This window comes from Geotrypetes seraphini, chromosome 7 (genome assembly GCF_902459505.1).
Source record: "Geotrypetes seraphini chromosome 7, aGeoSer1.1, whole genome shotgun sequence".
NCBI lineage: Eukaryota > Metazoa > Chordata > Amphibia > Gymnophiona > Dermophiidae > Geotrypetes > Geotrypetes seraphini.
In genome coordinates this window covers 31,998,354-32,142,532 of record NC_047090.1, presented here as the reverse complement: position 1 = coordinate 32,142,532, position 144,179 = coordinate 31,998,354, and the positions used below count along the sequence as shown (strand labels likewise).

The window sequence follows — 144,179 nt, the reverse complement described above, 5'->3', positions numbered from 1 at the left end:
AGGGGCCCAGATTTTCCGATTGGAAAAAAATCTGGCAACCCTACATGCAGAGGGCTCAGAGAACTCGCATTCTGGCACCTGTGTGGCAGCTCATTGCAGGCTTGAGAAACTGAGCAGGTGTTTTAGTGCTGGCAAGAGGCATCAGCAGTGGGGGTTGGGTGCTCCTTTTGGCATAAATACGCATGAGACAAATCTCTTTCATTTGAAAGGAAGCTCTGGAATGAGAAGGCATGGGATGAAATTAAGGGGCGACAAGCTCAGGAGTTATCTAAGGAAATACATTTTTTTTTACAGAAAAGGTGGTTGATGCATGGAGTGGTCTTCCGGTGGAGGTGGTGAAACAAAGACTGTCTCTGAATTCATGAAAGCGTGGGACAGGCATGTGGGATCTCTTGGATGCTGCGGATGGGCAGATTGGATGGGCCATTTGTCCTTTATCTGCCATCATGCTTCTATCATCAATGCTTGTGCTGTCTAGTGTTAGGGGTAGACATCAAATTCTGAAACATAGAAACATAGAACATGACGGCAGAAAAGGACCATCTAGTCTGCCCACACTAATGGCCCACCCCCCTAATTACCTCCATGAAGAGATCCCACATGCCAATCCCATCTTTTCTTAAAATCTGGCACGCTGCTGGCCTCAATTACCTGTTGTGGAAGATTATTCCAGCGAAGCATCTCAGTGTTGCCAGAATCCTGCTCTCAGCCTTGAAATGAGTCATTTTGAAGGAGAAATATATACTGCTATGTTAGACAGGAAAGTTTTGATGTGTTTTCAGACCATAACAATCTATTTGCTGAAAGTAAGAATATTTAGTGCTCAAAGATACAGAGTGTAAGGGGGCTATGTGCTGAATAAACCCATAAAGGATGACTTTACTGAGCTGCTAGCAGGAAGGGGTTTGTGCAAGGCCTTTTTTTTCTGTTTGCTGAAGTATGAATCACCCGATAGTGCTCATACTGTTTGCACAGAGTTTTACACTGGCTTTTTTATTTTCTGCAGAGGGGCCTGAGTCGCTTAACACCTGATTCCCAGACAACAAATTAGAAAAAATACCTTAGCGATTTAGGCCCTTAGGACCTGATTTTAACGGCACCTAACATATAGTCCAAAATCTCAAAAATAGAAATGTCCCACTGCCCTTGCTCCCTCCCACTCCAAGCTAGATTCACTAACCTGCCCGATCATGAACGATCCGTGTACGATCCGAGCAGGTGCAATGGATTCTTCAAGCAATAATATTCTAATGGGGGTGATCGGAGGAACGCCCCTATGCGCCAACACGGATCGCTAGTGTGCGATCCAGATGCATGTGCAGACCATCTGCTTTCCTTGTAGATGGTCTGCGCATGCATTCATGTTCGTTTGCTGCGTTTTCTTTGTTTGTTTGGGGGGGGGGGGACCCAGACTCGATCACAGGCGGCAGCAGCAGCCTCTTTTTAAAATTTTTTTTGAACCTCTCAACTTCTTTGCGAGCCCGTGGTTTTAACCCGCTTTAAACCTGCGGGTTAAAACCATGGACTTGCAATGCGGGGAAGGGCAGGAGAGTAGGGCAGCTAGAGGAGCAGAGAACAGGGCGAGTCGGGCAGCACTGATGAGCACAGAGAAGGGTGAGTCAGGGGCGACAAGAGGAACAGAGAGCATGGAAGCGGGAGAGCAGGAGAATGGAGTCGAAAAAGCCGTGAGCGACTGGTCCCCAGCACTCGCTTCATGTTGATCGGCCAGCCCAGTCGGTGTTCAAGATTTTAGTTTAGTGAATCGCGACCCTGCCTACTTTGCATGTCCTTTCTCTAATTTGCATGCACAGATTGGAATCGGGTTGGCACACAGGTTAGTGAATCAGGTCGGAGGGAAAATCGGGTCGCATAGGGGTCGCAAACCGATCGGTACACGATCGATTTGCTTAGTGAATCTGGCCCTTAGGCCCTTAGGACCTGATTTTAACGGCACCTAATATATAGTCCAAAATCTCAAAAATAGAAATGTTCCACTGCTCTTGCTTCCTTCCACTCCATATGGCTTATATCATTTCTGAGAAATGGCAACTAGAATTGCATGCAATATTAAAGGAGGGGTGATATCTAAGGTTACCAGATTTTACGTTTGGAAAATCCGGACTCCTAGACCCGCCCCCCAGGCCCGCCCAGTTCCACCCATCCCTGCCCCATCACCTCACTTGTCATTCCAATTTCCAGATCATTTATAAATAAGTTAAATAGCACCGGTCCCAGTTCAGATCCTGTGGCACTCTACTATTGAGAAAAATGGCCATTTAACCCTATCCCCTGCTTTCTATCCAATAACCAATTCATAATCCACAACTAAACATTGCCTCCTATCCAATGACTCTTTAATTTTCTCAGGAACCTCTCATGAGGAACTTTACCAAAAGCTTTCTGAAAATCTAGATACACTACATCAACCGGTTCACCTTTATCCGCATGTTTATCCACACCTTCAAATATGTGGAATACATGTGGTCTGGGCTTCCACAATGGTATTTTTAAATAATAACCATGCCTGATTTATAGTCCTAACCTTTGCCACTAATCTTTTTAGCTTCTTTTTAACCATTTCTCTCATTTTATCATAGTTACCCTTACGAAAATTAAATGCCACTACAGTAGATTTCTTTAGCGATGTCCATGTAGATCTTTTTCTTACATGGTGACTCGTGGAACCTAAGAGCACAAAACAGGGGACAAAACAAAACCACAGATAAAATACCAAAAACAAAAAATGGAATTGTCCAAAGAAGAATGATGTGCACTAATAAAGGGTCCACAAACTCATCTTTCTAATATTCTGTACATTTCTTTGCATTTGTCCTCATTAAATTTCATCTGCCATTTGGATGCCCAGTCTTCCAATTTCCTAAGCTCTTTCTGCATTTTTTTTCACAGTCCTCATGTGTTTTGACAACTTTAAATAGTTTTGTGCCATCTGCAAATTTTATCGCCTCACTTGTCATTCCCATTTCCAGATCATTTATAAATATGTTAAATAGGAGTACCGTATTTTCACGCAGATAACGCGCACCCGTGTAAAACGCGCACACGGGTATAGCGCGCAGAAACCACGATTTTATGTACAAAAACTTTTGTATACCGCGCTCACGGGTATACCGCGCATGCAGCCCGACTGTCCTTTCGCCCGCCCCGACTCTCCTCTGGCCACCCCGACTCTCCTTGAAAGTCCTGTCCCCCCTTGAAGGTCTGCCTGTTCCCCTTGAAGGTCTGTCCCCATCCTGAAAGCCTGATGCTCCCCCCCCGACGTTCGATACATCCCCCCCCCCGGCAGGACCACTCGCACCCCCACCCCGAAGGACCGTCGACTCCCCGACAATATCGGGCCAGGAGGGAGCCCAAACCCTCCTGGCCACGGCGACCCCCTACCCCCACCCCACACTACATTACGGGCAGGAGGGATCCCAGGCCCTCCTGCCCTCGACGCAAACCCCCCTCCCTCCAACGACCGCCCCCCCCCAAGAACCTCCGACCGCCCCCCCAGCCGACCCGCGACCCCCCTGGCCGACCCCCACGACACCCCCACCCCCCTTCCCCGTACCTTTGGTAGTTGGCCGGACAGACGGGAGTCAAACCCGCCTGTCTGGCAGGCAGCCAACGACGGAATGAGGCCGGATTGGCCCATCCGTCCCAAAGCTCCGCCTACTGGTGGGGCCTAAGGCGCGTGGGCCAATCAGAATAGGCCCTGGAGCCTTAGGTCCCACCTGGGGGCGTGGCCTGAGGCACATGGTCGGGTAGGGGGTCGCCGTGGCCAGGAGGGTTTGGGCTCCCTCCTGGCCCGATATTGTCGGGGAGTTGGGGAGTCGGCCGGGCAAGAGGGCTTGGGCTCCCTCTTGCTCCGATCGTGGATGCGGGTGCGGGTGGGAGCGCGTGCGAGCGGTCGTTCGGGGTGGGGGTGCGAGCGGTCCTGCTGGGGGGGGTGAATCGGGCGTCGGGCGGGGTGGGAACTATGTAAAAAATTTTTTTGTATACCACGCTCACGCGTATAACGCGCGAGGGGTATGCGCGGTAGGTAAAAACGCGTATAACACGCGCGTTATATGCGTGAAAATACGGTACTTTGAGTAATTATCCTTGGGACACTCTAGTTTTACCTTCCTCCATTGAGAGAAATGGCCATTTAGGGTAACCCTAAACTGCATTTTCTATCTTTCAACCAATTCCCAATCCCAAAAGGAACATTGCCTCCTATCTCATGGCTTTTTGATTTTCTCAATAATCTCTCACGAGACTTTGTCAAAAGCTGTCTGAAAATCTAGATACACTATATCAGCTGCAGCTGAAAAGAGCGTTCTTATTTCGTTAAGTGTCAATTTGCAGAAACAAAATTCTATGTTTTGACATTGTTTCATATCATTGATTGAACCATATCCATGTCATTCTCTTCTTGGTTGGGCTGAGAACTTTTCAGCACCACTTGGTAGCAACATTCCAGAGCTGAGATTGTGATGTCATAATGCTTCATTCCACCAGTGCCTAAGAGCCAACCTCATCAGTGATGTCACAATGGCTTGATTGTCCTATACTTGGCTCATTTTTATTACACAGAAGGGGCTGCTCAAAAGTTCTCAGCCCAACCAACCAACTTCCTAAATTCTGAGCTTTATTTTGCCACTATAGCTGAAAAGACTTATCTTATTTCATTAAGTGCCAATTTGCAGACACAAAATTCTATGTTTTTACATTGTTTCAGCTCATTGATTGAACCATATCCACCTTTGTTGGGCAGAGAACTTTTCAGCACCCCCTCGTGCTCATATATAATGCAGGTGAGTACACACAGCCCTACGATTTCACTTAAGGAGATGAAGGGTGAAAAATGATCCAGAGCTGCCAAGTTACTGAGTTGCAACAGGGACATTTTATGCCATTCCTCTATGTTTGACAGCCCTAATATGAAAACGTCATCCAGATATATTATAACACCTATAGCGTTGATGTCGGCGGGTAGAACCAGGGGCTATAAATACCACCCTGACCTCTTTGATCACTGGACCTCTCCTGTCTCTTTCCCAGACCCTGTTAATTCTTGGCATCCAGATCATTGTAGTTGACTCCTTCAAGTATTTAGGCATCCATCTTTAATATCAGCTCTCCTTTGACATACAGGCTTCATTCATCATTAAATTCTGCTTTTTGGCTCTTCATTATATCCATGTCCTTCAAATGTACATAGATGACTTTGCCTGAATAGCATTTTAGTCATCTCCAGGATTGATGATTGCAATATAACAATCCTCCGTCCTCCTTAAAAGATTATAGCCTGTCCAAAATATGTCTAGTTGGCTTGTTGTCTGTGAGCAATGCCAATCATGTTGCCCTTGTTATTTTTTTGACCCCTCCCATTTCAAATTCAGCACAAGATTCTGACCTTGACCCACCAAGCCATCACCACTTCTTGTTGCTCTGACCACTCCTATACCCTCCATCAATAGCTCTACATTGTGCATCAAAGTGCCATCATTCCGTTCTGTCGGTCCTTTGCTTCCACCAGAAGAGTGCATTATTTTATTCCCTTCCTTCTACACCTTCTGTGGATCCCTCCTACATGAAATTTAGAGTGGCTCTTAAAGCTTACCTTTTCCCCCCAGGATTTTCCCCGAGGTGTCCTAAAGTGGCTGGGGGTGATCATCAATTGTGCCTCCACACCTACCCCGTCTTTCTGGACTGCCCTGTTCCTTCCTGTCTACTTTTCCTTCCTGTCTTTAAATTGTAATTCCTTCATTTTCTTTATTTTTTTGTACATTGCCTCAATGTACAATATCTTATGATTATGATTATTGAGAGCTTCTAAACCGCTACTAATGACTGGATAATCAATTCAGAGCAGTCTACACGAGCTTCTGTAAAGGTGTTATGATACATTAGCTTCTTTAGAGTTGTTATCATATGGAGTTGCGAGATTATCTTATAGAGATTATTCTTTATTCTTGTTATACTGCTTTTTCTAACTGGCGGTTAGAAAAAAAAAATAGAAAACAAGAAAGAAACTACAATAATTTCAATAGGAAAGAAACACTCATGCTTAAAATAAAAGTCTTACGAATTTTCATGGGGGAAGAGAGGGAAGGCAGGGAAGGATAGAGGAATAAATCCAGTGAGATTCAAAAGTGACCTCAGCCTTACTCATGGTTAAAAGGCCTGTTTAATCAGCCAAGCTTTTAACTGGGCTTTAAATTTCGTGAAATCAAGTTCTGTCCTTAAAGAAGATGACGATGAGTTCCAGAATGATGGAGCCAAGAAGAAAAATGCTGAATGTCTAGTTGACGCTAGATAGGTCATTCTCGGGTTTGGGAGAAAGGGATAATGATCATTTAATGATCTTAGTAGTCGTGTTGGTGAATAGGGTATTGTAAGAGATGAAAGATAGAGGGAAAGACCTGTACGCACATTAAAGTCAAACAAACATAAGCATAAACTTAAACCACTCTGTGTTGGGATGGAAGTGCAAATCCACAAGTGGCCTAAAATGCCCCTATTTGAAATGGGCAAGTTGGTAGTTCATAAGACCATAAGTACATAAGTGTTGTCATGCTGGGACAGACTGAAGGTCCATCATGCCAAGTATCCTATTTCTAACAGTGGCCAATCCGGGTCACAAGTGCCTGGCAAGATATAATTTAAAAGTTGCCCTGCTCAGCATCTAATATAATAAAATGCTAGGCCGCGCATGCGCACTCAAAAGTCGTGTTCCCTGATCCGTCGCGGAAACACGAGTGCGCATGCGCGCCAATCAAGCTTCCCTGCTCTCCACCTCACAATACGGAAGTTTCTTTACACGCTGACGATCGCCTCCACAAGCCGGGACTGGGGTAAAAAGAGCGCCTCCTCCCCCCCCCCGGGACGAACCGAAAAAATGACCCTGCCACCCGGGACCCGAGTCCTTTGCCACCCCACCCTTCCCTTCCCGCGGACCCGACTACGAACCTTGCGATTCCAGCATGTGTAGCAGTCTTCACATGCTGCTTCGGGCCCTTCTACTGCCCTGATTTGCTCTGCCGCGTCTCTGATGATGTCATCAGGGACGTGCCAGAATAAATCAGGGCAGTAGAAGGACCCAAAGCAGCGTGTGAAGACTGCTGCACACGCTGCTAGAATCACCAGCTTTGTAGTCAGGACCGCGGGAAGGGATAGGGGGGTAGAGGAAACGCTAATGCTGCTGCACAGGGCACCCGTTAATGTAATGGGCTTGCTTTCGGGAGGGGGTAGGGAGACAGTCAGGAGCCACGGAGAGACAGTCAGGCATGGAACAACAGATAAATACAGGTAGGCAGGGGGCCAGGGAGAAAGTCAGAGAGACATACAAAAAGAAAGACAGGGGGCCAGGGAGAGAGACAGACATAAAGAAAGACAAACAGACAGGGGGCCAGAGAGACAACAGATAAATACAGGTAGGCAGGGGGGCCAGGGAGAAAGACAGAGAGACATACAGAAAAAAAGACAGGGGGCCAGATAGAATAAACACAGACAGACAGCAGAGAAAGAGAGAAAGAAACGTCCCCCCCCCCCAGACAAACACTAGCCAAGGATAGAGAGAGAGAAAAAGAATGACAGACAGGGGGCCAGAGAGACAGACAGAAAGAAAGACAGACACACATCTATTCTAGCACCCGTTAATTTAACGGGCTTAAAGACTAGTAAATTATAATATGGCATCTGAAAAAAGAGAATACATAACAAGAGAGTATGTTTGGGTTCATTGGATTGAGGAGTTAGATATTGTGCATGCAAATAATGATTCCATCACACGTCCCGATTGTTTTTCTGTTATTGCTTGCCTACATAAAATGGTAACATGTCCGCCCATACAAGGGGGTGCCCCACCAACTTCCTAAACTCTAAACATTATTTCGCCACTGTAGCTGAAAAGAATGTTATTTTATTTTGCAAAGTGCCAATTTGCAGAATCGTAATGCTATGCTTTGACATTGTTTCAGATCAATGATTGAACCATGTCGATGAAAAGTGTGGAATTTTCAAGTGTGGAACTCTGAGCGGTCATGAAGTTCTTATTCCTGCAGAAGAAAACGCCAAAGGAAACCCATGAATGTATGATGCAGACATTGAGTGACAAATGCTCATCATACTCCACAGTGAAGAAATAGTGTGCAAATTTTCAGCTTGCAGATTTTGAGACTTAAGATGCAGCAAGGTCTGGGAAGCCTCACACAGTGTCAACTCCTGAAATTGTTGACCATGTCCATGACCTGATTTTGGCAGATCGGCGAATATCAGCTAAAACAATTGCTGAGATACTACAGATATCCAGGGAATGTGTTGGGTGTATAATCCATGAGTAGCCGGGTATGCAGAGGCTTTTAGCCAAGTGGGTGCCCAAATGTTTGAATGCTGGCGAGAAACAATGTTGGGTAGACACTTCCAAGTTGATATTGCAGCTATACTACTGTGATCCTGAGACAAAACAACAGTCCACACAATGGCGGCACTCAGGTTCTCCAAGGTCAAGGGAATTCAAGACCCAAAAGTCAGCGGGAAAGGTCATGGCCACAGTGTTTTGGGAAAGAGGAAGATATTGTAATGACTGACTGAATCCATGGGGCCAAACAGTTAATACCGAATACTACTGTAGCTTGCAGTACTGATTAAAGGAGGCATTGAAAGAAAAAAAGAGGGGGAAGCTTCGAAAAGGAGTTCAAGTTTCAAGTTTTATTTTGATTTGATCGCTTATTCCAATTTACTAAGCGAGTTACAATAAAATACGTTTAAACATGGTTAAAATTTTAAAACAAAATAATGGGTTAGACTGACAAACTTACAGACTAATTGATACACAAGGAACGGAGGAATTAAATTACAAATCAGTGCTTTAAAACAGAAAGAGCCACAAATGGGAAAAACATTAGGGAGGGAATAGTATAAGCCTGGAGGATAACTATTTTACAATTAAAGATTACAAGCATCTTTAAAAAGAAAACTTTTAAAATTATTTTTAAAACGGCTAAGATCCTTTTCATCTCTTAAATATTGAGGCAGAGTGTACCAAAGTTGCGGGGCCATCACTGAAAACATATCGTGACGTCTGGTACCGATAACTTTCAAAGAAGGGACTACTATGAGCTTTTGGTTTGTGGATCGGAGGGAGAGCGGTGTATTGTAAGGAATAAGCAATCTGTTAATAAATTGTGGTTCATTTAGTGGACAGAGTTTTAAATGCTCATTTGGCTGGCAAAACAATGGATGACCCTACCCACCAGATCTTGCTGCATCTGACTATTTTCTGTTTCCAAACCTTAAAAAGAGTTTGAAAAGGCAACAATTTTCAGGTTATTCGGAGGTGATTGCAGCAGTGGAGCTGTATTTCAGTGATCAGACATCAGAGTATTTTTTGGGATAGGTTACAGAAACTTCAGACACAATGTGCCGAGTGTGTTAAACTCAGGGATGACTATGTGAATAACTTTTAGCTCCATATCATGGCTCCACATCATTCCCTTCTAGGCTGGGCTGAGAACTTTTTAGGACCCCCCTCATAACTGCACAGTCACACGCCTTTGAAGTTTCGCAGGCAAAATAAAAGAACTTCTAGTGATCACTTAAGAAAAAAAAAATTCCATTTATGGAAGCAATATTAGCACAATGGTTTTTCTGATGCTTCAGATATAGCAGCTAAAACAATCTCTAGACAGTGGTCTCCAACTCAAACCCTTTGCAGGGCCACATTTTGGATTTGGAGGTACTTGGAGGGCCTCAGAAAAAATAGTTAATGTCTTATTAAAGAAATGACAATTTTGCATGTGGTAAAACTCTTTATAGTTTATAAATCTTTCCTTTTGGCTGTCTTAATAATAATAATATTGTCATTTATAGCTAAAGAGACATATGATCAAGAAACTGTTTTATTTTACTTTTGTGATTATCATAAACATACCGAGGGCATCAAAATAGTACCTGGCGGGCCACGAGTTTGAGACCACTGAGTTAAGGGGAACGGTTAATCTGCTGGATGGGTCGGAGGGCAGAGGGGAGAACAGGACAATCAAGCCATTGTGACATCCCTGATGAGGTTGGCTCTTATTGGTGGAATGAGGCATTATGACATCACAATCTCAGCTCTGCTTCCCAAAGACAAACAGGATGTCATGGTTACAGTTAAGCCAGTGGTCTCCAACTCAAACCCTTTGCAGGGCCACCTTTTGGATTTGTAGGTACTTGGAGGGCCTCAGAAAAAATAGTTAATATCTTATTAAAGAAATGACAATTTTGCGTGAGGTCAAACTCTTTATAGTTTATAAATCTTTTCAAGTCTTAATAATAATATTATGATTTAGAGCTAAAGAGACATATGATCAAGAAACTGTTACATTTTACTTTTGTGGTTATGATAAACATACCGAGGGCCTCAAAATAGTACCTGGCGGCCACATGTGGCCCATGGGCCGCAAGTTTGAGACCACTGCTCTAGACCATAAATAACCTTCCTTTCCCGAGAGAAACTCAAAGGGTCCTCCTTTGTCATGTCCACCATAATGACTTCAAGTGAATGACGGTCACTGTTTTAATGACCTCCATCAGAAGGTCCTGTCGGTAACACACTGCTGCATATCAAACTAGGTATAAGTATAAGAAGAGAACAGTTCAAACTGGAGAGTGTATTTGGGGAGTGAGAGATTCTTAGAAATGTAGCTTTCCCCTACAACAAGGAATTAAACCCGAGGAAACAGCCAAAAACTTTGCAAGCGAGACCTTCAAAGAAGATTAAAAGATAAGCAATGAAACAACGATCTAGACCAGGGCTGCACGTGCGCAAAGGCCCTTCAAAAGGGCCTTGCACCGAGGGAAGCGCCTGCAAAGAGAAGAAGTGCCGGCGTCAGGAGATTGCTTTCAAGACGTGCCTCTCTTCACGAAAGGCACATCCTGTATACCAGGGCTGCCCAAGTCCGGTCCTCGAGATCTATTGGCAGGCCAGGTTTTCAGGATATCCACAATGAACATGCATGAGAGAGATTTGCATACCAAGAACAGGCAAATCTCTCTCATGCATATTCATTGCGGATGTCCTGAAAACCTGGCCTGCCAGTAGATCTCGAGGACCGGACTTGGGCAGCCCTGATCTAGACACTTTGATATTTTGAGCTTTAAATATAGGGGGTCCTTTTATTAAGGTGCGATAACCGATTTAGCACGCGCTAAAGAGTAGCGCTTGCTAAATGTTAAGGCGCCCATAGAATATAATGGATGCCTTAGCATCTAGCACGCGCTAATCTTTATCGCGCGCTAAATCGTTTAGTGCACCTTAATCTAAGGAAAAAGGGCTCCAAGGGAATCCAAAGACTCATGCACAGCAGAGAGCCACTAAACAGCTCCATTTATTGGTCAGGAAAAGCCGATAAACCCCATTTACCTTCCCCCCATTCAAAGGCACTCAGCGCAAGAAGATGTTTGACAACCCACTAGCGACGCAAGCAGCGAAACTTGACCACACCATCTCCATCTCCAACTTGCTATTCACAAGGAGCGACTTCAAATCATTTCGAAAAGAAATTAAAACCCTGCTATTCAAAATATTTATCCAGATGTCTTAACTCTACGCCCTGTTCTCCTCCTTCCTTACAAATTCCCCCTCAAAGTCTCTACCATGTAAACAGCTCCCCAAACTGTAAATTTCCTGGAACTATCCAGTCATCTTTTTGTAATCCAAAACCCTAAATTGTAATTTTCCTGGAAATGTCCAGCTAGTTTCTTTTGTAATCCGCCCAGAACTGCAAGTTACAGGCGGAATAGAAGTCATTAATGTACTGTAATGTAATATTAAATTTTATTTATTTAAAATATTTATCATCTGCCTAAAACCTAGGCGGCCTACAATAAAACATTCATAATCACTTTAAACAATAGGAAAACTAATAAAACATCATTTACATCACCCATACGCTGTAATATTAGTACAAGAAGCTCTGCAGGTTCATAAATCTGTTCAATAGAAGGCCTGGACAAAAAAAAAAATAGGGGGTCCTTTTACTAAGGCATGCTAACTGATTTAATGCACGAAAGATTAGCGCATAAGAAGTTGCCTCCGCTGAGTCAGACCAGAGGTCCATCACGCTCAGCGGTCCGCTCCCGTGGCGGCCCATCAGGCCCATTGACTGAGCAGTGGTCCTTGACTATTTTTATAACCTATCTCTACTCCTATCCCTATAACCTAACCTCAATCCTTATCTGTACCCCTCAATTCCCGTGGCGGCCCATCAGGCCCATTGACTGAGCAGTGGTCCTTGACTATTTTTATAACCTATCTCTACTCCTATCCCTATAACCTAACCTCAATCCTTATCTGTACCCCTCAATTCCCTTGTTCTCTAGGAACCTATCCAAACCTTCTTTGAAGCCCTGTAACTTGTTTTGGCCTATTACAGCCTCTGGAAGTGCGTTCCACATATCCACCACCCTCTGGGTGAAAAAGTACTTCCTAGCGTTTGTTCTAAACCTGTCCCCTTTCAATTTCTCTGAGTGCCCCCTTGTACTTGTGCTTCCCCATACTAAGGCCCTCTTTTACTAAGGTGCGCTAATCGATTTAGCGCGCTAATCGATTTAGTGCACGCTAAATGCTAATGCATGCATGTTAGTCTATGCTAATCGGTTAATGCACCTTAGTAAACGAGGGGATAAATGCTAAGGGGCTCAAATAAAAAAAACAAAAAAACCAACGTTCAAAAGGTGGCCTAAATTGTTTCTTGGATGATCAAAAAGACAGATCGTCCAAGTACCGATAATCAAAGCTGGTTTTAGACATATCTAAAACCAGCTTAGGTCTTTACCCTACTTCTGAATGCCTAGAGCGAAAAGAGGGGTTTTTAGAGGAGAGGAAAGGGCGGGAGGTGGGCCGACTTAGACTTAGTCATACTGCAAGTATAACCAAAAGTCTAGGAGATCACCCAGTCGGTACTTATACGTTTTGACTTAGACCAAGTCAAAACAGGTATAAGTTCCGAATAGGGGCCGCTGAGCTGATCGTGGCTGCCGCGATCAGCTCAGTGGCCCGGCAACCTGCCCACCCCCCACCGCAATGATCACGGCAGGAGAAATGCCTAATCTCTCCTGCCACGATCGCGATCCCACCCCCATGGCAAAACTTTTGATCTGAGGTCCGTATCACTTTTAGTCTCAGCATAGGGAGGGAGAGGCATTAGGATTCGTCAGAGCTAACGTGTCACGGAGGTCTTTCAGAGCCATGACCTAGGCTGAGACTAAAAGTAGCAAAACTTTGCTATTTCACAGGCTACCAAAGTAGCCTCGAGGTTAGAGCAGCTGTCGTGGGTCCTGCTGATCTGGGTTCAAGACCAGCTTGAACCAAGCCAAGATACATTTTCCTGCCGCAGCTCTGGAGTAAAACGCAGACCTCCCTTAGCTAAAGTGTTTCCTCAAATTAATTATTAATAAAAGATTGTCGGCACAGATCCATGGGGGTCAGAAACGGTGGAATGAGGATCTAAAACGCAGACCTGCAGACATGAAATTTGAAACCTCAGCTATCAATAAATGAAGATTTTTAAAGGTCCTGCGGTTAAGGTCCGCGTTTTACCCCTTCCCCTCAAGCAGTGAAATTGAGCCTTCATTGAAAAGCGGTTAATACAGGGGTAGGGAACTCCGGTCCTCAAGAGCCGTATTCCCATCGGGCTTTCAGGATTTCCCCAATGAATATGCATGAGATCTATGTGCATGCACTGCTTTCAATGCATATTCATTGGGGAAATCCTGAAAACCCGACTGGAATATGGCTCTCAAGGACCGGAGTTCCCTACCCCTGGGTTAATACACCCCAATAAATAAATACAGGAATTTGTACGACTAAGTGCATTCTTCCTGTTGACCCTTTGGGCCATGATGCCAGGTGGAAAACTGGGGTGGCCTCTGGAATAACGAAAGGAATTGGGACTTATACACTGCCTTTTTGTAGTTATACAACTACACTCAAAGTGGTTTACATACACAATTGTATCTAATGTATTTATTTATTTTTTAAAAAACTTTTGTCGCCGCAGTTTCCATATAAACGTACATAGAGCAAAAACAAATACAACTCACTCTTAAAAACAATATCAAAACACATAGGAAATAAGACCTACAGATTCTTCAAAGACATATTTGATGACATGTTACCAAAATAGCCAAACAGTGTCAGGAAAGACAAATCAAAAGTATATGTCTACAAACAGCTTACTTTTCAGCATCTTCTTAAAGCTATTGGCCAGTAAGCTTATTCCAACATGACATTCCGGCAATAGAAAACATTTGAAGTCGAGTTGCCACATATCTTACATTGTCAGAAGTTAATGCTACCGGTTTCATGCTCCCCTCAGAATGCAATGCTCGGAGAAGCTGAAACCAATATGGTACAGTTTGATATACAATCTGATATACCAAAGATAGCACTTTGAACTGAGATCTTTGCTCAATCGGTAGCCAGGGCAAACTTCTCCTTGTGGGGGTTATAAGTGCTGTCCTCGCAACCCCACTGATCATCCTAGCTACAGAGCCTTCAGTTTCATCTTAGGCAAGCCCAAGAACAAGGAATTCCAGGCTGGAGCAGCAGAGATTTAAATGACTTGCCCAGGGTCACAGTGTGAGATTTGAACCCACAACCACAGGGTGCCGAGGCTGTAGCTCTAACCACTGCACCAGACTCTCCTCTGGTATGAGGGGGGGGGGGAAGGGAAGGTGCACATGTGGTGGGGGGAGGGGAGGGGCAAGAGCGGGGAGGCAGGGGCGCCACTGCTTGGGACCCGGATTGGCCACTGTTGGAAACAGAATACTGGGCTCGATGGATCCCGGAACACCAGTGCTTATGAAATAAAACAAAACCAGGATCAGTGAGTCAAAGACAAAATGGAGCAAGCTGGCATCCTGAGAACGATACTGTCATCTCTGGGGAAAAAAAAAAAACACCCCAAACCCTACAAAGAATACCAGTAACTGAAGCTAAAATGTTTAGCATTTTTGGTTGAAACAGCAGGACACGCTCACCCCTTTTTAGCACAGCATACCGTCTCTAACAGCTCAATCTACACCCCTGTCAAAAATCTGCCCCTGTGCCAGGGCACCATCTATAGCCCTGTATTCCCACCTCGGACACAGCCTGACTGATCCAGTTTTCCCCAGAAAGAGCCCAGCTGACAGAACATTGACCTTACATCAGTGAAAGAAAATAGTCTTGGGCCTGGTCAAATTTCAGAGTCCTCCAATCCCCCTCCCCGCCCCCCCCCCCACACACACACACTCCCTGCCAGCCAAAACGATTGTACATGCTCAAATATAAACAGCTTGGCTCTTCACCCACACAATCAAGGTGACATATTGGGGCTGCGGAAAAAAAGTAAACATCTGATACCAAGAAATCTGATAGCGGTGGCAGGGAGTTACGTTAGGATGTAGCAGATTGCTTCTGGTAGACAGGAAGACTTCCTGTTCTTTGTAGATCACTTTTATTATTGGAACACACTTGTCTGCAGTTAATCCTCAGAGTGGGAAAAAAATAAATCACCAGGAAAGACTGCTGATGCAGAGGGAAAGCCCCAGGAGCCTGTGCTGGCTTGTTAGCCAGGGCTTGCCCATTAATTTAAAGAGGAAACACCATGCTGGCATCCACTCGATAGCGGTTACTAATAATATATTCTCAGAATTAAAATAAGATGAGCACATTCAGGTCACCTGAATTTTTATGGGTTACAGCGGGACTGAGCGAGAGAGCAGAGGGGGGGGGGGGAGGGGGCAATAATTGCAACCAGTCTCCTTAATCACCTGATGAAAACCAGCAGCGAAATCCCAAAAGTAGATTAACGGCGTCCTTACGGAGCACGCGACGGATTTTCGTTGCAACGGGAAAGAGTGCAAACACAGCAGCGCGCTACGCCGATCACGAGAGAGAGAAAAAAGAAAAAGAAAAACCAAGAGAGGTTTATGATGTCTTAATTGGAAAAAGACTCCGCGATATTGAGCCCCTTGTTTTACTAAGGTACGATGCGCGGGCTAACCGCTAACGCGTCCATAGACTACCATGCAAGCGCTGGCGTTTAGCGCGTAGTTAGCCTCACGCTATTTAGCGTGCATTAAAACGCTTAGCGTACCGTAGTAAAAGGAGCCCTGAATGTCTTGGCTGTAAATGATTGATGTCAGTCAGCAGTGATTCCCCTCAGTATTAAGGTTTATGATTTTCTTATGCAGTTTTGTGGGGGGAGGGGGTAATGGATCACAGTTTCTGGATGGCAATAATTTTTTTTTAATGCTTATAGTGGTGTCGAAGATGTTGAGGCCAAGTGCAGCGCCCACCCAGCCTCAAAATAGCTCATCGACGACTGCGTGCCGTGCCCTACTCATTCATGGCTGTCAAAGCCCTATTTGAATATGCAATTGCTAACCTTGCATGCTAATTATTAGTGCATACCTGCTAACAGGACGGAGGACCGGTTTCATGTGCACGATAAGAGCTTTAGGTATACCAACCCCCCCCCTTTTACTAAACCGCAAAAGCGATTATTAGCGCAGGGAGCCACGCTGAATGCTCTCAACGCTCATAGGAGCTCTATGAACGTCGGGAGCAGCGCGTAGCATTCAGCATGGCTCCCTGCGTTAATAATCGCTATCACGGTTTAGTAAAAGAGTAGAGGGGGGTAAATTCACTCCATTCTCTACTTTAAGGCCTATATTTGTTAATGTGAAGAAAAATGGTTTTTTGATTTCATGGTAACCTGTCCTGGGCCCTCATATTGTTAATGTCTGCTGCAGGTTTTCAATCTGGATATTCATCAATGCCCAGCCATATGCAGTCATCAGCATTGAATATCTGTTTGTTTTAAAGCTGGCTAGCATATGCCCGGTTATCTTGATATTTAGAGCTAACTGGCCATTCATTGGCCCCATATACATAGGATTGCTATTTATGCAGTCTTATGTACTAAAACTGGCAATATTGGGAGCTCACTGGACTCCACTTCTGAAATACTTCAAGAACGCCTCCAATGTAGCTAGGGGGGCGGGACCGAGGTGGGATTGGGGGCGGGGCTGGGGAGTTGCTGTACAGTGAGAGATTGGAGAAACTGGGCCTTTTCTCCCTTGAAAAGAGGAGCTTGAGAGGAGACATGATTGAAACATTCAAGGTACTGAAGGGAATAGACTTAGTAGATAAAGACAGGTTGTTCACCCTCTCCAAGGTAGAGAGAACAAGAGGACACTCTCTAAAGTTAAAAGGGGATAGATTCCATACAAACGTAAGGAAGTTCTTCACCCAGAGAGTGGAAGAAAACTGGAACACTCTTCCGGAGGCTGTTATAGGGGAAAACACCCTCCAGGGATTCAAGACAAAGTTGGACAAGTTCCTGCTAAACTGGAACGTACACAGGTGAGGCTGGACTCATTTAGAGCACTGGTCTTTGACCTGGGGGCCACCGCGTGAGCGGACTGCTGGGCAGGATGGATCACTGGTCTGACCCAGCAGCGGCAATTCTTATGTTCGTAACGGGGCAGGGCTGGAACTGGGCAGGTCTGGTGGTGGTGGGGGGGGGGGTCCAACTTTTACTAAAGTAAAATCTGGTAACCCTGAGAAAGTGCAACATCTGCAGTAGCATTAACTGTGACCGCACTCCTGCAAACCCATTCCGAGCAATTTCTGCCTAGGGTCCTTTATTCATGCAGTCTTGAACTTTGGATGCAATATTGTAGCTGCTGTAAATTCCTCATTCATTAACTGCTCTTGAGAATGCTTCTGTATGCCACTTAGTAATCCTCTTACCAATGGCTGACAAGTCTGAAGTGTGTTGTTTTTCTCAAATGCTTGTAGTTTCTCAGTCGGAAACACCAGCGTGGGCACACGGTACGCCATGAACGCTTTAGTTTCATACTGAAGAATGTCTAAAGCTTGCGTCAAGGCCTTCATTACATAGACGCATTTCTGTGATAAACACAATGTCTGAATAATGAAACTCGGCAACATCTGTTTGCAGACTGAATGCATATTCTCGATGCCTTTTTCCTACAAATTAGAAGATTAAGTCGTTCCATTGAGTGGTAGATGGCGTTCCACCCGGTCTGGTTAGGAGTGACAAAATGGAGGCCAAACGCGTGTTCCGTAACCTCAGCGGATATCACATTTCATGACTGTTCCGTAATGCTTTCTGAATTAATACTTTGTTAAGAAGAGGAAAAGTATGGCTTTAATGTAACAAGTTACAACTAAAAGGTATGGCACAACAAATGCCGCTCGTTACGTGTGAAAGTACTGTACTAAAAATTGTACTTAAGTATCGTAGCAAAGTAACTATACTTTGTTACTTCCCAATCCTGTTCACAATGTACTCTACACGTTTGCAAAGATTTATTATTTATTTTATTTTTATTATTTACATACTTCAAAGGGGATCCTAAGTGGTTTACATTGAATGGTAATCAGGTACTCTAGGTCAGTGTTTTTCAACCTTTTTTGGGCAAAGGCACACTTGTTTCATGAAAAAAATCACGAGGCACACCACCAATAGAAAATGTTAAAAAATTGAACTCTCTGCCTATATTGACTATATATAAAGTAATTCTCTTGAATAGGAATCAAATAAACACAAAGAAAGTATTTTATAATGACTTTATTATGAAATATTAAGTAAACAGAATAGTGAAAAATTATAAAATACTTTATTCAGTGCGAAACCTGGGCCTGTTTGGCTGAACACAAAGCTGATATTCTGGCTGGAATCGAAGAAAGACACACACGTAGCTCTTCGTCAACAGCTCTCAGTCTCTCTCTGTATTTGGTTTTTATAGCAATCATGCTTGAAAAGCTAATCTCACACAGATATGTAGTGGAAAATGGGAGCAATGTCAAAATAGCTTTGTTTGCCAGAAGGGGGAACTCCTTGGCGGTATCCAACCAAAAACTGTCCAAAGGTAGATCAGCAAATCTTAGCTTGAAACCACGGTTTTGTCTCAGTTCAGTTAGTTCCTCCTGCTCCTGTAAAGTCATGTCCTTTCCACCAACTGATGTAATGTAATGTAATGTAATTTATTTCTTATATACCGCTACATCCGTTAGGTTCTAAGCGGTTTTCAGAAAATATGCTGAGCTATAAGGGTCTCTAACCCAGTCAAGGCATTCAGTGGAGACTGAAGAGTAATAAAATGACAACTTCTCCTCAAGAGTTTTTAAATGTTTAACTATTATCTCACACAGTGCAGCAGTCACCAAGCCATTGCTTGGTGAGTGTGAACATTTCAAGATTGCCACTTTCCATGTGTTGATGCCAGAGTTGCACCATTGAACGGAATCCATTTATTTTATCTGTACTTGTAAGCAGGTTTTCACTTCGGCCTTGCATTCGTGTGTTCAGTTCATTCAGATGATAAAATATATCTGCCAGGTATGCCAGCCTTGCACACCACTCATCACTTGCAAGCTGCTTTGCGTAATCTGACCTCTCATTTGTCAGAAACACTTTAAGTTCCTCCCGCAGCTCATACACACGAACCAAGACCTTGCCACGCGACAACCACCGGACCTCCGTATGAAACAGCAAGGTTTTATGCTTCGCTCCCATCTCCTCACACAAAGCTGCAAATATGCGACTTTTCACGGGTCGTTACTTTACAAAGTTTACCATGCACACAACATCATCCAACACATGAACTAGGACTGCTGGTAAAGTCTTGGCTACGAGGGCCTCGTGGTGTAAAAAACAATGCGTAACAATCACATCTGGATTTCTTTCCTTCACTCTGCTTACAAAGCCTTTGGTGCGCCCGACCATGGCTGCAGCTCCATCGGTGCAGACACTTGTGCAGTTTTCCCACTTAAGTCCTCCTTTTTCAAGGTATTCTGATGTGACCCGAAAAATTTCTTCTCCTGTTGTTTTTTCTGGCAATGCCTTGCAAAAAAAGAAGTTTTCTCTAATTGCATCACCATCAACAAAACGCACATTGGCCAAGAGTTGAGCATGTCCACTGATATCAGTAGACTCGTCAAGTTGCAATGCAAATTTCTCACTGATACGGATCTTTTCCAAAACCACACTTTCGATGTCTGCAGACATGTCATTAATACGTCTGGAAATTGTGTTGTCTGAGAGAGGGACTTTGGCTATTTCCTTAGCTGCTTCAGGTCCGAGCATCTCCTCTACAATAGCTTTGCAGGCAGAAAGTATTAATGTCTCTGCCACAGTGTGCGACTTTTTTGACTTGGCTATAAGTTCAGCAACTTGATAGCTAGCTTTAAGAACTCTTTCATTTACCTTTGTGGTTTTTCTCATGAAAGTTGCCTGTTTCTCCGTGTTGTCACGCAGGCGAACAAAATAGTCCGCATTCTTGTTTTGAAGCGAAGGGTGTTTCGTTTGGAGATGGCGTTTAAGTTTGCTTGGGACCATAGCACTGTTAGCTAGCTTTTCACCACACACCACGGACAGTGGAGTTGGTTTGTTTGCATCTCCAGTGAAAGTAAATCCAACTGAAATATAGCTTTCGCTATATTGCCTTGCGCCAGAGAATTTGCTTGCGCTAACCATCTTTGCTTTCTTTTGACCCCCACTCATACTTGGGCTCTCATCTGGCTCCAAATTTTGTTCAGAGTCTAGTTCTTTCCTTTTCAAAAACTTGTCCATCACTGCAGTATCTCACTGTCACTCAGGACTTACTGCGCTTGTCTCCTCCAGATAGCCGCTGTCCGTCACACTCAGCACTCTTCTGATCGATCCCCGATGAGCCGGCGGATGACAGCTCCAGATGACAGCTCTGTAAAACTAAACAAGCCAGACCAGCACAGATCAATCCTACACCGTCAATCCTAACAGAAAACCATGTCTTTCAAACACACAGAACACAGAAAACACCTTCGCCTAGTATGGAATATGTCATCACAAACTAACCCCTCACCCTTTTACAAAACTGTAGTGTGGATTTTAGCCACAGTGGTAACAGCCCTGACACTCATAGAATTCTGAGCATCAGAGCTGCTACCACCACGGCTGGCGCTAAAAAACGCTCCACAGTTTTGTAAAAGGGGGGATAAAATAGAAATACACAGTTTCAACGCTGTAGCTCAGAGGTGCCCAAACTTTTTGAGCTTGTGAGCTACTTTAAAATGACCAAGTCAAAATGATCTACCAATAATAAAATTTAAAAACACAAAGCACACTATACGCTGAGAAAATGTTAATTATCATTCCTATTCTGGGTTTTTTTCTAAGAGGTCAAGGCAGATGACTCTATGCATTGTCACCTCAGTAACAACCATACAAAAATAGACAAATATACCCTCCATCCTTTTTATTAAACCACAATAGCAGTTTTTAGCGCAGGGAGCTGCGCTGAATGCCCAGCGCTGCTCTTGATGCTCATAGGCTCCCTGCGCTAAAAACCACTATTGTGGTTTAGTAAAAGGTGACCATATTGTAAAATATAGACAGCAGATATAAATTCAGAACTGTGCATAGTAAGTGAAGGGAAGTTTTCATCTCTGGGAATTTGCCCAGTTAACTATTAAGTTATTTGGGCAAATTCCTTTGAAAACTGTGGTAATACTGCCTCCACTTTGCTAAATTTAAAATAAAATCATTTTTCCTACCTTGTCTGGTGATTTCTGGTTGCACTTTCTTCTTCTGACTGTGCATCCAATCTTTCTTCCCTTCTATCAGCCTGTATGCTTTCTCTCCTCCACACCTCATTCCCTCCCCCAACTTTTTCTTCCTCTCTCCCTGACCTTTCTTTCTTTTTTTCTGTTTCTCTTCTTTCCTTCTGTTTCCCTGCCTGCCCCCTTTCTTTCTTTCTCCCTGCCGTTCCCCAAGCCACTGCCACTGCCGCTGCCATCGGGGAACAGGACCCACCAATGGATAACAGACCCCAAAGCCGACGCCGACGCATGCTCTCCCTGACATCAATTCTACAATTGGAGAGGAAGTTCTGCCCAGCCAGGCAGCGATTGGCTGGCCCGAACTTCCTCTCCGACTGCAGAATTGACGTCGGGGAGAAGAAGACTTATCGGCTCGATAGATTAGATCGCCAAGACAAAGTGAGTCCTGGGTGATCGACTCACTTTGCCTTGGCGAGCTACTGGCGCCCCTGCCTTAGAACACTGCCTAGGACCCTGGGGGAGCCCAGGCCCCCTGTCAGCTCCGGGCCCCTGAATGCAGGACTGGTAGTACTGCCCTGAATGGCGGCCCTGCGGCACACCAGGCAACATCTCGCGGCACACTAGTGTGCCGCGGAACAGCGGTTGAAAAACACTGCTCTAGGTGTTTCCTTATCTGTCCTGGTGGGCTCAATCTAACTTTGCTACCTGGGACAATGGAAAGTTAAGTGGCTTTGTGGGGCCACAGGTAACATAGAAACATGATGGCAGAATGGCTCATCTAGTCTTCCCATCCGCAGTAACCATTATCTCCTCCTCTCCCTATTGGCTAAGGCTCTTAACATTTGCATCTCCTCTCCCTATTGGCTAAGGTTCTTTACACCTGCATTGTGATGTCATAGAACTTTATGGCTATAGAAACATTGTAACATGATGACAGATAAAGGCCAAATCCATCTAGTCTGCCTATCTGCAGTAACCATTATTTCTTTCTCTTTCTCTGAGAGATCCCACGTGCCTATCCCAGTACTGGAATTGAGCCAGTAACCTCAGGATGCTGAGGCAACAGCTCTAACCACTAGAATTCTCCTCCATTCCGTTCCCTCATTCTTCAGGTAATGCATGAGCTTCTACATTGTGCTACACCAGACCATCTCTGTTGGACCTCATTCACCAATGTACATTAATGCATTACAGTGCACGTTAATTTGAGTTAACTGTACACTTAGGGCCAAATTCTATAAACAGGCGGTGGTAGGCGTCCTACCACTGTCTAACCAGCCAATAAGGATGCACGTTTAAAAAAAAAAAAACCACACCCTGAGGCAAGCCGCCACTCTAGGCATTTTTGCAAGCCTAGGGGGACATGTAGAGCTGCTTAAGCGCGCCCAAGGTTAGGCATGGGTGTGGTTTTGCCTGGAAGTGGCCTTAGGCAAGCTTAGGCGGCCCTAGGCATCTCCCTAGGGTCGCAATAGGTGCCTGAAATGTAGGACAGCAAAATGCTGGCCTACATTTCAAATAGACGCGGCTGCTGAGCCGATTGCAGCAAGGAAATCTCCCTGCTGCAACCAGTTTAGCAGCCACGGAAGGGAACCTGTCTCTCCCCCCCACACACAAAGATGGCCGGCAGGAGGGATATACACTCCCTCTTGCCAGAATCCCAAAGCCCCCCTGAACGTCCATGGCAGGAAGAGTGCCCAATTCCTCCTGCCGCAACGGCGAACCTTCCCGACTCAGTCTGTGGGACAGGAGACCCCAGTGGGATAATCACCGAGGGTATAATTCTCCATTGATATGTTCCTGGTACAGGCTGGGCCTGAGTTGGCCTTTTGGTTGTACAATATGGGAGCGGAAGGAGACTTTAATATCCTGCTGGGAGGGCCGTCACAATTTCATTTTGACAATTCCCAAAAAAGGAGGCCATAAAACCCCCCAAATGAAAGGAGCGGAATTCCTGATTGATTTTATAGGTGCATTAGGAGGTCTCTGCTTCTCTTGGATAGGCTTTCCTATGTACCTATAAAATCATTCAGGTCTTACATGCCTGTGTTTCTATTCTGACAACCCTGCATTGTTAATGGAGTAATTTAAAATTGTAATCATGTCCTTTAAGGCCTTGAGGCAGGAAGCCGCTGCGTATTTGAAACCACTAGCGAGCGTTTCTCAGCCAAGGGCCTTGTAAAAATCGAACGAAGGCTTTTTTTTTTCACTGGTTCCCTCGCTCTCGGCGTCTCATTGGCCTAGAATTCGAGAGGGCTTTTTCACGAGCAAGACTCATTCTTTCGATTGACCCTTCTGTGCCGGCCATACTGGAGGAGAATTATTATTTAGGAGAAAAGTTAAGGCATTCTTCATTCCCCTGCCTCAAGTTTTTATTCAGCGATGCTTTCAATGTTTTTATTGATTTTGTATTTATTGATTTTTGTTGCTGTATTAAATTATTTTTATGCTTTTCATGAGCCCCTGAGACCTGGTTTAGATGAGTGGAATATAAATGTATGCAAACAAAGCAGAAAGGTAAACCCTTTTGAAATACTGCCCCTGACTGCCCAGCTTTCTTCCACACTTGATCTATTGCTAAGGTCACAGCATCTCGTTCTTGACAGCTCACTGATTTCCATGGCGAAGATCCCATAAAGCCAGGCACAACGTCACGGACAGAAGAATGAATAGAAAGGCAGCTTTGTGCTGAAAGAAGGGTTTTCGTATTCAAACACAAAAATTCCCACCAATGAAAAGATATATCAATAAGCACTGAGCAGGATACTAGCAAATTATTTTTTTTAAATGATGTTTTCAATTATATATTTTATTCTTGTTTTGTTCTGTTTTAAAGTCTTTCCCACAAAGAGCATGCATGTTTGAATATTTTAACTGCACATACGAGTTTGGTATACCAGTTTCCTAATATCCCCTCCCCCCCCCCCCACTTTTACAAAACTGTGAAAATGGTTTTTAGTGCCGGCTGGTGTGCTGAACGCTCTGCGCTGCTCCCGACACTCATAGAGTTCCTATGAGCGTTGGGAGCAGTGCAGAGCATTCAGCATGCCAGGCAGCCATTTTTGTTCCTGGCTCTGCAATGGGCAGGAGCGTAGGAAGATTACACCTGCCCCGGTTCACCGCTAGACCACCAGGCTTTAAAAAGTAAGTACAGTGGACAGCTCCGGGAGACACGAGGGAGGCGGGGACGGGTCAGAGTGTTCTGTACTATTCGCTGTCTTTGAATTTGCAAATCTGGTAAACCCAACAGCACAATATTACAATAATTTAGTTGACTCATAATAGAGGGCAGTAGAATTGTTTATAACTAAGAATAGCCTACAAATGGGTTTCCCCCCCCCCCCTGTGAACTAATTTTAATTTTGCAGGTCATTTAAATATATCTCCAAATTTAGATTTCAATCAAATCTGACTCCCAAAATCTTTATTTCTGACTTATCCAAATTTACCCCCTCTTTTCTAAACGCTATAGTGTGGGTTTTAGCGCTGGCAGCGGCAGCGTCTGCTCCGTGTTCAAAAAAGAGGGGGTTAGTTTTATCTGGGTTGACTTCCAATCCATTAAGAAATATTCAAGTATGGATCTCATCAAATAACCTAGTCATCAAAATGAATGTTTCTTGTATGGTCCCTTTTACAGGAACAGAAATATAATACCATTAATAGTATTATACCATGTCAAAGTAATTATAAGTAACCTATGCAGTCCACTTGGAGAGACTGGAAAGCTTTCAGGAACTCTTTTTCACATTTTCCATAATTCAGATGTACCTATGCTTGTTCCAAATAACCTTTAAAATTATATGTTGTTAAAAAAAAAAAAACAACCACCCATGAATCATCTCGACTTCACCCGTAATACCAAATGCACTTAATCTACCTACAAATACATCATCACTAACCAGATCAAAAGCCACTGACATATGTTCAATTACATAATCCAAGTCTGCATTTTTTTATCCAGAATACATCTTAAATTTGTCATCAAGATTTGTAAAACTGTTTCAAAACTGTAATTTCTCCATAACCAAGAAGACTAACATGGCCACCACCCATCAGCACTACCTATAGATCTACCTGGAGCACAGAAAGCCATCGTGGTCTTGTAGTTAAATTTCATGCATGGCATTTCCAGATAGGAAATCTTGTCAGCCAATCTAATAGTGCTTTGGCTAAGTTGAGACAGCTGTTAGACTGTTAGGATGAAAAGAGAACTGTTAAGAAATCAATCTTTTCCTCAGCTGGTGATGTATGGTACAATCACGTAAGAACATAAGAATAGCCTTACTGGGTCAGACCAATGGTCCATCAAGCCCAGTAGCCCGTTCTCACGGTGGCCAATCCAGGTCACTAGTACCTGGCCCAAACCCAAGGAGTAGCAACATTCCAGCATATCAAAGAATAGCAAGATTCCGGAACCCCAATGAGAGCAACATTCCAGAGCTGAGATTTTGATGTCATAATGTCTCATTCCAGAGAGCCTCAGAGCCAACCTCATCAGTGATGTTATAATGGTTTAATTGTCCTATACTTGGCTCATGTAAGAACATAAGACTAGCCTTACTGGGTCAGACCAAAGGTCCATCAAGCCCAGTAGCCCGTTCTCACGGTGGCCAATCCAGGTCACTAGTACCTGGCCCAAACCCAAGGAGTAGCAACATTCCAGCATATCAAAGAATAGCAAGATTCCGGAACCCCAATGAGAGCAACATTCCAGAGCTGAGATTGTGATGTCATAATGTCTCATTCCAGAGAGCCTCAGAGCCAACCTCATCAGTGATGTTATAATGGCTTAATTGTCCTATACTTGGCTCATGTAAGAACATAAGACTAGCCTTACTGGGTCAGACCAAAGGTCCATCAAGCCCAGTAGCCCGTTCTCACGGTGGCCAATCCAGGTCACTAGTACCTGGCCCAAACCCAAGGAGTAGCAACATTCCAGCATATCAAAGAATAGCAAGATTCCGGAACCCCAATGAGAGCAACATTCCAGAGCTGAGATTGTGATGTCATAATGTCTCATTCCAGAGAGCCTCAGAGCCAACCTCATCAGTGATGTTATAATGGCTTAATTGTCCTATACTTGGCTCATGTAAGAACATAAGACTAGCCTTACTGGGTCAGACCAAAGGTCCATCAAGCCCAGTAGCCCGTTCTCACGGTGGCCAATCCAGGTCACTAGTACCTGGCCCAAACCCAAGGAGTAGCAACATTCCAGCATATCAAAGAATAGCAAGATTCCGGAACCCCAATGAGAGCAACATTCCAGAGCTGAGATTGTGATGTCATAATGTCTCATTCCAGAGAGCCTCAGAGCCAACCTCATCAGTGATGTTATAATGGCTTAATTGTCCTATACTTGGCTCATGTAAGAACATAAGACTAGCCTTACTGGGTCAGACCAAAGGTCCATCAAGTCCAGTAGCCCGTTCTCAAGGTGGCCAATCCAGGTCACTAGTACCTGGCCCAAACCCAAGGAGTAGCAACATTCCAGCATATCAAAGAATAGCAAGATTCCGGAACCCCAATGAGAGCAACATTCCAGAGCTGAGATTGTGATGTCATAATGTCTCATTCCAGAGAGCCTCAGAGCCAACCTCATCAGTGATGTTATAATGGCTTAATTGTCCTATACTTGGCTCATGTAAGAACATAAGACTAGCCTTACTGGGTCAGACCAAAGGTCCATCAAGCCCAGTAGCCCGTTCTCACGGTGGCCAATCCAGGTCACTAGTACCTGGCCCAAACCCAAGGAGTAGCAACATTCCAGCATATCAAAGAATAGCAAGATTCCGGAACCCCAATGAGAGCAACATTCCAGAGCTGAGATTGTGATGTCATAATGTCTCATTCCAGAGAGCCTCAGAGCCAACCTCATCAGTGATGTTATAATGGCTTAATTGTCCTATACTTGGCTCATGTAAGAACATAAGACTAGCCTTACTGGGTCAGACCAAAGGTCCATCAAGCCCAGTAGCCCGTTCTCATGGTGGCCAATCCAGGTCACTAGTACCTGGCCCAAACCCAAGGAGTAGCAACATTCCAGCATATCAAAGAATAGCAAGATTCCGGAACCCCAATGAGAGCAACATTCCAGAGCTGAGATTGTGATGTCATAATGTCTCATTCCAGAGAGCCTCAGAGCCAACCTCATCAGTGATGTTATAATGGCTTAATTGTCCTATACTTGGCTCATGTAAGAACATAAGACTAGCCTTACTGGGTCAGACCAAAGGTCCATCAAGTCCAGTAGCCCGTTCTCAAGGTGGCCAATCCAGGTCACTAGTACCTGGCCCAAACCCAAGGAGTAGCAACATTCCAGCATATCAAAGAATAGCAAGATTCCGGAACCCCAATGAGAGCAACATTCCAGAGCTGAGATTGTGATGTCATAATGTCTCATTCCAGAGAGCCTCAGAGCCAACCTCATCAGTGATGTTATAATGGCTTAATTGTCCTATACTTGGCTCATGTAAGAACATAAGACTAGCCTTACTGGGTCAGACCAAAGGTCCATCAAGCCCAGTAGCCCGTTCTCACGGTGGCCAATCCAGGTCACTAGTACCTGGCCCAAACCCAAGGAGTAGCAACATTCCAGCATATCAAAGAATAGCAAGATTCCGGAACCCCAATGAGAGCAACATTCCAGAGCTGAGATTGTGATGTCATAATGCCTCATTCCACAGTGCCTCAGAGCCAACTTCATCAGTGATGTTACAATGGCTTAATTGTCCTATACTTGGCTCATGTAAGAACATAAGAATAGCCTTACTGGGTCAGACCAATGGGCCATCAAGCCCAGTAGCCCGTTCTCACGGTGGCCAATCCAGGTCACTAATACCTGTCCAAAACCCAAAGAGTAGCAACATTCCATTCAGAATCCTAAAGAATACCAAGATTCTGGAATCCCAAAGAGTCACAAAAGATTCCGGAACCTCAAACAGTAGCTCATTCCATGCTACCGATCCAGGGCAAGCAGTGGCTTCCCCCACGTCTATCTCAATAACAGACTATTGACTTTTCCTCCAGGAAATTATCCAAACCTTTCTTAAAACCAGCTATGCTATCCGCTCTTTCCACAACCTCTGGCAATGCGTTGCAGAGCTTAACTATTCTCAGAGTGGGAAAAAAAAATTCCTACTATTGGTTTTAAAAGTATTTCCCTGTAATTTCATCAAGTGTCTCCTAGTCTTTGTAATTTTTGACGATCCACTTGTACCCATTCTACTCCACTCAGGATTTTGTAGACTTCAATCATATCTCCCCTCAGCCGTCCCTTGGCATTGGACGTCAGTAGGTCTCTAATTTCTTTGCAGGTATCTTCTGAGACAACAAGAAGAGACACAGTTATTAAACTTTCCTTTATTGTATTGTTGATGTCGGGTCTGGCTGGAGACTGCAGGCAACTCAGTTCATCGTGGTGAGGCAGCTGCAGTGCTATAAGATCACTGGACGTTAATTTGCAAAGTACACAATCTGGTTATGATGGTAGCTGTGGAAAAGCAGAATGCTTACAACTCTGTCTGCAGCCTGCAAACTCCAGTAATCCTGTTGCTATTTTTAGATATTTCAATCCACGCTTTCGGCAATGCTCTGACAGCTGCACTAAGGAGATTATGAAAGTGTTGAGGATTACCCTAGAGCAGTTATATGTCAAGTTAATATACTCGCACAAAAGAAAGAAATAATGTATAATTCATTAGATATGAAGAATGATTAAAAAAAAAAAAAATTATTTAAATAAAGAGCTATCTGGAACATTGAGGATATGTAACTATCTTAATGTAGTCATTTTTTCTTTCCCCTCCAAACCACCTTGCGATTCAGGATCTTTTTCTCTTGCTGTTAAAATACAAGTCAGTGGGAATCAGCATTCAGGGCACTGGGCTATGAATAAGCATAAGAACAAAAGAATAGCCTTACTGGGTCAGACCAAAGGTCCATCAAGCCCAGTAGCCCGTTCTCATGGTGGCCAATCCACGCCCCTAGTATCTGGCCAAAACCCAAGGAGTAGCAACATTCCAGCATCTCAAAGAATAGCAAGATTCCGGAACCCCAATGAGAGCAACATTCCAGAGCTGAGATTGTGATGTCATAATGCCTCATTCCACAGAGGCTCAGAGCCAGCCTCATCAGTGATGCTACAAAGGTTTGATTGTCCTACACTTGGCACACATAAGAGCATAAGAATAGCCATATTGGGTCAGACCAATGGGCCATCAAGCCAGTAGCCCGTTCTCACGGTGGCCAATCCAGGTCCCTCGTATCTGGCCAAAACCCAAGGAGTAGCAACATTCCATGCAATTGATACAGGGCAAGTAGTGGCATCCCCCATGTCTTTCTCAATAACAGACTATGGACTTTTCCTCCAGGAGATTGCCCAAACCTTTCTTAAATCCAGCTACGCTATCTGCTCTTACCACAACCTTTTGGTACAGAGTTAATACAGTAATGCAGTAAATGATGGCAGATAAAGACCTGCTCGGTCCATCCAGTCTGCCCAACACTTTGTGCGGGTCCCAGTCCTCCATGCTTAAACAATGATTGTTGCATCTCTACCATGCCGACCATAAAGGCAGCCAAACATGATGGAGTCTTGGTAATAACCATTTATCATCCCCAAGCATTGCTGACAGCATTCAACTTCCCAGTCAAGATGTCTTCCCCTCCCTCTGAGCTGTGCATTCACACTCACAGCATGTGACAAAGGCCTGGATGCAATAAAGATACTGACTGAATCGCTGTTGGTTGATTCTCTGGCCAATTCTAGACGAGCAATCGATGCACTACCAAGTTTGCATGCAAATGATTGGCTCAGGCACTAACAGAAAAGTAAGACTTGATAACTCAGACCTCACCACATAAAATCCCCTCCTGCCCACAAATTAAAGAAAAACAACCCCTCCTGATTCCACCCTCCCTCCCACAAGTACTTAAAAAAAAAATTGGCAAGAAGGATGCCACACCCTCCTGCCCCTCGGGGCCCCCATCCCCCCATCAACCCCCCCCTCCCCACCTCTGTACCTTTAAATTGAAGGATGGCAGGAAGGATGGCCATTCCCTCCTGTTGGCAGGCACACCTCTTCAAAATGGTGGGCCTTCCCCTTCCTGGTGCATCTTGGGATGCCTTGGGAGGGGACCTCAGGCCATGATTGTCTCTGGCACCTAAGCCATTTAGAGCCCTAGGCCCCTGTCCAGTGCATTCTGGGATAGGGGGAGCCTTAAGTGCCTGAGCCAATCAGGGCCTTAGGCCCTTCCTTGTGCATCCCAGGATACACCGAGAAGAGGAAGGCTCGCCATTTTGAAGAGGTGGACCTGTCAGCAGGAGGGAATGGGTATCCCTCCTGCTGTCCTTCAATATTTAAAGATACGATGGTGGGAGGTTGTCGGGGACCCTGGTGGCAGGAGGGAGTGGGCATCCCTCCTACCAAGGCATGGGTATGTGTGTATGGGGTGGGGGGTCCAGGCAGAAGTGACCAAGGCAGGAGGGAGTGGGCATCCCTCCTGTTGATCTTGTATAGGATGTCAGGAGAGTCGGCAGTGGCAGGCAAGGAGGGTGTCGGCAGGAGGGGGGACTTTTCCTTCTGCTGCTCTCCCTGCTGGTCAATCAACTGAGCCAGCAGGACTCAGGGAGACCTGCAGCTCAGTTTGTCGAGGCAGGGAGAGCAGCCTTGACAGGAGGAGCTGAACCTAGCGATTACTCTTCTGAGCAAACACCAGGCACAGTTCCTCCCCTTCCCCCCCCTCCCCTTTTTTTACTGGTTATTCTCCGCACAAGTAGCGTGCATATAATTTGCTTGCTATTAAGCTGAGAATCTCAAGTAAAAGAAAAATAGCTCACACTACGGCATTTTTTAACCATGTGTTGAAGTCTTAGAGAATCTGGCCCTTGGTGGCTGCTACAATAGCAGGCAGGGAGACCCCTTTGCGCATCGGCAGGGGAGTTTCCTTGCAATTAAGACTAGTTAAAACCAGTCTTATTTGCAAAGAAATGTTTTGTGCATGGGGGTGGGTGGGTGGGGGGGGGGGACATTCCCAATCCCATTCTGCTTTTATTTTTATCACAGGCAGAGCTACAGTAACAGCAGGTGCTAATTCCTCCGCTAACTGTATCCCACAATTTTAGGAAAGGGACAGACTTGTAATTTTAATTTTCTTATCTATTTGAATCTTCCTCGGCATGCCTTCGCAACCCAGTGAGCATTATTAGTGAAACCAGCATCCAACTGCCTTTACACTCAGATTAGGCTTTAAGGAAAGGAAGTGAACATTCTTGTAAAGCGAAGGAAAATACAAGGCTTTTTTCCTGCCAACTTTTTTTTTTTTTTTGTTTTGTTTTTTTTTAATGCTGGCAACGTTGTTCTCCTGCCCTGCCAAAATAATAGAGGATCAGTTATACAATTCTTTCTGGGCGCTGCTAAATACCCATTAACTATGGTGCAAGTATTGAAACATGGTTGGTATTCCTCTGATTTAAAATGTAAATCTGTACCTCCCGGGCTGCCATCCAATTACACCTGAGCATCCGACATTATCCCTACCACCGCCACTGCCATTATTACAATGGTTAGTCATACAAAACATTTATTTAACTCACTTTGCTTTTATTTCGGCATGAAAATGAGTTAAACCGCTACTGAAGAGACATACGCTTGTGTTGCACTCAGGGAGACGTTTGAAGAGAGACTGGAAGCCCTCAATATGTACACCTTAGAGAAAAAGAGGGACAGGGGAGATATGATTCAAACGTTCAAGCACTTGAAAGGTATTAAAGTAGAACAAAATCTTTTCCAGAGAAAGGAAAATGGTAAAACCAGAGGACATAATTTGAGGTTGAGGGGTGGGAGACTCAAGAGCAATATAAGGAAATTCTTCTTTACGGAGAGGGTGGTGGATGCCTGGAATGTGCTCCCGAGAGAGGTGGTGGCGAGGAAAACGGTGACGAAGTCCAAAAAAGTGTGGGATGAACATAGAGGATCTAGAATAGAGAATGACACGGTGACAAAATTCATCACCGTTCCCATCCCCGCGGATAACTGTGGGAAATAATCCCATGTCATTTTTTAGTGTCTATTTTAACCTCAGTCCTTCTACACCAGCATTCTTCAAAGCAAAGCTTGTGGGTCAGTGATTGTGGCCATTCATACTCTGATTCTTATGTGAGCCAAGGATAATGAAGCCATTGTGACATCACTGATGTGATTGGCTCTTAGGCACTTTCGGAATGAGGCATTACGAATTAAATCACGCACGCACGCACGTATCACGGCAGTCGTCCTTTTAAGATAAACTCAATATTTTTTATATATCATGGCTTCTAAAAAAAGCAGGAAGGTGATTTCTGTTGAAATAAAACGGGAAATAATTAGAAGGAGTGAATGTGGGGTAAAACAGTGTGACCTCGTCAAAGAGTTTGGCCTCAGCAAGACCACCATTTTCACCATTTTGACAAATTTATCTTTTTTTATGTCATCTTAGCATATTTTATGCTGCAGAACGAATAATTTTTTTTAACATGTATTGTTATGGGAAAACGCGTTTCACATAACAAACTTTTCGCATAACAAACTTGCTCCTGGAACGATTTAAGTTCGTTGTGTGAGGCACCACTTGTATAAGGAAAATGATAACATCAAATAATAAAACACTGTAAGAAATTAATGACAATAGAACGTGCTGCATTTTGTATGACCGGCAATGCTCTACATCTTGCTTTTGTTATTCCAAGGTAAAGGGCATTGCAGTAATCAAGCCTCGACAAAACCATAGCCTGGTCTACACTACGGAAATCATATGGCGTTAATGCTACTGTATACACAGTAGCATAGTAAGGGGGGGAGAGCGGTCCGCCCCGGGTTCCATGTTGGTGGGGGCACCGGTACCCCTCCTCCTCTTTGCCCCATCTCTTTCCACTCCTCCTCCTCGCCATGCGTCATTCCTCCTTCCCTTCCCCCGTTCCTCTAGTTGTTCACCGCCCCGAGCAACAACTTGAATGTGCTCCTCGCAACCGCATCATCTCTCCCGCTGATGTCACTTCCGGGTGCCACGCAAAGGAAGTGACATCACCAGGAGAAATGACGGGGTCTCAAGGAGCACATTAGAGTTCTTGCTGCTTGCGGCGGCGGACAACTAAAGGGACGGGGAAGGGAAGGGGGCACGCTTGCAGCAGGGGGGGATCGGGGAAGGAGTGGGGGGGCGGAGATGAGGGCGGGGGAAGGGCACCACCGCCCTGGGCGCCTCTCACCATCGCTACGCCACTGTGTGCACATGTAACTTCGTAATTTTTCTATGCATTATGTATGTCGACCTTGTTATCCATTCTGAGCTCATCGGGGAAAACAGAATATAAAACTAACCGAATAAATAACCAATGTGCTAAAAAATAAAATTTATTTTATTGCCAATGGGACACGTCTGGGGGTGGAGAGTGGACAGGTTTGTGCTAATCAGTTAGTGCAGCTACCCAGGGCAGGATTAATTTGTCGAGGGCCCCTAGGCACCCAAGTAAACTGGGCCCCCCTGCCCTGCCCCACCCCACCATACGCCCAGGCGAAAACAGGAAGCTGCGTCAGAGGGAAGCTTTGGGCAAGCAGCACAGCTTGCACAATTACAGTTCCCGTTGTCTTTCTTACCCGCGTTGCTTGCTAGTCTTACTTTCCATCGACTGGGGGGGGGGGGCCCACGATGCCAATCAATGCTGGAGGGGCCCATCACTGTTTGGAAAAAACAATGTTGATGCCCTCCTTCATCGGGCCCCCCTGACCATTTCGGGCCCTAGGCACGTGCCTACTTGGCCTATTGGTTAATCCTGCCCTGCAGCTACCTCACTGTACACAAAGGTCAGACTTTAGAAACGGCGCCGTAAGGTAGGCAGCGGTAAGCGCTCTACCACTACCGCCCAACTTAATTGCTTTAATTGGTTTTAATTGGCACAGTAATTGGCCATGCTGTTAAAAATCAATTAAAAGGTCATTAAATAAAAGTAGGTGCCGGAATTATGTCAATAGTGCTTAAGGTCAAAGTAGGTGTGGTTATGGGCGGAGCTGACCTTAAACACCGCTATGTGCGATTCTCTGTCACACTTAGACCTTTAGAACCCTGGCCTACGTTACTAACGCCTAAGCTTTCTCTTGACGGTGGTAGCTGCGATTCTATAAACGGCACCTAAGTGTGATTGACTCATGGACGGTGCTGTTTAGGTTGCCACCATTCAATGTAGACACCGTTTACAGAATCTGGCCCCATGTGATTAGCACAGGATTAGCATGTGAGCTCTTACTGACTACAAAGTAGGTGGTGCTAAGGGCTCACATGCTAATTTTACATAATGGTCGCATGCTAATGGTAACATTATCGCATCCAGACTTTGTTCCTTTCATCTAGCTTCCCATTATGCCTGGAATAAACTACCTGTGTTTGTTCGCCACCCCCCCCCCCCTTCCATTACCTTTTTAAAAAGCAGACTCAAAACCCGCCATTTTGATTTAGCCTTCAATCTATAACCCTATTCCCCATTGCCCACCACACTAGCCAGCAGATTAACCATCCCTCCTAACTGTATCCCCACCCTGGCATCCTGATAATCCGTTTTGTCTGTTTAGATTGTAAGCTCTTTCAAGCAGAGATTGTCTCCTTTGTGACTCTGTACAGTGCTGTGTATGTCTGGTAGCGCTATAGAAATAGCTAATAATAGTAATAGTAGTAGTGTGAAGACTTTCTGTCTTTGGGAAGCAGAACTGAGATTGTGATGTCATAATGCCTCATTCCACCAATAAGAGCCAACCTCATCAGTGATGTCACAATGGCTTGATTGTCCTGTACTCCCCTCTGCCCTCCAACCCAGCCAGGTGATTAACTGTTCCCCTTAACTGTACCCATGACATCTTGTTGTCTGTCTTGTCTGTTTAGATTGTAAGTTCTTTCGAGCAGGGACTGTCTCCTTAGTGACTCTGTACAGCGCTGTGTACGTCTGTTAGCGCTATAGAAATAATTAATAGTACAAGTGTAAATAATTATAATACAAGTGTAAAGAAAGAGAAAAAGAAGAAAAAATAATAATTTAGCTACTGTATGATCCAATGCCCAACTAAGGATTAAAAAAACCATATGATAAAAGAAAACTAAAAAGGAAATGCCAATCCAAATAAGGTGCACTAACCGATTTAGCGCACGCTAAATGCTAAGGAACATATTATATTCTACAGGTGCCTTAGCATTTAGCGCGTGGTAATCTTTAGCACGTGTAAGTCGGTTAGCGCACCTTAATATAAGGACCCTTAAGTTTTTAAAGAAGCTCTAAATTTAATATAGGTAGGCTCACAGCGAAGTTCATTAGGAAGAGAGTTCCATAAATAAGGTACTGATGCAAAAAAAAAAAAAAAAAAGGCAGAGTTTTGAGTAGATTTTAATCTAGCCAAATAAATTGATGGTATTGTTAATCTATTTAAAGTTGACGACTGCAGTGATCGGGAAGGTTTATATGGAATGAGTAATTTTGCGAGATAATCAGGTTGCCCACTGGACAACACTTTGAAAGCCAAAGTTAATGCTTCATGCATCAGCCTACATTTTATTGGACGCCAATGATGTTCCTTAAGCAACGGAGTGACATGATCATACCTATGAGCGTTTGTAATAACTCTAATGGCAGTGTTTTAAACTGTCTGCAATTTTTAAAAGTGAAACCTGAGGAAGTCCCGTAAAGATAGTATTATAGTAGTCCAATTTTGACGTAACCAACGCATAAACGAGAGATTTGCAACAGGACGTGTCAAATAGAACGTATCATGCGCAGAGATCTAACTACCCAGACCAGCTGAAGATGAAAAGGCAAAGCTGTATCTAAATTGACTCCTAGATACTTTATAGAATTTTGAAGTTCTACAGGATGAGATCGCAAGAGTGGAGACTCCGCCGGAGACTGTAAAGAGCCAGTAATTCATAAACCAGTCGTTTTTTGAGGATTTAGTAGTAGTTTATTTTGTGAAATCCATTCATCGATCATGTCTAAACATACTTATAAAGAACTGAAATCAGTTTTTTGGAGATTCTGTGTAGATATCAACAAAATATCATCAGCATAGATATAGCATTTGATTTGACGCTCCTGAACTCTCAGAGCGAGAGGATTTAAGAAGATATTAAATAGCAAGGGTGATAATATAGACCCTTGTGGGACACCACAAGAAAGGCGACAAGTTGATGAACAGGAGGCGCCAAACAAGACTTTAACCCCCTCTTTTACAAAGGCGCGCTAAGCTTTTTAGCGCACGTTAAATAATACCGTGCATGTTATCCTATGGATGCATAAGCAGTTAGCACACACATTGATTTAGCATGCGCTAAATCCGCGCTAAAATGCTTAGCGCGCCTTTGTAAAAGAGGGCCTAAAAGTTTTGCCCTTCAAGAACGACTTAAACCAGCCAAGTACTGTTCCTGTAATACCCACCGATTCAAGGCGAGACAATGAAAGAGAATGACTAACTAAATCAAAAGCCTCAGAGAGATCCAATGAGATTAATAATAATAATGCTTTTCCTTGATCTACTGCAGTATAGCAATCACTAAGAGATGAAACTAAAATTGTCTCAGTAGAGTGAAACTTCCTGAAACCTGATTGAAAGGGATGAAGCCTATGTGACAGCTCGGAATGTTGAGAGAGCTGCTGAAAGATGATGCGTTCCAAAATTTGATGCAAAAGGAATATTTGAAATAGGACGACTAGATGTTCCCTATGCAATTGCTAATAAAAATATAAAAAAAAAAAAAATAAGAAATAGGACGACTATAGCTGTCTTCCAGTCCAAAAGTACCTCACCTAAGGATAAGCTATTGTTGATCGCGTTACGAAGTAAAGGTAATAGTCCGTGTCTATTATATTCTAACAAGATGGCGGCCAGTTAGGTCATCAACTGTGCTGTCTCCCTCATCCTATTTTTTGTTTTTTGTTTTATTTTGCCTTATTTGGTTTTCTTTTGATTTTATATTCTAATGGTTTTGTTTTTGGTCTTTAGTTCCTTTCATCTGGGACCTCCATTCTTCTTTAAGTTTGTTTTTTAATTCACTCATTGATTTTCTGGTTTGACAGTTGCTCCGGTCCGGTAGTTAAGGTGGCCTCTTGCTTGCTTGTTCCTTGGTGGCAGTTGAGAGACGCTGGACTGTGTCCACATCCTTTCATCAAGGGTGTAAGAGGTCTGATTTCGGCTCCTGTACATCTGAGTGCCGACAGCCGCGTACTCCCGCTGCTGTTTTTGATGTCGTACCAGTGGGGAGGAAGACGGCGCATCAGAGTGAACTCAGAGGCGGTGCTTCTGAGGAGAGGACGGCCCCAGAAAGATCCCAAAATGTGCAGCCGAAAGAGCAGTTGTCCTGCCTGGAAAATCGCCTGTTCGTTGGAGGGACCCTGAGATCTTTGGAAGCAGCCGTTGGATCCGATGATGGTGGCAGTTGGCCGTTTAAAGCAGCTGATGCACCGAGATGATAGTGGCGGTTGTCTGGCTGTTGCAGAGGTCATCTGATCCACATGACATGCCTGCATTCTGACATTGCCTTGACTTTGATCCAAATGACTAGCCTGCATTCTGTCATTCATTACTATGTCCAGGGAAACCTTATGGCTGAAATATTGTTTGGTGGCTGGCTTCATATTTCAGGACTCAAGGAGCATACCAGCTTTCACTCCTTGGCAAGTCGTCTTATGAACTTCTAACATTAGATCCTATTGTCTGACTGGAATTTACTTTAAATTTTATACATTTTTTTTGTTTTTTAATCCTAATTTAATTTATTCACTGAATACTTGTTGGGATGTTCATATCTTGTCTCTATCTCTGTTTTTATCTTTTCTATCTTTACCATTTTTAATAATTGTTTTTCTCAGGTACTTTAGTTAGATTGTGAGCCTTCGGGATAGTAGAGAACTTCCAAGTACCTATCTTTATTTATTTTTATTTTATTGTATCTTTAATGCATCTTTAATGTAAACCGCTTTGAACCTCACGGTATAGCGGTATATAAGAAATAAAATAAAATTAAATTAAAATTAGCAAGGATCCAGCTTGAAGGTATTGGGTCTAATGGACAAGTAGTCTTTTATTGAATTATATCTGTAACGATATGCAAACCATTTAGGTTTAAACAGTATACACATTTTTAAAAATAAATAAATAAATAATTGTATGGTCATTATGTCAGAAAATTAAAAATCAGTTCTTTTTCAGCCATGGCGAAACGTGGCCGTGTGGGAAAGACCCGCTTCAGGGCACGCTAAGGCCCTTCTTTTTGCCACAGCTTTGTATTTTATTGACTACCTTTTATTAAACCTTTATCACCTATTATTATTATTATTGTCATCACCTTTTATCACCTATTATTAAAGCCAATATGAAATCAGAGATTGTGCTAATATATTCATTCTCAAACTCAGCATTTCTTTATAGTTAAACATGCATGAAAGAAAAATATGTAACCTTGAATCTGTTATTATATTTTTACAGGGTTTAAAAAAAAAAAAAAAGCAGCAGCCCTGAAATTTCCCAGATCCAAATGCATGTAGCTAGGTTACAGATCTATATTTATTCAGACAAATAAAAGCTCAGTCGAGCAGAAAGCAACTAACTGATCAAGACTTAGGAAGGCTTGAACGAAAATAGAACTCCAGCTAATCAAAACAAAGAACTTCTATAGAAGTACAATGAAGCCTTGTGTTTTCTCTTTGGACGGCCTGAGAAAGGCAAGCTGCTGATTGGCTAGAGCAGTTCTGTGTCCTGGACCCATCAGATAGAAGCATTTGTGTCATAACAAAATGAAGCACAACCTTTAAACTGCAGTGCTGGTCTTTAGAAAGAAATGGTTTCAGAATGGCTGGCGTAATGCTTGCACAGTGCACTTTGGAAATCATTGAAAAAAGCTTGTCACTTTTATGTGTGCAAATAGAAACATTTAGTCGTGAAAATGTACCTAGGACTAGGGTTGCCAGATTTTTGCTATAGTAAAATTTGGACCCCCCTAGACCCGCCCTCAGGCCCACCCAGTCCCACCCATCCCTGCCCTGTTATGCTCCAGTCTTGCCCTCAATCCCACCCTAGCTGTGCCTCAGCCCCGCCCCCGCTGTCTGCTCTTGTTAGGCAGGAGGAAATCCGACGTTATTTAGAGACGGCTTAAAAAAAAAAAAAGAAGATACCTGGCCCCGCCCCATTCTGCCTCCACCTCTGCCCCCACACAAACCTCTCCGAGCCCAGGGCCACGTCAGGAGGGCCTCTGGACATGCACGGATGTCGACGCAATGTCATCACATGCGTGCATGTGTATGACATCATCGCGTCAACGTCTGTGCATGTGCAGAGGGCTTCCAGACACGGCCTTAAGCTCGGTGACTTCCAAACCTGCTGGGTTTAGAAATTTTCCTCTGAAAAGAGGTCGTCCGGGTTTTCCTGGATGTCTGATACCCCTAAATTAACACCAATGATTGAAGGTTAATGATCAATTAGTGACCTTGGCACGTAGAACATTATATGAAGAAGCACTACTTTATCTTGAGTCTAAGGTCATCGAGATCTATCTTTGCTCACAGATTGGTGTCGCAAGCCAGATTGGAGTCCAGGTATGGCAGGCAGTGCTGTAGTAAGGGAGGGTGCGCTCCACCTCGGGCGCTGTCTTCCTAAGAGCATGGCACCCCCTCCTCCACTCTGCCCCCTGCTCCTCTGCTTGCCACGCATACGTTGCCCTTGCCTTTCTCATAACTTTTTTACTTTCCGGGCGCAAGGTTGCTGCCCTCGTCGACATTGGAACTCTCTCCGACGTCACTTGCGGAACCCGTGCCTAGGAAGTGACTTCAAAGGGCAAGCCGACACCGACGTGGGCATTGCTGCTCATGCCGGAGAAGTTAAAAAGGTATGGGGAAAAGAAAGGGAGCATGCGCGGCAGGTGGAGCAAGGAAGAGGGCGGGGGAGGGGCACCACTCACGCTTACTATGCCACTGCCACGGGTGCTTCTTTCCCTCCCTTACGCCACTGAGTGAAACACTGAGATTAGAACAGAAATATTCCCAGCTGTGAAATAGCAAACGTACAAGCAGAAATATTTGTCCAAATTATTCAGTCAATTAAACCACTTTCAAAGTACCTATAATGCCGGATTGGCTTTGCACTAGCAGGAAGGGAAAAAAATAAGACATTTAGGGCCTGTTATACAAAGCCGCGCTAGCGGTTGCCATGAGGCAACAGCTCCGAAGCCCAAAGAGATTTAAAGGGCTTCGGGGTTGTTGCCACGCGGCTTTGTAAAACAAGTCCTTAGAGGTACTGAAAGGACCAAACAAAAAAAACAAACACCTCAGCCATACGCAGCACTGGAGTAAGAATACATTTCTTACCAGGCATCAAAAAGGAACCAGTATCCCTGGGCAACCCGAAACAGTCCAACTCAAGGTCTTTAGATTCCCATCCACCAATAACCAGTCATTATATTATTATGTGAAAGTGTTTTATTTTATCAGCACTGAGAGACAGAGACTTGGCAATCAGACTCTCTGTCCGAAATACAAAGCTTTGTGGTGCATCTTTTATAATGTTACAAAATTGATTTCCTTAAGTACACCCAGGAAAATACATCCATGGCTACATAGGGCATACAATCAGTTATACAACACTTGCTTATCTCACACACTCTCTCTGGCTAATGAAGAATGATTCCTAGTGATACATAACTGTGGGATCTGGAAAGGCCCATTGTCCCCTACTCTCCCCACCCCTTTACATCAACCGAATATAATCAACATAAACTCTAATCTTAGGTAAAGAGCCGCAGCTCTGTTTATAGGCAACCACAAAGAAATGCTAACAACAGTAAAAAAAACCATTCCCAAGCTACAAAATGTGCCATGAACACTTATATTCCCCTGACCCCGCCCTGCCAGCTAGGGTCTGAGGGGTGGCATGTACCTCCATGCCCCATTTTCCCAGGGTCACTTGACCCAATGGCATTTGCTCACCGAGTTTCCTGCCAGCCCGCCACTCATTGCTGGATGAGCCCAGCAACCAGTAGCTCGGGATCACCGCCTCCTGGTGTCCCCAGCTCCCACCAGTCCAGCTAAGAGCAGCTCCCAGGGGTGGGTGGGAGGGAAAAGCCACCTCCACAGAGCCAGATAAGCCCTGATCCTCAAAGGTCCCGGACTTTATAACTCCCCCTGCGAACCCCTTGCACCATCACCCACCGGCCAATCTTTTTAACGCCCCATGGCGGGAATTCCTCCCAACCAATCTGCAACCCACCCCACCCCCCACGCATGACGTCCTACCTAGCCTAGCAGGTCTTGACAGGCAATAACAAGGGCCTTTAAGGCCTACATTGCAGCCATCCGTTGAGACCAGCTCTTGGTCTCTTATTTCCAAGTGCATACAGTTTGCTAAAGTCAACCAGGAGGTAACCTGGAAAGGTCAGAACTTGACCTCATGTCTTTACACACTTTTGAGGAAAACAAATTCTGCCCAAAACCAGTTTGTACCTGTATGATAGGGCTATATTGTTTGCCACGTATTTCACATAAAACACATCCCAATTATTTCCATAGTTAACATTATTTTATCTAGCACCTGTATAAACGTTCCTTGTACCTTCTTGCACTGGCAGTATCTGTAATAGCAAATCAGCAGAAACCATAAACTTAGTAATTTCTGTACAGACTCCCCTTCTGTATTCTAGCAAAGGCTTTCAGTGAGAAACACTGAATGCTGGCTTCTAAACTACCCCCGCATTCCTTTTCAGTAACACTGACTGTCTGCTACAGTACAATTCATAGCAGCAGAAAACATAGGTATATGATTTCCTTCAGGATCCAAGTTCAAGTCCCATTTTAACTTTATTTTAAAGTTATAATTTTGAGCCTTCCAGAAACAGAAAAATATCTACTGTCTTAAATATACAAGAAACCTGTAAGCCTGAAGGGTATTGAAGTGGTATACGTATATTCAGGGACAATAGGTAGATTCCAGGATCACATTTACCCAAAAAAGAAAAGAGTTAAAATGGGATTTGACCTGTTTCATTGATTTACTGTCCATTAAACCAGTCACTAGACAAGTGGTTCCCAACCCTGTCCTGGAGGACCATCAGCCAGTCGGGTTTTGGGGATAACCCTAATGAATATGCATGAGAGAGATTTGCATATAATGGAGGTGACAGGCATGCAAATCTGCCCCATGTATATTCATTAGGGCAATCTGAAAAACCTGACTGGCTGGTAGTCCTCCAGGACAAGGTTGGGAACCACTGCACTAGACTACTCAGTTCTGCAAAAACATCTGTGCAGGCCATATTTTGCAAAATGATGCCAGACCCTGTTCATGTCCCTGATTTTGTTGTTGTTGTTGTTTAAAAAAGTTGGACGTTTCATCTTAGAAAATGGCTATTTATTTTTGATGTTTCAATGCAAACAACATTAATCTCATAGCCATAATTGAACAGGAAATCTAGAAGTTTTTCCTGGTTGATTATTAGGGGCATTTTCAAAAAAAACTAACCACCCCTTTTACAAAAGTGTAGCACAGTTTTTAGGGCCAGCCTTGGCGGTAACAAGCTCCTACGCTCATAGGAATTCTATGAGCATCGGAGCTGTTAGCGCCGCGGCCGACATTATAAATCGCACTACACTTTTGTAAAAGGGAGGATAAGACATTCAAAAAAATCGGCATAAATCAGCACTCGGTAGGATGTTCAAGTACTGATTTTTAAAACCGTCTTTCTAGACTTCTTTCTAGGGGTCCAAGACTATAAGGGGGGATGTTGGAGGTGTATTCTAGGTGAGCATTGGGCGGGCTTAGACTTAGATGTCTTGTGGTAATAAACATTTCCTAGGACGTCCTGAATGGAACTTAGAAGTTGTGAACTATAAGGTTTCTAAGAGGATAATTTTGTATAGGTTGTAGCAAGGATGCTTTAGTCCATTCATTCAACACCCCCAAGAATTTTCTACAATATTTGCTGAAGGCAAAGCTATTTATCAAATAAGACACTAGAAGAAAATTGTATTACTGGAAATTTAGAAAATTGTTAAGCTCTGGAACGTATTGCCAGAGGTTGTGGAAAGAGCGGATAGCGTAGCTGGTTTTAAGAAAGGTTTGGATAATTTCCTGGAGGAAAAGTCCATAGTCTGTTATTGAGACAGACATGGGGGAAGCCACTGCTTGCCCTGGATCAGTAGCATGGAATGTTGCAACTCTTTGGGGTTCCGGAATCTTATGTTGCTCTTTGGGGATTCCACATGGAATGTTGCTACTAGAGAATGACACGGGACCGTTTACCGTGGTACACCGTGGTCACCGCAGTAAATCTGCAGGAATGGAGACAAGACCTTTCACCGCCCCGTTTGAGTGGCGAAAAGTCTTGCTCCTGTGGTACAAAAATTACACCTGTGTGAGACTCGGCATCTCCTCCCCTGCTCCTCTTGCGCCTATTTTACCTTCAGGAGCCAGCCATGCCACGATGAAGACAGAAGGAAACCAAAACCAAAGCCTGAGACCAATGTGATTTGAAGAATAAAATTATCAGACAGCAAAAGGTAGAAAAAAATAAATGTATTTTATATTTTGTGATTAGAATATTTCAGATTTGAAATATGTATCCTGTATTAGACATAACTTGGGACCGCAAAGCCAAGCTGTGCTTCTTTAGCTTCCAGCTGGCTTAGGGCTCTCTCTCTCTCTGACCAGAGGGCAGTTGCTCTAGTTGTACTCCCGTAACACTATTCCTGCCATGTGTGACTGAAGTATTCTGTTAGCTTGATTTTTCAGTTTAGCATTCTGTAGTAATTTGGTTTGTTCAGTTTTCACAATAGTGGAGGGGATATTTGTGAAAGGGAGGGGGATACAGAGTTTTGTTGATCCTTGCTCTGTATTATTTAGGCTTATAAAATGACAATTGTATAGAATTTTGACTCTTTTTATACTTTAATAAAATAAGTTCAGTATAAAATCATAACTATTCGAGGCTTGTGCGAATGGGATCTGGCAGTTTGCAGGGTGGGGACAGGGACCAAGCTTGCAGGGATGGAGCAGGGACAGGGACTGAGCTCATGGGGAAAGGGCGGGAATGGTGATAAATTTTTTCTCCCTGTCATTCTCTAGTTGCTACTCTTTGGGATTCTGGAAACTTGCTTACTTTGAGATAATGGAATGTTGCTATTCGTTGGGTTTTTGCCAGGTACTATTGACCTGGATTGGCCACCGTGAGAATGAGCTACTGGGCTTGATGAACCATTGGTTTGACCCATTAAAGCAGGGGTCTCAAAGTCCCTTCTTGAGGGCCGCAAACCAGTCGGATTTTCAGGATTTCCCCAATGAATATGCATGAGATCTATGTGCACGCACTGCTTTCAATGCATATTCTTTGGGGAAATCCTGAAAACCCGACTGGATTGCGGCCCTCAAGGAGGGACTTTGAGATCCATGCATTAAGGCTATTCCTATGTAGGCTTTATGGTTTCAGACCTGATGTCCTTTACAAGCGGAAAGTAGTATAAGAACATAAGAACTGCCGCTGCTGGGTCAGACCAGTGGTCCATCCTGCCCAGCGGTCCGCTCACGCAGCGGCCCCTAGGTCAAAACCAGTCCTCCAAATGAGTCCAGTGTCACTAGTTCAGCATGAACTTGTCCAACTTTGTCTTGAAACCCTGGAGAGTGTTTTCCCCTATAACAGACTCCGGAAGAGCGTTCCAGTTTTCTACCACTCTCTGGGTGAAGAAGAACTTCCTTACGTTTGTACGGAATCTATCCCCTTTCAACTTTAGAGAGTGCCCTCTCGTTCTCCCTACTTTGGAGAGGGTGAACAATCTGTCTTTCTCTGCTAAGTCTATTCCCTTCAATATTTTGAACGTTTCGATCATGTCCCCTCGCACTCTTCCCTTTTCAAGGGAGAAGAGGCCCAGCTTCTCCAATCTCACTGTATGGCAGGAAGCAAAATAGCAACTTCACTATTTTGCCTGCATCCAGAAATCCTTTGCAAAATGTCCAAGCTAGAGACCTAATGCAGCGCCTCTCTTATGAGATGAGAGCAGAGCATTGTAAAAATGCGCTCTACCAGTTCCGTTGCTGCACCTGGTTTATAAATAAAGGATCTGGGCTTCCAGTCCTGCACCTTTCAGAAGCAATGACATCACTAGAAAATCAAGAGACAAAAATAAAGCAATGTTTAGAAAAGCTCTGTGTACTAAAACAAGAAAAGCAGATGCTTATAGTTCAACCTGAGAAAGTCAGAGTGCCACCCAGATTTAGCAGATTTAGTCAGAATCTATTAATTCTAGTCAATATCTTCTCTCCTGGAGGGAAAATTTACCTATATGTCTTTGTCTAGAAATGCTAATAACATTGGTGTCCTCTAGGGACAATTCATCACAGGACTAAATAACTTAGGGAGAAGTGTGTGTGTGTGTGTGTGTGTGTAGGGAAAAGTGTGTGTGTTCAGGGAGAAGTGTGTGTATGTGTGTGTATGTGTGTGTGTGTATGTGTGTAGGGAAAAGTGTGTGTGTTCAGGGAGAAGTGTGTGTGTGTGTGTGTGTGTGTAGGGAGAAGTGTGTGTGTGTGTGTGTGTAGGGAAAAGTGTATGTGTTCAGGGAGGTGTGTGTGTGTAGGGAAAAGTGTGTGTGTTCAGGGAGAAGAGTGTGTGTAGGGAAAAGTGTGTGTGTTCAGGGAGAAGTGTGTGTGTAGGGAAAAGTGTGTGTGTTCAGGGAGAAGTGTGTGTGTGTGTAGGGAAAAGTGTGTGTGTTCAGGGAGAAATGTGTGTGTGTGTGTGTGTGTGTGTAGAGAAAAGTGTGTGTGTTCAGGGAGAATTGTGTGTGTGTGTGTAGGGAAAAGTGTGTGTGTTCATGGAGAAGTGTGTGTGTGTGTAGGGAAAAGTGTGTGTTCAGGGAGAAGTGTGTGTGTAGGGAAAAGTGTGTGTGTTCAGGGAGAAGTGTGTGTGTAGGGAAAAGTGTGTGTGTTCAGGGAGAAGTGTGTGTGTGTGTGTAGGGAAAAGTGTGTGTGTTCAGGGAGAAGTGTGTGTGTAGGGAAAAGTGTGTGTGTTCAGGGAGAAGTGTGTGTGTGTGTGTGTAAGGAAAAGTGTGTGTGTTCAGGGAGAAGTGTGTGTGTGTAGGGAAAAGTGTGTGTGTGTTCAGGGAGAAGTGTGTTTTCAGGGAGAAGTGTGTGTGTAGGGAGAAGTGTTTGTGTGTAGGGAAAAGTGTGTGTGTTCAGGGAGAAGTGTGTGTGTGTGTGTGTGTGTGTGTGTGTGTAGGGAAAAGTGTGTGTGTTCAGGGAGAAGTGTGTGTGTGTGTGTGTGTGTGTGTAGGGAAAAGTGTGTGTGTTCAGGGAGAAGTGTGTGTGTGTGTGTAGAGAAAAGTGTGTGTGTTCAGGGAGAATTGTGTGTGTGTGTGTGTAGGGAAAAGTGTGTGTGTTCAGGGAGAAGTGTGTGTGTGTAGGGAAAAGTGTGTGTGTTCAGGGAGAAGTGTGTGTGTGTGTGTATAGAGAAAAGTGTGTGTGTTCAGGGAGAATTGTGTGTGTGTGTGTGTAGGGAAAAGTGTGTGTGTTCAGGGAGAAGTGTGTGTGTGTAGGGAAAAGTGTGTGTGTTCAGGGAGAAGTGTGTGTGTGTAGGGAAAAGTGTGTGTGTGTAGGGAGAAGTGTGTGTGTGTAGGGAGAAGTGTGTGTGTGTAGGGAGAAGTGTGTGTGTGTAGGGAAAAGTGTGTGTGTTCAGGGAGAAGTGTGTGTGTGTGTGTGTGTGTAGGGAAAAGTGTGTGTGTTCAGGGAGAAGTGTGTGTGTGTGTAGGGAAAAGTGTGTGTGTTCAGGGAGAAGTGTGTGTGTGTAGGGAAAAGTGTGTGTGTTCAGGGAGAAGTGTGTGTGTGTAGGGAAAAGTGTGTGTGTTCAGGGAGAAGTGTGTGTGTGTGTGTGTGTGTGTAGGGAAAAGTGTGTGTGTTCAGGGAGAAGTGTGTGTGTGTAGGGAAAAGTGTGTGTGTTCAGGGAGAAGTGTGTGTGTGTGTGTGTGTGTGTGTGTAGGGAAAAGTGTGTGTGTTCAGGGAGAAGTGTGTGTGTGTGTGTAGGGAAAAGTGTGTGTGTTCAGGGAGAAGTGTGTGTGTGTGTAGGGAAAAGTGTGTGTGTGTAGGGAAAAGTGTGTGTGTGTAGGGAAAAGTGTGTGTGTGTGTAGGGAAAAGTGTGTGTGTTCAGGGAAAAGTGTGTGTGTTCAGGGAAAAGTGTGTGTGTGTGTGTGTAGGGAACAGTGTGTGTGTTCAGGGAGAAGTGTGTGTGTAGGGAAAAGTGTGTGTGTTCAGGGAGAAGTGTGTGTGTAGGGAAAAGTGTGTGTGTTCAGGGAGAAGTGTGTGTGTGTGTGTAGGGAACAGTGTGTGTGTTCAGGGAGAAGTGTGTGTGTAGGGAAAAGTGTGTGTGTTCAGGGAGAAGTGTGTGTGTGTGTGTGTGTAGGGAAAAGTGTGTGTGTTCAGGGAGAAGTGTGTGTGTAGGGAAAAGTGTGTGTGTTCAGGGAGAAGTGTGTGTGTGTGTGTAGGGAAAAGTGTGTGTGTTCAGGGAGAAGTGTGTGTGTGTAGGGAAAAGTGTGTGTGTTCAGGGAGAAGTGTGTGTGTGTGTGTGTGTGTAAGGAAAGTGTGTGTGTTCAGGGAGAAGTGTGTGTGTGTGTGTGTGTGTAGGGAAAGTGTGTGTGTTCAGGGAGAAGTGTGTGTGTAGGGAAAAGTGTGTGTGTTCAGGGAGAAGTGTGTGTGTGTGTAGGGAAAAGTGTGTGTGTTCAGGGAGAAGTGTGTGTGTGTAGGGAAAAGTGTGTGTTCAGGGAGAAGTGTGTGTAGGGAAAAGTGTGTGTGTTCAGGGAGAAGTGTGTGTGTGTGTTTAGGGAAAAGTGTGTGTGTTCAGAGAGAAGTGTGTGTGTGTGTGTAGGGAAAAGTGTGTGTGTTCAGGGAGAAGTGTGTGTGTGTGTGTATGTAGGGAAAAGTGTGTGTGTAGGGAAAAGTGTGTGTGTTCAGGGGGAAGTGTGTGTGTGTGTGTAGGGAAAAGTGTGTGTGTTCAGGGAGAAGTGTGTGTGTGTGTGTAGGGAAAAGTGTGTGTGTTCAGGGAGAAGAGTGTGTGTGTGTGTGTGTAGGGAAAAGTGTGTGTGTGTAGGGAAAAGTGTGTGTGTGTGTGTAGGGAAAAGTGTGTGTGTTCAGGGAGAAGTGTGTGTGTGTGTAGGGAAAAGTGTGTGTGTGTGTAGGGAAAAGTGTGTGTGTGTGTAGGGAAAAGTGTGTGTGTGTGTGTAGGGAAAAGTGTGTGTGTGTGTAGGGAAAAGTGTGTGTGTTCAGGGAGAAGTGTGTGTGTGAGAGCGAGCGAGAGCAGAGCAGATGAAATTGACTGATACAGTTAATGGATGCTACCCCACCGCCTATGCAGTAAAAATTGTACGTGCTCTGGAGAGGAAAGCTGAGAAAAAAAACCCAGACTACGGAGTTCCTGTTCCAAAGCTCTCACTCATGATACTCAGCTGCTCCTACCCAGAAGAATCCATTAAATCTTGCCCATTCCATGCAGACCCCTGCATCCCAGCTGTCCCATTACGTGTGTGGATGTAAAATTCAAATGGCATTTGTGCTCTGTGTTGACCGTTTATAAAACTGGGACACGCCAGAGCTCAGCTCTTTCCATCAAACTGAGGTCTAACCGAAATAAAGCATGAGGCAATTAGCATTAGCTCCTGAGCGTTCTGCAGAAGGACATACTGCATGAGAAACGTTGCCATCTGGGCCCTGCCGCTTCCAATGGATATTTTTCTAAACAAGGTAATGATGTCATCTCTGCTGGTGTTCAAGTTCCATTTCAATAAAGTATCAATTGAAGGCTTCTGTGTGATTATTTAAGGCATTAGCATGAAGCGACACTTTCTCTCCCCCCCCTCTCACTTTTACAGCATTTTTTCCCCTTTATTAAAAACGCCCCTGTCTCTCTCTCTCTCCCCCTCTCTCGCTTTATTAAAATACTGACCCAATCAATATTTTATCATAATAAAGGAACTGGTAGCTTACTAAAACAGAATTCGGATGATATGTAAGTGTTGCTGACTCCACTCTTCTGCTTCTTCTTTTATGTCACTGTGATTGCTAGGACTTGATTAAAAATTAAGGGGCCGATATTAAGCCTGCAGTGGTTTTTCAAAATGCCAGCCATTTTTGGAAAGCTCCTGACCTGCCCTTGCTCCCTGTCGGGTTGCACGTGAGACACTTTGAGTGTGCACTGTTATTGAATGGCATGCAGGTATGTAGATATGTTAAATTAGGGCCAGTTAGCATCAGATTTTTTAATGCTTTGTTAGCTAATTTGTTGGCAAGTGCATCTCAGATATCTGTGCCTACATATGTGTGACCTTTACAGAATCCGAGGGTTAGTGCATGAGAAAAAACTTATTGCAAAATGCTATTAGTTTTTATTTCCCCCAGGGCGAGGCATGGGCAGAGAATGAGAATAGATGTGTTGTCCAGCTAGTGCCCTTGCAGAGTATCTGCTAACTGGATAACTGCCACAATAAATCTGAATTTAGCGTGTGGGAAAGTCCCACATTAGCATGTGCTATGTCCAGATTTTGCCTCAGCTTAGTAAAAAGACCCTATAATTAGAAATCACCACTGATATTTGCTTCTGCTTTTTCCATGAACAAGAGAACACACACAGAGCTAGATTGACTGAAAGCCACTTACATGCATGAACACACATGATATACTAGTGCTACTATGAATTATTTTTATAGCGCTACCAGACGTATGCAGTGCTATACAGTCACAAAAGAAGACAGTCCCTGCTCGAAAGAGCTTACTATCTAAACAGCCAAGACAGACAAACAGGATGTCATGGATACAATTAAGGGGAAGGGTTAATCTGCTGGCTGGGTTGGAGGGCAGAGGGGAGTTCAGGACAATCAAGCCATTGTGACATCACTGATGAGGTTGGCTCTTATTGGTGGAATGAGGCTTTATGACATCACAATCTCAGCTCTGTTTCCCAAAGACTGAAACTCTTCACACCACTACTACTATGAATTATTTCTATAGCGCTACCAAACCTATGCAGTACTGTACAGAGTCACAGACAGTCCCTGCTCGAAAGAGCTTACAATCTAATCAGACAAGACAGATAAACAGGATGCCAAGGATACTGCAGATCCTTTGCTATGGAATGGGACATCTTCCTTGGTATATTAACAGCATTAGCACATGCCAATCTGAAAGTACTCTTTAGTACATCTAGCCATAGATTTGGAACTGCAATCTGCATAAGAAGATATGTCGTACCAAGTTTCCACTGAACACAGAAGCCAGTCTCGGACAGTAACCAATTTGGATCACTAGAACATACCAAGTAGAGAGTTGCATGGGGACAGAAATTTCATCCACCCCTGCCCACTCCAATGGAATCTCAACCATACTTGCTAAAATAGAGAGTGACACGGTAATTTTTACCATGGTAAATCCACAGTTACATCAGTAATTACAATGGTATTGGGGAGGACCTAGACCACCTTGCATGGTATCACCATGGTAGAGGTAGACCATTCCACGGTAGTGCTGCTGGAACAAGAACTGCTGCCATGGTAATACCATAGCAATGGGGACACAGGACACCACCCTCAAGCCTACCTTAACATCTCTGCTGGTCTAGTGGATTCTTTGAGGGCAGGAAAGAATTTGATTCTTTTCTGCCTCTTCTGCCACTATAGTCACCACTGCCACTGCTCCAAAGATTATCAAGATGGCTGCCTCGTGAGACTAAGAAAGCAAACAGAATGTTAGGGATTAGGAAAGGGATGGAAAACAAAGATGTAAATGTTATAATGCCCTTATATCGCTCTATGGTATGGCTGCACCTCGAATACTTGGTGCAGTTCTGGTCGCTGTATCTCAATAAAGATATAGCGGAATTAGAAAAGGTACAGAGAAGGGTGACAAAATTGATAAAAGGGATGGAATAACTTCCCTATGAGGAAAGGCTAAAGTGACTAGAGCTCCTCAGCCTGGAGAAGAGATGACTTAGGGGAGATATAATAGAAATCTATAAAATACTGAGTGGCGTGGAACAGGTATATGTGAATCACTTGTTTACTCTTTCCCAAAATACTAAGACTTGTGGGCATACAATGAAGCTATTAAGTATTAAATTTAAAATAAATTGGAGAAAATATTTCTTCACTCAGTGTGTAATTAAACTCTGGAATTTGTTGCTGAAACATGTGAAAGCAGTTAGCTTAGAAGGGTTTAAAAAAAGCTTGGATTATTTTCTAAAACATTTTTAAAATGGACTTGGAAAAATTTACTGCTTGTTTTTAGGATAAGCAGCATAAATCTGTTTTAGTCTTTCTGTTCTTGCCATGGACTCGAGACCTGGATTGGCCACTACTGGAAACAGGATACTGGGCTTGATGGACCTTCAATCTGCCTCAGTATGGCAACTCTTTCTTATGGGCAGGCGATAGATCAGAAAATTCATCTGACCCTCCCAGTATTACAAGGATTGGGATTCTTGATATTCAGCTGGCAGCGGACAGAACTTTAACTACCTGCTGCTGGCATTCAGACAGATATTCAGTACTGGACCGTTTCTGGTAACTGGCATGGAAAATCCAAGGTTTTCAGTGCTAGCTAATGCATAGCCAGTTAAGGCAATATTTAGACTTAACCGTGCGTGGCTTAGCAGCCAAAAAAAGGCCTGCTTTTTATGCAGTCATATTTGCCCACTAAGCTTGGTGCTTAAGTTCCAAACATTGGGACTTTAGTGGTCCTGCCTTTGAAACACCCCCAACATTGCTGGCTTTTTCTTCAGTACTAACCAGGCATTTTCAGTGATGGTAACCGGTTAAATGCCACTGGAAATGACTAGTTAGCCACTAGTGTAATTATACTCTGGAATTTGTTGCCGGAGAATGTGGTGAAATCAGTTAGCTTAGCAAGGTTTAAAAAAAGGTTAGGATAATTTCCTAAAAGAGAAGTCCATAGACCATTATTGAGATGGCTTGGGGAAATCCACTGCTTATTCCTAGGATAAACAGCATTGAATCTGTTTTGCTACTTGGGATCTATTTAGGTACTTGGGACTTGGGCTGGCCTCTGTTGGAAACAAGATACAGGGCTGGATGGACCTTTGTTCTGTCCCAGTTATGGCAATTCTTATGTTCTTAAGATGTGAGTTAACTGGTCAGCGGTCATTCCTGGCCAGTCAACTCATGCTAAATATCAGGCCAGTAAGCTGTTAGATAATTTTGCTAATGCTCATTTAACAATGCGCTCTAATGTAAATTGTCTTTTTTTATTATTATTTTGTGTTTCTAATTATATATAAAACATTTCAGGCAAAAACTTGTACAGAAATATATGAGCAAACACTCTAATTAGTTCACAATTATAGAGAGAATCCAAATTTAGAAAAAGAACATGTAGTTAAATATGAATTATTCGCAAGCAATAGAAGTAGCCAAACCCCTAGCCAGTTATTAAGGTGCAAAAGCAGTTTGGCAAACTACAGAAGATAACATGAGGCGATTAGCTGAGACAAATGCAGTTAAACGGGAGGGATTGAAAAAGACATCTATAATAATAAAATGCTAAGCGCGCTTGCGCACTCTTACCACGTGCTTCCCTGATCCCTGATCTGTCGGGCTGTGGCAGGTAAGAGTGCGCATGCATGCTTACCATGCATCTTACATTTCACGGACTCCCATAGACGACTTTGAACTTCTCCTTGGCCAGCTCTCGCTGCAGACTCCGCAGGCTGCCCTTGCATCGTTCCAGCTCTACTTCCATGTCCCGCACGGAGAGCAGCTGCATCACAGGAGCCTCCTCGCCCAGGAACTCTGCTCGCCAGTGCTGGGCCAACTCCTTCGAGTCCCACATGTCGCTCCGAGCTGGGCAACGACAGATGGGGATCCCTCTGCCTGCATCGGCTGCTCCGATACCCGTCGAAAACTTTTCTCTCTCTATTAGCTATTCGGCGCTGGCGCTTCCACTTTCGAGCACGCTGTCAGCGCCTGCAGGCCGCGGAGGCTGTCGGTGCCTGCATGCCGCAGCAGCTTGAGGCAGATGTCGGTGGAGGAGAGACAAAAAAGAACAGAGGTAAGGGTTGTTGCTGGACAAGGGGGGCAGAAAAAGGAAGGGAGGCCTACTGCTGGACAGGGGGAGCAGGAAAGATGTGCTGCTGGCCGGGGGGAGGTAAAACAAAGGGAGAAGGGCTGCTGCTGGATAAGGGGAACAGTGAAGGAGTGATGGTGGAGGTAAAAGGAAGGGAGAATGGACAGGGGGAGCAGGCAAGGGGTGGTGGTGGACAGCCGAGGAAAAAGAAAGACAGAAAGAAAGAAAGAAAGACAGGCTAAAGAGAGAGAGAGAAAGAAATAAAGACAGACACACACACACACATTCTAGCACCCATTAATGTAACGGGCTATAAGACTAGTTTATATATATATATATATATATATTTTTTTTTTTATCGTTAAACATAATACACTTGCATGTAAATTTCAAGAAAAAATTTCAAGACCCCCTGGTCTCTCAGGGGTCCTTTTACTAAGGCATGCTAGCCGTTTTAGCGCATGCTAAATGGCGTGTGCTAAACGCTAATGCATCCATAGACTATAATGGACGCATTAGCATTTAGCGTGTGCTAGCATGCCTTAGCAAAAGGACCCCATAGTGTCCTTGGAAACATCAGGATAAATTCTAATATTGAAATTCAAAACATAATCCCCCCCTTTATGAAGCATTATGAAAAATAATTTTATTTTTATGTATTTTAAAAATTTCTAAACGGTTTACAAAATTTACATACATAGTGTTAAAACAGAAACATGATAAAACATACAAGCAAATGCTAAAAATCATGGCTACAGAATAATACCGTAACTTTGCATAATAACTATCATAAAAAGTTTATCAGCTCTACCAGAGAAGAAAATTATTTCTAGAAAAAGGCATCTACACATAGCTGCGTCTTAAGTAATTTTCTAAACATGCCCCTTTCACGACAATTCCGTATTTGACCCACCAGAGAATTCCATATCTTAACTCCTACGCAACAAAAGGTCATTTTAACAGTCTCAACAAGCCTTGGGTTCATAGTTGTCTTCAGTAAAGCCAAATTCTCAGAACGTAATGATCTGTTTGGTGTATAGCTAAGTATGTTATTTTTAAACAATTCTGGAATGTTTCCATACAAGAACTGATGACAAATCATTACTGCTTTATACTGTACTCGGAAGGCGACTGGTAGCCAATGCAATTGTTGGAAATGTGGCGAAATATGATCATATTTAGACAAAGCCATTATCAATCTTGCTGCTGCATTTTGTATGACCTGCAATGCTCTACATCTTGCTTTTGTTATTCCAAGGTAAAGGGCATTGCAGTAATCAAGCCTCGGCAAAACCATAGCCTGGTCTACAGCACAGAAATCATACGGCGTTAACATTGGTTTTAATCGGTGTAGTAACTGCATTTCTGCAAAACAAACTTGTACGGTTTTGGTTATTTGCAACTTCATTGTTAGGCCAGAATCAAGCCTTACACCTAAGATGGTCATGGACTCGTGTACCGAAAGAACATCGTCAATAACTTTCACTTCTGTAGGCCACTGATGATCCGGCTTTCCTAACTTTCCTACCCCTTTTTATGAAGCTGCCTTAGGCGTTTTTATTGCCTGCTGCGCAGGGCTGTGGAGTCAGAGTCGGAGTCGAGGAGTCGGAGTCGGAGGAAATTTCGGGTACCTGGAGTCGGAGTCAGAAGTACAAAAAACTGAGGAGTCGGAGTCGGAATCGGAACATTTATCTACCGACTCCATTTTTGAACTTGGCATACCAATCACGAGCGATTCTTTCAGCTATAGCACCCACTATATACACAGCACAAATGTTGCGAGCAACTTCTGTGGCTTTAGAACCTTGATTAAAAGCAAAAAGAAGGTGGTGTTGAAAATTCTCATTTCTCTCAACTTGACATTCCATTTTAACGATCTGAAAATTAACCAGTGCTGTGGAGTCGGAGTCAGAGTCGGAGGAAATTTCGGGTACCTGGAGTCAGAGTCGGAGTCTGAAGTACAAAAAACGGAGGAGTTGGAGTCGGAACATTTATCTACCGACTCCACAGCCCTGCTGCTGCGGTGGTATTAGCTGCGACACATAGAATTCCTATGAGCATCGGAGATAATACTGATACAATAAAAATAAGCTAATACGATAAAAAAACCTTAACACAGCTTCATAAAAGATGTTTGTCTAACTTTCTGTGGGTTGAATTAAGTATAACTTTTACTGGAAACCTTGCATCGTAAGGACAGCCATAGCAAATTGTAACCAGTAACCTGTATATTATCATTAGCCCCTAGAATGTATCAAGTTAGGATAAAAACTTGTATCTTAAATTTGTACAGAAATTATGTATGCTAAACCTGTAATGTGTTCTGAGCTCTTTGGGGACAACAGGTTAGAAAATGAATGAATTAAATAAATAACAATACACGAGAATAATTGTAGAAGTTGTGATACTGTCTACTCTGGAGTACTGTAACATTGTTTTGTTAGGTTTTACCTGATTATCAACTCCTTTGTTAACAAATATTACAGTATGTTGTTGCAAAGTTGATCTGGAGGATCTCAGTAGGATAGAGCAAACCCTTACTTGTCCTCTCTCTTCATTGGTTGCCCATCAAGGCTAGGGTTCACGCCAAACTCTTACTTTTTATATTCAAGATATGACATGGCTTGGCCACTGATTTTATGAGCCTTGGTGCAACCTGTTACATTCCAACCTGAATGTTGCATTCAGTTAGTCAATGCAGTAACTCTCTCTTCTTTTGGTAGCATCCAACTAGAGTCTTCTAAAAAAATGATGCAATGCACAGCGTCAGCATCTATGAGACAAACATGGTTTTTTTCTGTTACATAGATCTTTTTGGACCCCTGTTACGTTGCACAAGTTAGACCAGGGGTAGGGAACTCCGGTCCTCGAGAGCCGTATTCCAGTTGGGTTTTCAGGATTTCCCCAATGAATATGCATGAGATCAAGTTGCATGCACTGCTTTCAATTCATATTCATTGGGGAAATCCTGAAAACCTGACTCTCGAGGAACGAAGTTCCCTACCCCTGAGTTAGACAGTTCTAAGTCTAATAGACATTGGGACAATGGATCATCTGTTGTTCTATTGTCCTTTGATACTCAGCTTCAGGAAGTCAATATGGGGACAGATTAACCTCATACTGGAATCAACAATCCCTTTGACGTATGAGGCAATTATATGTGGAACATCGCTGCCTATTAAGCCTCCCATGGATCACTACAAATGCAGCCTTTTCCTAATTATGACAGGGATAGCTATGCAAATGATAACCCACAATTGGAAAAATTGTGACCGCCTCAACTTTCCTTTTTGGTTGGCCAGTTTATGTTTAGGTTACAAAAATGAAAAGATGAATGCTGATATGTTGGGGCATAGCAATTTTTTAAATTTGGTTTGGGGCCCGTTGACATCTTTTGTTACTTTAACATAGCTGTCTTATTTTATTTTTATACATATCCAGGATGGGGTGGTGGTGGTGGTATCTTTTTGGTTTATTTCTTGATTAAATTGTTGGAAGGGAAGGGAGGGGAGGGGAGGGATATTTTTCTTCTGCATTGTTATTGATGGAATTTAAGTGCTTACGTTGATTATTAATGTCTGTATAATTCCTGGCACTTTGTACTAGTGAAATTTCGGTCATTAACGGAAAACTTGATCAAGTTCATCATTGGCTAGATAAAAACAGACTGGCCCTCAATATAAAAAAAACTAATGTTATGCTATTTCCTTGGAAGGATAGTTTTCCTCTTGTTTCTCCAATTTCAATTCATAACACTCCCCTACAATTAGTTAAAAATGCAAAAATTTTAGGAGTAATCTTTGATAATAAACTCAATTATCATGATCATATTAGTAACATTGTGAAAACTACCTTTTATAGGTTGCGTAAAATTTGTTCCATCTCTAAATTTCTCTGTCCCAAGGCACTTACTATATTGATTCACTCTTTGGTGATGTCTAAAATTGATTACTGCAATTCTTTATTCAAAGGAATTGTGCTATATGAAATCAAACGACTACAAATTATACAAAATACAGCTATAAAATTAATAACTAAGTCTAAAAAATTTGATCATGTAATACCTCTCCTCAAAAAGGCGCATTGGCTCCCTGTTATTCATAGAATCACTTATAAGTTATGCATAATTATTTTTAAAACTCTAAACAATAAGACCCCTGTATTTTTATTTAGGTTACTTATTCCATATTCTACAAAGAGAATTCTAAGATCTAGCGATCAAAATCTGCTATCTATTCCTTCATTAAAAATTATTAATACGAGGAGACAATTTATTTTTTCATGTACAGCACCACAGACTTGGAACGCTCTCCCTATTTTTTTACGGGAGGAGAAAGAGTTTGGGAAATTTAAAACCGAATTAAAAACCTTCCTTTTTAAAGATGCATTTTCAACATAATTTTATTATTGGAGTATTATATTTTACTTTTGTTATACCTGTGTTACCTATTTCCCTTTTGTATTTTCCCTCAATGTTTCTTCTTTACTTTATGAATTGTATTTCATCCCTCCTTACCCTATGTTTAGTAATGTTAAAATTAAGAGCAATTTACCGCTATTTAAGTATTTGTATGTATTGTATTGTTTTCTAAGAATTGTAAATTTTATAGTGTACATCGCTTAGAATGTTTGATTAAGCGATTAATCAAGTCACCTAATAAACTTGAAACTTGAAACTTGTAAACTTGAAACTTTTGAAAATTAATAAAGATTAAAAAAAAAAAAAAAAAAAGATGCCTAGATGAGATTTGTATAGAACTATGGAATTCTTTGCTGCTTGAATTGCGAGAACAAGAGAACTGTGTAATTTCATCAGGCACGTACAATATTGATATTTAAAATATATTTTAACTTTGATTAATGCTATTAAGTTCTTTTCTGGTATGTAACTTTGGTTCACCTGGTTCGTTTTCTATTGTATGGGCTCCTTTTACTAAGCTACGCTAGCGGTTTTAGCGCGCAGTTAGCGTGCTACAATGCCACGCATGCTAGACGCTAACGCCTCCATTGAGCTGGCATTAGTTTTTCCATGTAGCGCAGGGGTTAGCACGTGCTACAAACGCTACCGCAGCTTAGTAAAAAGAGCCCCATGTGATCTTATTGTACGTTCCATTCAATGTTTTTGTACTTCATGTTGAGCCATTGTTGAGTTTAAGTGGCCTAGAAATGTGTGAATTAAATTAATTAAATTTAGTTATAAATAATGCAACAGGGAACAATCACAGCTGGGAGTTAGGAAGTAGAGAATGACACGGTGACAAAATTCATCACCGTTCCCGTCCCCGCGGATAACCGCGGGAATAATCCCATGTCATTTTCTAATGTCTATTTCAACCTCGGTCCTTCTACACCAGCATTCTTCAAAGCAAAGCTTGAGGATCAGTGGTTGTGGCCATTCATACTCTGATTCTTATGTGAGCCAAGGATAATGAAGCCATTGTGACATCACTGATGTGATTGGCTCTTAGGCACTGGTGGAATGAGGCATTATGACATCACAATATCTGTTCTGGATACCAGAGACTGTCATTCTGTAGTGTCTGTTTCAACCTCAGTCCTTCTACACCAGCGTTTTTCAAAACAGAGCTTGTGGGTCAGTGGTTGTGGCCATTCATACTCTGATTCTTCCCTCTCTCCTTAAAGAATGATATGAAGATGGTTTCCCGCGGTTATCCGCGGGGACGGGAACGGTGATGAATTTTGTCACCGTGTCATTCTCTATTAGGAAGGCAGTAGGGTTGAATGACTTCCATCAAATTCATTCAGACTAATAAAAAGGCTTTCTTATGTTATCATTATCAAAGTAAAACCCATTTTTACACTAAAAATTGGTCCATAATGAAGACGTCAAAGGCAGGACAATGGACAAGTCTTAGCAAAAAGAAAGAGCTTAGTTGGTATCCAGAGAGGAGGAGTCTGCAGGTAGACTCAGGACAAAAAAAACCCGCACAAAGTGGAACCAGCACTTGGAGCCAGGGAATAAAATTTGCAAAGCTTTATTGAAAATTGTAAGAAAACTCACACTGGAACCTTGACTCTACATGGGCCGTGTTTCAGCAAAGGTTGCTTTTCTCAGGGGTCTATAAGGAATATCCCAGGTGATATCAAGAAGCATGAAATAAAAACTTAATTTAGATAATATTCTGCGCTCAACCTGCAATTAGGCCGTGCTCACGTCCAAGCTTTCATCCTCCATGACAAGCTCCGGGAAGACAGCCTGTTCCCACTCCATTTCTGGGCCTGAGCTTACTTTCAAATTCTCCCCCGGAACATCAGCACCAAAGGTTTCCTAGTCATTAGAAACCGGCTGCTTGGCTTCCTTGCTCAGGACACCAAAGCAAGGTATTGAATTTAGTGCCTGTAGATTTCAGCAAATACGCTTCTTGTACTATGCGATATTTTTTTGGAGAGCTACTTCTAGCAATCAGCCATGATTTTTTTAAAAGAGAAGATACTGGAGTCAGGTGCACTCCAGGCAGCCCCTGACAATGTGTAGCGGTAGATTTAGAAACTGCATTACAGTTCAAGAAATTTCCAGGTCGGTGACCCAGTAGAAAATCAGCACTGGCGGCATTCTTTATTCCAAAGGTCACTTATAAGAATAACTGCTGTCTGCTCAGAGCTGTGATCATACTTCAGTCTGTCACTACAGCATTATGCAGTAATTGTTGAACTATTTTTAGCCGTTTGAGAAAAAAATGTGAAGTCTAAACTAAGCTGTATTAGAAGGTTGATTTTTCATCAGGTCATTATTGCAGGTTGTATCTTGACCAGTGGTCTCAAACTTGCAGCCCAGGGGCCACATGCGGCCCGCCAGGTACTATTTTGTGGCCCGTGGTCTGAACTAGTGCTGCCCGCTCTTTGCAGGGTCCTCCTGCTTCCCCCCCATGTCTCCCGCTCTTACCTTCAGATAATTACCGCAGCCTGCAGAGAGGATTGCCGGTGCTGTAGCGATCCTTGCAGGCTGCTGTCGTCCTCAGCAACACGTTCCCTCTGCCGTAATCCTGCCCCTGCAGTAATTAGCTGAAACTAAGACTGGGAGGCCAGGGGGGGAAGCTGGAGGATGCAGCAAAGAAGGGGGTAACATGCAGCCTTCGGGGTGGGGGGCGGGGGAAGATTTATAAACTATAAAGAGTTTTACCTCATGCAAAATTGTCATTTCTTTTCTGCGGCCCTACAAATCCAAAATGTGGCCCTGCAAAGGGTTTGAGTTGGAGACCACTGGTTTACCTATAACCATCACTACAAAAAAACCTAATGTTGAATATAACTATAACATCCTATTTGTCTTTGGGAAGCAGAGCTGAGATTGTGATGTCATAATGTCTCATTCCACCAATAAGAGCCAACCTCATCAGTGATGTTACAATGGCTCGATTCTCCTGTTCTCCCCTCTGCCCTCCAACCCATCCAGCAGATTAACCGTTCCCCCTATCTCAGTGGTCTCAAACTCACGACCCGCCAGGTACTATTTTGAGGCCCTCGGTATGTTTATCATAATCACAAAAGTAAAATAAAACAGTTTGTTGATCATACGTCTCTCTAGCTATAAATGACAATATTATTATTAAGACTTAGCCAAAAGGAAAGATTTATAAACTATAAAGAGTTTTACCTCATGCAAAATTGTCATTTCTTTAATAAGACATTAACTATTTTTTTCTGTGGCCCTACAAATACAAAATGTGGCCCTGCAAAGGGTTTGAGTTTGAGACCACTGATCTAGACCATCTCTTTTTTTTGCTACACATGTACCTGCCTTTTGATGATGGCTGGTATATTATTCATGCGAATGAAAACAGGAAACTATGACTAAAATGGAGTGCTTTTTAGCATGGGGAGGCCAACATTCAGGTGCCCAGAGGGCATTTGAGATCTTTACAGGCTGCTCAGAACTCTGTGGCAAGGTTAATAACTGGAACATCTAGATTTGAACACATCACTCCTGTTCTTAAAGAATTGCACTGGTTGCCAATTGAGTATCGTATTCGTTATAAATTGTTGCCACTTGTTTTTAAAACATTGGCTGGCAGGAAATCTCCAGTTTTGTTAAACTCCCTTTGTATTTATCAACCAACACGGAACTTCCCTTCCGTGAACAGTGATGCCCTGGTGGCGCAATCTGTTTGTGAAATTCACCACCAGGAACACAGGAAATCCATATTCTACGAGCGTGGACCGCAGTTATGGAACCAATTACCTGCGCAACTGCGAGGGCTTGGTGATGTCAACTGCTTCAAGATTCTGTTGAAAATGTTTTTTGTTTAGGGAGGTATATGAATGCCCATTGTCTAGATTTTTTTTTAAGCGTTTTGAAGTTTATTAAGTACAGTGATCCCCCGCAATTTCGTGGACGGTGGTTCACGGTCCCAGTCATTCACGGTATTTTCCAATGACCGGGCAGGGGAGGCAGGAGTGCGCAGCCAGAGTGCCGGCGAGTGAAGGAAATCACTCGCTGTATGCTCCGACCGCCTCTTCCTGGAATGGAACCCCTGCGAATTTCGGGGGAGTACTGTAATTGCTGTTTTAATGTATTTGTTTGTTATAAATTATGTATGTCTGTTGGAATCTGCCTAGAAATGTTGATAGAGTGGAATATACATTTTTAAAAAATAAATACATTTTGGGGGGATTGGGACTTGTATACTGCCTTTTTATAGTTTAAAACGATACTCAAAGCAGGTGCTTCAAGCATTTTTCCTATCTGTACCGGTGGGCTCACCCTCTATCTAATGTACCTGGGATAGTGGAGGATTAGGTGTCTTGCCCAGGGTCACAGGGGGGCAGTGCAGGGTTTGAACCATTACACCACACTCTTCTCCAATACAATATCAGAAGTGAGCCAAGTATAGAACAACGAAGCCATTGTGGCATTACTGGTGCGGCGGGCTCTTAGGCATTAGTGGAATGATCATTATGACATCACAATGGAATGTTGCTACTCTTTGTACCTGGAGCAGTGGAGGATTAGGTGACTTGCCCAGGATCACAGGGAGCAGCTTGGGGTTTTGCTGAGGCTGTAGCTTTAAACCACCATGCCTACTTCAATACATTCATATAACATATAACTTCAGCATGAGCACGTAAGGCTAGATTCTATGTATGGTACCTAAACAAACCAGTGCCCCCCCTACCCTATTCTATAAATGATGCATAAAGTTAGACATGGTTTATAGAACAGAGCTTAGGCCCAGGAACCAGGCCTAACCTTAGGTACATCCTTTTGCATTAACTGAAAAGGTGCAAATCCTCATGCCTAAATAAGGCGCACAGTCCGCTTATTCTATAATTACATGCATAAATCCGAGGAATGCCTCTGATCTGCCCATGACCCTCCCTTTTCCATGCCCCCCTCTTTTGACTCATGCATAAAATTTAGGCATGGATCCTGCCCCTAAATGTGGACATGTAATTTTTAATTCAAACGAATTAACACCAATAATTGCTTTAAGGTTCCACTTATTAGCACCAATTGACTCATTATTCAGTTAAAACTGCAAATTGGGCACAAACGACCAAATATACATGCGCAATTTATAGCACTTTTTCTAGCGCTGGTGTAAGTGCTCATGCCTAAATGCTAACGATATTTGCCTAATCAGATCATTTATCATTAATCCACTAAATCCCTACATTAGATCCAAAGGGCCAGATTGTATAAATGGCACCTAAGTTCGCCTACATTGTAGGCGCCAGTAGGTGCGATTGTCAATTAACCATTAGGCGCTGCTTATAGAATCACACCTAGCAGTGCTTAGGCATCGCTGGGCGTCCTAGAGGTGTGTGCCAATATATTAGGCGCCTAAGCCAACCAGGCATCGGAGAGCACCTGGACTTAGGCGTTGCTAGGCGCCACTCTGAGTTCTGCATGGAAATCTTAATTGGTTAATTTAAAAAAAAATTTTTCAATTAACTTCAATGATGTGGTCAATTACCATGTCATTTAAGCTAATTAAACACATTTGAGTTTCATACAGAATTTCGTTAGGCATTGCTAGGCATCCTTAATGTAGGTGCTTAACAGCGCCATTTGTAGAATCTGGCCCAAATTGGTTTACACCTAGCACCATGAATAATTTTTTAAAAAATGAGAAAAGAACCTAATATAAAGGAATCACAATGGAGATAAGATTAAAATAATTACAACAGATTCAAATAATAATAAAATAATCATCACAGATATTTTTGGGAGAAGGTCCCGTTGAAGTGTACTCGGTAAGAGCAGTTTTTTTAGAAATCCTGTGAACCAGTTTAGGACCTGACCAGAGATGCCGATGGAGTCAAGGTATCTAAGTAAAATGTCATGGTCAACCAGGTCAAAGGCACTGCTCAAATCGAACCGGAGTATTAAGGCACTTTTTCCCAGTGAGAATAAGTGGAGGAGGAAATTAATCAGAGAGGCTAAGACAGTTTCGGTGCTTTGATTTGGGCGGAAGCCAGACTGGGAATCATGGAGAATGTTGAACTTCTCAAGGTGGTTCATGAGATCGTGGTTGACTAGGCCTTCCGTAATTTTTTGGAATAGTGGTATAGGGACTTTCATAGGATCAATTGCAATTATAGGGTCTTTAAGTAAATTGTTCTACAACATGTCCAACACTGGCATTTTGGGCCGGATTCTCTAACTGGTGCCATTGTCAGCAGCCACCTTAAAAGTGGCCACTGCTCACATGTCAATCACGTGACGGCGCTGGGTAGAGAATCGCACCTCCGGCAAAGGTAGGCGCTGGAAATGTAGGCCAGGGTTTTCCAGGCCTACATTTCTGGTGCCTACCTTTGATGTGAATCATGCCTCAGAAGACCACCGGCGTTAACCACGCCCACAGTGGAATTAAGGCCCAAATTCTGTAACCAACACCTAAAGTTAGGCACCTATTTCGGAAGCGTCCAACTCGATAGGCGCCTATCTAAATTGAATAACAAGCTCAATTAAGCTTTTTAATCAGCACTGATTGAAACTAGGCGCCTATCAAGAAATCGCGATTCTGTAACAAGGCGCCAATAAAAATTTAAGTGGCCTTCAAAAAAATAGGCGCTATGCATGTTAGGCGTGGGCGTGGCTATGTGTTAGGCGCCTTCTTACAGAATCACTGCTCTTAAGCGTGCTTAAGCGCTCGCATGGGCGCCTAACTTTTAGTTGTGCCTAGAGCTGGCCTATTTAATGGGCGCCTCCAAAATAGGTGCTGCTCAGCGCGATTCGCTAAACAGCACCCAATTTTATTTGAATCGCGCTGAACAGTGCCTATATAGGCGCCTAACTTTTGGGTGCTTCTTATAGAATTTGCCCTTTAAGTGCCTATGGAGGTACAGTTCTGGCACCGATTTTTTAGGTTCTGGTAGGCGCCTTGAAAATCAGTGAAAACCGGCATTTAAATGGCTCTTTCACTGAGCGTAGGCGCCTACTGGCACCTAAAAAAACATCTCCGCTTAGAGAATCCAGGCATTTCAGCTTTCCCCGAGTGGGGTTTTTTTTTCTCTGTCTGTTGAGTCTGTTTTGATAATCCACCGCTACAATGCGTGCAGGCTAAATCGCCGGAAAACAGTTTAGCGACGGCGTTAAAGTTTTGAGAATCTTGTCCTGAGTTTTATGTTGTCCGATTTAGCCGCTTAACTTACGGGGTTAAATTCTGAACATCAGCATTAAGCCACGTAAGTATCGACTCCGCCCTGACATTCAGGGTAGGATGCACAGAGCTCCAGCAGCTCTGTGGGAAAATACCAGGTTCGGAGCCATTTTTGTTTGACGGGCTATGCTCAGCACAAATAGCATGCAAATTATACATACGCTATTTGTGCTGAGTACCTCGGTGAAAGGGGGAAGAACTGTGCCCGGCGCCTGCACAAAAGAGTTGAGCGTTAGGCGCAGCTCTTGGGCGCAGGCCCAGCGCAGTGCAGGGCTGTGATCATGGAGCAAATCTATTTTGTTTTTGAGCTTTGTGAGATTTGGACACAGTTGTTGTGCGTGTTTTGTACATGTGTGTGTCCCATGTTAGAACTGGACACACACATGCGCGTAGAATAAGCACAAACAGCTCCTATTCAATCTACCGTCTCTGGTAACCATGTCTGATGTCATAATGCCTCATTCCACCAATAAGAGCCAACTCCATCAGTGTTGTCATAATGGCTTGTTTGTTCTATACTTGGCTCACTTTTACTACATACAAGGGGGTGCTGAAAAGTTTTCAGGCCAACCAACTCATTTCTTAAATTCTGAGCATTATTTTGCTACTGTAGCTGGAAAGATGTTATCTGATTTCTTTAAGTGCCAATTTGCAGAAACAAAATTCTATGCTTTCACATTGTTTCAGATCGTCGATTGAACCATATCCACGTCATTCCCTTCTTGGTTGGGCTGAGAACTTTTCGTCTGTTTCTGGCCACTTAAATCGCTTCGATATTCACCACATTGGTTCCTGTTCTATGCCTGTTGTATAAATGGCAAAACGGATGGCGACACCTTCTAGACAATCTAATTTATTGAGGCAGGTGCTTTCAAGGAAGAAAATCCTCTTTGACAACTGCATGAAACAAGCATTGAGTTTCTACAATGCACTTTTTCAAGCGACATCCCTTTCTATGATAGTTCAATATTTATAACCCTGTTTATTTATTTAAAGTTCTTATAAACTGCCGTCCCACCTAAAAACTTAAATGTTCCGGAAATACTTTGATAGCTGAACTGTACAATCTCTCCCACAACAATTCATCTCTAGAACTGTTATTCACCAATCTCTAACTTTGTTAGTTCTACTCAATTTGTAGCATTTTTTAATCATTGTAAACCGCATAGAACTTCACGGTCCTGCGGTATAAAAATAAACTATTATGTTATGTTATGTCCCAGTGTTAAGTGCAGACTGCTTGAAAGGGTCTTAATATTACAACTCTCATCTGAGGAATATATTTCAAAAAGACAGCAACGCTCGTGAGATTTGGGAATGAGCCTGACCAAGTCTGCAAACGTATGCTTTATTCATGGTGTACATAAATGACCCTTCTTAATCACATCTCATTATCATTTTATTAATCTGTTTATCCTCTACAACAGTGGGGAAGACTTCCATTACTTTAATTTGCCTAAGCCCCAAAGAATACGCCAATTGTTCCAGTATATTTTATGATCTTAATTAACCTTCTACCTGTGCCTGTAACCTACAGAGAAAGAACAGCGTGGGGTACCGTTTGTTTTCCCCAATGTTATAAATAACTGTACTTAATTTTTACTGTACGAGGTTGATTTTCCAAGACTATTTACCTGGAAAAATAGGGCTGTCTAGAAACTTCTCACCCGGTATGTGGTTAAATTGGTGCAGCTTTAGTTTAGGAAAAGGCAACAATTTTGCCGTTTCAAAAACTATCCCCGTCTTTTACCAAGGCGCGCTAGCCGATTTAGCACGCCCTAAATGCTAACTCATCCATAGAATATAATGGACGTGTTAGCGTTTAGGGCGCGCTAAATCGGGTAGCGTGCCTTAGTAAAAGGACCCTACAGACACTCGTAACGTCGACAGACTCTTGCGTGCGTGACTTACATGTCATCTATTCTAGTGTATACTTACGAAGGGGATTTTTTAAAATAAAAGTAAAATTCTGGAATCTCTCGTGGCACACCCCGAAACTCTTCGGGGCACACCACTGTGCCGTGGCACACAATTTGAGAGACGGTGATCTGGCTGTGCTATCTGGTTAGTGGTTATTACAGTGGATTCCAGACAATGGTATCCAGACAATGGAATCCACCTTAATTCTTTTACCGTATATATTTGAGTATAAGCTGATATTTTTAGCCCCCCTAAAAAACAAACAATTCATAATGGGGGTCTTGGCTTATAGTCAAGGAAGCACACCATTTCTGGTCTTCCACCCTCCCCCTACACTAACTGGCATTTCTTGCCACTCTCTCCTGGACGCTGCCTCCGCCACTGCCATTAGCAAGGAATTGAAAGCAAGCTGGATCAGTACAGGGCCACGAGCATCTGCCCATGCTCAAGGCTTCCCAGCTTCAGCAGCACACCGACACCACTGCAATAAATGGTTCATAGTCAAATGCGCGCAAGACAACAGCACATGGACAAACGGGCCCAAGACAACTGAGCGCAAGACATTTGAGCACAAGACAATTCCGCGCAAATCATTTTTCAGTAACAAGCACGGCGCAGTTGTCTTGCGCTGAGTTATCCTTGCGCTCAATTGTCTCACGCTGAGTTATCCATGCGCTCAATTGTCTCGTGCGCTATTATCTTTGCGCTCATTTGTCTTGGCGTTTTTGTCTGCGCGCTGTTGTCTTGCGCGCATCTGACCTGTCACCGCAATAAATGACATCTAGATCCTTTTCCTGAGCAGAGACTCCTAGTGTGGAATCTTCCATCACATAGCTACGAGTGTCGGAGCATTTACTACACCGGCTCACGCTAACATCCTCTGGTACAGCCTGATAAAAGGGGCCCTTAATATACAATTATTTAAAAATGTATGCAAATGTGACATACTATATATTTGCTACAGAATATGCAAAGAATCTGGAAAATTTATCACAGAAAACGCAGAACAGGTCCTGGAACTTATTCAAACTCCAGCATTTCAGAAAAATGTGTGGCCTATCGATGACGATATCCTCTTCCTAGGTATGAATGCACATGGGGTTTAGAGGAGAATACTTTTTTTTTTTTTAATGAACATAGCCATAGCTTCTGTGCAATCACTTGAAACATACCAATGGTAATAAAAAAAAAAAAAAATCAATAGCATTTTATTTTCACAGCACTTAGAATGGAATTCCTATGGCGTTATAGAGACTCAAGAATTACACTTGCTTTGAAAAACAGTTTGTCAGAATCAGTTCAGTGATCTATAGCAATGACCTTCAGAAACAAAGCCAGAAAAGTTAAAATGAAAATTATATTGGTGTTCCTGCAATGAACCTGAAATCTGTGATATTTTATGGCATTATCTCAAATGTTGTATAGAGTGTAGAATTCAACGCCATTTCTGTGGTCTTTTGTGGATAAAATGTAGACAAAATTCTGGTTATGGGTTGGACATTAAAGTTTTCAGTGTTCTGGGGGTGCGAGGAGTTCTAAGTGTAGACTGGGGGGTGTTCCCCCCCACACCCTCTCAGAGCGTACAACGGAAGGCCTCAAAGCGGCGGAAGCAGCGGCACGCATTTGTCCTGCACTCAAATGTCGGCGCGGGATTGTCGGCATGCCATTGTCCTCCATGCTTTTGATGGTGTACTGTCAACCACAGTGTAATGAACTGTCTTGCTTAAAAAACTCTCGTGAGAATACAGCACGGGGCAGAGCCTAGATAAGGCCATATAGCAGGATTACTCAATAATAGCCAAAATACTGATAAACTATACCTTAAGCTTATATACCGCATCTTCTCTATAAAAATAGAGGTCGACACGGTTTACAGAAAATTAAAGAAAAATATACAATAGGGATAGGGATAATATAGAGCGGTGTTCTTCAACATTTTGACACCTATGGACCGGTGGAAATAAAATAATTATTTTGCGGACCGGAAGTTGAAGAACAGTGGGCTAAGTCATGCCCATCTCCACCCAATCTCCACCCCAGACCCCGCCCCCATATTAGTACTAATTGTAACACCATTTTTTCCATTCATTTTTCATATATACACACACAATATAATCGTATTAACACCACATAATGGTTAACCACAAAATTAAAATACACAAAGCACACTGTATGCTTTTCAACGTTCATTGCTACCAGAAAACAGATAACCCCATGCAAATGCAGGACCAAAAACTAAGGGCTCCTTTTATCACGCTGTGGTAGGCGGTTAACGCGCGGAATACCGCGCGTTAAACCGCCTGCCGCGCTAGTCGCTAACGCCTCCATTGACGAGGCATTAGTTTTTTTGGTGTGCCGCGGGTGTTAGCACGTGATGAAATGTCCGACGTGCTAACCCCCATAGTGCACCTTGATAAAAGGAGCCCTAAAAGTACTAATCTTTACAAACAAACCCTAAGATGCAAGACAAATCAATCAATAAATCAATAAATCACTTCCTGAACAGACAAATCAATCACTTCCTGAACAGACAAATCAATCACTAAATAAAAAAAATAAAAGTATTTCCCCTACCGTTGTTGTCTTTCTCCCTTCATGCTGTGCCTTGCCTTCTGGCCTGGCACAGACGTATTAGCGCACTCCTTCGGCCACAGACCTACATGCGCACGGAACACGCAAATAGGAGTGCGCATGCGCGGCTAGCTCTTTATTATATTAGATTTGATTGATGGCTTATTCAAAATTCTAAGCGATGAACATCTCAGTAAAATTACAAAATTAAGAGGGCAACAAAACAAAGAGAACTAAACCTTACAAAACATCGAAAACTAACTTTACAAACATAATAAAACACGAGGAAAGGATGGGAAAAGAAATACAAATTAATTGATAAAAGAGAAGACAATTATGGTAAAAAAAACAACAACAAAAAAACAACAACAATAGGAAGTGAAAGAACAATAAATCTCAGAGAAGTTATGGGATTGAAATGAAACTCCTAGTCAGGTTTTCTAATTATTAAATGCATCTTTGAAAAGAGAGAAGGCTTCCGGTTCAGGCATAAGATGCGCATAGGAGCCTTTTCCCATGGCATTGTGCACTGCAGCACTCAGGGAGCCGTCCTGAAGACGCTGCGTTGATCGCATCGTGGACTGGCAGCTAAAGAGCACTGTCTTGGGCCCAATAGACGTGCCGGTCCTGTGGACTGGCAGAAAATTTCTACGGACCGGTGGTTGAAGAACTCTGATATAGAGGGAAACGAAGATCACAATTTTGAAAAAAAGCCAGGTTTTCAGATGCTTTCAGAATAATTGGAGAGAGCCCAGATCATGCAACAGGACAGGAAAATTATTCCAGAGCTCAGTAATTTTGAAAAGAAGAGACTTCCCTAGTTTTCCAGTATGGATGATGCCTTTCAGCGTAGGAAAGGTTAATTTAAGTTTTCGAGTAGGTCTGGTAATCTCAGATCTTGTAGAATTCCAAAATAGAGGAAGGAAGGAAAGATGCCATGAACATAAGAACATAAGAACATAAGCGTTGCCTCTGCCGGGTCAGACCAGGGGTCCATCGTGCCCGGCAGTCCGCTCCCGCGGCGGCCCCCCAGGTCCATGACCTGAAAGTGTTCCCTACCTAACTTAAAATACCCATACCCTGTTCACTCAATGTCCTGTAAGGTAAATCTCTATCTGTACCCTGTTATCCCTTTCGCTTCCAGGAAGTCATCCAGTCCCTTTTTGAACCCCAGAATTGTACTCTGTCCTATCACCTCTCCGGGAAGCGCGTTCCAGGTGTCCACCACCCTCTGAGTGAAGAAGAACTTCCTTGCATTCGTTATGAATCTGTCTCCTCTCAGTTTTTCTGAATGACCTCTTGTTTTAGTTGTCCCTGCTAGTCTAAAGAATCTGTCCCTCTCCACCTTCTCTATGCCTTTCATGATTTTATAAGTTTCTATCATGTCCCCTCTCAGTCTCCGCTTCTCCAGGGTAAAGAGCCCCAGCCTGTCTAACCGTTCGGCATATGAAAGGTTCTCCATACCCTTTATCATCCTCGTTGCATGATCTTAAATGTAAAGCAAGCACATTTGAAATAGACTCTAGAAATAATTGGAAGCCAATGGAGTTTTAGCAAAAGCAGAAAAACATGATCAAATTTACTTTTTGCAAAAATCAGCCTAGCCGCAGTATTCTGGATCAACCGAAGTCTTTGAAGACTTTTCTTAGTCAGGCTTAAGAAGACCGCATTACAATAATCCAACCTTGAAAGAATGATTGATTGTACAAGAACAGAAAAATGTTGTTGATGGAAGCAAGATCTCACTTTCCTCAACATATGGAGAATAAAAAAAAACATTTTTTCACCAGAGAATTAAGATGGTCATTGAAAGAAAGTGTTGAGTCTATAATGACACCCAGAACTTTACTTGAAAATTCAATTGGTAGTGAAGATCCTGAAGGCAGTAAAATAAACAAACATAGCTGATCTAATTTTGGGCCTAGCCAGAGTAATTTTGTTTTAGACTCATTCAACTTCATATGTACAGTCAGGGCAGGATTAACCAATAGGCCAAGTAGGCACATGCCTAGGGCCTGAAATGGTCAGGGGGGCCCGATGAAGAAGGGCATCAACATTGTCTTTTCCAAACGGCGATAGGCCCCTCCAGCATCGATCGGCAACGCGGGCCCTACCCTGATCGGCAATGCGCCCCCCCTCCCCCCCCCATCAACGGAAAGTAAGACAAGCAAGCAACGTGGGTAAGAAAGACAATGGGAACTGTAATTGAGCAAGCGGTGCTGCTTGCCCAAAGCTTCCCTCTGACGCAGCTGCCTATTTCTGCCTGGGCGCATGGTGGGGCGGAGCAGGGGGCCCAGTGTACTTGTGTGCCTAGGGGCCCTCAATGAATTAATCCTGCCCTATGTACAGTAAGGGCCCACAACTGCATGTCATCTGCATATGTATACAGTGTTTCAAGGGGAGAAAGATGGAAAAGCTTCAGAGTGGTCATGTAAATGTTGAAGAGAACTGGAGACAAAGGTGAACCTTTCGGAATTCCGCATAACGGCTTCCAAGAAGATGATATAGTGCTATTCATATTGACATTGTATGAGCGAGATCGTAAGAATTTCGAGAACCAGTCTAGTGCTATAGAATCGATACCTATCTCAGAAAGTTGGTAAATCAAAATGTCATGGTGAACAACATCAAAGGCCGCAGATAGATCAAATTGAAGCAAAATTTTAAACTTGTTACACGAATGAAGTTGCTAGACCTTTGAAATTAGGGAGACTAGTAAAGATTCAGTACTAAAATTAGGTCTAACTCCAAACTGGCAAAGTAAAAGAATGGAATCTCTCCAAATATGATGAAAGCTGAGCCGATATAATAGACTAACATTTTGGTCAGTAGAGGAATATTCGCTATAGATCGGTAGTCACACGTTAGATTACACACTTACCAACAGCTTGCCAATGGCTGGATATGGATTATAAATTTTAAAAAAATAAAATAAATCTGTGAAACTAATCAAAAAGAATAACAAATTCCACCAGCAATATATAAAAAAAATCTGTAAACACTCGTCACCCACTCTAACTTCTCAAATGCATAACAGGATCCTAATAGAATTTTCTCAATGAATTTTCCACCGTGCTTTACTTATAAAAAGCCTATCATACCACTGAGCTATTCACGCTCTCTGGTTCCACTGTATGATGTTTGAAAATCCACTATTGTTCTCATTGCCAGAGAGTCTTCTTCACATTACCATCCAAATCTGACGGGAGGACGTGCTCTAAAATCCAGACTTGCAGGTCATCAAACTGGTGCTTATGTCAACTGCAGTGGTTTACAAGGGGTGCTGTTATTTTTCCAGTATTTACATGGCGTTGATGTTTAATTACTCAAGCCTTGAAACTTTCAGAGTTCTCTTTTTGCCTACGGTTCTTATAGGAACTTGCAGGAGTTTTTATGCCCTTCTACCTAGACTTAGACCTCTAAAGCACAGGATGAGCCTTTAGAAGTTAGAGGTCACGTCAAATGTGCACACTGTTCTGTTTGTTACACCATTGAAATACTTCAGGATTTTATTAATTCATATGACCAAAGAACCACCATATTATAGTCTCATACTATGTGTCCAACATCATCAGTCATTTATATTATTATTAGATGTCCTTGTATGCATGAAAAATTGTTATAAAATTATCCCCATAGCCACTCAAAAATGGGTGTTCTCAGAGGCAAAGTTAGATAAGAACATAAGAACATAAGAAGTTGCCTCCACTGGGTCAGACCAGAGGTCCATCTCGCCCAGCGGTCCGCTCCCGTGGCGGCCCATCAGGTCCGCGACCTGTGAAGTGGTTTCTGACCACTTCTATAACCTACCTCAAGTTCTATCTGTACCCCTCTATCCCCTTTTCCTCCAGGAACCTATCCAAACCCTCCTTGAACCCCTGTACAGATTTCTGGCCTATCACATCCTCCGGAAGCGCGTTCCATGTGTCCACAACCCTCTAGGTAAAAAAGAACTTCTTAGCATTTGTTCTAAACCTGTCCCCCTTCAATTTCTCCGAGTGACCCCTAGTGTTTGTGGCTCCCCTCAGTTTGAAGAATCTGTCCTTATTCACTTTCTCTATGCCCTTTAGGATTTTGAAGGTTTCTATCATGTCCCCTCTAAGTCTCCTTTTCTCCAGGGAGAACAGCCCCAGCATTTTTAACCTGTCAGCGTATGAAAAATTTTCCATACCTTTTATGATTTTCAGTGTTGGCTGCTAACTTATCAAACCAAACCAAAACAAGGCACAAGCAACGCAGGTTTAAATCTATTGAGTTGTATTTTGGCCAGCTAGAGTTAACAGTAGTATAGTAAGGGGGAGAAGAGCATCCTGGATGCCAACTTGGGGTGCCAGCCATCTCTGGTCTCAAATGTATTCTCTCCTTCCGTACCTCTTGTACTTGTCACTGGCAGTGAGCAGGGTCTCTCCCACCACACACTGCTTGTGCCGGCCTGAACTCTCCTTCTGATGTCACTTCCTGTTTACAGGACCAGGAAGTGACATCACAGGGCAAACTCAGCCAGGGTATGCAGCAGGTAGGAGACCCTGCTTGCTGCCAGTTGCAACTACAAAAGATATGGGGGGGATGCATTTAAGAGACCTCCCCCAATCATTGGGGGGTGATGCCAGGTGCCACCTCACTTCACTAGGCCACTAAGATTTAAACCCAACTTCACTTGCAAACAACTGAAATTGAGCCTAGGATAGCTAAAACATAATCAGTTGTCTTAACTGCTCTGCCTAATGTTGAAAATTAGCTCCTTGTTTTACTGTAATTGGGGTATATAATACCACATCAATCGTGGAGCTAAGAACCTAGTAGACATAATTACACCATTCCAGCAAGAACATCCTTTTCACTACTTCTTACAACACAGCCGCCATGGTGATACAACAGTGTCACAGAGAAAGACAGCATAATGCTCTTAATTAACAGGTAAATTAACCTTAGCATTACCCTGCTCATTTTATTGTGGATTTAGTAAGTCTTTAATTCACAAGTGCTCATTACTGGCGAGTTATATAAAACAAGGGAATTCACTGGAAGATTCAATAGTCAGCTTCAAAAACCTATCACCTTCAAAGAGCTATAAACAGGATAAAGACGGTCCAGGGGGCAGCTACAAAAATGGTCTGCGTCATAAAGGTGGAAAGTCGTTGTCAGCGGCCGCCGATCGTGTGCCAATCATGTGATGGCTCCATGTAGACCAGGGGTGTCCAACCTGCGGCCCGAGGGCCACATGCAGCCCCGTGAAGTATTTTGTGCGGCCCCGGTCAAAGGTTATGCAGTGTTTTCCTCTGCTGCCCCCGGGTGTTTACCCTCTTGCCGGCTCCCTCCTCTGTCTTGCTTCAGCATTTGCGCGGCCCCAGAAACATATTTTTCGGCCAATGCGGCCAGTGGAAGCCAAAAGGTTGGACACCCCTGGTCTACATGGAGCCATCACATGACATTGTCAACAAACGTGCCGCCGGGGTTTTCAAGGTCTCCATTTACAGCTCCCGCCTTCGATGGGGATCACGCCTCCACAGGCGCTTTACGGTGTCTGATGCCACATCTAGCATTAGCCACACCTACAGGGGCTGCAGGCGCCGCGAAGCGCCTCCAGGGGCATGATTCCAGCACCTCCCACCTTTATTACACCAGGGGGCGCATGCCCAAATTTCTGACTAGCGCACAAGCTATAGAACAGTGCTAGATGCGTGCCTAACTTAATTGTTAAACTAGGTGGCAATTGGCTAAAAGTATCAACAAGTGACATTGATTGGCACTAATTTATAATTACGCACTTGGGTGCTGTTCTATAAACTTAGGGTCCCGTTCTTTAAAGAGCGCTCACAATGTAGGCGCTGAGTAATGTGGCGCTTAGATGCACTTCTATAAAAGTTAGGTGCACTTAATAGAATCATGCCTAGTGGCGCTTAAAGTGCTCTTAAGGCATCAATAGGCTCTTAAGGCATCAATAGGCATGTTAACCTTAGGTGCACCATATTTATACCAGGGTTTTCTTGGCCTAAAAGTCCAGCGTCTAAGTTAAGCACCTAACAGCACCTACTACTACTGTTTATTACATTACATTACATTTATGATTTCTATTCCGCCTGTGCCTTGCGGTTCTAAGCGGATTACAGTTAAAAGAGATCAGGACATTACCGAGAGAATTACATTACAACGATTTAAGTAAATTACATGTTGTGGTATAGAAATACAAGTATAAGATATCTAGATTTATCGATAGAATAACTTGACAGGGTTCAAGTAGTTACAAGGTTCAGTGGGGAAAACAATATAGGCAACTGAAGAAAGATACCTAACTTTGAAGGAATCAGTTAAGTGGATACCTAAGGGAGATGCTTATTTAGGAGAAGGTTAAATGGATACCTAAGGGAGATGCTTATTTAGGAGTTTGGATATTTTTGGTAAATGAGGTTCAAGGAGATGACTAGTGTGTTATTTGCTGGGGAGAGTGCAAGTGCGATTGGGGAGGGGAATATTAAGTAAGGACGTGTTTTTTGAAAAGAAATGTTTTGATTTCTTTCCGAAACACTTTGATGTCTGTTGTTTTGATCATCAGTTTGGTGATGGTGGGGTCAATTTTCGCTGCCTGAGTTACTAGAAGGCTGTCGTAAAGTTTCTTACGTCGGGTACCATTATGAGGGGGGAGGGTGAAAAGATTCTGAGTTCTTCTTGATCTGGGTAGTCGGTAGCAGCAAAGACGGTTGTTCAGGTAATTGGGGGCCATACCATGGGTTACTTTGAAAAGTAAGCAGTAGAGTTTGAATTGAGTTCTTGCTTTTATCGGAAGCCAGTGAGAGTCTACATAGGCGGGTGTGACGTGGTCGAATTTGCTGAGCGAGTAGATGAGTCTGATAGCTGTGTTCTGAACGGTCTGTAGTTGTTTTATCATAGTATTTGGGCAAGGTAGGTAGAGGCTGTTGCAGTAATCTAAGGAGCTGAGTATGAGGGATTGTACAATGATCTTGAAGTGTTCTTATAGGAACTTGCAGGGGTTTATCATTTCTATAGCACTGAAATGCTATACTCAGCGCTGTACATTTAACATTCAATAGATGGTCCCTGCCCAGAAGAGCTTACAATCTAATTTGGACAGACACAGGACATCTCAGGGTTGCTGAGTTTCTGGTAGAAGGAATGATACAATGGGTTTAGGTATCTTACAGTGAGAGGGAGTTGAAAGCTAATTCAAACAAGTGGGCTTTTTAGCTTGGATATGAATACCACTAGAGATGGAGCGTTATATATTGTTCCAGGCATACGGTGTGGCAAGAAAGAAGGGACGGAGTTTGGAGCTGGCAGTGGAGGAGAAGGGTACAGATAAGAGGAGCTTGCCTGATGAACGGAGTTCACGGGGAGGAGCAAAGGGGAAGATAAGTGAAGAGAGATATTGGGGAAGGGGGCCTTCAGAGTGAATTCACTTGTAAGTCAGTAAAAGAAGAGTTTAAACTGTACTCGGAAACGGACGGGGAGCCAATGAAGTGACTTGAGGAAAGGGGTAACGTGAGAATAGCGGCTCTCACGGAATTTGAGTCGTGAGGCAGCATTTTGAACAGATTGAAGAGGCGAGAGACGGGTGCGCCGGAGGTCCGAGAGAAGCACGTTGCAGTAGTCTAAGCATGAGGTGATGAGAGCATGGTAGTGTGTTCAGAGAGGAGAGAACAGATTTTGGTAATATTATAGAGGAGGAAGCGACAGGTTTTGGCAGTTTGCTGGATCTGAGCAAAGAAGGAGAGAGAGGAGTCAAAGATCACCCAAAGCTTTAGATTACTTCCTACCCTGCTATACCTTTGCATTACCTGCTGTATCTCCAACATATTTCCGGTTATACCCAACCTCCTTCGGCTCACTAATGTAATTGAAATTTGTTACCAATGTATTTGACAATACTTTCTGTAACATCACTGTATATGTACAGTCTCTTCCTCTGTAAACCGTTCTGAACTGCTTGTGGTATTGCGGTATACAAATAAAAGTTATTATTATTAATATTATAGGAACAACCATTTATACCAGTCTTTGACCCGATGTACATGTTCAATCCCACGTGTATCAATGTATGATTTATTTTATTACGCCAATTCTACCTGCACATCCATTACAGAATTGATCCTTAGCAGCCATATTTTTGGTGGCCTAATCGTTGATGCTCTTTCTTGAATCTACCCCTAGTAGCTCAAGAAGGAAAGTTATTCTTACTGAGAGGCAGCAAAGCCAAATAAATTACTCTGCTCTCATCCCCCAAGTTCTCTAATTATTGGGCGACGTTGTGCTTTCGTTGTGAATGAACCACAGACATAACAGAAACTATCTGGATGATTAGTACAATATCTTGGCATGATAAAGACTGATATTAATCACCGTACATAATGTCTGTAGCATAAAAAAAAACCCAAAGACAACTGTTGTTAACCCTCCTTATACGTTTATCCTATAAACGCATGATATATCGCCCAATTAACGTTTATAATTATATATAATGAGTCTCATCACAAAAATGTGACGTGCTAGTGAACAACTAAACACAGATTTGAAACCAGCATGAAAAATATTATAAAACCCACCCAACATTAACTCTGATGAAAGGGATGTGTTGACCGGTGTTATTGATGCTAGCGATGGGTAAAATTATGGTAGGACCAAAACCCAGAGCCAGAGGCCCATCACATTCTGCTGCTTGTGTTCTTGAAAAAGGTGAGTTTATCTGTCTTTAAAATACAGACACTGAGATGACTATTACCATCAGATCATGTGTGCTTCTAATTTTGGACCAAGCTCATCGAAAGTGATTACTTTTTGGTACCCTTCCCTTATATTCCTCAGAAGGACCACCTAGGACTCAATTATTTTCATTGTCCCAGGATTTAAGTACCACTTCCTCACTGGATCATATTACAGTTTATTAAATAAATATTTTAAACCGCCCTTAGCATTCTTTATATATTAGAAGTACTTAGCTTTATGTGGTCTTCCATTCAAGGACATTGGGGCCAACATGTTTCACCTGATGGTTTTTTCGAGGCCAATCATCCCTTTGCTAGTTTAGCGCCACTAATAACAGACCACTAAGGGCGGTTTAAAATATTTATTTAATAAACTATAATATGATCCAGTGAGGAAGTGGTACTTAAATCCTGGGACAATGAAAATGAGTCCTAGGTAGTACTTACTCGGACTGGAAGAGCGTCACCAGTGGGGTGCCGCAGGGCTCGGTGCTTGGACCCGTGCTCTTTAACATCTTTATAAATGATTTGGACATAGGTACGACGAGCGAGGTGATTAAATTTGTGGATGATATGAAGTTATTCAGAGTAGTAAAGACGCAGGGGGATTGCAAATATCTGCAACGTGACATAATCAAGCTCGAGGAATGGGCATCGACATGGCAGATGAGGTTCAACATGGATAAGTGTAAAGTGATGCATGTCGGTAACAAAAATCTCATGCACGAATACAGGATGTCTGGGGCGGTACTTGGAGAGACCTCCCAGGAAAGGGACTTGGGAGTTCTGATCGACAAGTCGATGAAGCCGTCCACACAATGTGCGGCGGCAGCAAAAAGGGCAAACAGAATGCTAGGAATGATAAAGAAGGGGATCATGAACAGATCAGAGAAGGTTATCATGCCGCTGTACCAGGCCATGGTACGCCCTCACCTGTAGTACTGCATCCAGCACTGGTCGCCATACCTGAAGGAGGACACGGTATTACTCGAAAGGGTCCAGAGAAGAGCGACTAAGATGGTTAAGGGGCTGGAGGAGCTGCCGTACAGCAAAAGATTAGAGAAACTGGGCCTCTTCTCTCTCGAACAGAGGAGATTGAGAGGGGACATGATCGAAACATTCAAGGTACTGAAGGGGATAGACTTAGTAGATAAGGACAGGTTGTTCACCCTCTCCAAGGTAGGGAGAACAAGAGGGCACTCTCTAAAGTTGAAAGGGGATAGATTCCGTACAAACGTAAGGAAGTTCTTCTTCACCCAGAGAGTGATAGAAAGCTGGAACGCCCTTCCAGAGGCTGTTATAGGGAAAAACACCCTCCAAGGATTCAAGACAAAGTTAGACAAGTTTCTGTTGAACAAGAACATGCGCTAGTAGGGCTAGTCTCAGTTAGGGTGCTGGTCTTAGACCAGAGGGCCGCCGCGTGAGCGGACTGCTGGGCATGATGGACCACTGGTCTGACTCAGCAGTGGTATTTCTTATGTTCTTATGTTCTTATCTGGTGAGTATACAGTTATTGTGAGGAATATAAGGGACATGTACCAACGTAATCACTTTTGATGAACTTGTTGGTGATCCTTACATAAGAACATAAGATTTGCCATCTCTGGATCAGACCTTAGGTCCATCAAGTTCGGTGATCCACTCATGCGGAGGCCCATCCAGGTGTAACCTGGTGAAAACTTAGTCACCCGTATCCTTCTATGCATCTTTCGAGGGATGTGCATCTAACTTGCCCATAAGAACATAAGAACTGCCATCTCCGGATCAGACCTTACAACTAGATATACATCATAAGAGTACAGTGCTTCTAATTTTGGAGGCATATATTTTACCTTTTAAGTAAAATTGATGCATTTGGTTTGTCTTTGTCAATCTGATGTCTTCTTATTGTAAGTCAAGCATGTTTGTATCAAAAAAATGAATCTTGTTTTCGAACTAATTGCAAGAGATAGGAAGCCCAATTCAGAACTAGGACCCCCAGCTCCCCATAAAGCGAAAAAAGAAAGACAGTCATCGTTTGTGGCACGCAAAGTTCTAGAAGGTCTGCCTGGGGGTACACCCAAGGCCTGATTGAGGGCAACATTGCCTTAGGGCAGGGGTGCCCACACTTTTTTGGCTTGTGAGCTACTTTTAAAATGACCAAGTCAAAATGATCTACCAACAATAAAATTTTTTAAAAACACAAAGCACACTGTACACAGAGAAAATGTTATTTATCCTTTATATTCAGGGAGGGGTTCAAAGAGGTCAAGGCAGATGAATTTAAAATATGCAATGACACCTCAGTAACAACTATACAAAATAGACAAATATACCCCCTCTCTTTTTACTAAACCGCGATAGCATTTTTTAGCGCAGGGAGTTGCGCTGAATGCCCCGCACTGTTCTTGACGCTCATAGGCTCCTTGCGCTAAAATCCGCTAATACAGTTTAGTAAAAGGGGGCCACATTTTGATCACTAAATTGAAAATAAAATCATTTTTCCTACCTTTGTTGTCAGGTGATTTCATGAGTCTCTGGTTGCACTTTCTTCTTCCAACTGTGCATCCAATATTTCTTCCCTTCTTTCTGCCTCCTGCATGCTTCGTCTCCTCCAGACCTCATTCCATTCCCGAACCAACATCTTTGTCCTTCCATGAGTCCAACTTTTACTTCCTCTCTCCCTGCCCCCTCCCCTTTCTTTCTGTCTGTCTCCCTGCCCCTTTCTTACTTTCTTTCTCTGTCTTTCTTTCTTTCTGCCTCCCTGTCTTTTCTGTCTCCCTGTTCTGCATCCTGTCACCAGTCGGGCCCGCAAGGCAACTGCAGGGGACCGCCTACAGGTGGCAGCACAAACCCTGGTGCAGCTACCAAAGGGGGAGACCCTACAAAGCAAACAGTTCTCGGGTTTAATTAAAAAACAAACAAACAACAACACACCAAAATGCTTCATAAGAACATAAGAAACACCTTCGCCGGATCAGACCTAGGTCCATCTAGTCCGACGATCCGCACACGCGGAGGCCCAGTTAGGTGCTCTTTATTGGAGACCCAGATTTCCCGTATCCCCCGATGTGATTTGCAAGAAGGTATGAATCCAACTTGCGCTTGAAACCCAGAACAGTAGTCTCTGCCACAACCTCCTCTGGGAGAGCATTCCAAGCACCCACCACTCGTTGTGTGAAACAGAACTTCCCGACATTTGTCCTGAACCTGCTGCCGCTCAGTTTCAGGCTATGACCTCTTGTCCGTGTCACATCTGAAAATGTCAGTAATGCTGTTTCCTGGTCAATTTTATCAAATCCTTTTAATATTTTAAAAGTCTCTAACAAATCTCCTCGCAGTCTTCTCTTTTCGAGGGTGAACAGTCCCAGTTTTCTGAGGCGTTCTTTGTAGCACAAATTCTCCATACCTTTGACTAGTTTCGTGGCTCGCCTCTGCACCCTCTCCAGTAGAGTTATATCCTTCTTAAGATATGGTGACCAGTGTTGGACACAGTATTCTAAGTGTGGTCTGACCATTGCTCTGTAAAGTGGCATTATGACGTCCTCCGATCTACTCGTGATCCCCTTCTTAATCATGCCCAACATCCTGTTTGCTTTCTTCGCCGCCACCGCGCATTGAGCCGATGGCTTTAGGGTTCTGTCTATCAGTACCCCCAAATCCCTTTCTTGTTCGCATTTGGCTAATGTCACACCCAATATCCTATATTCATGTTCTTTGTTATTCTTTCCCAGATACATTACCTTGCATTTGTCTGCGTTAAAGTTCATCTGCCACTTTATCGCCCACTTTTCCAGTTGGTTCAGATCCTTCTGAAGATCCTCGCAGTCCCTTTGATTATATTGCATGTTGTCTCCTCCTCCAGGTCATTTATAAAAATATTGAACAAGATGGGCCCAAGAACAGAGCCCTGGGGCACGCCGCTAGTCACCTTCTCCCAGTCCGAGAATTTCCCATTTATGCTTACTCTCTGCCTTCTGTTCTCTAACCATTTGCCGATCCATCTGTGCACTTCTCCTCCTATTCCATGACTTAGTAATTTACTCATAAGCCTTGCGTGCGGGACCTTGTCAAATGCTTTCTGGAAGTCCAAGTAAATTATGTCCACTGGTTGTCCATTATCCATGTGTTTGTTCACCTTCTCAAAGAATTGAAGTAAATTTGTCAAACATGACTTCCCTTTCCTGAAGCCGTGTTGACTAGCTCTTATTAGGTTGTGATCTTCCAGATGTTGTACAATGTTATCTTTAATTATTGCTTCAATTATTTCCCAGGGACCGATGTGAGACTCACAGGTCTGTAGTTTCCCGGTTCACCTCTTGATCCTTTCTTGAAAATTGGGATGACATTTGCTATCCTCCAGTCGTCTGGTATATGCCCGGTTCTAATTGACTTGTTAGCTAAGGATTGTAATAGTTCCCCAATTTCCACCTTAAGTTCCTTTAATACTCTCGGGTGAATTCCTTTAATACTCTCGGTCCAGGGGATTTGTCATTCTTTAGTTTGTCAATCTGAAAGTATATCATGTCCAACTCCACATTTACTGTTGCGAGGCTTTCCTCTATGTCTCCAGTGAATATCCTCCCTGTTTCTGGCATTGTTGCAGTGTCCTCATTTGTGAAGACAGATGCAAAAAATGAATTTAACCTATCGGCAACCTGTTTGTCCTCTTTAATTGACCCTTTCCTTCCTTGGTCATCGAGAGGGCCCACTGCCTCTCTTGCTGGTTTCTTTCCTTTTATATATCTAAAAAAGGGCAATAGGTTTAATCCACTGTAAAAAAAAAAAAAACACAAAAAAACCAAAACAAAACTTTTCTACTGGCTTTTATCCCACAAACAAACAGTTCACGATAGCCAGTTTGTTTTCCCAAAACAAACTCAAGTACTTCTCCCAGGTGTTTTGTTTATTTTATTCCCCTCAAATGTCTTATTACCCTTTTGTATTTTCCTTTGATGTTTCCTCTTTACTTTACAAATTGTATTTCATCCCTCCTTACCTTGTGTTTAACAATGTTAATTTTTAGCATAATAAGTTTATTTATTAATTGTATGGACTGTTTTGTTACCTAATCTATGTAACTTTTTAAATGTACACCGCTTAGAAACTTTTTTTAAGGCGGTTAATCAAGCCATCTAATAAACTTGAAACTTGAAACTTGTAAGTAACCTCAGGTTCATAATAATGTCCTAGGCAGCCTCATACAGCTCCAAACAAGGAAAAAGAAAAACACTTTTACTCCTCTTCCTAGAGACCTGGGCTTCAGATAACTCAGTCCTGCTCTTCACCAGGCTCTTGCAGTTTCAGAAGAAAAAAAACCATTATAGAAACACAGTTCACTGTGGTTGTCCCTCTAGGCCACAGCAACTCTCCAGTCCCAAGGAACTGGGATAGAATTGCTGGGTTCACTCTAATATTAGATTTCTACAAGCAACCCACAAAATTCCCTACCCAAGATGTTCTGTGAACTCACCCCACAATTCTGGAAGTCACCCTGTTGCAATGCAACCAACAACAACAAAAATCAAAAACAACACACCAGCTTTTTTAGTGCTCAGTCCCAGCTGGTGTACAGCAACTCAATTAGGGCTGTGCACAATCCAAGTCCTGCTTCAGCCCAGCCCCCACTGCTGTGAAAAACAAAAACAAAAAACCCTCTGGTATGCAGTTCTTAGTAGCTACATCATTTAGCCAACTGTCCCAACAGCAAAAATATCCAAAAAGAAAAAGGCAAAATAAATTACTGGCAAGAAACTGCCAGACTCACATCCATATGCTCTGCTGTGTCCCCATATTATCTTCTGGGGCTTTCAGCTCTGGAGTATCGTGGGGTGCAGGGCCTTCCCATTCCATGAGTTCCTGCTGGGTGCTTCACCCTTGCCTTGCCAGAAGAGTCCTATCTGCCAGGTTTTCCAGAGCTGTTAAAGCCACTCCCTAGCTCACAGGTTTGAATGCTCTCTGGCTCCCTCTTAGTTTACTGGGTATATTACAGTTTGGGAACTGACTGAACTTTCTAAGGGAACTTGCTCTCCTGACAGGCTCTGGCTCCAGGATGGGTTCTAGGTCAGAGTCAAGCTCATTTCCTTCAGGATAGGCAGCCTTAACTTCTGCAGCCTCTGAGGCTCTACATTCTGCTGGTGTCCTGCCTCTGGGAACTGGTTTAGCACAGGACTTAACCATGACAGGTTCATCCCTAGGGATGGAAATGTCACACTCCCTGTCTTTCTTTTGTCCCTTTCTTTCTCCCTGCTGGGGCTGTCTTCTGGGAAAAGGCCCCCAAGCCATGGCCGACTTCTGGGAACACCGCCGACTTCTGGGCCCCCAAACCACAGCAGATACCGCCATTGCCGAGTTCTTCATTTTCCGACACTGCAACAGGCCAGCAGCCTTCTCCTTAATGTCAATTCTGATATTGGAGAGGAAGTTCTGGGCAAACCAGGCAGCGATTGGCTGGCCCGGAACTTCCTTTCCGACGTCAAAATTGACATTGGTGAGAACACTTCTGCAGGGAGAGCTTGGGGTGGTGGTGGGGGACATCAGGGAAAGGAAGGCTGATTGGCCCGGTAGATTGTGAAAGCAATGCGAGTCTATCATGGAGCCCTGGATGGGCTCCGTGATTGACTCACGTTACCTTCGAGATCTACCGGTCGATCGCAATCAATGTATTGGGTACCCCTGCCTTAGGGCATCATTACTTCTGAAATAGGTCAGTAGGTCAGGTATTGATATGCCATTGTTCAACACTACTCCCAAGGCAGCAGTCAAACATATGCAATCACAAGAGCACAATATAGAGTCCATACGTAAATCAGATATGCAAATACTTCTGCCTTAAAGGCCTAGTCTGAAGGAAGTGACAGTGTTACAACACCTCACAGCTCTGCTCAAATTACAACTGGAGAAAAGAGATGGTCTGAAGCAAGGGTTTCAACCATACCCTGGAATAATCTCTACCCTGCTTACTCTTCAGGATATCCAAATGAATATTTATGAAGTAGACATACACGCAATGGAAGTTTATGTTCAATGTTCATGATTATAAATGATATAAAAAACAAACAACTTAAATGTTTGCTTGTGTGTTTGATGTGTCGAGTAGTGATTAGATGGCAACTCTTGCTGTGAAGAACTAAGGACAATACTTGTACGGTCTGTGTCCCGTATCTGGCAATTCGGTTTAGGATAGGCTGGAAAGGGTTTCGATGAAAACTCTAGAAACTTGGAATGTGAGGACAGTGGCACGCTTGAGGGATTTATTCATTCAACCTACGCTGGGCGCAGATTGCTATATCCACAAAAATTACAGAAGAGACCTATCGGGCCCCTGAGGAAGACCTTTTATGGTCAAAACACAGAGCGTGTTGGGTCCTCTTCATTGAATAAAGTTGTCGATGCACTTCATTGCCTTTTAGATTGGGAACAACTTTCTTCTTACATCAATAATGCCGACATCAGTAACGTCAGACTCCACAGTTTGGTTTTGAATGTGAGGAGAGTGCCAGGCAAACTTTTACAGTCTGCATCCCACAAATGACAAGATGATTTGGACAGGCTGGAGTGGGCTTTGAGGGCAGTATTGGGCAGACTTCGACAGTCTATGTCCCGGAAATGTCAAAGAAAGACAATATATTACAAAGTTCTAGCTGGTGATGCTCCTTCTTACTTGATAGAATTATTTTGTTTTACTTCTTTTAAAATTTTCTTGAAGGGCTAAGATCCTTCTGACTTTTCCATCGGCCAAAGGCTGTAAATTAAAAAGATATCACGATCGGATGCTTTCATATCGGGCTGCTACCTGGCTAAGGAGCTGAAATCTTTATTATTAATGTCTGTACATAAGAACATAAGTGCCATCTCCGGAACAGACCCTAGGTCCATCAAATCCGGCAATCCGCACATGCGGAGGCCCCGCCAGGTGTACCCTGGCATAGTTTTAGTCCCCATATCACTCTAAGCTTCTCATAAGGAGATGTGCATCTAGCTTACCCTTACCTATGTCACTTTATGCCACTCATAAGGAGATGTACATCTAACTTACCCTTAAATCCTAGAACGGTGGATTCCGCAATTACCTCTTCTGGGAGAGCATTCCAGGTGTCCACCACTCGTTGCGTGAAGCAGAACTTCCCGATATTTGTCCTGCACTTGTCCCCCTTCAGCTTCAGTCCATGTCCTCTTGTCCGTGTCACATTGTAAATAATTTTTTTTCCTGCTCTGTTTTGTCAATTCCTTTCAGTATTTTGAAAGTCTCGATCATATCCCCTCGCAGTCTCCTCTTCTCAAGGGAGAACAATCCCAGTCTCTCAAGTCGTTACTCGTATTTCAAGTTCTCCATGCCCTTTATTAGCTTTGTTGCTCGTCTCTGCACCCTCTCAAGCATTTTTATATCCCTCTTTAGGTATGGAGACCAATGTTGGACGCAGTACTCCAAGTGTGGTCTGACCATCGCTCTATAAAGCGGCATTATTACTTTCTCCGATCTACTCGTCATTCCCTTCTTTATCATGCCTAGCATTCTATTTGCGTTCTTCGCTGCCGCCGCGCATTGCACCAATGGCTTCAGGGTCCTATCGATTAATATGCCCAGGTCCCTTTCCTGTTTGATTTTTCCCAGAGTTGCACCTGACATACTATACTTGTGTTTCCTTATTTTTTCTGCCTAAGTGCATCACTTTGCATTTTTCCACATTAAACTTTATCTGCCATTTATCTGCCCAATGCTCCAATTGGCTCGTTGCTCTGGAGTTCCTCACTGTCCTTCTGCGATTTGATTGCCTGGCATAACTTTGTGTCATCTGCAAACTTGATGATCTCACTGGATGTTCCGTCCTCTAGGTCATTGATGAAAATATTAAATAAGATGGGCCCAAGTACCGAGCCCTGTGGCACACCACTAGTCACATTCTCCCAGTCTGAGAACTTCCCATTTATGCCCACTCTCTGCCTTCTGTTCTCCAGCCATTTGCCTATCCATCTTAGTATATCTCCTTCTATTCCATGGCCTTGCAATTTCCTGAGGAGTCTTACATGTGGAACCTTGTCAAACGCTTTCTGAAAATCCAAGTATATAATATCCACCGGTTCTCCATTTTCAATTTGTCTGTTCACTATCTCAAAAATTGGAAGTAGATTCGTCAAACATGACTTCCCTTTCCTGAATCCATGTTGGCTGGCTCTCATCAGGTCGTGTGTGTCTAAGTGCCGGGTTATGCTATCCTTGATCAGCGCCTCAACCATCTTCCCAGGGACCGACGTGAGACTCACAGGTCTATAGTTGCCTGGTACTCCTCTTGATCCTTTTTTAAATATCGGCATGATGTTCACTATCTTCCAGTTGTCCGGTATCTGTCCTGTTTTGATTGACAACATAAGACTTAGTTTCTAACTCTCATCTATTGTGTATTCCTAGCTAATCTTGTGTAAACCTCATAGAACTTAAAGGTAATGCGTCCTAGAAATGGATTTTTTTGTAATGTTTATGTTATGTTATAATCATGAGTTGCATGTAATGAGAGTGACTTTTGGGAAGACTGGATAGACTGTTCAGTCCTTTATCTGCCATCATTTTTATGTTACTGCTACCATGAATGCTTGGTAAACTGCATTTCTGGGTTGCAAGCAAAGCAGTTTATATTCAGAATCAACAATAAAGAAAGGAACTACAAAATTCAGATAGGAAATGGATATAAGGGCGTATATGAGCACATATACACATATATAATAAATCTAAAGAATGTGCAGGTAAGTGGCTTGAAATTGTGAGTGTGGAGGGGCATAATCAAAAGAAAGATCTAAGTCCTGTTTGTACCTAGGGCGCTAGTCGCTCAAAGTCGGCAACTGGAATCTTAGGCATCTCTCCCAGTGCATTCTGGGATGCACCGGAGCAGGGCCTATGGCCTACAGGATCAGTCCAATCGGAATCAGGCCTAAGACTCCAGTTGGCCCATGTGCTTGGCTGGCCTGCTGGCAGGAGGGAGTGGGCATCCCTCTTGCCTGCTATAAGAGAAAGGTATGGGGGCATTCGGGGGGGATGGCAGGAGGGTCTTGGGGGGGTTGGGAGATGTTGGGGCCAACGGTAGGAGGGAGTTGACATCCCTTCTGTCTAGGGATGTCTCGGTGGTGGTAGGAGGAATTGGGTATGCCTCCTGCCATGGACATTGGGGGAGGGGGGGGGGTTTCAGGGGTTCTAGCAGGAGGGAGTGGGCATCCCTCCTGCCAGCCAACTTTGCGGGGGAGACGGGTTCCTTGCCATGGCCGCTAAACTGATCACAGCAGGGAGATTCTCTTGCTGTGATCTGCTTAGAAACACGTCTATTTGAAATGTAGACCAGCATTTTGCTGGCCTACATTTCAGGTGCCTAGGGAGATGTCTAGGAGAGCCTAAGCTTGTCTAGGGCCACATCCGGGCGACACCACACCCATGCACAGAATTCATTTAGGCATCGCTAGTAATCCCTGATTAGCACACCATTTATAGAATGTCCCCCTTTGGGCGTAATTCAATATAGGTCATGTCAAGTTATGTGCTGTGATGCCATGTGTGAAGCATGAATTCTGGCCTTTCTCCCGCAGTCTGAATATCAGCCCCACTGTGTTTGGATTCTTAAATAGTTTGATGGGATTTCACATATCTGATGCACATTGTGACACTGGAAGATGCTGGGATGACTATAGTTGATATTTGGTTACATCAGAAAGTCAGCTATGGGTGCAGACAATTAAACTGTGAAAATTCTTTCTGATGGATGTAGAAACAAGAGTCAACAAACAAGTTCTAGGAAATACATATTTAATTCGTTTTATATCCTGTTTTCCTCAAAGAGCTCAGGACGGGTTACAGGTCAACAACATACATAATATACAGTTAATAGATTACAATTTGCCATAGTTACAGTCCAAGTTTTATCCTAATTCGACACGTACTAGGGATCTATTCTCTCTGCCCCTTCCACCTCTTCCCACTCCTCCCCTTGCCATGCATGCACTCCCCCTCCCTTTCCCCATACATCCAATTCTTCACAGCCATGAGCAACAACTTCAACGTGTCCCTCACGACTGCATCGGCTCTCTCGCTGATATCACTTCCGGGTGCTGCGTATAGGAAGTGACATCAGAGGGAGAGCTGCCAGGGTCACGAGGAGTGTGTTGCGCGGCAGGGGGGGATTGGGGAAGGAGCAGTGGGGGTGGAGATGAGGAAGGGGGAGGGGTGCCTCTCACCCTCGCTATGCCACTGTGTATAATATGCAGTTTACAGGATAAATCAGTAGCCATGTTTTATGGCCAAGAAATTTGATCATGTCACTCCCCTCTTGCTTAAAGCCCACTGGCTCCCTATCGATCACCGTATCACTTATAAAACATTACTGCTGGCATTTAAAACAAGAAAAAACAGGCCAGCCGGAATTTATTAACAAACTTCTGATTCCATATTCTTCATCACGTACCCTCCGATCTCCAGATCAAAATCTATTCGTTGTCCCATCACTTAGACACATAAATACAAGGAGAAATTCCATTTTTTCGGTTGTTGCTCCCTCCCTTTAGAATTCAATGCCTAACTTTTTGAGAGAGACGACATCTATGGAGAATTTCAAACCTTTTCTTAAAACATTCCTTTTTAAAGATGCATTCCAAGTTTGACTGTCCTTTTAAGGATTTTATAAACTTAATTTCAGCCTACTTAAGTTGGACTGCTACGTGTTACCCTCCTCTTTTGTATTTGCCTTCATTTCTCTCTTTCCTTCATTTCTATTGTAGTTCTCCTTTTTCCATTCGTTTCAGTATGCCCTTTTGTCTTATTTGTCCATTGTTTTAATTGATGATGTTTTTGCTATAATTTGTCCCCTCCCTGATGTTATTGTATAACCACCTTGAAACTGTTGATATGCATGAGATCTATTTGCATGCACTGCTTTCATTGTATGCTAATAGATCTCATGCATATTCATTGGGGAAATCCTGAAAACCCAACTGGATTGTGGCCCTCGAGGAGGGACTTTGACACCCCTGTGGTATAACAAATTTTAAATAAACTTGGAAACTTGGAATCTTTAATTTTTTTTTTTTTCTAGGTGAATAGCATATTATGATCGTAAGCTTAACAATATATGGTGTATTAATCCAGGGTAGAGTTTATAGCAGATCATTAATGGAATAGAAAAGATGAGCATGTGTATGGGCATATCCCCTCTTGTATAAATTATACAGAAATGAAAACTCTATAAATTGCTTAAGAGCAGAGTCTGAACTTACATTACAGACAGATTGCCTGAGAGAAAAGGTCTTTAGTTGAAAAAGTTGAGCTTGTTTTGGTAAGAATCCCCCCCCCCCAATGCTTAAGGAGCATGCTGAGTGACTCAGAGGTAGATGAGTCTTGACATAAGTAATAACCATGTTATCCATTGCAATTTGCTCTAGAAATCAGACAAGGATGTGCTCATTTTCCATAGAGACATCTTTCGAGTACCGTTTTCTTGCTGCTTGCCTGGGAAGTGCAGCTATTCTGTGACAAATTCTTCCTTATGGAAACTTGTGCTGTCCCACAGGGACTGTATCACTTGTGGCATTAAATGATTCTGACATTTCACCCAGTATGTGAAATGGGCTACCAAATTTGTTTTCCGGCAGCCTTTCCAATCCGGGATGCGCTGGATTCATTTCCTGGCTCTACAGCCAGGCAAAAACGTGAATAATGAACTGAAAGACAGAATGAAAGATCAAAATCGTCTACTTGCATGTTGTATGTAACCTCAATGGAAGGGATATAATAATTTATGTACTGCAGTCATGTGATATGTTATAACATGATTATATGGCAGCAAAGAAGCTAGAACAATCACCAGCATGTAGACTAAATAAAGCTTTATTAATGCAAATTATTAAAAATCATTGGGTGGTACAATTTCTAGCAAGTCCAATTTTCTATTATCTATATAATAAAACCGTAGGCGGCGCATGCGCAGTCTAATCCGCGTGCTTCCGTGATCTGTATGTCCGTGGCCGGCAAGAGTGCACATGCAAACTTACAACAGCTCGCACTCACGGTCTGGCTGGCTCTTTAAAGTTTTTTTCGGTGCCGGCTCAACAGCTCCGCCTTCCTCTTCCTGCCAGTCTCAGCCGGACTCACTCCTCCCCCCCTGGCAGCCCTGAACCTGTTCCTCCGTTCCCCGCCCGACGGGCCGGTGAGTGCTGCGCCAGGGGCAATGCAGGTGGAGACTATCGGCGGCGGAGCCGGAGGGAAGGGGGGGTGGGAGGCACGCGACGCTGCAAGTCGCCGACTCCACCCCCCCCCTCTCTCGAACCGCACAAGGACTGCCGTTGACGAAATTTGCCCCACCGTTCCTTCCCTTCCTCCATCAGGTACAGTTCAGCTCTGCCTATGTTAAAAGCAGCTGCTTTGAAATTGGAGCCCTGCTGCCACCGTAACACGTTCCCTCTGCCGCGGTCCCATATGTCAGAGAAGGGGCGGGACCAAGGCAGAGGGGAACGTGCTACGGCAGTGGCAGGCCTCTGATTTCGATGCGGCTGCTTTTAACATTGGTGGAGCTGCACTGCACCTGATGGAGGGAGGGAAGGAAAGGTGGTTGTGCGCTGTTGAGCCCCTCTGCACGCGCCCAAACCAAAAAAGGAGCCAGGACTCTTCCCCACCCGGCGCCGGCAGACCCGAAAAAACGGCCCTACCGAACAGACCCGCGAGCAGGGTTGCCATGGAAACCTAACCGGAATTACATGCAGTCGGCAAGGGTCAGTGAGAGGGGATCAGGAGCTAAAGAGAGATTGAAAAAAACAAACAAACAGTGCACAAGTAGAGAGAGACACACAGACAGTCACAGAAGGACAGGGGGCTAGAGCAGAGATGCTTGCAGGGAGAAAAAGCTAAGCAGTAATGTTACAGCTTGAGAGTGCAGACTGAGGAAGAAAGCAGAGACAGCGCTACACAGGGAAATGGAGGGAGGAAAGAGACAGAAAGAAAAATACAGACAGACATAAATTCTAGCACCCGTTAATGTAACGGGCTTAACGACTAGTAGTAAATATATTAATAGACTAACGTGTGGATGAGGGTGTTTCTTAATATTGATTTGTCTTAATGAGAATTTGGTTCTTCTTTAGGAATGTTTTGCGATGTGCTTGAAAAAATTACTTTTAGAAACTTAGTGGGGCATAATCAAAAGAAACATCCTGAGTCCTATTTGGGCATAGGGCGCTAGTCGCACAAACCCGGCAGTGGCAAAATGTCCATTCTCAAAAAGTACATCCAAAATATTTTTTCCAGAAAATTGTCTGTCTGTACAACCAGGCATTTGATTGTCCAGACCGCCTATCTTTATACCACATTCTCGACCAAAAATTTGTCGAGATCTGAAACGTCCAGAAAAAGACCCTTTGGACATGGACAGGGCCAGCATTGTGATGGACTGGCCACCCAGACATAGCACCAAAGCAGTGGGGCACCTTACAGTGCACTGCTGTGAACTTCACAAAAAGGGTGCCACATAAACATCTCACCAGAACTCCCTTATAGGTTATGGTGAACCCTCCGAAACCCCACTATACCCAACTGTCTACAACCAGAATAGCCCTTATGGCTACAGGTGGCACCTATATGGCAGTACAGTAGGGTGGGGGTGGGGGATTGATGGGCTCACATTTTCCACTATGAATGTAGTGGTTAGAGTGGCTTATGGGCCTGGGTCCTTCTCCTTATGGTTCACTAACCCATCCCCCAGACTATGTGCTGCTCTACTAGGCTTTCTTATAGCCGGTGCTGATAATAATAATAATAACAACAACTTTAATTTTTTAGTTCTTATGGTTTATATATATAACTTTTGGACTTTTTATGGTCATATTGAAACACTTATTAGATACAATTAATTAAAAATGGATTAAAAAATTTTTTTTAAAAAAAATATATAAATAAAGGCTTCTTTTCTTTCTATTCTTCTCTTTTTTCATTTTTTCCCTTCAAGTTCCTTCTATTTATTTATTAATTATTTTTTATTTATTTTTATTTTTGTGTTTTATTTTTTACTTTCCACACCTCTACCCCTGTATTGTAAAATTTGAATCATCTCGATATTTATTTGATGATTATTATTATTATTATTATTATTCTTTAAAATTATCTTTTTAAATATCTTGGTTTTAATATTGTACTTGTACTTATTAGGACCCCTGATGAAGATTATACGAAACACGGACCGTGTTGGGTCCCTTGCCTGGTAAAAGGTTTTTAATCTAATGTTTTACTTGTTATAAATAAAGTCTGCCTGCATCGTGTACAAAGTCTCCAGTTTTTTGTTTTGCTTGCTCAACAACTTTATACCGCCATAACCAAAAGTTCTAGGTGGTTTACACTACAAAGAGCTGGACAATCAGAGAAATACAATAATACAGTAAAAAAATGCAAATATTTGTAAAATAGAATTTCAATAATAAAACTCACTAAGTAATAAACTTATCGAACAAAGTGGTCTTAATTAATTTCCAAAAACTGCAAAAGGATAATATAGTTTGCTGAATACATTTACCTAACCAAGATTGTTGCCTACCAGCTTGAAATGCTAGGGTCCTATCTAAGAAGGTCGTATATCTACATCCATGTTCCGGAGGCAGGTATGCATGTTTTTATTCTGAAATTTGTGGAGGTGCGACATGGTCAATGAACATGGGGAGTGTGTGTCTGGGGGGGGGGTGGTCTTTACTTTGTCCCTGCAGAGGTTATCTGGTGACTTTGGATACCTTTTGGGCACTTATATGTGTCTTTACATAGTCTAAGTCGCAACATTCAAGTTCTGTCTAAGCAGTCTCGTCAAACATTCGATTATCCTGCAGGACGACTAAATCCGGGTCAGCCCACATCCCGCCCTAACCACTCCTCCAAAAACTCCCCTTTCAGCTCTGGGTGCACAGCGGTATTCAGAGGCCCAAAAAGTTCCTGGGTACGTTTAAAAAGCCGTTTCGATTATCGGTACTTGGACGACCTATTTTTTAGGTCACCCAAGTGCTGACTTGGGCTGGTTTTTAGACATATTTATGAATTTGCATGCACATATAGGGATTTGATGCAAATCTGCTCTTTACTGATATGATGAAAATCTGCCTGTGCTATTAATAATGATTACATTATGTGCATAGGATTCTGTTTCTTTTCTGTACAGCTTTAGCCCAATTTATTTACATTCAAGGGTTGCAGGACTTTGATAAAGGGAATATTTTCAAAATGTTATTAATGCTCAATGGTTTCTGACCTAATAATGTCTAATATTCATTTCTTGGGTTATATGAGAAAATGACTATTGTGTACACAGCTTTTCAAAATATACTCTCTGACTCAGACATCCAGTTTCAAGTTTTATTCACATTTGATACTATCGCTATCCTAGGAAAGAGACTTGGGAGTTCTGATCGACAAGTCGATGAAGCCGTCTGCATAATGTGCAGCGGCGGGAAAAAGGGTGAACAGAATGCTAGGAATGATTAAGAAGGGGATCACGAACAGATCGGAGAGGGTTATCATGCTGCTGTACTGGACCATGGTGCGCCCTCACCTGGAGTACTGCGTCCAGCACTGGTCACCGTACACGAAGAAAGACACGATACTACTCGAAAGGATCCAGAGAAGAGCGACTAAAATGGTTAAGGGGCTGGAGGATTTGCTGTACAGCAAGAGATTAGAGAAACTGGGCCTCTTCTCCCTTGAAAAGAGGAGACTGAGAGGGGACATGATAGAAACATTCAAGATACTGAAGGGAATAGACTTAGTAGATAAAGACAGGTTGTTCACCCTCTCCAAGGTAGGGAGAACGAGAGGGCACTCTCTAAAGTTATAGGGGATAGATTCCGTACAAACGTAAGGAAATTCTTCTTCACCCAGAGAGTGGTAGAAAACTGAAATGCTCTTCCAGAGTCTGTTATAGGGGAGAACACCCTCCAGGGATTCAACACAAAGTTGGACAAGTTCCTGCTAAACTGGAACGTACGCAGGTGAGGCTGGACTCATTTAGAGCACTGATCTTTGACCAGAGGGCCACCACATGAGCGGACTACTGGGCAGAATGGACCACTGGTCTGACCCAGCAGCGGCAATTCTTATGTTCTTATGCAACTTCTAAGCAATTTACAGTTAAAAATCGGGGAAATAAACTGAAATTAAAAGAAAGTTATTAACAGTACAATTAAAAAGACTAAAACAACTCAAGTAAATGGCACAACATAAAAAGGACAACAAGAACGAAACTTAACATGATACAGAAGGAATTGGGGTAGAAATACAATCAATATAAGATAGAGCAGTGGTCCCCAACCCTGTCCTCAAGGACCACCAGGCCAATCAGGTTTTCTGGCTAGCCCTAATGAATATGTATGGAGCAGTTTTGCATGCCTACCACTTCTATTGTATGCAAATCTCTCTCATGCATATTCATTAGAGCTGGCCTGAAAACCCCATTGGCCTGGTGGTCCGAGGACAGGGTTGGGAACCACTGGGATAGAGAACAAATAAGGAACGGACCAAAGGAAGGGAAGTACAGTGATCTTATTCTTTAGAGAAGAGCGTAACTCATTTGGAAGAATAGGAGGAGTATTCAAAGGGGTGATTTTAATATTAAAGGCATCTTTAAATTAATGGGTTTTAAGAAGACCTTTAAAACGGTCTGTTATTTTCTTCTCTGACACGGGTTGGAAGAGTGTTACAAAGCTGGAGGGCTACTACGGAAAAGATGTCCTGGTGCCTATTAAACGCAGAGAGAGGACGGTTAGTAATTTACGGTCTACAGATCTTAGAAAACGGGATGGTTCATAGGGAATTTAATATTTCTCTATGAATTGGGGAGATTTTGTTAGCAATGTTTTAAAAGTGGTACCTTGTAATCTGAACTTAATCAAGATCGGGCCCCCCACAGGCATAGACAGCATGATCGGGCCCCTGCTGACATAGGCAGCAAGATCGGCAACTGCAAGCGGTGCTCAGCCCAAAGCTTCTCTCTGACGTGAACCGCCCAAGTGGAAACAGGAAGCTGCATCAGAGGGGAAGCTATGGGCTGAGCATTGTTTGCAGTTCCCGTTCAGATTCCAAAACAGCGTTCGGATTCTGGGGCAAAATTTAATTTAAAAAATAGTTCGGATTCCAAGTTAAACATAGAAACATAGAAATAGACGGCAGATAAGGGCCACGGCCCATCTAGTCTGCCCACCCCAATGACCCTCCCCTACCTTTCTCTCTGAATAGATCCCACGTGTCTATCCCATTTGGCCTTAAAATCAGGCACGCTGCTGGCCTCAATCACCTGAAGTGGAAGACTATTCCAGCGATCAACCACCCTTTCAGTGAAAAAGAATTTCCTGGTGTCCCCGTGCAGTTTCCCGCCCCTGATTTTCCACGGATGCCCCCTTGTTGCCGCGGGACTCTTGAAAAAGAAGATATCGTCTTCCACCTCGATGCGGCCCGTGAGATACTTGAATGTCTCGATCATGTCACCCCTCTCTCTGCGTTCCTCGAGTGAGTGCAGCTGCAACTTATCCAGCCGTTCCTCGTACGGGAGATCCTTGAGTCCCGAGACCATCCGGGTGGCCATTCTCTGGACCGACTCCAGTCTCAGCACATCCTTACGGTAATGCGGCCTCCAGAATTGCACACAGTATTCCAGGTGGGGCCTCACCATGGATCTATACAATGGCATAAAGACTTCAGGCTTACGGCTGACGAAACTCCTGCATATGTAACCTATGAGTTGTTAGAGTTCTGGGGCGTTCGGATTCCGAGGTACCACTGTAATGCGATTTTATAAGAAATCCTCTGTTTGATAGGTAACCAATGAGCTTTGCGTAACAAGTGAGCACATTAACCTGGATTAAGGATATGTATTGCATTAATGTTTAGCACAGGAGTATCCTCAGTCTAGTCAGATTTTCAGGATTTCTTCAATGAATATGCATGAGATTATTTACATGCACTGCCTCTATTGTATGCATATCTAATATAATAAAATGGTAAGCCGCGCATGCGCACTTCCTATGCGTGCGTCCGTTTTCCGTGAGCTGTAGCACACATAGGAAGTGTGCATGCGCAGCTTACAGACCAGCCTCATGCGAGGCAAGACAAGTGCCATGCGCGCCCTTCCCTGCTCTTCACCGCTGCCGGCCGCTAGCACCCGCTGCCCTCTCCGTCGCCTCCCAGATCCAGCGGCGTAGGCAGCACTATAAACACACTGCTTTGCGCCCTTCTCTGCCGATTTCCTCTGCCGCGTCTCTGATGACATCTTCGGAGACAGACGCGGCAGAGGAAATCGCCAGTAGAAGGCCGCAAAGCAGCGTGTTTAAAGTGCTGCCTACGCAGCTGGAGTCCTGAGGTTTGTCGGCGGTGGGAGGGTCAGGAGCAGGCCGGATCGACAACGGCAGTAAAAGAAGGGGGAGGGGCCGAATGGAGCAGGGAAGATAAGGTAAGAAAAGGGAAAGGGGGAGTGGGGGAAAATGCTGCTACTGCTTCTACACAGGAAAGGGGGGGATAGGAGGGAAATGCTGTTGCTGCTGCATAGGGAAGTGGGATGGAAATGCTGCTGCACAGGGAAATGGGGAAAAATGACAGACAGACAGCGGGAGGGAGGGAGACAGAAAGAAAGAAAGACACAGGGGCATGGAGAGGGACAGAAAGACAGACAGAGAAAGGGGGCCAGAGAGAGAGTCAGCGGGAGAAGGAAAGGGGGCTGTTTTGGGGGGAGGGGTGTGCTTGGGGCAAACAGCTTTGCTCTGGGGGGGAAGACAGAAGGGGCCATGGAGAGACAGGGAGAGGGATAGGGGCTGCTTTGGGGGGAGGGTGTGCTGGGGGGAGACAGAAGGGGCCATGGAGAGATAGGGAAAGGGGACAGACAGCTTTGCTCTGGGGGAGAAGACAGAAGAGGGCCATGGAGAGACATTTGGGGTGGAGGTGGGTGCTGGGGGCAGACAGTTTTGCTCGGGGGGGGAGGGGGAGACAGAAGGATACAGACAGCGGCCAAGGAGAGAGAGATAAAGAAACACAGACAGACAGACACATCTATTCTAGCACCCGTTAATGTAACGGGCTTAAAGACTAGTTACATAAGAAAATAAGAAGTGCCTCTGCTGGGTCAGACCAGAGGTCCATCGTGCCCAGCAGTCCGCTCGCGTGGCGGCCCAACAGGTCCAGGACCTGCGTAGTAGTCCTCTATCTATACCCCTCTATCCCCTTTTCCTCCAGAAAATTGTCCAATCCCTTCTTGAACCCTAATACCGTACTCTATCCTATCATGCCCTCTGGAAGTGCATGCCAGGTGTCCACCATCCGCTGGGTGAAGAAAAACTTCCTAGCATTGGTTTTGAATCTGTCCCCTTTCAGCTTTTCCGAATGCCCTCTCTTCTTGTAGTTTTTGAAAGTTTGAAGAATCTGTCCCTCTCCACTTTCTCCATGCCCTTCATGATCTTGTAAGTCTCTATCATATCTCCTCTAAGTCTCCTTTCTCCAGGGAAAAGAGCCCCAGTTTCTCCAATCTCTCAGTGTATGAAAGGTTTTCCATACCTTTTATCAAACACGTCGCTCTCCTCTGAACCCTCTCGAGTATTACCATATCCTTCTTAAGGTATTCATTGAACAAATCCTGAAAACCTGACTTGGTGAGGGCTGAGGTTGGTCACCTGTGGTTTAGCTCGCCTACTCAATCCTATGCTATAAGTGTCACTGCATGCCACTGTGTATTCTCTACTGAAAGAGTGCACACAATTGGGAATCAGTGTGCAGTATTCATGAAAAATGTATACACTTTCCAAAAGAGTGTGCACCAGGAACAATATTGCTCCTGAAGCAAAAAAAAACAACACCACAACACAAAATGAAAATTCCTGTTTATAAGAACATAAGAGCGGCCACACTGGAACAGACTGAAGGTCCATGAAGCCCAATATCCCATTTCCAGCAGTGGCTAACCCAGGTCACAAGTATCTGGCAAAATCCCAAGGAGAAAAACAGATTTTATGTTGTTTATCCTAGGAATAAGTAGTGGAATTCATCTTAATAATGGCTTTTCTTTAAGGAAGTTACCCAAACCTTTTTTTTACCCTGCTAAGCTAACTGCTTTCACAACATTCTCTAGCAACTAATTCCACAGTTTAATTACATGTTTAGTGAAGAAATATTTTCTCCAGTTTGTTTTAAATATACTAATTAATAGCTTCATCACATACCCCAAGTCCTAGTATTTTTGGAATGCATAAACAAGCAAGTCACTGCCCCTGGAAGTCTCTGCAGCTTTTTTTTGTCACTGACAGAGTAGGATTGCTCCTGCCCCAGCTCTGCCGCTAGATCACCAGGGAAAAAGTTAGGCCTGGGGTCTTTCCTGTGGGTCCGGGAGGAGGGCTGGTACCTGTTCAGGAAGGGAGGAAGGGAAGGGCAATGGTGCCTTTCTTTGTCAGGTGGGGGGGGGGGGGGCACTGATGGTACTGTATTTTTTTTTTTTTAAACCCTCACTAACATCCAATTATTTCAGGGGGTGCATGCTGACAGTGGGGAAATGTACAGTATCCCGGTTCGGGGGGGCTGGGCTTATGTCAGCGGGGGCAGAAGCACAGAAGGAACACTAGTGGGAGGGAGAGTGATAAGAATAGTACTTCAGGGGGGAACTCAAATATAAACTGAGACCCCCCGAAGCAATCCGGATAATTGGAGATCTGGATAATTGGTGTTGTACTATACTTTTTTTTAATGTATACACAATCTTTTGCTGTAACAATACTCACGCCCAGCTCTAGAAATATCTTCATCCTCATGGGAACACACTCCGTGTGACCGTGAATGAGTGAAAATGGCCGTGAATAGCGAAAATAGGTTACACTTTATTTTGTGCGAATAAGTGAATTCGTGAATAGGGAACACATGGATAACAAGAGCGCACTGTTACCCCGGTTTGAAACGGCAAACAGCTGCTGCATTCAGAATTTCCTTTATTTTCTAAGTACCCTTTCTGACCTGGGGGCATTAACCATACTATATAGCCTGCAGCTAGAGTCCAAGCTCAGTCAATTGCACTACCACTCGCGAGTTTGAAACTTGTCGTGGTAATTCAACAGGGCTGCGCATATGCTTTGCTGTAAAGTGTGACTTTGCCGGTAGCTATGGTGATCCACATTTATCTAGATATTGTAGGAGGGGGGGGGTTAGAGAGAAAGCTGAGCGCAGGAACGGTGTCTATAGCTTGCCTTGGAAAGACTGCTTTGCTGCCAAGCACTGGCTCTGTCCATGGTCTTGCAGGATGTGCTTTAGATCATCCCACTGAAATGATGTTTTGAGCAAGATAAAACCTGCGCATCCAGATTCTACGCTTTCTATGTGGTTCTTGTTTACTGGTAACGTTGCAATTCTCTGGATATACTTAAGCACTCAGAGTGCTTGTGCCAGAAGAGACACTGGGGTATTTCTGCCTAATTTTCCTTACTCATGATGACAATTGCAGCTGCCAGGGAACGTGGCTTTTAGCCCACAAAGAAATGGCAAATGGCAGCTAGTTAATTACACTTTTAGATAATCAGTGACTTATTTGGAAAGATTTAAAGTCCTCGGCGAAGCGTTCATGGAATTTTAGGGACTGCAGGATCACTTCAAATCAGCATTAGAAAACCGTAAAAAAGAAATATGAACAGATATAGAAAATTCTAAAATGAAAACAGAATTGTAGGAATCCTACATCAAAATCCTATGAAAATACATTTGCAAAACTGTTTCCATCTGAGCCCAAAGGCATACAGGGGTCCTTATACTAAGCCACGCCAACCGCTTCAGCACGTGCTAAACGCTAATGCGTCTATTATATTCTACTGACGCGTTAGCATTTAGCGCACGCTAAAACGGCTAGCGCGCCTTAGTAAAAGAGGGGGACATTTTGTCGCGAATAACATTTTTGAGTCCAGAAGAAGTGACCTAGTGGTTACAGGCTACAGCTACAGCCTCAGTACCCTGAGGTTAGGGTTGCCAGATTTTCCAGTCAGAAAATCCGGATCCCTAGACCCACCCAGTTACACCCATCCCCGCCCCCCCCCCCAATATCACCCTAGCCCCGCCCACGCTGCCTGCTCTTGTTAGGCAGTATCTCCACGCATGCGCATACATCACGCAATGACATCACGCGCTGTCATCAGGTTGCATCCACGCAGGCGTGAAACCCCCCCCCCCCCCGCCCGACACTGATTTCTTCAAAGCTTTTCAAAACCCAGATAAAGTGCCGGGTTTTGAAAAGCCATCCGGATCTCCGGACGTGTCCTCAAAAGGACATGTCCAGGGAAATCCGGATGTCTGGGAACCCTACCTGAGATTGTGGGTTTAAGCCCCATGCTGCTCCTTGTGACCCTGGACAAATCACTAACCCCCCTTTTTTTTTATTACAAAACCGTAGCGTGGTTTTTTTTTAGTGTCGGCTGCAATCGGAGCTGTTACCGCCGTGGCCTGCACTACAAAAACCACACTACGGTTTTGTAAAAGAGGGGGATTAATCTTCCATTGCCTCAGGTATGTTAGATTGTCAGTCTGCTGGGACAAATGCCTGAGGACCTGAATGTAAATCGCTTAGACAACCTCCACTGACGAGTAGTATACAAATTAAAAGAATAAAAATTTGTAACAAAGCCAGAGTACGGAAAGGAGAGGGCTGGAAACGCCAACCTGCTCGTGTCTTTCTAAACCGCAGACTTTGCGTACAATTAATTCATATACATGGCATTTCCTGTTGTTGTTTTATGTTTTTTAATGGCTGTCTCACCCTCGCTCTTGGCCTTGTAGTGCAAACACCTTGTGCATTTCATTTCTGCTACACTTAAGTCAGAGATGACTGGCTCTCCACTCCTGCACTCTGTTTGTCTTCATCCCTTCCCCATCTTGTCTCTCTGCATCATTTCTAATGCCTTTCTGTGTATATGCATGCGTGTTTTTATGGTGACTCAGTGCTAGAGTAGGAGAGATTTATTTCTATAACCGGTAGTTATGGTGGGTCAGAATGGGAGAGAGAGCGAAAGAGAAACATCGGAAGTTGCAAGGGACAAATGTTATGGCCTTAAATTTATGTCTTTCTCAGCAGTCCGTCCATTAGCTGTCCACCAAGTGAGGCACTTAAACACCTTAATGCTATGAGTAGTACAGTATGACGTATGAAGTCCAGGTATATGTAGGAATAAATGCACTTTGGCACTAAGCTTTAATTTTTGCAATATTGCTCTGGTCCTGAAGCTCAACGCTGACAATTTAAAAAGAAAAAAAGAAAAAAAAAATCTGTAAACCTGTCAGATATAATTATATACTGTAGTTCAGCGTGGCTTTGAGCTGGGCTTTCATTTTTTTTTTTCCCCAGTTATTTGTGAAGCAAGTGAGCCAGCTTGTGCCAAAGCGAGGTCTCCAGTTCTTAAATTTGCAAAAAATAAATCACTTCTTGTGAGCGTTTGCAAATGTTCCAGCAGCACTTTGGAATTAGCTACAGCAAAATACAATCTAATTTACAGCAAACCGTGCCAAAACAAGACATGATCTCTTTTATTTAACTGGTGATAAATTAGGCCGCTTGTATCACAGTATAGTCTAACATGTTATTAGTTCTGATGCACTGTCATTTCATGTAGTATAAATTATGCTGCTGGATTGGGGATCTGGGGGCCAAGTGATTTGGGATTGCAGCGAGGGTTTGTGGATCAGCCTTCCAGTTACAAATCAGGCTTCAAATGAAGAAACACCCCTTGGTTCGGCTCCCTTGAATGCGGGGTGGCAATGAAATCGAATCCGACATAGGCGTCGGAACGGGGGAGACCACCGGGGCTGTGGCCTCCCCCCAAAATGTTTGGTCACTGATTGTTTTATCCAAAAAAGAAAAGGAAAAACAACGCCTCGTGGGAAATGTAATGTTAAAAGAAAGAGTGGGGAAGGGACACAGTCAACCAACTATGAGAATAAACAATGTATTGAAAATATAACACAATAACATATACAAAAATATATATATGTAGCAAGGCCTAAAAAAAAAATCTTTAAATCCTGTTTCCTGGCGCTAATCGGCTTATTATTTCAATTAAATTGCACTTTTTATAGCATTTAGCAAAAGGACCCCATAATTCTTTCATCAGACTCCAAAATCCTTTTATTGAACCTTAAAGAGACAACTTAACTTAATCATATATTTCTAATGAGAATAACTAAGGGGCAGACTGGATGGACCATTCTGGTCTTCATCTGCCGTCATTTACTATGTTACTGTGGGCTCCTTTTACAAAGGTGCGCTAGCGTTTTTAGCACACGCACCAGATTAGCGCGCGCTATAGTGCGCACTACCCAAAAAACTACCGCCTGCTCAAGAGGAGGCGGTAGCGGCTAGCGTGCGCGGCATTTTAGCACGCGCTATTCCGCGCGTTAAGGTCCTAACGTACCTTTGTAAAAGGAGCCCTATGCTACCTGGCAGAAACCCCAAAGAGTAGCAACATTCCAGAGCTGAGATTGTGATGTCATAATGCCTCATTCCACCAATGCTTAAGAGCTAAACTCATCAGTGATGTCACAATGGCTTGATTAGATGGCAACTTCAGCAGTTGAAACCTAGTCTATGTCCCAGAAATATCAAAGAAGAGACAAGTTAATCTAATCATGTATTTTTAATGAGAATAACTAATGGGCAGATTGGATGGACCGTTCAGGTCTTTATCTCCCGTCATTTACTATGTTACCTAACTACCAGTGATGTAATAAGGGCGGGCAGACCACCCGGGGCACCGGCACCCTCCCCCCCCTCGAATACCTCTTTAAAATGTTCACCGACATGAGCAGCATCTTCCACCTGCTGCGCCGCTGACCTCGGCTCCCTTCCGACATCACTTCCTAGTCACGGGACAAGGATGTGACATCAGAAGGGAGCTGTGGCCAGCGCATGCAGCAGGTGGAAGATGCTGTTCACGCCGATTTCAAGAGGTACATGGGGGCAGGGGACACATGGCACAGTGGGGAAGAATAGGAGGTGCATGGTGCGATGATGCCAGGTGCCACTGCTCTGGGCACCAACCTCGCTCGCTATGCCACTGCTAACTACATGAATAATTATTTTCTCTTCTAACCATTATCATTGCTAAAAACTGTTAACTCCTACTCATCTATTTTAAATAGCCTAAAATTCAATGTAAAAGAAACTAATATTTGAAAGAAAAATCTCACGGTTTAGTCAGAATATCTAGGGGAAACTATTTTCTCGTAATCTTTGGCAGAGAAAAAGAAGTTATGCCTTTTTTGCCACAGGGAGCGTCCTCCAGGTGAGCGAGATTAGAAGTCAATATATAAGAAATATGGAAACGAGCTCTCTGTGTTTTCAATTTGTCTGAGAAGCTCCTCAGAAGAATCAAAGAGGGCTCCGAGGTCATTAGATAGAGCAGAAAAGAAGCAGCCAAGATCCTGCCTAAGTGGCAACAGGTGAAATGTGAAAATGAACAGCTGCTGCACACTGAGAAGGAGTTGGAGGAAAACGAAATAGCGGATAAGTGTCAACCAGAGATCTCGGAACCTAAATGGATGGAAGAAAAAAAACAAAACTCATGCGGAATATCGACCGGACAGCTGTTTACATTGGGCAGTATGATGTAACAATCATGACGCTGGGCACGGAAGCATAAGAGAACATAGTGTAGTAGATGATGGCAAGAAAATTCAGCAGGCCCATCCAGGCTGTCCGATTTATTCTATCCATACTAGTATGCATATCCAGTTGCCAGTCCGAGAGTGTGATGTTTATTTTCAAGTTTATTTTAAATTTGTTTAATTGCCCTATCATATATTCAGGGCGATGTCCAATTCTAAAAATATTTTATAACAATACACAGGGAAATAAAAAGTTCATATAACAAATACATGACTTTCAAAACAGACGAGACCAGTAGGGTAAATAGGATAGAAATGCAATAATTAAAGGCAGATGAGACAATGAAGGAAAATTACAAGAGGAGGGATTTTTGTTTTGTTTTAAAAAAGGATGGATTTTGCTTTGGTTTTGGTGTTTTTACAATGTCTAGTAGTCAAATGCATATTTAAAAAGAAAACATTTTAATAATAATAATAATAAACAGTTTATATACCGCAGGACCGTGAAGTTCTATGCGGTTTATAATGATTAAAAATGCTACAAATTGAGTAGAACTGGCAGGTTAAAACTAGTGAATAGCGGCTCTAGAGATCAGTTATTGTGGGAAAGATTGTACAAATCAACTGCCTAAGTACATCAGGAACAGATATTATTTTAGGCGTCTCCTGAATGCCCCATAAGTATTAGCAAGCATAAGTAATTGTTCCAGGTTTTAAATCTACCAATGTTTCTTTCTTCCCTTAAGTAGATTGGCAAGGAATTCCACAATTGGGGGGCCATGGCAGAAAAAATGTATTGTCTTTGTGTATTAATGGTTTTAAGTGATGGAACAGTTAGCAAATGTTGGTCATTAGATCAAAGATATCAAAAGAACGTAAGAATAGCGATACTGGGTTACACCGATGAAACTTCTTGCCCAGTTTCCTGTTTTCACAGTGGGCAATCCAAGTCAAAAGTACCTGGCAGAAACCCAAATAGTAGCAACATTCCATGTTTCCGATCCCAGGGCAAGCAGAGGCTTCCCCCTTGTCTCTTTCAATAGCAGACTGTAGACTTTTCTTCCAGGAGCCTGTCCAAATCTTTTCTAAGCTCAGCCACTCTAACTTCTGTTACCACATCCTCTGGCAATGAGTTCCAGAGCATAACTATTCTTTGAGTAAAGAAATATTTCCTCATTTGGTTTATAAAAATATTTCCATGTAATTTCATTGTGTGTCCCCTGGATTTTGCACGTTTTTGAAAGGGTGAAAAATTGATTCAGTATTACTCGTTCTACACCATTCAGGGGTTTGTAGGCTTCAATCATATTCCCCTACTTCAGTCATCTCTTTTCCAAGCTGAAGAGCTGCAACCTCTTTAGTCTTTCCTCATAGTAGAGGAGTTCCATCCCCTTTATCATTTTGGTTGTTCTTCTATGAACCTTTTCAAAGACTGGTAGACTCAAGGTGGTACTGGAAGACTCATGAGCAATGTAAGGAAATTCTACTTTATGGAGAGGGTGGTGGATGCCTGGAATGTGTTCCCAAGAGAGGTGGTGGAGAGGAAAACTGTGACAGAGACTTCAGTAGTTGGAACCTAAGAACAGTACTGGGCAGAGCTTTGGATTCTGGCCCAGAAATAGCTAAGAAGAAAAATATTTTTTTTAAAGATTGAATCAGGTTGGGTAGACTGGATGGACCATTCGGGTCTTTATCTACCATCATCTACTATGTTACTATCTTTTTTACACTGCTATATTTTATTTTTTAGATAAAGCGACAAGAACCATGTGCAATACTCAAGGTGAGGTCCCACCATGTCGCGATACAGAAGCATTATAATATTCTTGGTCTTATTTATTATCCCTTTTTAGATAAATTTCTATCCATATTGAGAACAGATTTCATGATAATTCTCCTTAGTATTCCACTACAAATTCAAGCATCTATTATAATTTTCAAATCGCTCTAATTTTCAATGCATCACTGTTTTATCCTGGATTATTTTAAGGTTAATTAATTTAATTTTTTTATATACTGTCATACCCGTGAGTTCTAGGCGGTTCACAACAGTTAAGCATAGTACAAACAATGCAAATCATTAGAGATTCGACAAGTTAAGTGCATACAATATAAAGAAATACATACAATATGAGAAGAATACAGCAATGTTAAAATTAAGTAAAAAGTTACTAGAATAAGATACATTAAAAACTCAGCTTGTTAAATAATTGAATTTTTAACTGTTTTCTAAAATCGAGATAAGAAGAAGCTTCTAACACAGTTTTGGCCAGCCATAAATTCAATTTGGCCGCTTGGAAAGAAAAGGTTCTCTCAAGGAACCTTTTATAATGATATAATTTTATTGCGGGATATGCAAACAAATGTATTCTTCAAGAACTAGTAAAATGAGAAGTAAGATAACCCGGTAACATGCCAAATACTGTTTTATAGCAAATGCATGAAAACTTAAACAAAACTCTAGATTCCAATGGCAGCCAGTGGAGCTTTTGATAAAAGGGGGTAATATGTTCCCATTTCTTTAAGCCAAAAATAAGGCGAACAGCTGTGTTCTGAACCACCCTCAATTTCCTGAGAATTTTTTTAAAAAGCGCCCAAATAAACGATGTTATAAAAATCAAGGATACTCAGGATGGAAGACTGAAGTAACAGACGAAAAGAGGCTTCATTGAAATACTTCTTAATAGTGCAGAGTTTCCAAAGCACCAAAATACTTTTCTTAAATACTAAGTCGGAATGTTTTTCCAGTGTAAGATGTTTGTCCAGAGTTACTCCCAATATTTTTAAGGATTGTTCAATATTATAATCTATCCCATTCACATGTATCATAGTTTCCTTGATTTTATCATTAGGGGCCGCTAGGAAAAATTTAGTTTTTTCCATATTTAATTTTAATTTGAAAGCAGTCATCCAAAGTTCAACCTGATTGAAAATGAATGATAGAGAATTTATGAACTCAGATGAAAAACAAATTAGTGGAATGACTATTGTAATGTCATCCGCATAAATGTAAAATTTGATCTTTAAGCTCTGCAGAAAATTTCCCAAAGAGACGAGATAGATGTTGAACAAGGTGGATAAAGGCGAACCCTGGGGAACACCACAGGAATTGTCCCAACTGTAGGAGAGAGTATCATCCTTAAACACCTGATAGGATCTTTTTCCCAGAAACCCACAGAACCAATTCAGGACATTGCCCGAGATTCCAATGGATTCCAAGGAATCTAGGAGAATGATATGATCGACCAAGTCAAATGCACTACTGAAATCAAGTTGCAAAATCATAGCACTTGATCATTTGCTGAACAGTGAGTGCAGATAATCAAATAGTGAAGCTATGACTGTTTCGGTACTGTAACCTGCTCGAAAACCTGACTGGTTGTCATATAGAATGCTATATTTTTCCAAGTTGTAGTTAGTTCAACATTTACCACCCCCTCCAATAATTTGGTGGTAAAGGGGATGCTAGCAATAGGTCTGAAATTAGATGCAATATTAGATGGTTCTTTAGCATTTTCTTTTAATTGGTGTAATCATAATATGACCTTGTTCCACTGGAAATTTTCCTAAGGATAATAAAGAATCAACCCAAATCAGCAATCTAGCCTTAAAATTAACTGGGGCGGTTTTCATAACATTTCGGGGGGCAGGTGTCCAGTCAACAGTAAGATTAGGCATACTTATTGTATAATTTACTAAATGTTTGCCAATCAGTAGCTGTGAACTTGTTCCAACTCATCAGCTCTGGGACCATCAAAATCCTGTAGGATAGGGTAGCACCAGTGAGGCTTAACAGGGACGGTTAAAGATCTTAATTTTTGTATTTTGGAATTGAAAAAAATCGGCCAAACTGTTTGCGGATAGAGTAGATTCTTCAAAAGTATCAGTGAATGTCTCTGTCATATAGGTCATTAAGTAATTTTAAAAAGACTGCTACTATTGATTGATACATTATCAATTTTTTGGGCATAGAAATTTTTTCGTTTCTCCTTAGACAAATTTTTATAGTATTTCAATTTTTGTCTCCAGACATCTCTATGCTCTTGGGTTCTTAATTTTAACCATTGTCTTTCCAGTTTTGTCAAATCCCTATTTACCATTAATAACTCTGTATCAACCATCCCTCAAGATTTCTGAGTCTCTTACTACGAATTTTAATGGAGGCCATCTCATTTAAAATATGGGTGCTGTTATTAATCCAAGAATCCATAAATTTGTTTTGAAACTATCTCATAATGGGACCAAAATTCCACAGGATTTATTCTACCTCTGCTGGCATGAAATTTTTTGTTTCTTGTTTTCTTGTTTTTATTTACCAGTTTGGTTGTCTTTAATTGCCAGTCGATTTCAAAATTGCATAGTCTGAGATTCATAATATCCTGTTCAAAACTCCAAATCTTGGAAAAATATTCTGACTTTGTGTTTTCTTGGTTTCTAGTAATAATATCCAGTTTCTCAACTAAAGCAGTCAAATTGGCTTATGATTTATCCACAGCCTTATCCAAATAGTGTCTAAAGTCATTACTGCGGAGGAAGATGAAATCCTAATTATATCCCCCACTTAAAGCTCCTGATTGGTGAGGCCCGACTTTAGTACAGGAAGAGGCGGTCGGAGCATACAGCTAGTGATTTCCTTCACTCGCCGGCACTCCGGCTGCCCTCTCCTGCCTGGTCATTCGCGATCATAAAATAACGGGAATGACTGGGACCGTGAACTGCCGACCGCGAATTCATGGAGGAGCACTGTATAATAAATAAATTTACTATTACATATTATTTGTTATTATTATTGTATCAAGCATATCATGGTAGTGGCAATGCAGACCATATGGTATGTCTCACATTTTGGACTCAGTTCTATAAATGGCGGCCAAATTTGGACGCTGACATAAAAATTTACCACATGCGCTGATCCTAAAACTACCACGAGTTACCCGAGCGCACCCCACTGAAAGTTAGGTAATTTTGGGGTCCTTTCACTAAGGCGAGCTAGCCATTATAGCGCGTGCTAAATATTAGCATGCGTTAAACGCTAACGTGTCCATTATAGTCTATGAACGCGTTAGCGTTTAGGGTGCGCCAATATTTAGTGTGTGCTACAACGGCTAGCGTGCCTTAGTAAAAGTACCCCTATATGAAGCTCATATTAATGGCAGCTGTTAAGGTTCAATTAAAGGATTTTGAAGTCAGATGATAGAATTATGGGGTCGTTTTGCTAAATGCTATAAAAAAGTACAATTTAATTGAACAAAAAGCCAATTAGCGCCAATAATTGGCTTTTTAACAAGGAATTATTGGTGCTAATTAAAATCAATTATTAGTCACACAAAATAAATTTAGGTACGGAATCCATGCCTAAATTTTATGTGTGAATCAAAAAGAGAAAAATATATACTGAAATTATAGACTGTGGAACTCAAGTGTCTGCTAGTATCATCTTCAGAACTAGTCTCGATGAAATACCATATTGCAGACTATCATCGTCCAATTGTCTATTAGTTAAATTTCTTGCACTCTTTTCTAAAGATTTTTCTTATTGATTTTATAAATATTTTTTGAAAATTTTATAAATAATGTTCTATTATATAAATACGTGAAGAACTGATGTTATTATCCATCCATAATTCTGATGATGTCTGTTACTTAACTTTAGTGTAAACCAAAAAAAAACTCTGTGGAGTGACGATGTTCCTAAATGGGCTTTATTTGAAAGTGTCAAAGTTCCAAAGGTACACTGAAATCATCCACATAAAATAATTCCATCCACATAAAATAAATTCATCCACATAAAAGCCTTAAAGGACCTAGTCCGCTAGGAATACAGGACCCAACACGGTCCACGTTTCAACAAAAAGCCTTCTTCAGGGGTCCCTGGGGGTCCTATAAAGGCAAGTATGTGGGAAACAATTGTGTGGTGAGCCGGAAGTGAGACACTGCACGCGGACCGTGTCGGGTCCTGTCTCCCTAGCGGACTAGGTCCTTTAAGGCTCGTATGTGGATGATTTACTTTTATGTGGATGGAATTATTTTATGTGGATGATTTCAGTGTACCTTTGGAACTTTGACACTTTCAAATAAAGTCCATTTAGGAACATCGTCACTCCACAGAGTTTTTTTTTGGTTTTCTCTGGATTTTCTTCTTTGTGGATATTTCGGGGTCAATTCCTTTTGTTTTTTACTTAACTTTAGTGTAACTTCTTAACCATCTGTCCAAGATTGCTATTACTCCTCAGGAACATTAAAGTCTGACGATGGTAGTCACTTTTTTACTCCTAGGCTTTCTTTTACTGGTTTTGGCGCCGCTAAGGTTTTTTTCAATTTGGCAACAGCCTATGAATATTGGGAGAGATAGTGTGGTACACTGAATAATTGAAGGTAATTAGTGAATCAAAAAGAGGCCACAGAAATGGATGGATCAGAGTCATTAAGTTATGCATGTAATTATAGAATGTGGTAAGGCATTTTTAGCTGTGGTAAGCACACATTAGGCTTTCTGCAGCTTTGCAAAAGGATAGGGTTACCAAACGTCCAGATTTCCTCCGTACATGTCCTCCTTTTGAGGATATGTCTGGGGGGTCTGGACGGCTTTTCAAAACCCTGCACGTTGTCTGGGTTTTGAAAAGAAAATGCGTCGGGACAGGGCATCCGCGCATGAACGGATGCGACGTGGTGACGTCACGTGCACATGTCATCATATCGTAACCATGTGTAGATGCCTTCCTGCCCGACGAACCGGCGGGGCTGGGTAAGGAGATTAGGGTGGAGCTGGGTCGTAACAGGGCAAGGATGGGTGGAACTGGGTGGACTTGGGGGGGGCGGGTCTAGGGATCCGGATTTTACCGGCATAAAATCTGGTAACCCTACGAGAGGACTTGTCCAAAGTCACAGGCGGTGTCAGTGGGAGAAGGAGGTTTACGTGAACCTGGACTTCCCAGGTTTGCATTCCGCTGCTCTAATCACATCAACTACTATTTCGTTTCTTGCAAGTAAGTTGCTGTTGGTGACGTAAGATTTTTCACGGCTGAGGAGAGCATTTTTTCAGTTTAGCCATGAGAGGGAAAATTCTATAAACAGGTGCTTTTATTCAACTTACAATTTAGTTAAAATGTACCTCCTTAAAGCCTGCAAAAATGTATTATTTTCCTCAGGGTCAAGGGACAGCAGTAAGGACTTAACATTCTGTCCTGTCCTGTGATATCCTTGAAATATCTGAGGAGGACATTGTGATACCTGTTACTCAACTTATTCAATTTGTATTAGATTTAGAGAGGAACTGGCTGTTCAAAATGGGTTTTTTTATTTTTTATTTTTTTAAACCTAACAAAGATGTTTTATATCTGAATTATATTCTTCCTGTTTCTCCCTGTACTCAAGAAATGAGGGCATTTACTAATGTTAAAACCTGAGGTGTTCCAAGTGCCCTTCAGACTCCAGTGCTCTTTTGAATGTCTCTCACTTTTATAAGGAAGGGAGTGGATTCAATTTATGCCTTTTTCAATTGCAACTCCAGATAAGTTACATTCAGGAATTTCTTTGCTCCTAGAAGATATCTAAGGGTCTCTTTTACTAAACTGAGGTAAAAAAAAAAAAAAAAAAGAAAGAAAAAAAAGCCTTAACACGCCCTTACACAAGTCTTTACCATGGCTGTAAGAACCCCAGTTTTCTATTTTTTGCATTAAAGATCATGCGCTAATGTCATTAGCACGCAGTATATTTAAAACAATTACTGCATGAGTATGTACTGTCACCTATTTTGTAGACATAAAGCCCATATTCTATAAATGGCACCTGTCAGCGCCTAAGTAAAACAGCACCAGAATCGCACCTCCACGCCACTTTAGGCGTGGAAGTGGCCAGAAGTGGAATTAGGCACCGGTAGGCACCTCTGGAGGTGCGATTCACTTCATAGGCAGTAGAACGCCTTTTTGTTTGGGGGGGGGGGGGGGCAGGGGCACCAAAAGCTCTTCCCTAGCCCCAGTAGGATCCTGTAGCATGACGACTCCTCCCACCTACCTTCCCCGGTCACTGTCATTTTAAATCTTCAGGCAGCCGCTGCGCAGTGTCAACGAGGAGGCCTGCCCCGGAAGTCTTCATTCTACAGCGATGCTACACGCCAGCTGCCCACAGATTTAAAACGACAGCGGCCGGGAGGAGGTGGGTGAGGGAGTAGGGCCACACCTGACTCTCTTCTGAGCACCAATTTTTGGGGAGGCCATGGTCCCTGTGGCCTCCCCCATTCTGACAGCTATGATTCACATTAAAAGGTAGACACTGTAAATATAGGCCTGAAAAACCCTGGCTTATATTTCGGGCGCCTATCTTTGCCTGGAAAGTTCCTGAGATGTCCGTTCTGCTCTGTAAAAATGTCTTATTTTCCTCAGGTTCAAAGGAGAGTGGCAAGGACTTAGCGTTCTGTCCTGTCCTGCGATATCCTTGACTTAATAAGTTTCCTTGAAATATCTGAGGAGGACATTGTGATACCTATTATTCAACTTATTCAATTTGTATTAGATTTAGAGAGGAACTGGCTGTTCAGAATGGGTTGCTGTTTTATTAACTAATGAAGATGTTTCGTATCTGAACATCAGTGGTACCTTGGAATCCGAACTTAATCCGTTCCAGAACCCCGTTCGAGTTCCAAGACAATTTTTCCCATTGAAAATAATAGAAACTGGATTAATCCGTTCCTTGGTCCCACAAACTCAGATTTTCAAATAAATTTAACAGTAAACACGCTGGATAGACAGCAAGATCGGGCCCCCCGCTGGCATAGGCAGCAAGATCGGCAACGGCAACTGCAAGCGGGGCTCAGCCCAAAGCTTCCCTCCGACGCGAACCGCCCAGGCGGAAACAGGAAGCTGCGTAAGAGGGGAAGCTTTGGGCTGAGCAAAGCTTGCAGTTCCCGTACGTTTGGAAACAGGAAGCTGCGTAAGAGGGGAAGCTTTGGGCTGAGCAACGCTTGCAGTTCCCGTACGTTCGGATTCCAAAGCAGTGTTCGGATTCCAGGGCATAATTTAATTTAAAAAAAAAAAATAGTTCAGGTTCCAAGTGGTTTGAGTTCTGGGGCGTTCGGATTCCGAGGTATCTTTCCTGTTTCTCCCTGTACTCTTTGCCAGAGGTGTGATTATCTAAACGGCCCTGTCATGTAATTGACACACACTCGGTGGATGCCAATAAGGGCGCTTTATAGAAAATCTGGACCCGATTGCCAGATTCAATAAACGACACCTAAGTTAGGCACCCTAATCACGGATGCCTAGCGATGCCTATCAGATGCCCAGATTTATCTGGATATGTCCTCTTTTTAAAGGACATGTCCGGGCATCCGGATGGCTTTTCAAAACCCAGCACTTTGTCCGGGTTTTGAAAAGCTTCCAGCTCAGGACATCGTCGGGAGGGCATCTACGCATTGGCCGATGCAACGCGGTGATGACACGCCCATGCGCGCATGCGTGTGACATCATCGTGTCACACCTGCGCAGGTGCCCTCCCGACACAACTCCAAGCACTTGAGGGGGGCGGGGCTGGGGTGGAACGGGACATGACGTGGGCGGAAAGGGGCGGGCCTGGGGTCTGGATTTTACTAACATAACCTACGTCTGAGCTAACTTAATAAATTTTAAAAAAATTGGTTAAATAGTGTGGGAATTAACCGCGCCATTAAAAAAATTATTAAAAAATTATTTTAATTGTTAATTTGTGTTACGCTCCGACATCTGTGCGTAGCTTAGCGACACCTAAGTCGAGGTGCCCTCCAATATCTAATATGTTGACGTCAACTTCTGGGATGCCTAGCGACGCCTAAATCCACTTAGGCTTGGCTATGCATGATTCTATAAAGGACGCGTATCGGTCGATTGACAACCATGCAAACCGGCGCCTAAAAGTTAGTGCTGGTTTGGTGCTGTTTATAGAATCTGACCCTAAGGGCTCACATATTATCTGTGGGGTAATGTACAGTAGATGTGTTAACTGGTTTGTGCAGGAACTCCCACTCTGCTCCTGACACACGCCTGCAAAAACCAAGAAAAAGATTTTAGCACTCACAGGTGTAAATTCAAGTGCTTAAGCACGGCACTTTGTACATACGCAACTGAGAGCATTCAATAAAGTGCATGCTAGAAGAGTCCGAATTCCCATGCCCCGCCCATGCCTCTCCCACATGAACTACCCTGGGCAGTTGCATGTTAGACAATTTGAGCAAGATTGAGTAAATGGCACCAAGATTGGGCTGAAAAGGACAGGTGCCCGTTATAGAATTAGTATTGCGTGCCGATTTCGGTGCCCAAATTTAGAAACCAGGCGTTACACCTGCTGATTCCTGGCGCCCAATTTGGGCACACATCCCCGGTGTTCTATAATGGTGGGCACAAATTTAGGAACAACCCTGACCGGTCCACAGACCTCCCATGGCCACACTCATTTTTGGGTTGACCGCTATGGGATTTGGGCGCACATTGTTATAGAATTGGTGCTGATTAATGCCAATTAGTACCTATTATTGGCACTGATTGGCTTGTTAGCCAATTTACTACCCTTTTCACTAAGCCGCAGCAGAGGTTTCTACTGCAGCCCAGAGAGCTAATTGATCCAGCGCTGCTCTGATGCTCATAGAATTCGTATGAACGTCGGAGCATTTAGTGCCCCAGGCTGCGGTAGAAACCTCTACCGCAGCTTGGTAAAAGAGAACCTTAGTTGGGCGCACATCTTGGATCAGTGCCCAATTTTGGGTGTCATATATAAAATCTAGGATTTTATGAGATGTGCACACTTTATAGAATATCTTCTCTGGGTGTCGCACCTCCACTATGTTTATCATTAACTTGGGGTGGAGCAGGCGGTATACAAGTGCATTTTTAAAAAATGTTTACGTTGATATTGATTATCGACCCCCCAACATCTTCAAGAGGGATGTAGAATTTACACCGAGCAAGACAGATTTTTGTTTTGAGCCAGGTCCAAAGAAAAACATAGACCAAGATGGCTGTTAACAGAAAGACATATGCTATTTGACGTTTGAATTTCTGAGTGTGTTTAAGTTAGAAGTGCTGCACAAGTGAAATTAGCATATTCCAAAATGTTCTTTAAAAAATAATCACATGAAATAGTTATTCATAGCCTGGCTCATAAACCATGCGAAGGACACTAGGCTTCAAGCTTCATTTGCAGGCAGATATAGTTCCACGAATTCAAGAGATGAAATGTGAGTGAACAAACTATTCTCTTTTTATAGCTTGCTGTTATAACACCCCATCAAAGTGCTATTCTGCTTTCCCAGTGGCACTGCGGGCATGCACATAGAGATAGTCTACAAGAGGTAGATTTAGGATAGGGTTACCAGATTTTACCATTGTAAAATCTGTAACCAAGGCCCCTCCCAAGTCATGCCCCATTCCGCCCCAGCCCCGCTCCCTCAACCTATTCTCGTGCTTGGAGTCGCTTCAGGAGGGCATCTGCGCTGCGTTGCAGCCCCGTGTGCGCTGATGCCCTCCTGACACGGTGCCGAGCTGGAAGCTTTTCAAAACACGGACAAAGTGCCGGGTTTTGAAAAGCCGTCCGGACGCCTGGACATGTCCTCTAAAAAGACGTCTGGTAACCCTAATTTAGGAGCTCATTACAAACATGGATCAAACCTTCAATTTTCAGCTTTTAATAAAGCCTATGGGACTCGGGACATATCAGTAGGAAACACCTATTTAAGGTACGTTAATGTTCTCAGTAGCTTTGGGGTTGGTTGCTCCTTCCATTGTTGACATTGCTGCAGTGCGATCACTTCACCTATATCGAAGACTTTCCGGTGAATTTTCAAAGAGACTTAGCTAGGCAGAAAAGTCTTTTGCCCAGTTAAATCACTTGTGTTTGCTTAACTGCTGATATTCAGCAGAACGTAAGTGGACAGTGCCACTGAACACCAGCACTAGCTGCCCCTGCATTGTCGGGTTAGTGCCTGGATGGTCCTTGGGTAGAGCCAATACATAACCGGTTAGAGGTGTGGCCGGGCATGGCCGATTGGACCTGTCCAAGGGCCCATACCCTAAGCTGCACAGACCTCGGCAGGTTACTATAACTTGACCATTTATTTTTTTCATCAAAAGGGACATCTATTAATTGTCATTCCTGCCCCTAATCCCGCCCTAGCCACGCCCCATCCCACCCTAGACCTGCCCCCAATCCCGCCCCCAATTTCTTCCATTCATTTTTCATGTACACATAATATCTTATTAATTCATAATGGTAACCATAAAATAAAAAAAAAAAACTAGAAAGCACACTATTTGCAGAGAAAATGTTAATTATCATTTATATTTGGGGGAGTTTCAAATATGTCAAGGCAGATCACTTTAAAATATGCAATGTCACCTCAGTAACTATAGAAAAATAGACAAATATAGTGCAAAATATAGACAGCAGATATAAATTCTCAAAACTGACACGTTTTGATCACTAAATTGAAAATAAAATCATTTTTCCTACCTTTGCTGTCTGGTGATTTCATGAGTCTCTGGTTGCATTTCCTTCTGACTGTGCATCCTTTCTTTCATTTCTTTCTTTCTTTCTGCACTCAGGCCCAAGAATTGTCCCTTTCTATTCCCTCCCTCCTTCCTATGTCCTTAGTGCCCCCAGTGCCTCCTTCCCATGTCCTCAGTGCCCCCAGTGCCTCCTTCCTGTGTCCTCAGTGCCCCCAGTGCCTCCGTCCCGTGTCTTACCTTCCAGCCTTTGTCTCAGCCCCTCCCCCAAAGCCAGCCTGCCTACCTCCTTCCCTCCCTCCCTCCCTCCAGTGCCCGATAGGAAAAGCCCTTCTAAGGTATGAAAATATAAAATCTTATCAGTGGTTTAATTTCAATAGATAATACAAAATGCCATGGCCCCTTCTACCAAGAATGTTTGTTTGGGAACATGAGGATTTCGCTTCAGTGACCTAAGAAGTTATATGAAAGCCTAATACACTTTCTGGACTTCTTTGCATGATTATAGCTTGCTTAACAGTCTAGATTTCTAACCTGCCATCACAGGTAACAAAAAAGTGAATGAAAAGATAGTTTAGGAACCATGTGGTGTCTTTATTCCAGGCCAACTCTTCCTAGTGACTTTAATAAATGCAAATCTGGCTTTAGAATATGATTTTTTTTTAAACTAGCATATAAAAAGGATCCTATTTTCAAAAGGCTTTTAACTTGTTTCTGGTGGCAAAATTGTTTAATAGTCCTTCAAGTTTCTACTGTTGTAGCTTTTGCTTTATACTGCTAGGCCGCCCACGCCCGTGTACTGCCGCTGCCTGCCAGCCTCTCTCCTTCCCTCCCTGCCACGCCAATTCAAAGCCTGGTCCGCCGCCGCAGCTTCTTGCCTTCTTCCCGATGTCAATTCTGACGTTGGAGAGGAAGTTCCGGGCCAGACAGGCAGCGATTGGCTGGCCCAGAACTTCCTCTCCGACGTCAAACTTGATGTCGGGAAGAAGGCAAGAAGCAGCGGCGGCGGACTGGGCTTTGAATCGGCGCGGCAGGGAGGGAAAGCGATCACCCATCCCGGTGTCCCCGCACACAGCTTCGGGACGCTGTCCCTGAAAACGGGACATTTCAGTGTCCCGAAGCGGTGGGTCGGTATAACGGGACGGTCGGTTTGAAAACGGGACTGTCCCGTTCAAAACGGGACGTATGGTCACCTTAGGTTAGTAGCAATTCAAAAAATGAGTCCCAAAATACAAGCAAACAATAGTCCTGGCACAAAAATACAAAACAAGAAAAATCAATCCATTTGTTTCCTTTATTTGGCTTGTTGCCATCCACTGGCTTCTATTTCAGCCTTTTAATGGCCTTCTCTCAGAGGCTCTCAGGCCTACACCTGCCACACTGGGCTAGGCCCTAGCCGGGCCAGCCACTGTTTGCCACCTGGCTTTTTCAAACAGCTTCTGCTATGATTTCTTATAAGTCTTTTCACTGAAGAAAAGTTCACCTTGGGGTTTTCTTAGCTAAAATACCCTAAGAGGTGTTGGGATCTGTACCCAACCTGTAGATTTTGGTGTACAAAAATCCCAACCAAGATCCCACTAGATTTTGAATAAAGAGTTCCCCAGGTCCTGTGGCCAGCAGTGCTTTAAGTAACCAATTTTCATTCACTGCCTCAAACAGCATAACAGAAAAAACAAAACTCAGTCTTGCTTGGATTTAAGCTGTGCAATTTTCCCTGCAAGTTCCATACAACAAGTGGAAAAAAAGACCCCAAACAAAAAACCTCTTTCAGCCAAAGACTTTAAATAATACAACCTGGCTAGTCTGGAATCTTCACCAAAATTTCCCTTTGATAAACTCCAAACTTTTCTACGGTTCCTCAGCCCCACTCCATTAAATCCAGGTCAGTAATAATAATAATTTTATTTCTTATATACCGCTATACCCTAAGTTCGAAGCGTATGAAAAATCCTCACTCATTTCTTCCATACACTGAGCTTCATTCATTTCTATATCATCTTCATTTATGAATGGGTCCTCAACAAAATCCTCCCAATCTTGGGGTCCTACCTGCCCTTCTGGAGTAGAAGGCTCTAATGCATTTCTGTTTCCTGACAGAGAAGGTCTGGCTCCCTTCTCTCTTCCTGCTGGGTTTCTCCTGTGTGGTTCAATGTCTGCCTCCCTTTTTTCTCTCTCTCAGTGGCTAACTGTCTGTGCTAGAGTGCAGGTGTGCCCTTAGTTCTGGCTAATTCTGAGCTCAGGTGCTTGTTAAGCTGGCTCAAACCAGTTCTGGATTTGCTAGGCACTGGAACTGTTCCAGTCCTGGCTTTAGGAATTCTCTGCCCTCAGCCTGATGGGATTTGTAGTCCTGTTACCTTGCTTTTCACTTGCTGCTTAGAAAAAGGTAAACAGGCATGAGGAGTCTTTATCTCCTTCTGGGTACTGCTATGCAAAGGCATTTTCTTTCTTGGCTGTGCCCTAGGAGGAATTTTAGGTTTCTCTATTGTTTTCTCCTGGGACAATTCCCTACTTTGCTCATCAGTTCTGGGGCACTGCAAAGATTCCTTTGCATTCATAGGGGGTTCCCTGCTGACAGCAGTCCCAACTTCAGCTGCTGAGCTACCTGGCACGGTCTGGTGTCTGATTAGCTTCTGGATAGTGGCATGAGGGGTTTCTAGTGACCCTTTCCTCTCTGCCCCCCCCCCCCCACATAAAAAAACCACACCAAACAGGAAGCCCCGACTATGCTAGAGGCTTAGCGGATTTCAGTTTTGACGTTGGATTTGGCACTGCTCTTGTCCATGCTGGTTTCAATCACAAAATGGCTGCTGGGACCTCCTGTGGCAATCTCATCAGGCTGCTATGGGAAGCAGCCATTGCGATGGAGCACAGCGTGAGGCAGGAATGAGTGGGATTTGTTTCGAAGATGCTATTAGATCAGTAAGCCTTCTTCAGGTAGTCTATAGTTGATTTTTATCCCACGTTGTACAAAGCAGGTCACAGTAAATACATACACAATTATAAAATATCATTAAATACAGCACAGACTGAGCACAGATCGTAAAATCCAGAGAGGACCTATGGGTGAGATGGGGGAAAGTGATTGTGGGGGAAGGAGAGAGGGGGGGCACTGCAAAGGGGGTCGGCTAGGGAGGCAAACCTTTTTGGTTGAGTATGTGTTTGTGTGTGGGAGTTTCATTGATAGTTTTAGGTTTTGCCAAAAACTGCAAAACTGAGGGGTCATGTCAAGCTGCGGTATGGGGTTTAACGCACGTAATACCACCTGCCGCGCTAGCCGCTAACTCCTGCATTGAGTGGCCGTTAGTTTTTTAGCCGGCCGCGGGGGTTAGCACGTGGTGAAATGTCTGATGCGCTAACCCCGCTAGCGCGGCTTGATAAAAGGAGCCCTGAGTGGCTAATTTCGGTCTCAGATTTGGTTGTATAAAAATCATAATTAAAAGAGTGTAGAACTATAAAGTGAAAAGGTGGAGGGAGGGGAAGAAAAGTATCTTTAAGGTAGCTGTTTTGGTGAGATAGTTGTTAAGATGTGATAAGAGCTGGCTTTTACGCCACTTTAGTTTGCCATGGGAGTCATTACCCTGTGGAATCTCAGCACCACTGGTTAGTGACACCTGTGGAACATGAAATAGAAAAGCTTATGGCCAATCTCACAGGCTACATTATTCATACTGCCCAGAAGTATCAAGCCACTAACCTGCAATCCAATGTTCCCAGGTTGTATCTTAATAGGGCCAAGTATTAGAAGCTTCATCTTTTTCTTTCCCCTGAAGCCCCTCAAAACACAACCCTCTCCTAAAGCCCCCATTATAAATTCTGACCTCCCAAATATCCACCCTTTCTACCAATGAGCCCCCCCATCTCCCATAGACCCTCCTTGGCCTCCCTGCAGAAATCACTGTCTAGGGCACAGGTGTCAAAGTCGGTCCTCGAGGGCCAGAATCCAGTCGGGTTTTCAGGATTTCCCCAATGAATCTGCATGAGATCTATTTGCATGCACTGCTTTCAATGCATATTCATTGGGGAAATCCAGAAAACCCGACTGGATTCCGGCCCTCAAGGAGGGACTTTGACATCCCTGGTCTAGGGGATGCAATGCTTGCCCTCGGATTGGTAGAAAAGGTTTGGATGAGTTCCTGGAGAAAAAGTCCATCGTCTGCTATTGAGACAGACATGGGAGAAGCCACTCTTTGCCCTGGGATCGGTAGCATGGAATGTTGCTACTGTTTGGTTTCTGCCAGATACTTGTGACCTGGATTGGCCACTGTTGGAAACAGGATACTGGGCTAGAAGGGCCATTGATCTGACCCAGTATGGCTATTCTTATGTTCTTATTGATCCCCAGTTTCCCCATGTCCTTTCTGGTGTTGGGTCCAAATGACATCAGCAACCACCTAGTGGTAGTTTCATGGTACTGCCACTAGAGGTCAAGCTGCCATATGGGTAAGGTGTTATTCAGTTTACATGAAAATTAGGTATTTTGTATGCATTTACATGCTTTGCAACTATTATGTAGCCCACAGTAACATATTAATGTATATTACAATAATATAATGCTTATTATTGCCATTTAATGTACATTAAGGGGCAAATAATGTGTGCTTATTGAGGTAAAGCACCTCCTTAATTTGAAATAGTGATTGTCCAATCTGGTAACATGTTGCAGAGAGAAGGATATCTGAAAGTAGGAGGAGTTTACCATTTGTTAGACTTAATATACTTCTTAAGATGCAGCGCGAGTCAGAGCAGTTTACAATTTAAAAACATTCAATAAAATAAGCTTAAAAAATGAAAAGAAACATCACTAATTAATAGGAAAGAGACACCCAAGCTCACGAGAAAGAGAAAAAAGAACAACATTCAACCCTTGCCATGCCTGCACACCAGCTAGTCAAATTATGGAGAGCTAAAAGCCAATTTGTGGCTAAGAGTTCCACATAGCTGGAGTTAAAAGAGAAAATGTACATTTCCTTGTGCATTCCCATTTGCATGAAAGTACAAGAAAACTTAATAAGATGAGTAAAAAAAAAAAAAGTGGGACGTGATCTATAACAGAGGTCTAGGGCGCTTGGATCGTTCAGAAAACTTGGAATTTGCAGTCAGGTAGGCAGAAGCTTGAGGGAGTAATAACAGAGATATACCCAAAGGACAAAGTAAGGATGTAGGAATGTGTCTGATTGATGGTGCTAAGAGTGGCTGAGAAGTCATGGAGAATGAGAATTGAGCAGAGAGGAATTGTGTCCAGAGTGAAAAGTAGATGAATTTGATGAAATGCCATTCTCTCTGAAGAAAGTGCAGAAAAGTCTAGGGTTGCCAGATTTCCTCTTTTAAAAAAAGAGCATGCCTGGTGCCGGCCCATTCCGCCCCCAGTCCCATCCCGTTCTGCCTCCGGCTCAGCCCTATTCCTCCCCCAGCCCTGCCCCCACACGAACCTCCCCGAGCTTGAAGGCTGCATTTGGAAACCTTTGTGCATGCGCGGATGTTGACGCAATGATGTCACATGCCTGCACGCATGCGTATGGTGTCATCGCAATGACAGCTGAGCATGTCCAAAGGCTTCCAGACGCAGCCTCAAAGTTCAAGATTTCCAGAACCCGGACAAACTGCCAGGTTTTGGCAATCCCTCCGGGCGCCTGGACAGTCCTCTAAAAAAAGGACATGTCCAGGTTGTCCTGTATGTACGGTAACCCTACAAAAGTCAATCTGAAGGTAAGTGAGCAGGAAAACTGAAAATAGGCCATATGTTTTAAGTTCAAGTTCAATTTATTTAATATACCATAAATATAAAACCAAAAGGCAAATCAAAGCGGTTTATGATAAAATTAAAAAAAACAAAACAAAAATCCAACAACCAAAAAACAAATAATATAGGGCAGTGGTTCCCAAACCCTGTCCTGGGGGACCCCCAGGCAGTCGGGTTTTCAAGATATCCCTAATGAATATGCATGAGAGAGATTTGCATATAATGGAAGCGACATAAGAACATAAGAATTGCCGCTGCTGGGTCAGACCAGCGGTCCATCGCGCCCAGCAGTCCGCTCACGCGGTGGCCCCCAGGTCAAAGACCTGTGCCCTAACCGAGACCAGCCCTACCTGCGTTCGTTCTGGTTCAGCAAGAACTTGTCCAACCTTGTCTTGAATCCCTGGAGGGTGTTTTCCCCTATAACAGCCTCTGGAAGAGCATTCCAGCTCTCCACCACTCTCTGGGTGAAGAAGAACTTCCTTACGTTTGTACGGAATCTATCCCCTTTTAACTTTAGAGAGTGCCCTCTCGTCCTCTCTGCTTTGGAGAGGGTGAACAATCTGTCTTTATCTACTGAATCTAATCCCTTCATTATCTTGAATGTTTCGATCATGTCCCCTCTCAATCTCCTCTTTTCAAGGGAGAATAGGCCCAGCTTCTCTAATCTCTCATTGTACGGCAGCTCCTCCAACCCCTTAACCATTTTAGTTGCTCTTCTCTGGACCCTTTCGAGTAGTGCCATGTCCTTCTTCATGTACGGCGACCAGTGCTGGATGCAGTATTCCATGTGAGGGCGTACCATGGCCCGGTACAGCGGCATGATTACCTTCTCCGATCTATTCGTGATTCCCTTCTTAATCATTCCTAGCATTCTGTTTGCCCTTTTCGCCGCCGCCGTATGCAAATCTCTCTCATGCATATTCATTATGGATATCTTGAAAACCCGACTGGTTGGGGGTCCCCCAGAACAGGGTTTGGGAACCACTGATATAGGGTAAGAACAGAAAGAAGAGAAAACGTAAGGGAAAACAATTGAGAACATGGGGAAAGAGGAACTCAGGGATTACAATAAAAATAAAAAGGTCAGGGGATGAATAATGTAAGGGAGGGAACAAAAAATTTAAATTTCAACATGTTAGAACAGGGGTAGGGAACTCCGGTCCTCGAGAGAAGTATTCCAGTCAGGTTTTCAGGATTTCCCCAATGAATATGCATGAGATCTATTTGCATGCACTGCTTTCAATGCATATTCATTGGGGAAATCCTGAAAACCCGACTGGAATACGGCTCTCGAGGACCAGAGTTCCCTACCCCTGTGTTAGAACATGGCAGGGGGAAAAATAGAGCAGCTGCTAGGCAAATTAGAAGAATCAAGATCAGTTGGGGGTTTTTTTTAGAATAGGAGAAACCAAAGTACAGCGTTTCCCCGGACATTCGCGGTTGGCGGTCCCAGTCATTCGCGGTATTTTCCAACCGTGACCGCCTACCAGAAGAGGACAGCTGGAGAGGCAGGAGAGAGCAGCCGGAGCGCCGGCGAGTGAAGGAAATCACTCGCCGTATGCTCCGACCGCCTCTTCCTGCACTAAAGTCGGGCCTTACCAATCAGGAGCTGCGTGTCTAAGCTAATCCGGTGCGTGCGCTAAAAACGCTAGCGCACCTTTCTAAAAGGAGCCCTAAGTTTACAGGGGGAAATGTGTAAAAGGTATTCTAAAAGCATGAAAGAAGTGAAGTCTATGACTTGACGGCAGATAAGACAAACATTTTTCCATAGGGCTGAACTGGTACAGCATGAAAGAGTTATTGCAGGACTTGCTCGCATCATAACCACTTGCATTTTAAGGGCATTAAACCATTTCTTCTTCTGTTCAATCCCTTCCCTCTCAAGGGGAAGCACGGCGACTGTCATTTTCCAAAACACATTTTCAGGGGCCTTTTTGAGGTCAGCTTTATAAAGACACGTTTGAGCCTATTTGCCTTGTTAAGATACTAGCGCAAATATCAGAAATCATGCGACAGTTGAACAGAGAGAAGATCAGCTATAAGATCAGCTATCTTTATAATTACTAGCTAATTGAAAGTTAATAAGAACATAAGCAGTGTCTCTGCTGGGTCAGACCAGATGTCCATCATGCCCAGCAGTCCGCTCACGCGGCGGCCCATCAGGTCCAGGACCTGTATAGTAACCCTCTATCTATACCCTTCGATCCCCTTTTCCTTCAGGAAATCATCCAATCCCTTCTTGAACCCCAATACCGTACTCTGTCCTATCACGCCCTCTGGAAGCACATTCCAGGTGTCCACCACCCTTTGGGTGAAGAACTTCCTAGCATTGGTTCTGAATCTGTCCCCTTTTAATTTTTCCGAATGGCCTCTCGTTCTTGTAGTTTTTGAAAGTGTGAAGAATCTGTCCCTCTCCACTTTCTCTATGCCCTTCGTGATCTTATAGATCTCTATCATGTCCCCTCTAAGTCTCCGCATTATAATGCATTGTTGAGAAGATGTTTCATGAGACAAAAGTAGCAAAAACGTGATCCGATCAGGAAGCTTAGCAGCGTGCACTCGAATGGAATGTTTTTTTATGTCTGAGTGCTGCTTCTGAAGACACCACCAAAATGTATAATATATGTGATAATGTCCTTAAAATAATTCAAGGGTTAATGTAGTCTAATTTATGAATGAAATAAAATGCAGGTGTGATATTTACACCTGCTTTGGAGGGGTGGGTGAATTCCTTTTATTCTATTGTGCATGTGTGTGATATTGTGTGTAGCAGTATGTGTATGTATGTGTGTGTCAGAGAGAGTGTGTGTGTGTCTTTTATGGTATTGTGTGTGTGTCAAAGAGAGAGTGTTTGTGTGTGTGTGTAAAAAAGATTGTGTGTAACAGTGTGTGTGTGTGTGTGTGTGTGAAAAAGAGAGAGTATATGTGTTTGTGTGTGTGTGTAGCAGTGTGTGTGTGTCTGAGTGTCTGTGTTGTGTGTGTGAAAGAGAAAGTATGTGTGTAAAAAGAGTTTGTGTGTAGCAGTATGTCTGTGTTTGTGGTATTGTGTGTCAAAGAGAGAGTGTGTTTGTGTGTGTCAAAGAGAGAGAGTATGGGTGTGTGTGTAAAAGAGAGAGTATGTGTTTGTGTGTATAAAAAAGATTGTGTGTAGCAGTGTGCGTGTGTCTTTGGTATTTGTGTGTGTGAAAGAGAGAGAGTATGTGTGTTTGTGTGTGTATAAAGCAGAGATTGTGTGTAGCTGTGTGTGTGTATATGTTAAAGAGAGAGAGAGTATTTGTGTGAAAAAAGAGAGATTGTGTGTAGCAGTGCAGTGTGTGTGTGTCTGAGGAGTGTCTGTGTGTCAAAGAGAGAGATTTATACAGCAGTCAAGCAGTGTGTGTTTGTATGTGTGTGTAAAAGAGTAAAAGACAGAGACTGTGTGCTGCAGTGTGGCTTGAATCCCTCCCCTGGTTCTCTGAGTACTAACGACTGACCCCAAAAGCTTCTCTCTCTTCAAAATCTACAGAGAGAGTGGGGGGAGGGGGTGCCAGGGAGGGCATAAAGAAAAGGAAAATGGCATCACAGAGGAATGGATGCGCAGAACCCCAGGGACACATATATCTAGTTATGCCAGCACACCAGTGCTAGTATGAGAAGCAGAGGCTGCTCTGTTTCTGCAGTCCCCTTATAACCACTAAACCCACTCAAGGACAGAACCATTTTAACAGCAGTTAATTACCTGTCTAAAATCAATGAACTTACAAAAGGGCAGGCAAATGGAGCTGAGCAGCCCATCTGTTCAGATGACAGCCTCATCCTTCTAAGAAATCTGTAAAAATGGTCACTTTTGAATGCTACAAGATTGCAAAATGACTTTTATGTTTTAAATATGCTGTACATTGTGTTAGTGTACTTTCTATATCTGTTCCTATGGCCATTCTATTTCACTCTAAGTCAACTGATTTTTTTTAACAGTATACCTTAGGCACCAGTAGAATATTTCCTCTAGGAGGCATACTATTAGCCTCCCAGTGTAACAAAAGCCAATAAGAAAAAAATCCTTGATTATAATGGGCTGTTATTGAATATGTGTGACTTTTTCATGTTAATCCTCCTTCCAGAGGGTGGAGCTGTTTTAGCCTGAAATATCTAGGGCATTGATTCTTAACCTTTTTTGACTCACCGACCCCTTTACGAATCTGATGAAATATTCACATAAACACAACTTTGCATGCAATGAATATAATGCACTTTATGTATCGAGATTTGATTGTCTCATACATATATGACATACACAAAGTGGTTGTTATAGGGGAGAGATTACCAGTAATAAAGCGGATGACTATTTTAGGAGTGTGTTTAGATAGTTGTCTGACAATGGAAAATCAAATATTGGAAACGATCAGGGTGGGTTATTCAAATGCTTTATAGACTGAAGCCAATACTGCCTGCATTTAACTTTCGAAGCATGGTTCAAGCATTAATCCTGAGCAGAGTGGATTATTGCAATTCACTCTACCTGGGAGTTGCGAAAGGGAAGTTGAGGGCATTGCAGATGTTGAACAATTCTGCTGCAAGATTAATTACAGGGGTCTCAAGGAGTTCACATATAACTCCTGTGCTGAAAAAAATTGCACTGGTTACCCATGCAACAAAGAGTGCACTTTAAGATTCTTGTGATTGCCCATCCGACATTGTACCATGTTTCTCCAAAGATACTACAGGAGTTCTTTGAAATTTATAAACTGAAAAGATATCTTAGATCTGAAAATGGGATGAAATTAAGTTTGGATGTTTATTACGCAGGTCAGGATTGGAGCATTAATGATGTCTATGGCCGGTGTAAAACTCTGGAATGCCCTGACTGGTGTCTTATGATTCTGTACTGGAAAGATTAACTTTAAGAAAATGTTGAAAACGCAGTTATTTGTTAATGCTTTCTTATGCTAATGCTTATTCCATTTGAAAATATCATTCTCTGACTATTCTGATAGGAATGTATGATTTAATATCTCTTTGCATTCTTAACTTGTTTATCTTTAAGCTGATTTTGCCTTTAAATGATGATTTGAGAAATACCTCTGGTAAACTGAATTTGATGTTTTCTTTTGGGGGAAAAATTTACTTGTATTCTGTTATCGACAAAATAGAGCAGGAAAAACAGTTATTTACAATGTCCAATGTGGCATGGACAAGAGGGCACGGACTGAAGCTGAGGGGGGACAGGTACAGGACAAATATCAGGAGGTTCTGTTTCACGTGGCAAGTGGTGGACACCTGGAATGCTCTCCCAGAAGAGGTAATTGCGGAATCCACCGTTCTAGGTTTTAAGGGTAAGCTAGATGTACATCTCCTTATGAGTGGCATAGAGTGATACGGGTAAGGGTAAACTAGTTGCACATCTCCTTATGAAAAGCATAGAGTGATATGGGGCCTAAAACTATGCCAGGGCACCTGGCGGGGCCTCCGCGTGTGCAGATCGCCGGACTTGATGGACCTAGGGTCTGATCCAGAGATGGCAATTCTTATGTTCTTATTAATGCTCTGATTTTCTGTAACAAGAGGTTACCTTGTGATGAATTTGAAAAATTAATAAATATATAAATTTAAAAACAATTTTAAAAAATGATGATTTAGTATTTCATCATCTACCATGGATTGGATCGTTTGATCTCATGCCTTTCTGCTTCTTTAACTGTTGAAATTTGATCTGATATGCCTATATATGCTGATTTGGTGAATTGATATCCATCGGTGGGGGGGATGTTAATGTCTGTGTTACATGTATGGAGATAGTAGGGAGCACAAGATATTATGTATGTAATATGAAAACCGCATAGTTGTATGCGGTATATACATTTTTAAATAAATTTTTTTAAAAAACAAAACACTCCTTTTTTATGCAAAAAGTAATGACCACTCATTATAATTATGAAATACAAATCCTCTTGTGTAAATTAAAAAAGTTCTACTACTACTCCGTTTTCTATAATCATTATTACTACTAATACTACATCTATTCTCTCGTTATCTGAAAGAAAAATCAACAGTGCCAGGCTGTATAGTGAATATAAATGTTAATTTTTATCTGACATTACAGACCCCCTGAAATCCATCCATGGACCTCCTAGGGGTCCACGGACCCCAGGTTAAGAACCCTTGATCTAGGGAGTCTAGAGGAATTTCATAGGCTATTGATACAACTTGACGTGGCTTTTGTTTATAACATTTAAATGTTAGTCGATAAGGTTCCATCAGCCTCTTGGTTATTCTTGTTAATTTATCCAAAATTTGACCTCTTCGCTGAGCTGTAGCCATGGCTGAGGACACATTATTATATGAAAGAATCATACTTGTTAAAGCACACTGCTTTGATCTGTGCACTGGTTATTTGCAACACATTGAAAATCTTTTGCTCCTTCTTCTTTCATAAATTTTTTTAACCCAACAATTTGGCATTCAGCATTAGTTTTCAGGGTTTCACATCTACTACCTAAAAGTGACTATTGCTGAACAATTATTTTGCATTAAAAGTCCTTTAACTGACACTTTTAAATTATAAATCTATCATTTAGTTTTCAGATTTCATTATTTTTATTATTTTGTTTATTTAGTTTTTTGATTAAACGCTTTTTCGATTCTACAAAGCGTTGTACAGAGTATAAAATAACATTTCAACAAACAATGTAACAATTAAAACATACTTTCTATGAATTGCGAGACTGACAACAATACATACTAGGTTATTATGGACTAACAAACAATGTACACAAGTAGGAAAAGGGGGGGGGAAATACAATTGATATAGTAAATGGGAGAAACATTTAAGGTAAACACAAAAGGGACTGGGAATTAATGTAGTTAAAAAAAAAGAACAGATATAAATTAATCTCTAAAATACAATACTTCAGTTAAAAGCATCTTTAAAAAGAAAGCATTTTAAGTTGCTTTTAAAATTTTTTAAGTTTTTTTCCATTTTTAAGTAAAGCAGAAGAGCATTCCAGATCGTAGGGGCTGTCACAGAAAAAGTGGAGGTGCGGCGTGTGCCAATAATTTTTAGAGAAGGAATATTAAGGTTAAATTGAGATATAGATCTTAAAGATCTCGGAGGGTCGTATGGAATCAAAACTCTATCTATGAAAGCTGGGGTATTAGTCTGCATAGTTTTGAATGTCAAAAGGGCGATTTTGTATGTTACCCTATGTGAGACTGGCAACCAGTGGGCATTTTGAAGCAGAGGGGTAACATGATCATATTTCTTTGCTCCCGAGATTATCTTAATGGCCGTGTTTTGAATAAGCTGCAGGCGTTTTAAGTCCTTGTGATAAATTCCTTTTAAAAGTGAGTTACAGTAGTCTATTTTTGATATTACAAGTGAATGGATCAGAACGTTAAGGGAACTAATATCAAGAAGAGGAGCCAATGATCGAATCATTCTTAATTTACAAAAACAGTTTTTAACCAATGCGCTTATTTGTGGACGAAATGTTAACTTATTATCTATAAGGACACCTAAAATTTTTGTAGTTATAATAGAGAGTGGGATGTTTTCAATGATGACTGGAGAAATTAATTGTGCTCCCTCTTTTCCGGGGAATAAGAGAGTATTAGTTTTTGAAATACTTAATGAAAGCTTATTGATTATCTAATCTAATCTACTATTTCTGAGTCACGCTATGCCTAAACAGGTTCAAGGTAACTTACAATATAAGTAGGTTATAGCAGTCTGAGGAGGGCAGTGTTATGAACAGAGTAATGGTTCTATGACTGTACTGGTATTACAGTTGAGTTGAGTATAGGATTTAGTGACATTAGGTATTTCAAGTTAGTTGTCTATGGTGTCTATGCTTTCAAAGAAGAGAGTTTTTAATTTTTTTTCAGAATCTGTTGTAGAATGTTTTGATCCTGATGTCAGTTGGGAGGTTGTTCCAGGTCTTGGCGCCAAGGTAAGTGAAGAGCGAGTCAAATGTGTATTTGTATTTAACCTTTTTGGGAGATGGAAGGAGTAGTTGAACTGATCCTAGTTTTCTGGTTGACGTTGACCAGGAATTGACAAATATGTTTGAGTGATTCAGCGGTTTTTGCATATAGAATTTGGAACACTATACCTGATAGTTTGAAAATGATACAAGTTTTGACGGGTAGCCATTGTAAGTTCTTATAGTAAGGTGAGTCAATCTTTTTTAAAATTTGAATATTAGTCTGATCACCTTGTTTTGAATCCTCTGTAGTTTGTTCAGAAGAGTAGAGAGTTTAGACCAGGGGTAGGGAACTCCGGTTCTCGAGAGCCGTATTCCAGTCGGGTTTTCAGGATTTCCTCAATGAATATGAATTGAAAGCAGTGCATGCAAATAGATTTCATGCATATTCATTGAGGAAATCCTGAAAACCCGACTGGAATACGGCTCTTAAGGACCGGAGTTCCCTACCCCTGGTTTAGGCCCTCATAGAGGGAGTTATAGTAATCCAGCTGGGATAGTATAAGCATATACATTAGTACAGCAAAGTGACGCTCTTGAAAAAAAAAAAGGGTCTGATAAGTCTTTGGGCTCCTTTTACTAAGGTGCGCTAGCAGTTTTAGTGCACGCTACAATGCCACGCGTGCTAGATGCTAACGCCTCCATAGAGCTTACATTAGTATTTTTCGTTTAGCGCGGGGTTTGCGCACGCTAATCCTCAGTGCAAGCTAAAAACGCTAGCGCACCTTAGTAAAAGGAGCCTTTAGTCTTCTCATATTGTAGAACGTTTTCTTCCTTAAATTGGATACTTGAGATTCATATGATAAGGTTGAGTTGAGTATGACTCTGAGGACTTTGGACATCATTTGTCAACAATTTATTCTGATGTTTCTTAATAAAACTTGAGTTTTGACAGCTATAATCTACCAAATGCACCCATGGCATTGTGCATCAGTATCTCACCACCCCACTCTAAAAGATGCATTCATTGGAACCTTTAAAATAAAATTCATTGGAACTTAAAATACAAAAAGTATACCATACCATGTTGTTTCTTATACCCTCTGTATCACTCTTGTCCCTTTGGAATGGAATGTGTGCAGATCTCATCTGGCTAGGAGCTCTCAGAGATTAAAACTTTCCTTTCCTTCCTTTAAGGGCAAAATCAAATCTATCAGAAAATGTAGCTATTCTTTCTCCTACAAACTAACAGAGCTTTGGAGTAACTTGCCACTCGCGCTAAGAAGCTTAGGCCCCTTCTTATCTTTCAGGAAGGCTCTGAAGACAGTCTTGTTCACCAAACATTTTGGAAATTAATTATTTTACTTTTTCCAAATTAGATTTCTTTTGTTCTGTTCTTTTGTATTACTCTATTCTTAATGTTAACCAAGTCAAGCTCCAAGTTGGTTGATGACCCGGTGTATAAAACTAAGTTTTAGTTTAGTTAGCAACATAGACACACGAATCATAGCAAGACTATAATGAAAACAGATGCATTTTTAGCACCTTCCTAAATTGAAGATAGGAGGAGGTCTGACATAAGCAAGTCGGGAGGCAATTCCAAATTTTGGGGCCTTGAAACTTGAAGGTGGATTCAAAAAGTGATTTCCTCCTAACTTTATGTGGAGAGGGAAGAGGTAATTTATAGCACTGAGTCATTCTTGAGTGTGAAACTTGGCTGAAGTTAGTCCAGTAAAGCATTCTCCATATACAGTATAGCCCAGTGAACCATACATGCAATTTTAAGCTGAATTCTATACTTGACTGGCAGCCAGTGTAGTTCTGTCAGCAGTGGACTGGCCCTCTCAAATCGGACCTTACGGAAAATCAGGAGTAGCTGCAAACTCTGAAGTCCATATTGTTCCAAGTATCAGGGCCGACACAAGAAAATGAACCAACTTTAGGCATATGCAATCTCATTTGCTTTAAAGTTGGGACATTCAAATTCCCAGAATTAATAATAATAACAGCTTATATACCGCAATACCGTGAAGTTCTATGCGGTTTACAAAGATTAAGCAAAGGTACAAATTGATTGACTTTAAGAGGGGAGGAAGAAAGAGGGTTAATAGGACAGGAAATCCATTTTTGAGGAGAGAGTGATCAATAGAACAAGTTAATTGCTATAGAGGGGAGAGAGAAGAGAGGATCAGTTGTCTAGATACTTTAGGAACAGGTGTGTTTTCGGACGTTTCCTAAATTCCTCATAAGTAGTGGGCGAAAGCACTTGTTCTAGGTCTTTACCCCATGATGCTGCTTGGAATTGACTGAGCGTAAACTTCAAGAAGGTATATATAAGGAAATTCAATCAATCAGGTATTTCAGTGCCATCCCATGAATGCACAAATACGTTAGCAACTGTATCCTGAACTCTATTTTTACAGCTTAATACAGCTTAATATAAAATTCAGATACATGATTGTATTTCCCAATTCCAAACAAGATTCAAGTCAAGTTATGAGTTATTTGTAAAGCATGGATTGCAGTCACAGAAACTCCCAACAATACTAGGTTGCAATAATCCAAACTAGGCAAGACAATTGTTTGGAGAACATATTTATAATTGGCTCCAGATAGATATGATCTGAGATTACTTAATAATCTCAATTTAAAATAAATCTTGCATGTTTGTGAGACTGAAAGGATAGGCATGAATCCAATATCACTCCTAAATATCGAACTTCAGATGAGAAATGGATAGTTGTTCCCAAAATTTGAACCGAATCTGGAATGTTAATTACTACATTCCTTAACGAAAGCATTATATTTGTCTTTGAAACACTTAACATTAACATATTGCTATCCATCCATTTTTTTTTTAAATCTCACAGATCACTGTTTCCAATTTCCCAATAGACTGTATCAGGGATTCCCCAACTTGGGAAAACCAATTGGATATCATCTGCATATAGTCTATATGTTGTAGCAGCCTGCACAGTCGAAGCATATATAAGTTAAACAAAGCAGCAGAGAGAGCTGATTCCTGGAACACTGGTTTTAACTACCCTCTGACAAGACAACTGCCCATTCACAATCACTTCTTGATTTCGACCCTGCAAAAATGAACTAAACCATTTGAAAACAACTCTTCCAAATCCACATTCATGAAGTCTATTAAGTAATATTGCATGGTCCAGGCTAACAAAATCAGCTGATACATCAAGAAAGACTACAAGATATCCTTTCCCATTATCAAATCCACATCGTAATTCATCCTACAGCGACACCAAAGGAGTCTCTATACTATGATATTTGCGGAAGGCATATTGATGGATGTCGAGAATCTAACTTTCCTCCATATACTTTCCAGTTGCAAATATACTATCTTCTCCATAATTGTAGATAGAACTGACAAAGCTGTCACCGGACGGAAGTTCTTTGTCACCTCCACATCTGCTTTCCTATCTTTAATCATCGGCCAAATGGTGGCAATTTTTAGTCTATTAGGAACTATTCCATCCCACAGGATAAGATTCATCATCTGCACAATAACAGGACATATCCTCTTATCCCAATCCTGCAATATTATAGGTGAACATTGCCAGTCATATCTGCTGGCCTACAAGCTTAAAGCAAACTACTCACCAATTCTTCAGTTACTGTCTCAAAACAGCTCCACTTCCTATCTATAGTCAAGAGGGCGGATTCACCATGAGATACCTTCGGTATAGCATTCACAATTGAATCTACCCTAGATTCAAAGTATATTTTAAACTCATCCACTGAAAGGAACAACAGGATACGCTACAGATTCATTAGTACCCAAACTTCTTGCCACCCTAAACAGTTCTCGAAGATTATTCAACACCACTTTCAGCTGTTCCTAGCAATATTGGCTATGAGATACATGTACCTCTGCCCTATACTCATTCAACTTCCCAACATAAAATGTTTTCAACTGTAAAGTCCTCTCGTCACGTGGGATCTCTGCACAGAGATAAATAGGGGAGGGTCATTGGGGTGGGCAGACTAGATGGGCCGCGGCCCTTATCTACCGTCTTTTTCTATGTTTCTATGTTTCTATGTTACGCTACCACTGTTCAATCTTTTGCAGCTCCCTACATTTTAACAAAACCTTACTACTCATCCATTTCTTCCTTTCTCCACCTCTGTTCACAACAACAATCTTACACGGTGCTACCTGGTCTAACGGTGCTTGCCACCCCTGACCTTAAATCAATAGATTGTAAACACGGACCCCACTCTTTCCAAAGACTTGTTGAATCAACTCTTGGCCGCAATGATCTCATAGGAAACAAAATAAAGACATATGCGTGCACCAAAACCCCTGACTCTTACCACAAGTAAATTTATGATTTAGAAAAAGATAGTAGCTTATTTTGTTTCATATGGGAATAGCTAACATTGAAGACAGACATACTTAAGCTAGCCTGTGGTAGGCCTTTTTATATATTCTTCAAGTCTCTTGGAAACATCCATATTAGACCCAATTTAGCTTCCATCATACCAGGATTATTTTCATAGCTTTCACTAGGGCCTTAAACAAAATAAAGCAGCCTTTGTTTACCCAAAAGTAGATCCCACCCACGAAGAAGCAAATAGTTTGCGGATGTACCACACAGTTCAGCAGTATATTGGAGCCTAACTTTGGTCAACCTGGGGATGGGGCTGTCATTTTATTTATTTATTTATTTATTTTATTTATTTATTTAGATTTTTATCCCGTCCTCCCAGTAGCTCAGAACGGTCTACAAGTGAACATACACAATGGAGAGTAATTTGACATATAAGAAGTACAACAGGTTTAAATGTTTGGACTATAAGAATGTGATGTAATTTAAATAAAAGGAGAATAAGCAAATTAAGAGTAGACTTTACATATAAGTAGTTTAGTTTAAGAACAGTTCTATGAGTTTAGATACAGTTTGTCAGTGTAAGGACTAGGAGAGGACTATATTGAAATTTAGGGAGAAGATAGGCAGGGGAGAGAGGAGAGAGGGGGTTTAAGGGGGGGAGAAGAAAGAGGGTGATCTTTAGTTGAAGAGGAGGGTCTTTATCAATTTGCGGAATGTTAATAATGAGTTCTGTTGTCTGAGTTGAGGGGGGAGTTGGTTCCAGAGGTGTGGAATGAAGTGGCTGTAGGACCGTTTGCGGGCAGTTTCTGTGAGGAGGGACCTTCCGGGGGGGGGGGTGCATAGGCGTGATTTTCATCATGCAAAACATGCTTAACATGCAGGAATTATCTGCAAAATTATCTGCAAAATATAACATTTAAAAGATAAAACAAGGAATACAAAGCTTGAAAGCATTTGCTTAAGATATGTATGAGAATAAGCTGATGCTGAACTGTTTCTATATGTGTATTATTTAAGGTTTTTAAAAAAGGTTTGCAAGGGAACTTTTTTGTTTGGTCTAGCAGCTGGTTCAGTTGCATCCATGTTTTGAATCCCTTTGCTTTTCTACTGAGTATGCCGGGTGATTCGCCTCTTTTTTAGTTCACAACATTTAAAATTCAAACATACAATATTATTATAGGGGTCCTTTTACTAAGGCGCACTAACCAATTTAGCGCACACTAAGGGCCTGTTTTACAAAGCCGCACTAGCGGCTGCTGCGTGGCAGCAGCCCCGAAGCCCTTTAAATCTCTGTGGGCTTCGGGGTCGTTACCGCAGCGGCCCGCGCCAAATGGCTTCGTAAAAGAGGCCCTATATGCTAAGGCCTCATAGAATATAATGCATAGAATATAATGGGCGCCTTAGCATTTCGCGCACACTAAATCGGTTAGCGCCTTAGTAAAAGGACTCCATAGTTTTTCTATTCTATCATTCAATCAATAACAATTTTATTCTGGTAAAAAAAAAAAAGTGGAAACCAGACTGTACAAAAATGATCTTGAAACACTGAAATACTCTTTTCTAAATTAGATCCAAACCCCCGTGCTCTGTTTAATTCATTTTTATTTTTAATCTTGCTATAGTTTGTGAATTCTTCCAGCCCAGTGTTAATGCTAAGATCATACTGTCTTATACTGAGCAGTGGTATTTGGGTTGAACTGTGAAACTGCCGTAGGCTGCCTGGCAGAAACCCACATCCTAACCCCTTCTTCCACCCTCTGAAGGTCAGACTGATTTCTTCCCTCTACACTCCTCTCTTCTCTTAGAAAGAAATTATATTGCCTCAGATTAAAAAAAAAAAAAAAAATAATTGAGATCCAGAGACAAGCTATTATGGCTAATCCTCAAGTTAAGCAGCATTGCTATAGGAATGGAATAAACATAGTCTTGATGGTTTCACTCACCCGAGGCAGCTCAATCAGCTCACACAAGGCAGCTCCATTTAACCTGCGATTTCATTACCTGTTTGTATGACTGCAGCTAGGGAATGGAAAGACCAGTGATGGAAAAGCTTAGGATCTCTTGTGTTCAGACACATGTCCTAGATCACCTCTTTAGGAGAACTGTGTAAGGTTATTGAAGGACTACAAGGAAACAAGTCCATGGAGACCGAGAAAAATGAAGGCAGATAAAGACCATATAGCTTATTTACCCACTTTTTTTACTAAGGCGCACTATGCTTTTTAGCGAGCGCTAGACGCTAACGTGTGCATGTTATCCTATGGACGCGTTAGCGGTTAGCGCATGCGTTGATTTAGAGAACGCTAAACGCGCGCTAAAATGCTTAGCCACCTTTGTAAAAGAGGGCCTTGGTATGCCTAACCAAGCCATCTTCTACCCCCTTCCTCTCCCTTGGAGATCCAACGTACTTGTCCCAAGCTTTCTTGAATTCAGATACACTTTTTGGGCCAGATTCTGTATAGGACGCCCGGTCTCAGAAGCCGCCTAAGCGTCTTTTGAGAATCGCACACGGGCGTCCTATCTAAAATCACGTCTGTCCTCACGGACAGATGCCTAAGCTTGCCTAACACTACGATTCTCTAACCTGCGTCCATGTCACAGGCGCAGGTTAGAGAATTGGGTTGTCGTTGAGCTGATCGCGGTAAGGGAATCTCCCTGCCGTGATCAGTTTAGCGGCTGCGGCAGAGAACTTCCCCCCCCCCTGCAAAGATTACTGGCAGAATTCCTATGAGCATCGGAGCTGTTATCACCACGGCCGGCGCTAAAAAGCACGCTACGTTTTTGTAAAAGGAGGGGTCAATGGAAAATAAGTTAAGAGAGCCCAGCATTTATCTCAATAACATCAGGGGTTCTGTCAAAGCTGACATGAATTCAGGGTTCTCCCCCATGGGGCTGTTTCAAGGCAATTCCCCCTGCAAATATACCATTACCATTTAAACCAGGGATCTCAAAGTCCCTCCTTGAGGGCCACAATCCAGTCGGGTTTTCAGGATTTCCCCAATGAATATGCATTGAAAGCAGTACATGCAAATAGATCTCATGCATATTCATTGGGGAAATCCTGAAAACCCAACTGGATTGCGGCCCTCAAGGAGGGACTTTGAGACCCCTGATTTAAACCAAATAAAAACAATTAAGTTGTTGGTGGGCTGCATATAAAGCAGTCCTAACTGTGCTTGCTTAGCTGTGCAGGTATGACACTGTCCATAAATAGCTTCTGAGCACTGCCAAAGACCTGGATATCCGGTGTCAGTGACTGGATAGGGCATGTTACTGAATATCCAAGTCTAATATAGCCAGTATTTAAAGAAACACTGACTGCTGATAGCTGAATACTGACCCCTAATATATTCAAATGCAGGAAATTTATAAAATTATTGTCATGAATGGTATCTAAGAACATAAGACAACCCCCTCCCCCCTCCCAAAATTGCAGAAGCGATGTACAAGAGCAGGGGTAGGGAACTCCGGTCCTCGAGAGCCATATTCCAGTCGGGTTTTCAGGATTTCCCCAATGAATATGCATGAGATCTATTTGCATGCACTGCTTTCAATGCATATTCATTGGGGAAATCCTGAAAACCAGACTGGAATATGGCTCTCAAGGACCGGAGTTCCCTACCCCTGTATAATGCCGGTTAGGACTTTATTGTGAACAAACCACAAAGCCACTGAAGGGGCGCGCTGTGAAGACAGCGATCCCGAAGTCAGAAGCAAAAGACCAGGCTTCCACCAAAGAAACAGGAATGTCCACAAAACACACCAAGTGGAGCCTGTCCTTGGAACCAGGAGTTAAAATACACAAATAAACAAACAGGCACTGGAACCTAGACCAGGGGTGGGCAACTCCGGTCCTCGAGGGCCGTAATCCAGTCGGGTTTTCGGGATTTCCCCAATGAATATGCATGAGATCTATTTGCACGCACTGCTTTCAATGCATATTCATTGGGGAAATCCTGAAAACCCGACTGGATTACAGCCCTTGAGGACAGGAGTTGCCCACCCCTGAACTAGACCCGATACTGACCATGCAGCGTTGCAGAAAAGATAGAACTCCTGAGGAAGGCTTATATTTGCCCAACACAGCCTGTGTTGGGTCTAGGTTCCAGTGCCTGTTTGTTTATTTTCACACATTTTAAATAAAGTATTTTGTATTTTAACTCTTGGTTCCAAGGACTGACTCCACTTGCTGTGTTTTGAGGACTTTATTGTGATCAATAAAAATGTTGTAGCCCAAAGATTGGTTCACTAAAGTAAAAAAACCATGGCTTCGACACAGTCCATGTTTCGAAAAACTCCTTCCTAAGGAGTCAAAGATCTTGTATTACTCAAAGGACATGAACCAAATGGGATGCAACTTTATGAAGAAAATCGGACTGAGCGAGCGCCAACTAAGTACAATAGAAATCCATCTCCGTGTGAAACGTAAGCAAATAAGAATAACCATATTGGGTCAGACCAATGGTCCATTTGTTCCAGTTTTCTGTTTCTACCAAATACCTGGAAGAAACTGATAAAGTAGCAACATTCTAGAGCTCAGATTGTGATGTCATAATGCCTCATTCCACCAATGCCTAAGAGCCAACCTCATCAGTGATGCCACAATGGCTTGATTGCCCTATACTTAAGAACATAAAAATTGCACATTAGTGCTGCCTGATTCAGGAAAAAAAATTTCGATTCGATTCAGCCTACTGAATCAATTTTTCGATTCGATTTTCCTGGGTGTTTTTTTTTTTTTTTCAAACATCCTGGTGGGTTTATTTTATAGCCTCTTCACCCCCTTTGCCTTCTCCTAACCATACTGGCGCTGTGGTGCAAACAAAAAAGACTTTTCCTCTCTCTGTTAAATCCTAGCTCATGTTTGTGGTCTAACAAAAGCTCTTGCAGGATACACATTTCAAATTTCATATTGTAATCACAAAACAGAAAATATAATTATTTTTTATACCTTTTGTTGTCTGGTCATTGTTCAAATCTTGTTGGTCCCAGGCTCTGGTTGTCTTCTGATAGCTTGCTTACCAGGGTCTCCTTCTTTCTTCTTTCTCCATGCTAACCATCCATCTGCCATCTCTGTCCTCCCCTTCCGTTTCCCTTCCCTCCCCTGGAAGTCTAGCATCTTTCCTTTTTTTCATCTCCATCTACAGATCCACCTTTTCTCAGATATGTTAAAGGGAAACAGCCAGCTAGGGAGGAGGTTGGACCGCTGGACGAAGGAGACAGGAAGGGAGCGGTGAAGGAGGAGAAAGAAGTCGCAGAAAGACTCAACATGTTCTTCTCGTCTGTATTTACAAACGAAGACACAACCAACATACCGGAACCTGAACAAATCTTCAATGGAAATCAAGCAGAAAAATTAACATCCACGGAAGTGAGCCTTGATGATGTACACAGGCAGATAGAAAAACTTAAAACTGACAAATCCCCGGGTCCGGACGGAATCCATCCCAGGGTTCTGAAGGAATTAAAGGAGGAGATAGCGGAACTACTGCAGCAAATTTGCAACCTATCCTTGAAAACAGGCATGATCCCGGAGGATTGGAAGATAGCCAATGTCACGCCCATCTTTAAAAAGGGATCAAGAGGTGACCCGGGAAACTACAGACCAGTGAGTTTGACCTCGGTTCCGGGGAAACTGACGGAAGCACTGATTAAAGAACACATCGATGAACATCTGGAAAGAAACGAACTTTTGAAAACAACCCAACATGGTTTCTGCAGGGGGAGATCGTGCCTAACGAACTTATTGCACTTCTTCGAAGGAATTAACAAACGGATGGACAGAGGAGACCCCATAGACATCATATACCTTGATTTCCAAAAAGCCTTTGACAAGGTGCCTCACGAACGTCTACTCCGGAAACTGAAGAACCATGGAGTGGACGGAGACGTACATAGATGGATCAGAAACTGGTTGGCGGGTAGGAAACAGAGGGTAGGGGTGAAGGGCCACTACTCGGACTGGATGGGGGTCACGAGTGGTGTTCCGCAGGGCTCAGTGCTAGGGCCGCTGCTATTTAATATATTCATAAATGATCTAGAAACAGGCACGAAGTGTGAGATAATAAAATTTGCGGACGATACAAAACTATTTAGTGGAGCTGGGACTAAAGAGGAATGCGAAGAATTGCAAAGGGACTTGAACAAATTGGGGGGAATGGGCGGCGAGATGGCAGATGAAGTTCAACGTTGAGAAATGTAAAGTATTGCATGTTGGAAACAGAAACCTGAGGTACAACTATACGATGGGAGGGATATTATTGAATGAGAGCAACCAAGAAAGGGACTTGGGGGTAATGGTGGACATGACAATGAAGCCGACGGCACAGTGCGCAACAGCCGCTAAGAAAGCAAATAGAATGCTAGGCATAATCAAGAAGGGTATTACAACAAGGACAAAAGAAGTTATCCTGCCATTGTATCGGGCGATGGTGCGCCCGCATCTGGAATACTGCGTCCAATATTGGTCTCCGTACCTTAGGAAGGATATGGCGTTACTCGAGAGGGTTCAGAGGAGAGCGACACGCTTGATAAAAGGGATGGAAAACCTCTCATACGCTGAGAGATTGGAGAAACTGGGTCTCTTTTCCCTGGAGAAGAGGAGACTTAGAGGGGATATGATAGAGACTTATAAAATCATGAAGGGCATAGAGAGAGTAGAGAAGGACAGATTCTTCAAACTTTCGAAAAATAAAAGAACAAGAGGACACTTGGAAAAGTTGAAAGGGGGACAGATTTAAAACGAATGCTAGGAAGTTCTTCTTTACCCAACGAGTGGTGGACACCTGGAATGCGCTTCCAGAGGGAGTAATAGGGCAGAGTACAGTACAGGGGTTTAAGAAAGGATTGGACAATTTCCTGCTGGAAAAGGGGATAGAGGGGTATAAATAGAGGATTACTGCACAGGTCCTGGACCTGTTGGGCCGCCGCATGAGCGGACTGCTGGGCATGATGGACCTCAGGTCTGACCCAGCAGAGGCATTGCTTATGTTCTTATGTTCTTATGTTCTCAACTACCCTTTCATCCAGCATCTCTCCTTTTTTGTAACTTTCATCCCTAAATCCCATTGTCCACCATCTCTCTCCCTCTCCTCTGTTTTTAGACCCCTTATTTCTTCCCCCCCAAAGTCCGGCATATGCACGTATCTTTGAACTCCCCCTTCTCTCCCTCCCTCCATGTACTTCTACACCAGGGCCCCCTCCCCTGAACATCTGCACCCCCCTGAAGGCCTGCGTATTTAATTTACCTAATTTCAGCAGCCTGCCCTGCAGAAGATCGCTGGCTCTAGTGATCTTTGCAAGCTGCCATACGTCGTCCGAGTTGTCTTCTCTCTGCCGCGGTCCCACCCCTCCTCTGATGTCAGAGAAGGGGCGAGACCGTGGCAGAGAGAAGACAACTCGAACGACATATGGAAGCTTGCAAAGATCGCTAGAGCCAGTGATCTTTTGCAGGGCAGGCTGCTGAAATTAGGTAAATTGATGCGGGGAAGCCGAACACCAGTAGGGAAGCCACTTCCCGACTGACCCTCCCCACTCGCCCTCTAAAGCAGGAGCGGCAGGCCAGCAAGAGGCAGCGCTGCCGCTCATGCTTTAGGGGCGAGGGGGAGGGTCAGTCAACGAATCGGGAGGCCAATTTTTTGTTGTAAATCGATTCGAATCGTGAATCGGGCAGCCTGATTCTCAGCTTCCCCAGCCCAATTCTAATTTTCCCCAGCCCCCCTGCTTGATTCTCAGCTTCCCCAGCTCTCCTGCCCAATTCTCAGCTTCCATCCCTAGCCCCCAAGACTCACCAGCCCCCCTGCCGATTCTCAGCCCTCCTGCTGATTTTCAGCCCCCTCTGCCGATTCTCAGCCCTCAGCCCCCCCCCCCGCCGATTCTCAGCTCCCCTGCCAATTCTCAGCCCCCCCCGTCACCGCAGATTCTCAGCCTCCCCCTGCTACCGATTCTCAGCCCTCCTGCCGGTTACCCTTTGCTTCCGAGGTCTGCTCGCTCCCCCCTCGACGCTCCCACGTCCTTTTGTTTCTTCTGATTTAACATCCGGTTTCACAAAACCGGAAGTTACATTAGATGTGAGCGAGTGCAGTGGCCGGTGGTGAAAAAAAGAATTAACTTGAATCAGGGCTGAATCGGTGAGTCCGGTTTTTTACCAAAACGAACCGATTCGAATCATGAATTGGGCAGCACTATTGCACACTGATTGTCCATCTAGCCCAGCATCCTGTTTCCAACAATGGCCAATCCAGGTCACAAGTACCTGGCAGAAACCCAGATAGTAGCACCATTCCATGCTACCGATCCCAGGGCAAGCAGTGGCTTTCTCCATGTCTTTCTCAATAACAGACTATGGACTTTTCCTCCAGGAAATTGTCCAAACCTTTCTTAAAACCAGCTACACTATCCACTCTTACCACAACCTCTGGCAACGCGTTCCAGAGCTTAACTATTCTCTGAGTCAAAAAATATTTCCTCCTATTGGTTTTAAAAGTATTTCCCTGTAACTTTGAGTGTCCCCTAGTCTTTGTAATTTTTGATGGAGTGAAAAATCGATCCACTTGTACCTGTTCTACTCCACTCAGGATTTTGTAGACTTCAGTCCTATCTCCCCTCAGCCGTATCTTTTCCATGCT

The 144,179-nt window shown here is 43.0% G+C and overlaps 1 protein-coding gene and 1 long non-coding RNA gene across 3 annotated transcripts; both read right to left on the bottom strand.

Moving 5' to 3' along the window:
* Positions 1-19,294: 19,294 nt before the first annotated feature.
* On the bottom strand, positions 19,295-20,871 carry LOC117364119 (zinc finger BED domain-containing protein 5-like). 2 transcript variants are annotated; one of them, XM_033952990.1, is made up of 2 exons: positions 19,796-20,871; positions 19,295-19,526 (listed from the first exon to the last, which is right to left on the bottom strand). In XM_033952990.1, exons 1-2 carry the CDS (start codon positions 20,619-20,621, stop codon positions 19,483-19,485), a joined length of 870 nt encoding a protein of 289 aa, XP_033808881.1. In that variant the 5' UTR covers positions 20,622-20,871; the 3' UTR covers positions 19,295-19,482. The 2 variants fall into 2 exon arrangements, with proteins under 2 accessions (XP_033808881.1, XP_033808880.1); XM_033952989.1 differs by lacking the exon at positions 19,295-19,526 and having other exon boundaries at positions 19,605-20,871.
* Positions 20,872-52,906: 32,035 nt separating this feature from the next.
* LOC117364343 lies at positions 52,907-119,742 on the bottom strand. Its single transcript, XR_004540217.1, has 3 exons — positions 119,609-119,742; positions 56,131-56,452; positions 52,907-53,621 (listed from the first exon to the last, which is right to left on the bottom strand). It is a non-coding gene; the product is annotated as an uncharacterized LOC117364343 (long non-coding RNA).
* Between the last annotated feature and the right edge of the window lie 24,437 nt (positions 119,743-144,179).

Bases quoted from the DNA above. Each gene is read 5' to 3' on its own strand.
- LOC117364119 (XM_033952989.1), bottom strand. From the start codon at position 20,621: ATGGACAAGTTTTTGAAAAGGAAAGAACTAGACTCTGAACAAAATTTG.